Raw genomic sequence first — 115,638 nt, 5'->3', positions numbered from 1 at the left:
GTTTCAATATGATTAATAATAAACAGAGGAGTTTGCTTTTCTATAAGTTTATATTCTGGTTTCATTCTTTTTATTTAGGTTTTTGTTTTGTTTTTTGGACAGTTTTTCTTCTGTGTGGTTTGTCTTCGTCTGTGTATAAGACCTATAGGTTCTTTGTGCTTGTGTTGGTTTGATCCAATAAACTGAGCACAGACTTCAGACAAACTGAACGAAGCGTCTGCAGCTTCATTTACTTCTCAGATATAAATATTTTCATATCAAACTGAAACTGAACAACAGAAAATGTAGGTTTTTGTACGACATAAACCCAGGCCTGGGGTGAAGTCATCCCCTCTACTTTTACATCTATAAATAAACCTTTAAAAACACCAAAAACATCCTATAAAATACAAATATAACAGTGTGAAATGGTTATTTAGCAGCTGAAGGAGTAGCAAGTAGGGGTGTGTATCGGCAAGAATCTAGCAATACGATACAAATCACAATACTAGGATCACGATATGATATATTGCAATATATCACAATACTGTTAACAAGGCGATATTTTTTGTTTTGTTTCATCTTTAAAAGATTATTTCCTGGAAAAACTCAAAGTGCAGCATTTGGGTAAATAAAGTTTAAACATGCTGCTTTACCAGTACAAAAAACACAAATAAATAAATAATGTTTTACAGACATTACGCTTTATGATCCTGCTTAAATGTTCGTATTCTGTTAGTTGCGAAAAGAATGCATCGTGTTCAGTCCCTGAATCATCCAACATCAGAACATTATTTTTGTACATTCCCAATTAAAAAAAACCTAGTATCTGCCTCTTTCAGACACTAAAAAGCGTGTTTAGGATGCTTGAAGTAACTGTTATCAATTTTTAAAAAAACTGTTTGACCCGCAATATCACAAGACTACTTTTTAAATATACAAACAGAGCAAAATACCCGTGTCAATATAGAAATAAGAGCGTGATAAACAAAAAAAGAAAAACAAAAATTAATCTCTGCCATGTCTGCATTTGAATAAATACTTAAAAATATCAATACAGTACTTTTTAATATCGGTACAGTATCATTAAGCGAAATATCGCGATATATTGCGGAACCAATGTTTTCTTACTCCCCTGGTAGCAAGATTGTACAAGTATTTATCCACTGTTTTCAGTCGACGTTCACCGGTATAATTCATCCACTGCCATTTCACAGAGCTCTTAATTTAATCTATAAACTATTAATGAGGTGAATGTTCTCAGGTCAGAAGTAGATTTTAATATCTGTGAAGAATCAAGGTTGATGCTGTTGCTTTGAAATATTAAAGGTCTAAAAGTTTGATCCCAACGAAAAACAAGTGTTTGTGACCATGAGCATAGTCATAGAACTCATATTAACCCTTAAAGGCCCACAGCTGTTTTTTTATACCTCTGCCTTTCCTGTATTTTTGTGTCCATCTATACATTTTATCAGTTTCATCCCGATTTATAACTGAGAATGGATAAATTTACTGATACTTTTTGAAAAAATGTGATTTAAATTTGTTTTGTTTTGGGTTTTTTTTTACTATTTTTTCATCTATTGTCTTCATCTAGCATACTAGGTTGTAAGTTAAAGTCCTTCATGAATATTATTTTTTCAGACAATTTATTTGTATTACATTAACACTGACCATATACACATGTCCAAAAAGATTTGTGTTATGAACTGAACAAAGGCATAAATATTCATACATACACTACAAACAAAAAGTTAAGGATATTTTTAATTTTTGGGCTGTTTTTTTCAGTTGGGATTCTTGCACAGCGCTTTTTACTTTGTGTGTGAATTGAATTGAAACACATTTTTTTAAATGACCAGACATAGTTATATTTACAAATGGTAAAAATGACCAAAAAAAAGAAATATCCTTAACTTTTTGTTTGTAGTGTACAGGGGTTGGACAAAATAATGGAAACTCCTAACATTGTGGCATCATAGAAGGTGTTTCCATTATTTTGTCCAACCCCTGTATATCAATCCAATTTACAAGAAATATTGCATATATCTTATATATAATAAGATAATCATTTATTAATCTCACAACAGGGAAAGCTGTGAGTCTCGGACAGCCAGATTTGTTATTCTTGCAGTTTTGAACTGCACCATTGCAGAAGTGATGCATTTAGTTCATAAGATGTAGAATAATCCCTGCATTTAAACTAAAATGCAATCTCGTTTTCAGGATGTCCGAAGAAGAAAGTTCTTATATTTCTGTTACAAGGTAAAAGTTTAGATAAATAGTTTAGTGTCTAGATTAACTTGAACTGGAAGAATCTCAGCCTGTTCAGATGAAATTTGTGTAAAAATATAAATTAAACCTGAATACGTCTTTAAATTTTGGACCAGGGCTGTCAAACATATTTTAGTTCAGGTTCCACATTCAGCAAAGACCAGAAAAATAATACCCTATAAATGTTAACTCCAAATTTTGGTCTGTTTTAGAGTGAAAAAAGTACATTTACATTATGAAAACTACAAACTATCCTTTAAAAAATGAAAATAACATGAACCTGAAATTTCTTGTGCAGTTTTAACAATATTGTGTCTCAGTTGTTGATATTTTTTTCAGGTTATTCACATTTTTTTGTGATAGCTAATGTAATTTAAAAAATTTTATGCTAAAACCAAAGAAACATTTGGAGTTGTCGTTATTTATAGGTTATTATGATAGTATTTTACTGGTCTGACCCACTTTGGATCATATTGTTCTGTATGTGGAACCTGAACTAAAATGATTGGAACACCTTTGATTGTTAATGTCTTCAGTGTCATTTTTGCATTTCACGGGCCGGATCGGACCCTCTGGTGGGCTGGTTTTGGCCCACAGGCCTTATGTTTGCCCCCCCCCCCGCTTTAGAACGTCTGTGCAGAACTTTATCGCTGCGGAACGTCGTCGGTCTGTCTCTTCTGTCTAATCTTAGAGCCCCTCCTCCTCCTTCCTCGTAGACTTAATAAGGCAGCTGTTCGTCTAAACGGCCGTTTGGCATTAGAAACCAGTTTGAGCCGCACGGCCGAGCCTCTCCACATCTCACCGGATCAGCTTTCACCGCCGACCGGGCCTTGTGTCTAAAAGCGCTGACAGAGGAACTCCTCAGAACGCCTCCTCACTTTTTTAGGCCTCAGTATTTCTGTCTTCTCATTTCCTGGAAGTTCGAAGGCCACTCGTTTTTTTATATCAACAGGTTTCGACATAAATTACACTTCGAAGGCAAAATCTGCAGAGGATCCAGCTGCAGAAAGAGTCGAATGAATCAAACATTTCACCCCGTAACACCTGCAGTTTTACAGTTTAATATTCAACCATATTCAGTGTGTGCAGGTTCTCATTTACTCAGGTCATCATTCTTCTTGGTAGTTCTTCTCAGTTCAACTGGACCGGTTTGGCTCTTTTGAAAACATTTCATCTCTCATCCAAGACACTTCCTCAATTCTCAGAACCAAACCAGTCCAGCTGAACCGAGAAGAACTACCAAGAAAATATGTTCAGTGTTATTTAAAACTGTTCGTCCATGTGGCGTCGAGGGGATGAAAGCAATCTGATCAAGGTCAAAACCAGCAACAGCAAAAAAGGATGGAGGATTTCCAAAAGTCTGATCCCCCTCCTCAAAGAGTCAGCATTCAATGTGGCTCATCTGGAGCACAAACTGGACCAGATCTGAACACAAACCAGGTTCAGGTGCTGGGATGTCCGCACTAACGCTATGTTCACACTGCAGGTCTTAATGCTCAATTAAATTTTTTTTTTTTTTGTTGAAATGCTTTTTGTTTTTTGTTTTTTTGTGTGGCTATTCAAATTATTATTTACTAGCGCGTTTACCCATGGGGATCGATGGGTTCTAGATGTGGTAGTTTTTATGCTGTTCTGCAGGGATTTAAGAAAATATCAGTTCCGAAATATATTGCGATATTTCACTTCATGATACTGTATTGATATTAAAAAGTACTGTATCGATATTTTTAACTATTTATTCGAAGGCAGATATGGCAGAGGTTCATTTTTGTTTTGCATTTTTGTTTGTCACGCTCTTTTATTTCTATATTCACACAGGTTTTTTGCTTTATTGTTTGTATATTACAAAAGTAGTATTGTGATACTGCAGGTCAAACATGTAGTTTTTTGAAATTGATAACGGTTACTTCAAGCATCCTAAAGGCACTTTTTCCTGTCTGAAAGAGGCAGATGTTAGTTTTTTTTTATTGAGAATGCACAAAAATAATGTTCTGATGTTGGATGATTAAGGGACTGAACACTATGTATTATTTTCGCAACTAACAGAATCTGAACATTTAAGCAGGATCTGAAACTGTAATGTCTGTAAAACATTATTTATTTATTTATTTGTGTGTTATTTGTACTGGTAAAGCCGCATGTTAAAACTTTATTTATCCAAATGCTGCACTGTAAGTTTTTCCAGGAAATAATCTTGTAAAAAAAGAAACCAAACAAAAAATATCGCCTTGTTAACAGTATCGTGATGTATTGCGATCTATCGTATCGTGATCCTAGTATTGTGATTTGTATCGTATTGCTAGATTCTTGCCAATACACACCCCTACTGTTGTGTATTTGTGCATACTTTACCACATTTGTCCAGCAGTCACCGCCAAAGTCACTGGCCATAGCAACGTGATTGTAAGGCTATTGTATTCCAAAACGACAAAAATCTCCCAAAGCATCAACTTGCCGTCTTCGCTAGTCTGTTCCTTGACCAAAAATACACAAGTATGACAAACTGCAGCAGTCAGCTCTATACGGATTTAGTGTGAATCCTGTGAGACACACACACACTCAGAGGCCACTTGGCTTTTATAATACCAATATGTGATGCCATATGACTCGTGTGAACAGTTTGCGATCCTGAAGCGACGTCACACTGTGTTTATGGAAGTAAAAGTGGATCCTTACAGGTCCCATCTCCACTAGCGCAGAAACATGACGTCTGTCGCATTTAAATGATGTAAAAGTCTGATAAAAATGCGACATGACCGTTCAGACTGAAGTCACACGGTGAAACATCAGATACATATTCGATTTTTTGACATATTTGAAAGTGTCCTGGGTCGGAATTGCGAAAAAAAAAAACCCTGATTTGTGCTGCTCAAACTGTCGAAAAAAAAAAAGGCCGTTTTTACCTGCAGCGTGAACGTAGCATTGGATGCCTGAGATGCTACGTATCGTTAGCCTTATAGCATAATTGTCTAAGTCATATTTATTTTAGGTCATAGCCAATGATACAAAATGAAGAGTAAAGTTACGCAGATATCATCACAGTTTGATCAAAAATCTGACTTGAATTTTGAATTATGCTACAAGGCTAACAGTATGTTTTCCCCGTCGGTTAAAGGAGGGTTTGTTGTTGGACGCTGTGGTCTGACTGGTAGAAAAAGCTGCTCAGTGATTACAGAGAAACCAGACCCACCATAGATGTAAACATTCCGTATCTGGTCGATGCAGCTCACTATCTTCATTATTTTCTTTCCAACCTCAGAAGCAGCTGCTGTTCGATTCGTCTCATTAAGATGCAGGACTGAACGTTACAGTAGATCCTTCATCTCCACTGTATTAGACTCTACAACAATCGAATCAATGGACGACACACTAGAGACTACAGTGACAGCTCAGTAAATAATTTCCTCTTTTTTCCAGAGCCGAACACAATTATTTCCCCCACAGATAAAATAAAATCCAATGACCTCAATAAACACCACTGAATACGTAAAGATGCTCTCCAGTCATATTAGGAACTGTAAAAAACAATGTTAAAATTTGACCTTCTTAAACTATAAACAGGTGCTTTTTTGCCTTAAAAATCTTAAAGGAGTGATATTTTTGGTTTTTTAAATACAATCATGCATTTTAAAACATTTCTCTGAAAAAACATTCACTCAAAAATTTTGATCAATGATAGTGGATGGAAACACTTGTTTTTACGTTCAGTTATTGATATATTTTGCTGAAAAAGTCACTTTTTCTTCAGTTTTATCTGTTTCTGATAAAATAAACTTTGAATTTACTCGGAGCTTTAATGACCATCTACATGATCAGTGAGTTAAATATAGGAAAATACATGGTTTTCACTGAAAAAGACACAAAATACAGAGGATAATGTTATAATAAATAATGATAAATCACTTAAAGGAGTGGTATTTTGCTTATTTTAAATGGAATTCTTCATTTTCAAACATTTCCCTGTGGTCTACATAAACTGTAAATGCTCTGCTTGGGTCTGAATTCTTCATTAATTCAACTCCACAGGTCCATCTTCAACCCCATTTTATTTATTTATAAAGTTTATTTGATAGGGACAATGCAAATTACATAATATAACTTCTACCCATTACAAACAAGCTGTAGTGAGTGATGATTCACATAAAGAGATGATATTGCTAGTTTCCATCTCCATTCCGTAGTCGGCCTTTTAAAAGAAAGAAAGAAATACAATCACAGATGTTAAAAAACATAATATATATATATACACATAAAGAAGAATACAGCATATGTAAATATTTAGTCATGTAAAATTACAATAAAATCAGAATTGTTAAAAATGCTCAGATCTCTAATTTTGCTTTAGCCAGCCTTTGACACTTTTGTTTTTATATCTTGTGTTAATTTTATTTCTGAGTAATGACAACAGAAAGGTGGTTTGGAGCGCTGGCCCTTTAAATGCAAATGAGCCACTTCAGGCCCCGCCCCCTCCAGGTTGTTGGTTGTGCTGCTCTGTCCCGTTCAACCAACAGCTGAACATTTTAGGTAATGGGCTCCAAGTTTGGACATATTTTCAGTTTTTACTCCAACCGCTGCCGCTGACAAACAATTATGTCGTACTCTGAGAAATGTTCGTCGAAAGTCTTGACCTTATATGTGCAAATGTCGTGACGTAACTAGCTATAAAATGTAACAAATTAAGCAGGAATTAAAACAGTTGTAGAAATCCACTGGATTTTTGCCCAAATGAATATAAAGATAGTTTTGCAGCACCTGGAGGGTTCCAATTCAAACTGTATGAACTATTAGGGTCCAAATACACAAATAAATGAACCAAAGACTAATAAAAGTGGGTTTAGAGAAATACGACCCCTTTAAACAGGACTGATTCAGTGGATAATCAGAGAAAAACCTGCTGTTGGGTCTTGTTTTGAATGTCCTCTAATGGAAAAGGTTACATTTTTCCGCTGTCTGTTGGCAGGATCGTCGTCCTCCTTCCTTCCTGGTATCTACATGTTTCTGTGTTAAAACCTCTTACCTACTTGGAAGAATACCAACTAGAAATGTGTGCAGTGTTTTCTGTGTTAGTCATCTTCATACCACAGTGCAGTTCCACATGTGCACGCTCCACCAAAACAACTTCTCTCCTTTCCTAATCTGCAGTAGTCGTGGTTAATCTGATTTAATTTAAAGAACACCCCAGAGCTGAAGAACCTGGAGAGTTTCTAGACCTGTTCCAGACCTCCATATATTTCCAACAATTTCAAACTATGGAGGTAGCTCTGTTTATGTGAGGAAAACCAGGTGTGAAATAGTTGGTTAGGTAGATAACAGGTCAACTCTGGACACACGAAGACTTCCTGTTTTCTGTTTTTAGTATCATCCAATGTTCAGGTGCATCGCAGACGTCGGAGTTAACATTTAACCTGAGAAGCTCCGAACAGATCATGAGGACATTTTCAACTTCACCACTAGATGTCCCTAAATAGTACACATTGAACCTTTAAATCAGGGGTCACCAACCTTTTCTCCTCTGTGGGCTATTTTTACCAAATGAAGTTGCCAGAGGGCTACTCTAATTTAGCAACATTTATTTACATAGCTATTTTTCATACATACTCATATTTTGTATCATACGTTTGTAACATTGTGCTCTTCATTTGTTTTATTTATTTATATATCTTTGTTTTAACATTTACAATACTTAAAAAGTGTTAATATGAAACTATTATTTTACTTTAAGAAAATCAAAAGTAGAAAAAAACAAATACAAGCATTTGCTGCTGTATTCCTAAATATTTTAATACTGTGTCAAAAATTATGAAATGGAACAATCCTGCATATTTTTATAGTATTACTAAAAACAAATAATACACACCTGTATGTGCATTTTTAATACTTTGAAATTGTGAAAAGAAACGTTGTCACATCATAAAACTTCACCAGCATGTGCTGCTGTTTTTCTGAAGGATTTGACCTTTTCTAAATTCACATATGCTGTCAAAACATATTCATTAAAACCAGAACTTTGTGCACGTAAATCCACCATCCCCGTCACTTCTACAGTCATCATGCTGGAGTCAAACGCAGAGGCACCTGTTCAGGTCCGACTGCAGCTGTCTGAGCGCATGCGCAGATAGTGCACATATGTTTGCACTGGTCCAGGATGTGAACCACTTTACTGATGCCTCTGCTGAAGCGCTGGCCTTGGTCAGTTTAGTGAACATGGACTGTTGGTTTTGGACTTTAGTTTTCAGCTCTTTTACCTTCTCTGTACGGAGGCTGATTCCCACTGGAGAATCTCCAGAAAAGTTGCTGTGAACTTTGGTGAAGTTCCACTCCACGTTGCATCTTTTACTGACTTCCAGAAGGCGCCACAGATCACACACCTACACACACACACACACACACACACACACACACACACACACACACACACTCGTCTTTCACATTTGTCAAACAGAAGTCCATTGTCTCATTGTTGGTGAAAATAACTCCCTGACTATATTCAGCCGACATTGTTGCGGGGCTAAACCCACTACCTGCCTGGCATCTGGCTCATCCTGGGCCCCGCCCCTCTCCAATGACAGGCAGCAAACCAGCGCTAAAGTTTGATTGACAGCTAGTTGACCGTTTCATCTCGGGAGGGGGACACTTGTAAATTTGATTGGGTGGAAATTTAGACCTGTCACCGGTAGATCGCGAGCAACGTGTTGGAGAAACCTGAACTAGTTCTATTTTTAGAGCAGGCCTGCGGGCGACTTGCGTGGTCCCTGCGGGCGACCTGGTGCCCGCGGGCACCGTGTTGGTGAGCCCTGCTTTAAATGGAAAACCGCTTCATAAAACCACATCGCCCAGTAACCATGGAGACATCCCACACTACCCAGTAACCACGGAGACATCCCACACTACCCAGTAACCACGGAGACATCCCACATCGCCCAGTAACCACGGAGACAGCCCACATCACCCTGTAACCACGGAGACAGCCCACATCGCCCAGTAACCATGGAAATAACCCACATCGCCCAGTAACCATGGAAATAACCCACATCGCCCAGTAACCATGGAAATAACCCACATCGCCCAGTAATCACAGAGACATCCCACCTTGCCCAGTAACCATGGACATGATTCCCCATCACCTAGTAACCACAGAGACATCCCACATAGCCCAGTGGCCATGGAAATGAATCCCCATCGCCCAGTAACCATGGAAATAACCCACATCGCCCAGTAACCATGGAAATAACCCGCATGGCCCGTAACCATGGAAATGAGTCTCCATCGCCCAGTAACCATGGAAATGAGTCCCCCTCCCCCAGTAACCATGGAGACAGGTGAGCTGTTTGTCATGTTAGTTTTATTGCCGTTGGTTTAGTCAGATGAGCACAGTTATCACAGTGGCTTTACAGCATGGAGACCCTCACAGGGGTCAAAGGTCAATGAATCACAGGTGACACTTTCGAGGCTCGAAGTTAACTCTTTCATCATCGCCCGCCGACAGACTCGGCGGGTTTTTGGCTGCTGATTCGTCAACGGCGAGCCCCGACTGCTGTTAACATCTATCACTGTATGGCCTAGGTTACTTATCGTCTACCTGATTGTCTACTCTACACTTATCGATGGAAGACGGCGGTTACAGAAGTCACACTGAGACACAGGTACAAGAAATGGCCGACGGCGGGGTGAGCGAGTCACCACGGAGTTGGGTTTGGGCTGGAAACAAACACTGGGTCCACGTTGTGGTAAAGGTCTGGAGGGCGGAGTCTAATACAAGAGGATACAGAAGGATACTCCTCATGTTGTTCTTCAGTTGTTTGGGTAATTTTTGTTTGCATTGTCTGATAATCATCCTTAATTTTATTCACATATATTTAGTGTTTTATACCTGTTTTGACCACAACAACAAATGAATATGTTGTTACATCTCATGTAGTTTTTGTCGTTAAGTCTTTTATGTTATTGTTTTTGTCTTTTACTTAATTTTTGTTGTTACAGTTTTTGTTTTATTACTATTCTTAACATTGTTTTGTTTGATCCTTGATATTATATTTTTGTCTATTGTATTTCTTTCCTTTTTTATGTTATGTAATTAATATCATCTACATTTTATTACATTTGTGAAGTCCTTTTTATCTTGTACATCTTTTTTTTCTCATTTCATTTAAGTCCATTTTTCAAATTATCTGTTTTACAAATTATTAAAAAAAACAAACAATCGTGGTTATTTTGAAAACTAGCTTTAAAACGGCAAAGAAGTAATGATTTTCATGTTTTTTTTGTGGTATTCATCAAAAATCAACTGAATTTTTATCATGGTAATAATCACCCAGCCCTACTTCTATATATCGTTGAGACTCAAACACGGTAACGCTTCAGTTTGAGACATAATTTAACCTTCAGGATTCTGTGTTCAAAGTTAAATTAAACAGTAACGACGCAAATCAGGAGTTTCAGTTTTACGTATTTGTTAAATATTTCTTCATTTTAACCTAATTTTCACTTTTGGTGAGCATGTTTGCTGATGATGTTCTACTTTATGGTGGCATTAATATTCCACAGAAAACATCTTTCATTCATAAGAAAGTTAGAGATATAGTTTTTAAATGATAATCGTAACATTATTATCTGCTTTTCTTATAATTTTTTTTAATCAAACATTTGTGTTAAGCTTTTTGATTAATTTCTTTAAATGGATGAAATTACTTGATTTTTTTTTGGTGTATTTTATTTTTTGCCATACTAGTCAAATGAATATCTATGTATTGTTAAATTTGCGTTGACAATTTAATGTAGTTCGTGTAGACTTTATAAAACACTCCCATGTGATTCTTCTCCTTTTTTTTTTTTTTTTTTTTTTCTAGAAACTCTCAGTAAAGCGACTCATCGTTCGTCTGTTTCAACCCAATGGACTCCAGTTTCTGTTTCCAGCCACAAAACAATCCGAGTTCCCCCCAGAGGAGAGCGCCACCTACTGGTCCCATCAAACATCACACCTGAGGACAATTTCCTAGAACGTATACAGGTAAGAAGGTCATTTCATACGATAATCGGAGACGTTGAGTGTTTTGATCAAACTGTCGCCACAAATAAACCTGCTGGATCAGGAAACCATCAAAAGTAAAGACATGGTCTCAGATGAGGTTTTTGGAATCTGGATTTTGGACTTCTGATGATTTTTGGGAACCCAGACTCTCTCCTCTGAAGGAAACGAACTGATGGAGGAGTTTGTTTGACAGTATCAATTATCCTAAACCTGCAAAGAACAGTCGGACAAACAGACAAACAGCAGATTCTATGTTGTTATAAAGTAATTTTTTGCATCTTTTCCATAATTATCCCTTTCAGTTTAAAGCATTTCCTTCAAATTTATATAGCATTATAACAATGCAGTGGTTTAGTCCCATTTTATGTGATGTATATTATTATTTTTATGTACTTTTTATACAGTGTAGTGTTTTATTCCTTGTATATGCTGCTGTTCTGCAAAGAGTTTGACTTGTTTATTTACATTAAGTGTTTCCATCAATGTTAAAATTCTGAATCAACTATTAATGTGGCTGCAGTAGATGGTGACGTATTCCCGTTTGTTAAGCTAGCATTAACATTATTAGTGTTTATGTTAGTTGATTGTAGTGGAATAATGTAAATACATGTTACAAAACATAAAAGTATAATGTATTTTTTGGTGAAACACTCTGAGGAGCTAAGTTGAGTTGCACAGTGTGTAGAGTTTAGGGCTTTTATTGTGAAAGGGTATGGAAGTGGTGGATCTGTTATGTGGTATCGTCCACTGTTGTTTGGATTGAAAGATACCCGCTAGCCAAAAATATGTAGTGTTCCATTAAAAATATGTACGTAGAGGTTTTGATTTTTTTGGGAGTTTTTATACAGAAGCTGAGAATAATTAAACCCATCAACTTTACAGCAAAGTTCTGCATCTTCATGATTCATCATAAAAGTATCGTCTGCTGTTTTTCGTCTGAATGTCCGACCGTTTAACAGAAAGCAGCTCGGCTCTTTGCATAGCATTTTCAAAATCTCCTGGCAGTCATTTGACATCACTGTGTGAACCGTTTAGAGACAGACTGATGATGGATTTAATCACATGTACATGCAGCGCCTGAGGTTTCAGCTGCGTTATTGGACTTAATTATTAATTTAAGTATTTTAGGCCGTGAGGGGGGATTACAACTAAGTGTTTTTTAACCATAAAGTGAAAATGGGAGCTAAAAGAAAAGGTTAAAAGTGTAGAAGTGGCACCCAGAACCATTCTGTTTAGAGTAAAACTTATATTTACAGCTTTCATAATGACAAAGCAACCACAGCTGCAAATAAACAAAGGCATATTTATAGATTTAAATTGTCAGAAATTGTTGAAATTTGGTTTTGTTACCGGAAAATTCCATCTCAGTCTGTCTCTAGTCTGGAAGAAAAAACATTCATTGCCTTAAAAAAAACCCTTGTTCAAAATACAGTACATCTCTGTCACCTGTACAGTGTTTATGACAGTTTTACAGCAGTGTGTCACATTTTACAGCACCTGCAGAGTGAACTGTATGCTGGTTTTAGTTCAATGTCCGCATCCATCCAGCGATACGGGTTACAGTTTGGATCAAAGATACTGTCACAACAATGTTTAGTTTAGTTTTTTTGGCAGAAGAGCACACAGACAAAATGACACGAAACAACATCTGATTTTGGTAAATGTACATTTCATTTTTTCTTATTTTCTTGAGTCTTAAATGGCTGCAGATTTTTTATTTTTTCACCTTCTGACCCTCCCAGGCTCCAGTCCAAACAGAAAATATTAAAAAACAAACATTAATGATACAGTTTTAATTTAAAAATAAGAGTTTCTACATTAAAAGATCAGTTTGATCATGTTCCTATAAAATACTGCCTCGAGTTAGTCGTCATTAAAATAAAATCGTTAGTGGCACTTCAGTCACATGACTGTGACCTCTAATACAATCTAATCTAGTAGTTTTGATGAGGACTACTGTGTTAATCTCTATAAATCAGTGTTGACACTTTTATCTGGTTTAGTTTATTGAACTTTGACCTTTGCCACCAGACCAGCCAATCGACATCACCTCCAATGTGAAATTTATATTTTTAGTTCCACAGAAATAAGAAAGTAAATTATTAAGAATGACATTAGTGGTGATTTATAAATTTTTTTTTTTTCCTTTTGTATTTAATGGAGAAATGAAATTGAATCTGTTCATATAAATACCAACAACAAAGCAATAATCACCACAAAATACCCAGAATATTCTCAGTCTGTTATATTAGCATGACAGCTAGCTGTATTAGCTGCTTAAGCTAGTTTGGTAATGTTTGTTGTTATACATTTTAATTGCTTAATTCATCATACAGCAATATTTTTACTTGCAATTTACTCTCATATGAATTTTGACTTTATTTATTTGTTTATTTATTTATTTCAGTTTATGAGATTAGACAATATTTAACAGAAATGTACTGATATCATTAAGCTATTAACATGCTAACATTCAAAAGCAACAGAGTCAGTTTAATGTGACATTTTAAAAAAAGCATTAAGCAAGTAAACTTCTTTAAACTGATGAACTGGGTTATGAGCTGATTTTTCTGTTGCCAGATTACAGCAACATTAATTTATCAGAGGTGGGACCTAATGAAAATTATCAACAGTGAATCTTGATCAAAACTTGTTCTTAGTTACTGGACAGTTAAATCTTGGTCTAAAGTTTTATCCAGTTGCTATAAATATTATTATTGTTATGACATTCGGCCAATTTAACTTTGTATTCAAGCAGTTTTGTGGCGAAACGTCATATTTACTAGCTGCTGCTATCACTAACAGAACTCTTAGCATCCTACGATTAGCTTCAAATGTAGTTTTTGCTGTAGTCAGGATAAAATACATCATCATTTAGTGTTTGCAGTTTTACTTTTTGTGAATCAAGCTTCACTATGCGTTTGTCTTTTATGTTTTGCCACATTTGTTGGTGGAAATTTCACCCACCATAGTTATGCCTTCTAACTGTTAGCGTCCTATAATTATCTTAAATTAGCTTTTTTTTTTCCCGACTTTTTTGTACTGTAGCCAAGCTAAAATATGTGATCAAGTGTTGCAGTTGTTATGCTTTAGTATTTCAGTTAGTGTGCCATGGTTTGTCACATTTACTTGTAGGAGTTTTAGCTAACACAGTCATTCAGATCGGTGAACTGACCGTTAGCAGCATAAAATTAGCGTAAAACGAATTTGTTAACTGTAATCATCCTGAAACACATCTTCATGTAGTGTTGCATTTGTCCTTTTTACACGTGAAGCTCCATTATCTCATTTGTTTGTGGGATTGGCTGGTCTGGTTTGAGATCGGGGTTCTTCATTAATATTTTTTTCTTTAAAATCACTGTCTTAGCGACAGAATGGCAGACAAAGCTGAGAGTCCAGCAAATGGGACGGGAGTAAAATAATAAATAATTTAGTGTCTGAACGCTGGCAGGTGAACAGACGAAGTCGTCTTAAAGTATATCTGTCTCTGGGTAGTTTTCTTTTGTTGTAGGTCGATAGCTGAGGTATTTATATACTGTTCAGGTAGTTGTGAGTCATGTTTTTATCAACACTTCACCTTTTTACACGTCACAGTGGGCAGTTATTCAGCCTTCAAAACCTTTCCCATCTGAAATGTTAAATATTAATGTATTTTTTGAAGAATCTGCCAAAATAAAAGCATATTATTCTTGTTTTATGGGAATACAATAGCCCCGTTCACATTAATACTTTGCAAAATGAACATTTCCCTCAACATCTGGGCTCCTTACTGACTCAAAAACAGCATTTCAAGTCTCTAATACAGGTTTTTAAAATCCATATTGACATAGAAATGGGAACCAGTTTAACCAAAAATAACCAGTTTGTTCAAACATTTCACATTTGCTTCCATGCAGGTTTTGTAAAATCAAGGTTTCAGGATTTCAATCCAAGGAAAAAACATCCACATTAATGAGAACAAGGCTTAATTCTGAGCCGACAAGAAGATATTTGTCTTTTCTTGATTAAGTGACATGAGTCTGAGCCTCGGGGGAGGTCTGAGAAAAAACACTGATATTCAGTAAAACACACCGAGAAAAAAAAAAATCTACAGGTTAAAATCATCTAAAGCTACAACTTTTTAAAACACTTGAGCACTTTGCAAATTAGGAATCAAAAAAGTAAAGAAAAAAAAAGACATTCCCTTTCGAAGTGTGTTCAGAGCCACACAAAGCCTTAACAGCCTTAACGTCACTGCATCGCAGCAAAACCCGCCAAAATAAAAGCCCAGCCCCTCACTGCTTGTTCACGTCAGCCGGTCACACGACATTTAAAGGCCTCACAACACCAACACCTGTAAATAACACACATTTAATATTTAGAGCCTTGAAAAAATATCCACTTTAATGTCAGTTTTGTCTTTTATTTTTGGGGTTTTGATCAGATACCTGTAAATGTGCATCCTGTTTTGTGGAGTTTTGCCTTTAAAGCCTTTAAATCTGCAACGCAAAGCAGGAAGACGAGGATTTCACAAACCCACCGTGGCTTCCTGCCGGCGCGAAAAGCTAAAAGAAGTGTTTTTAACGTCCATGAATGAGGAGTGAGGTAGCCTGAAGCTCCGTGGTCGCAGTTGCTCGTGTTTACCGACTGAACGTGAACAATCAGCCAGAAATCATCATCATAATTACATACTGCATCAAATATAGATAACACACAAAGATATTCAATATATATACTTTCATACTGTATGTATAAGCAAAATAAAAGCCTCCACAAAATAAATCTCTGATTCATTTTACAATATGTAAAACAAAACACGATTTCTAACACGATTTCTTTTCAAAGTGCTAGCAACATTATTTTTACAACAATGTGCAAATGTATTTAGTTTTAGTATATTTTACATTCTAATTGTTTCCCCCCCCATGATGACAGGTGGAAGGTGAGTGGTTGCTAGGAGACAGAGGTGTAGACACGCCCCCGCGGACTGCTGACGGGGTGGGATATGGACCGGAGCCATACACTGTAGGGCTCTGGGATTGGCTGGTCAACCGTACGGGCTCTAGAGTTAAGACAACGACGTAAGGCAACGCTTGGCATCACGGCGACTCCTCCGGCTTCAACGCTACGTCTGATCCCGTCGACGGTCGGTGAGTTTTATCGGTTTATCTGCTTTGAGCGGGACGGAAGCTCGAACGAGAATCTGTTTTTTTAATAATGAAACAGAATCACCAGTAGCTACGTGGACGATATTTGATTGAAATTATTCCCATTACAGGTTAAATATTTAGATTTACATTAAATAAAGACTTAGATTTCAAAGCCCCAAAGTATTTAATGCGAAGAAATCATTCCGACCACTGAGAAGAATCTAAACAACTTCAGCTACTGTCTTTAGTTTTGCGGTGTTGGTCAGGTTCAGTCGTTTGGTGGATTCTGACTTGATTCATCTTGTCAAAAAAAACATGAACTTGAGACGACTGCTAATGGTTAAAATAATCCTTAAACCTTCTACGGTCTCCGATTAAAAAATAAGTTGTTTCTGTTCCGGAAATTTATCGCGTCAACTACGTCAAAAAACCTGCACAATGAGAATACATTTGTTCCAACCAGAAAAATATTAGATTAAGCTATTTGATGCTAATATTTTCTTACAAAGTTTTATTCCGATTGAAAATTCCTCCAGATTTTTTACATTTTCATTCTGATCGGGCTTTAATTTACTTCATTATCAGAATATTGGACGCCATGGGAATGCAGCTATTTACCTTATTTAAGTGAAATAAGTTTAACGACAAATAGTGTTTATCGTCGACAGTTTTGTGCCAATCGGACAAAAGGTTCTACTGAGGGGAAAACAATGTAAAATTGATCAAATTCATAAAGAAGTCGGTCGTTTTTCGCAGGATCAGAGAGCGATGTTTGTTGGGAGGACGTCGGCGTTCGTGAGACTAATGAGACGAGGCAGAGAATAGAGTGAACAGGTTGATGTTGGCGGTCTGGAGCCCTGGTCTGGGGTCAGCCCTGCAGGGCCAGTATCGCTCTGTTTGGCACTTGAGTCGACCCGGGGACGCAGAACAAAGCCCGACCTTCGACCCGATTCGGACACAGGCCTGAGCCTCCCCTCGCACCCCGTTTCCACCAGAGCAGACCCGGGGTCAGTTCTCAGCTGGTCTTGTTGGTCGGTTTTGGGATCCTGAAGCTTTTGGAGGTTAAGCTCCGCCTCCAAACCGGCCCTTGAACTGCTTTGTGGAAAAGGGGTATCGGATTGAAGGAGGTCAGATAAAAATCGCGGAGTTAAAGGTTAAGGTCAAAGGTCGGCTCCAGTGTGGCGTCGGCTTCAGTTGTAAAATAAAAAAGGACATGAGTGGCGCTTTAATCCAATCTTTGTGTTTACAGACTGAGATTATTGGACGAGTCGGGTGTTTACTGTATTTTACAAACAACAGACATAATTGGATTTCTGAGGTGGATCAATTATCAACAGAAAAAACATGTCAACTCTAGGTCTACTTAGTCTTTAAAGACCCAAGTTGAACCTACAGGACTCTAACATCTGACCTACAGAACACCTACGAATGATCAGTGTTGTATCCTTCAAATCCAGAGTCTTTTTGATACTTTTACTTGATAAAAACCTACAATTATTAATCAGTTATAATCAAATTTTACCAAATGTTCAAGAAGACACTAACAAGAACCTTGAGTTGAATGGTTTCCTCAAGTGTCTTTGAGTACCTAGAAAAGCGCTCTGTAAAACCAATGTATTATTATTATTATTATTATTAATAAACATTTCTGAAAAAATGCATTTGAGCAGCCAAACAAATATTTCCAAAGCTTTTGACTTCATTCTCTCAACTGTTCCAATTATAACATGGAAATGCAAAGGGCTGTGGACCTTTTACTGTTTTTACAAAGACATTGCTTAATTGAATGGAAGTAAATGGGATTTTATTTAATATAAGTAAATGGGATTTTACTGACTAAAAGTAAATGGGATTTTATTAAATGGAGGTAAATGGGATTTTTCGTAAACACGGATCCAAAACTGCCGCGACACTGGAACCGTCCTTTCGTTTTCAGAACTAAAACTGCCTGAGTGAATCAAGCCTCGGTGTGACTGTCGATAAGAGGTCTGGAGGTCAAACTAGAACCTCACGGCGCTCAGGATCCGATCTGGGATCAGTAGTAGGAGCTGGTGGTTCACAGTACGTTTAGTTTCGGCTGCTCTGATATGTCAGAACATCAGTCTTCAGCAAAGACCAAATATTCAAGTTTTAGCCATGGATTCAAGACCGACTGAGCTTATTTGGTTTTCCCGGCAGCGTGATGCGTTCGTGGACCTCATGTTGTGTCGTATCAGGGGTTCATGAGCGGCCGATCCTACCTCAGTCCTACCGTTCAACCAGGATTCCTTCAGAGCTGCTGGAATCTGGAAACGAAGCTAATCAGCTGTTTTTGTGATGTTTGAGCACAGGACTGAGGAGCAGGACGCCGTCGCTCATTTTTACGTCCTGATACGACGCAACCGACCTCCGGAAGTGTTTCTGGGGAGTCAGTCAGTCTGTCTGTCTACAGCTCTGTCTTAATAAACAGCCATTACACAAACACAGCCAGTAAAATACCAAAAAATCCAGACAATGTCAACCCCAAATTTAGCGTCTAAACTCTTCAAAAGCCCAGATGACATGTTTGACGTTAGCGTGACTGTATGTGTGATGGCTGTCTACGTTATCATGTTCACTATATTTGTCCGTACGTCCGATCCCTTCCAACCCCCCAGGACAAGATTGCATGGTGAACGCCCGACCTCGGAGACATTCAGCAGCTTTTGAAACACAGTGAAACCCCACCAGGACGGAATCCATCCACCTTCAGCTCCTCCAGCGTTCGACTATTTGCAGCAAATTTTAAGGTTATCCTTCTTTTTTTTCTTTTTTACAAAAATTTGTTCAGGTTCTTTTAAAGTTCCAGGAGGTTTGGGGTTTCCTTCATGAGAACCATCAAAGCCCTTCAGTGTAAAAGAACCCAGTGATCTGCTGGTTTGACTTCGGTTTACGTCTTAATCTCGGGAGGTAAAAATTTGGTAATGAATCCATCCAGGAGGAGCCGACTTCTCCATCTCGTGTCTTTTACAGGCGTCATGAATCGGAGCTTTGGTGACTTTTGGACGACCAAACGATAATCGATCCGAGAGGAGCCATCTGAGGCGATAACCAATCAATCTGATGCCCGGGGACGTCCGAAGGTCAGGTGCGTCGTCGTGGTGATGAGGCGTCGTCAGGATGGAGCGCTGCAGATCGGTGGAGCCCGGTTTACATGACGCTCTCGAAGATGATGACCTTGTTGTCGTCGGTGCTGGGCGACAGCGACGTCAGGGACTTGATGTCGGGGGCCATGTACTCCAGGTGATGGGCCCCCCACACCGGACAGGTCAGGTGGGCCCAGCGCTGAGGGACACAACAGGAAACGGCAGGTCAGAGGTCTGTGGACGTTCTCATCTGTCCAGGTCAGTGTTTAACCATAGTAGTTTCAGAAGTTCAACTGGACCGGGTTTGTTTTTAGAAACATTTATTTTCCCATCCAAGAGGCTTCATCAGTTCCACACAATGTGGACAAAAGTATGTGGACACGTTGAATTCAAGTGTTTCTTTTCTAACAGTGGTCTGGGATACAAAACAATAAAGACTAATGTTATAATATAGATTTATATTGGGATAAATATCATTGCATTGGTTAATTTGGTTTAAATTGTTTTATTTGCTTCCAGAATGCCTCAGAAATGGTTTTGACTTAATTTCTCTCAACATTGATTGATTTTTTTTTTATCAGTGATTATGATTTTAAATGTTCTACCTCTAAATTTCTCAAATATTTTACGATATGATACGCTTTATTGTCCCCTTTTGTGCTCTAACTGTAAATAATAATTTTCTACCACAGCTAGCCATCTACTTTCTTCACATCTCACTGAGGAAGAAAAATCTCCCATTAAACTTTGAGGAAATATTGATGTTTTTATCTTAAATCCTCATGAACAGGACATTTTACAGCTGTAGACATGATGTGTCCTAATACTTTTGTCCATATTGATCTACAACACTGATTTATTTTTTTATCCATGACTATGATTTTAAATGTTCTACCTCTAAGTTTCTCCAACATTTTTCCTGCTCTGTCTATAAATAATAATTTTCTACCACAACTAACCATCTACTTTCTTCACATCTCACCGAGGAAGAAAAAATCTCATTAAACTTTGAGGAAATATTGATGTTTCTAAACTATATGGACAAAAATATTGGGACATGTCATGTCTACAGCTGTAAGATGTCCTGTTCATGATGATTTGAGACAAAAAGATCAATATTTAACATTTACAATCATAGTCATAGATTAAAAAAAATAATAATAAGGTTGATAGAAATTGTGTCCCAATATTTTTGTCCATATAGTTTATAAACATCAATATTTCCTTAAAGTTTAATTGAGATGTGAAGAAAGTAGATGGTTAGTTGTGGTAGAAAATCATTATTTACAGTCAGAGCACGAAAGGGGACAATAAAGTGTATCATACTGTAAAATATTTGAGAAATTTAGAGGTAGAACATTTAAAATCATAGTTGAGAGAAATTAAGTCTAAACCATCTCTGAGGCATTTTTGAAGCAAAAATAACAATTTAAACCAAACTAACCAATGCAATGATATTTATCCCATAATATGAAACTACAGGGGTTGGACAAAATAATGGAAACACCTTCTATGATGCCACAATGTTAGGTGTTTCCATTATTTTGTCCAACCCCTGTATATTATAACATTAGTCATGATTGTTTTGTATCCCAGACCCCTGTTAGAAAAGAAAAACCTGAATTCAACGTGTCCACATACTTTTGTCCACATTGTGTAGAACTGATGAAGCCTCTTGGATGAGAAATGAAACATTTAAGAGCAAAACCAGTTCAGTAGAACTTCAAAAAACTACTAAGGATAAAGTATTTGGTGAGTTTTAGTTTTAAACTTTTTCAAGACCCAAAAATCTGTCTTCACAGAACCCAAGTTTACAAATATGTTGTGAATCATCGTAACGTCTGCATTTTTTTCTGCCAAAAAAATAATGAGCCTGTTTACATGAGCATAAAAATCAGATGATTGTAATAAACAGATGTGATGCGTTTACATGCACTTAAGAAATGCGATAATGGAAAAAACCCTGATTTAGACGTTTCAGTTCATTATTGGATTTCATTCAGTTTATACGTACGTAGTTATGGTAGAGTCAAACTTCCGATTATTGTCTTCTTCTAGCATTTGATTACATCACTTCCATTTACTACGATTTAATTACCTCCGCCAAGGAGGTTATGTTTTTGCCAGGGTTTGTCTGTTTGTTTGTTTGTTTGTCTGTCCGTTAGTGTGCAACATAACTTAAAAAGTTATGGACAGATTTGGATGAAATTTTCAGGGTTTGTTGGAAATGGGATAAGGAAGAAATGATTAAATTTTGGTGGTGATCGGGGGTGGGGGGGCCCACGGGGGGGGCCACTGATCAGCCTTGGCGGAGGTCTGCGCTCTCTGAGTGCTTCTAGTTAGTATTAATTTTTTTTTCACGTGCAGATGTAAAACCACAAAATAAATCAGATTAACAGGCATACATTCACCAAAACATCGGAGTATTGGGGAGAAATCTGGGTGTTAATCTGATTTCTCATAATCAGATTACTACTGTTATTTTATAAATTAATCAGATTATACTATTTACATGATCACTTGAATAATCTGAAAACACCAGAAATCACATAATGAGCTTTAAAGTACATGTAAACAGGCTCGATGCGGAATTAAATACACTTTTACAGAATATACAGAGTGGGGAAGCAAAATTTACAATGAATATTTAGTTGTTTTTTCTCAGCAGGCACTACGTCAGTTGTTTTGAAACCAAACATATATTGATGTCATAATCATACCTAACACTATTATCCATACCTTTTCAGAAACTTTTGCCCATATGAGTAATCAGGAAAGCAAACGTCAAAGAGTGTGTGATTTGCTGAATGCACTCGTCACACCAAAGGAGATTTCAAAAATAGTTGGAGTGTCCATAAAGACTGTTTATAATGGAAAGAAGAGAATGACTATGAGCAAAACTATTACCAGAAAGTCTGGAAGATACTATTAAAGAAGAATGGGAGAAGTTGTCACCCGAATATTTGAGGAACACTTGCGCAAGTTTCAGGAAGCGTGTGAAGGCAGTTATTGAGAAAGAAGGAGGACACATAGAATAAAAACATTTTCTATTATGTCAGTTTTCTTGTGGCAAATAAATTCTCATGACTTTCAATAAACTAATTGGTCATACACTGTCTTTCAATCCCTGCTTCAAAATATTGTAAATTTTGCTTCCCCACCCTGTAGCTGGATTTAATTAAAATGACACATACAATGACATTAACTGACTAATGGTTAAAACTAATCAGCTGTGAATGTGCAGGATTATTTTGGTTAATTATTAACTTTGTCCATTTCCCTTGTTTCTTTCCTGTCTTATTGAATGTGTAGGTGTGATGCGTTCACTGACCTCTCTGAAGGTTCCCTTGGCTCTGAACAGTTTGTAGAGCAGACTGACAGGGATGCAGAGCATGGAGGACAAGGCCAGACACCAGCCGATCACCTCCCCCCACCACGGGTACACGTACATGTTGTTGTAGGTCAGAGGCTTGTAGTTGACCAGGTGGAACAGAAAGATGCCCTGAACATGAAGCAGAATGACCTCCCATTACCTTCTGAAAGTCATATAGATACGTTTCTCCAGTTCTGTGAATATTTCTGACTTTTTGACGTCACGCAACAAACCAGTCTGGCATTAGCCATTTCTTATTTTAACCCTTAAAGACCCGAACAGCCTCTGGAAACCAAAACCATCTACTGATCTACGATGTCTGGTAAGTTCTGATCCACTAATCCTATCAATACATGTCAATAACTGGAGTAAAATACAGTTTATCATCTTTTCATGGTCATCAGATATGAAACATTTGGACGTTCAGAGGCTCCGTAGTTACCGTGGAAACACCGACATCTTCGACAACATTGACTCACCAGTAAAACCCATGAAGTTGGATCAATGACAGTGGTTCCAAACACCTGTTTTTGTGTTCAGTTATTGATATCTGAAAAAGTCACTTTTTCTACAGTTTTTTTTACGTTTTTGATATAATTAACCTCAACTTTAATCTGAGATTTTATGAACATCTACATGACTAGTAAATTAAACTCCGAAGACCCAGCTGTGGGACAAGAGTTTCACAGCTTTTTACAAAATTAAAATGAAAAAACCTGTCCACTGCGAAGGACATTCCATAAAAATATTACAAAATGCATCTGAAAAAACTGTTGCATCATAATAGTCACTTTTCCATTGGACATCTGTGCAAAACTTTACCGATATTTAGTAAATGTCGAAAAAACAGAAGTGTGTAATGTCGGTTTTTCCATTAAATCACAAATGCAATGATTTGTTTATTAATTATCGCGACCCTAACCCTAACATGAGAAGTCATTCCATAAACATGGCGACAAACATAAATATGGTGTTGATTTACAGATATATTCATTATTACGTATTACCCCTCTATCTCGTACTAAATTAAAAAATGTTTCCTGCTGTGTCCACACATACTGCACCATGTTTGTTTTAAAACTCTTCTTCTTCACTTGTTGTAACGTTTGTCAACATCTGTTTTTTTTATTCATGTGACTAGTTGAGGAAAAAAGTCTTTCATTGCAGTTTTGCGTGATATCCCATTTGCGCTAGGCCCGAAAAACCACCTCTTGCCAGCGCAAAAACTGTTAATTGAAAAAAACGAGTTTAGGAGAAATTGTTGTTTTTCCATTAGGTTAATCTTTATGCACAAGTTATATTTGCACAATTTAAGAGTCAGTGGAAAAGCGACTAATGTTTCCAATATAGGCAATTATTTAATTTAAAAAAAGCCAAAACTTGTACTTTCCTGGGTCTCAGGAGGTTAAATACTGGAAAATACCTGAGTTTCACTGAAAAAACACAGGAATATATTATAATAAATGATGATAATTTACTTAAATGTTAAGTATAGAGAAAAAAAAAATTTGCTATAAATGTAGCACTGGGTCTTGATGGGTTGAAGACTTTACTGCTGTAATTGAAGAAAAGTGGTCGGTTTATCTGTTAAATATTTAACCAAACTCCACTGGCATGTGATGACTTTGATAACATTCAATGTAACATGTAATGGATGTTTTCGACACAGACTGATGTGAGTTTATCCACAGCTTTGGTAATGAAAGGAACCTGTCATTACACCGTATTTTTAATGTTCTACTGCAGAATTAGATTAAAGTTCAGATTAGTCTTTTATTTGCTTTTCACACTTTGTTTGCATAATGTTTCACAAATGTTTTAATAACATTTAAAAAGAAGTAGATGTAAATGAGTCTCAAATGTGTGTGCATGTTTTTCTATTTTTTTTTTTTTTTTAAAGTCAACCTTGATGTGTGTTTATTTGTTGAGGTTCTTTTTTTCCTCCTGAAATACTTTTATAATCACAGGATTTGTTGCACAATTTGTTTCAGTTACAGTGAAGCGAAACAGAAAGATAACTGTTCTGTTTTCATCCTGTGAATGTGGTTCAGGTTCAGTTTTTCCAACCTGTGCAGACTTGAGTTCATGTTGTAAATGACGAGTTCAGAGTCTGTGTTAAATTAGATCCATGTGGGTCTGAGTCACAGACTGAACGAAAGCTGAAGTCTGTGGAGTCTGTTCTTAAATCTGTGTTTTCAGTTTGTGTTTGTTGTCGGTTCTCACCATGCAGACACATGGAGTTATAAAGGACCAGCACCACTTCATCCAGGGGAACGGCCGATAGCCGATCATACGAGCGACGTCATCCATGAAGCGGTCAGCGCCTGCAACACAGGATTGATCATCTATCAGCAAGGAATCAATATCTCAACACCACATGCATTTTACATGAATATGAAAGAATGTTTGTGCAAATGTACAATATGAGTGTAGTGTTAAAGTGCAACTATTATGAGTAAAGATGATTTCAGCAGGAGTTCATCCTATGGTCACCAGTGAGTGAATAAAACTGTCTGTACACTGAGGATATGCATTTATGAAAGGTTTCTAAACTGTTTTAGCTCCATTTTACACCACTGATAGGATGTTCTGTATGTGTTCTGAAAATGTTTTAGAAGTTAAGGTACTGTTCAGTGGCTCCTAAAGTGTTGTAAAAAGTGTTTGTAGAATGTCGTTAAAAGCCTCAGCAGATGAAACAAAGGCTGTTCTTTGGATGTGCTCTGAAATTAGAAGAGTTTTATAACTGTTTTTAAAGTGTTTTAGGTGGTTCAAAACACACCAACCAGTTCTCCTGAGGTGTTTTAGAGTGTTTCAACACCTTTTTCAGATGGTCATAAACAGGCTCAAAATGGAATTTTCATAAGGCTATAGTATGATGTCCAAAAATGGTCATTTTGGAAATATTTTCATAAATGCTTAAAAAGTGTTTTAGGACGTGCTTGAGTTCATAATAAGCACTCGTTGAGGTGTTTTAGGGTTTTTCAACACCTTTTTTAGATGGTCAAAAATGGCTCAAAATGGAATTTTCATAAGGCTATATAGTATGACGTCTAAAAATGGTCATTTTGAACATATTTTCAAAAATGCTCAAAAAGTGTTTTAGGACCTTCCTAAGTTCATAATTAACACTCCCTGAGTTTTTTGAGGTTGTTTCAACACCTTTTTCTGATGGACAAAAAATGGCTCAAAATGGAATTTTCATAAGGCTATAGTATGACGTCCAAAAATGGTCATTTTGGAAATATTTTCATAAATGCTTAAAAAGTGTTTTAGGACGTGCTTGAGTTCATAATAAGCACTCGTTGAGGTGTTTTAGGGTTTTTCAACACCTTTTTCAGATGGTCAAAAAAATGGCTGAAAATGGAGTTTTCATAAGGCCGTATGATGTCCAAAAATGGTCATTTTGGAAATATTTTCATAAATGCTTAAAAAGTGTTTTAGGACGTACTTAAGTTCATAATAAACACTTGTTGAGGTGTTTTAGGGTTTTTCAACACCTTTTTCAGATGGTCATCAACAGGCTCAAAATGGAGTTTTCATAAGGCTATAGTATGACGTCCAAAAATGGTCATTTTGAACATATTTTCAAAAATGCTCAAAAAGTGTTTTAGGATGTTCCCAAATTCATAATTAACACTCCCTGAGTTTTTTGAGGTTGTTTCAACACCTTTTTCTGATGGACAAAAAATGGCTCAAAATGGAATTTTCATAAGGCTATAGTATGACGTCCAAAAATGGTCATTTTGGAAATATTTTCATAAATGCTTAAAAAGTGTTTTAGGACATGCTTGAGTTCATAATAAGCACTCGTTGAGATGTTTTAGGGTTTTTCAACACCTTTTTCAGATGGTCAAAAAAATGGCTCAAAATGGAATTTTCATAAGGCCATAGTATGACGTCCAAAAACGGTCATTTTGAACATATTTTCAAAAATGCTCAAAAAGTGTTTTAGGATGTTCCCAAGTTCATAATTAACACTCCCTGAGAAGTTTTAGGGTTTTTCAACACCTTTTTCAGATGGTCAAAAAATGGCTCAAAATGGAATTTTCATAAGGCCATAGTATGACGTCCAAAAACGGTCATTTTGAACATATTTTCAAAAATGCTTAAAAAGTGTTTTAGGATGTTCCCAAGTTCATAATTAACACTCCCTGAGAAGTTTTAGAGTGTTTCAACACCTTTTTCAGATGGTCAAAAAATGGCTGAAAATGGAGTTTTCATAAGGCTATAGTATGACGTCCAAAAATGGTCATTTTGGAAATATTTTCATAAATGCTTAAAAAGTGTTTTAGGACGTACTTAAGTTCATAATAAACACTTGTTGAGGTGTTTTAGGGTTTTTCAACACCTTTTTCAGATGGTCAAAAAATGGCTCAAAATGGAATTTTCATAAGGCCATAGTATGACGTCCAAAAACGGTCATTTTGAACATATTTTCAAAAATGCTCAAAAAGTGTTTTAGGATGTTCCCAAGTTCATAATTAACACTCCCTGAGAAGTTTTAGGGTTTTTCAACACCTTTTTCAGATGGTCAAAAAATGGCTCAAAATGGAATTTTCATAAGGCCATAGTATGACGTCCAAAAACGGTCATTTTGAACATATTTTCAAAAATGCTCAAAAAGTGTTTTAGGATGTTCCCAAGTTCATAATTAACACTCCCTGAGAAGTTTTAGAGTGTTTCAACACCTTTTTCAGATGGTCAAAAAATGGCTGAAAATGGAGTTTTCATAAGGCTATAGTATGACGTCCAAAAATGGTCATTTTGGAAATATTTTCATAAATGCTTAAAAAGTGTTTTAGGACGTACTTAAGTTCATAATAAACACTCGTTGAAATGTTTTAGGGTTTTTCAACACCTTTTTCAGATGGTCAAAAAATGGCTCAAAATGGAATTTTCATAAGGCCATAGTATGACGTCCAAAAACGGTCATTTTGAACATATTTTCAAAAATGCTCAAAAAGTGTTTTAGGATGTTCCCAAGTTCATAATTAACACTCCCTGAGAAGTTTTAGGGTTTTTCAACACCTTTTTCAGATGGTCAAAAAATGGCTCAAAATGGAATTTTCATAAGGCTATAGTATGACGTCCAAAAATGGTCATTTTGGAATATTTTCAAAAATGCTTAAAAAGTGTTTTAGGACATACTTAAGTTCATAATTAACACTCCCTGAGAAGTTTTAGAGTGTTTCAACACCTTTTTCAGATGGTCAAAAAATGGCTGAAAATGGAGTTTTCATAAGGCTATAGTATGACGTCCAAAAATGGTCATTTTGGAAATATTTTCATAAATGCTTAAAAAGTGTTTTAGGACGTACTTAAGTTCATAATAAACACTTGTTGAGGTGTTTTAGGGTTTTTCAACACCTTTTTCAGATGGTCAAAAAATGGCTCAAAATGGAATTTTCATAAGGCCATAGTATGACGTCCAAAAACGGTCATTTTGAACATATTTTCAAAAATGCTCAAAAAGTGTTTTAGGATGTTCCCAAGTTCATAATTAACACTCCCTGAGAAGTTTTAGGGTTTTTCAACACCTTTTTCAGATGGTCAAAAAATGGCTCAAAATGGAATTTTCATAAGGCCATAGTATGACGTCCAAAAACGGTCATTTTGAACATATTTTCAAAAATGCTCAAAAAGTGTTTTAGGATGTTCCCAAGTTCATAATTAACACTCCCTGAGAAGTTTTAGAGTGTTTCAACACCTTTTTCAGATGGTCAAAAATGGCTGAAAATGGAGTTTTCATAAGGCTATAGTATGACGTCCAAAAATGGTCATTTTGGAAATATTTTCATAAATGCTTAAAAAGTGTTTTAGGACGTACTTAAGTTCATAATAAACACTTGTTGAGGTGTTTTAGGGTTTTTCAACACCTTTTTCAGATGGTCAAAAAATGGCTCAAAATGGAATTTTCATAAGGCCATAGTATGACGTCCAAAAACGGTCATTTTGAACATATTTTCAAAAATGCTCAAAAAGTGTTTTAGGATGTTCCCAAGTTCATAATTAACACTCCCTGAGAAGTTTTAGGGTTTTTCAACACCTTTTTCAGATGGTCAAAAAATGGCTCAAAATGGAATTTTCATAAGGCTATAGTATGACGTCCAAAAATGGTCATTTTGGAATATTTTCAAAAATGCTTAAAAAGTGTTTTAGGACATACTTAAGTTCATAATTAACACTCCCTGAGAAGTTTTAGAGTGTTTCAACACCTTTTTCAGATGGTCAAAAAATGGCTGAAAATGGAGTTTTCATAAGGCTATAGTATGCCGTCCAAAAATGGTCATTTTGGAAATATTTTCATAAATGCTTATAAAGTGTTTTAGGACGTACTTAAGTTCGTAATAAACACTTGTTGAGGTGTTTTAGGGTTTTTCAACACCTTTTTTAGATGGTCAAAAAATGGCTCAAAATGGAATTTTCATAAGGCCATAGTATGACGTCCAAAAACGGTCATTTTGAACATATTTTCAAAAATGCTCAAAAAGTGTTTTAGGATGTTCCCAAGTTCATAATTAACACTCCCTGAGAAGTTTTAGGGTTTTTCAACACCTTTTTCAGATGGTCAAAAAATGGCTCAAAATGGAATTTTCATAAGGCTATAGTATGACGTCCAAAAATGGTCATTTTGGAATATTTTCAAAAATGCTTAAAAAGTGTTTTAGGATGTTCCCAAGTTCATAATTAACACTCCCTGAGAAGTTTTAGAATGTTTCAACACCTTTTTCAGATGGTCAAAAAATGGCTGAAAATGGAATTTTCATAAGGCTATAGTATGACGTCCAAAAATGGTCATTTTGGAAATATTTTCTTAAATGCTTAAAAAGTGTTTTAGGACGTGCTTGAGTTCATAATTAACACTCGTTGAGGTGTTTTAGGGTTTTTCAACACCTTTTTCAGATGGTCATCAACAGGCTCAAAATGGAATTTTCATAAGGCCATAGTATGATGTCCAAAAATGGTCATTTTGGAAATATTTTCATAAATGCTTAAAAAGTGTTTTAGGACATACTTAAGTTCATAATTAACACTCCCTGAGAAGTTTTAGAGTGTTTCAACACCTTTTTTAGATGGTCAAAAAATGGCTCAAAATGGAATTTTCATAAGGCTATAGTATGACGTCCAAAAATGGTCATTTTGAACATATTTTCAAAAATGCTCAAAAAGTGTTTTAGGATGTTCCCAAGTTCATAATTAACACTCCCTGAGAAGTTTTAGAGTGTTTCAACACCTTTTTCAGATGGTCAAAAAATGGCTGAAAATGGAGTTTTCATAAGGCTATAGTATGACGTCCAAAAATGGTCATTTTGGAAATATTTTCATAAATGCTTAAAAAGTGTTTTAGGACGTGCTTGAGTTCATAATAAGCACTCGTTGAGGTGTTTTAGGGTTTTTCAACACCTTTTTCAGATGGTCAAAAAATGGCTCAAAATGGAATTTTCATAAGGCCATAGTATGACGTCCAAAAACGGTCATTTAGAACATATGTTCAAAAATGCTCAAAAAGTGTTTTAGGATGTTCCCAAGTTCATAATTAACACTCCCTGAGAAGTTTTAGGGTTTTTCAAAACCTTTTTCAGATGGTCAAAAAATGGGTCAAAATGAATTTTCATAAGGCTATAGTATGATGTCCAAAAATGGTCATTTTGGAAATATTTTCAAAAATGCTTAAAAAGTGTTTTAGGATGTTCCCAAGTTCATAATTAACACTCCCTGAGAGGTTTTAAAATGTTTCAACACCTTTTTCAGATGGTCAAAAAATGGCTCAAAATGGAATTTTCATAAGGCTATAGTATGATGTCCAAAAATGGTCATTTTGGAAATATTTTCATAAATGCTTAAAAAGTGTTTTAGGACATACTTAAGTTCATAATTAACACTCCCTGAGAAGTTTTTGAGTGTTTCAACACCTTTTTCAGATGGTCAAAAAATGGCTGAAAATGGAATTTTCATAAGGCTATAGTATGACGTCCAAAAATGGTCATTTTGGAAATATTTTCATAGATGCTTAAAAAGTGTTTTAGGACGTGCTGGAGTTCATAATAAGCACTTGTTGAGGTGTTTTAGGGTTTTTCAACACCTTTTTAAGATGGTCAAAAAATGGCTCAAAATGGAATTTTCATAAGGCCATAGTATGACGTCCAAAAACGGTCATTTTGAACATATTTTCAAAAATGCTCAAAAAGTGTTTTAGGATGTTCCCAAGTTCATAATTAACACTCCCTGAGAAGTTTTAGGGTTTTTCAACACCTTTTTCAGATGGTCAAAAAATGGCTGAAAATGGGAGTTTTCATAAGGCTATAGTATGACGTCCAAAAATGGTCATTTTGAACATATTTTCAAAAATGCTCAAAAAGTGTTTTAGGATGTTCCCAAGTTCATAATTAACACTCCCTGAGAAGTTTTAGGGTTTTTCAACACCTTTTTCAGATGGTCAAAAAATGGGTCAAAATGGAGTTTTCTTAAGGCCGTCCAAAAATGGTCATTTTGGAAATATTTTCATAAATGCTTAAAAAGTGTTTTAGGACGTACTTAAGTTCGTAATAAACACTTGTTGAGGTGTTTTAGGGTTTTTCAACACCTTTTTCAGATGGTCAAAAAAATGGGTCAAAATGGAATTTTCATAAGGCTATAGTATGATGTCCAAAAACGGTCATTTTGAACATATTTTCATAAATGCTCAAAAAGTGTTCTGGGATGTACTTAAGTTCATAATAAACACTCTCTGAGGTGTTTTAGGGTTTTCAACACCTTTGTCAGATAGTCAAAAAATGGTTCGAAATGGAATTTTATAGTGTGACGTCCAAAAATGATCATTTCGGACATATTTTCTGGTGATAGTCAAACTATACTATTTGCTCCACGCATTAACATTTTGGGCCACCTTTTCAAGAGGTTTTAAATGTTTTTTTGTGTTTGCAACAGCAGAAACATGTGAGCTGCTTTCCAGCCTTTCCTCCAGACTAACCTGCAGCTTCAGACCACACATTTCCTGCACACTCTGCACCCTGACACTCCATGAAACATTAAAAATACCCTGACATTCTTTAACCATGGCCTTCTTTACACATAACATAGCTGTTCACATGCTTATTTTGGGTTAAGACACTTCGCTGACATTACTACGACACATGATCCTGGGCCCAGTGTGGGCTGAACATGTACATGTGTGTTACATACCATAGACCCAGGCAACTACTATGCATTCCCAGAATGCTTGCCACAACAGAGTCATTCCACTGGCCGAATAGTAGTCAAACAACTGGAAGACATACATTCCTCCCTGCAGAGAAAGAGGCAGATGACATGGTAATAAAATATAAGTGATAGTAATAAAAATACTTAAAAATGGTGGAAATCAGTTGGTATTTAACTTATCATTGACCTGGAAAGTGTCATGGTGTTACGTACCTGCGTCACCATGGAGAGGTCAATAATGAAGCACAGTAAACAGCATATTGCCACGGCGATCTCCCTCCTGTAGCGATGGTAGTATTTTCCAGGAAACAGGTCCAGGATTCCCGTAACGAAACCCTCCACTCCGACGAACTGGAGAGAAGGAAGGAAAAACGGGTGAGTCCGACCCCTCAGAACAAACACAGCCGACATAGAATCCATCCCAGCCAATATTTAGTCTGTATAATCTGTGTTTTCTGTTCTTCTAGAGCACAGGTGTCAAACATGCGGCCCGGGGGCCAAATCCGGCCCGCCAATGGGTCCAGTCCGGCCCCTGGGATGAATTTGTGAAATGCAATAATTACACTGAAGATATTAACAGTCCTTTTAGTTCAGGTTCCACATTCAGACCAGTTCAATCTCATAATAACCTATAAACACTCACAACTCCAAATTTGTCTTTTTGTAAATGTTTTCATGTATTTACATTAAAACGAAGTATAATTTCACAAAAAATCTGAATAACCTGAACAAATATGAACAACCTGAAACGTCTTAAGAGAAGTACAATTTTAACCCTTTCATGCATAGTGGTCACTCCAGTGGACAGTTCTTCCACAGCTGTTCTCTTGTATTTTCATGGGTTTTGTTGTTTTAGTTCCATATCAGCCGACACAGTGGACACTTATGCACCATCCCATACACTGACATTCATGCTATTACTGTAACTTTATGTTCTTAATAAACCTGATCTGCAGAAACATGATTGAGTGTAAATCAATTGCTAATTGTTATTAGACTGTAATTAACAGTTTTCTTAAACAAAAAGTTTTGTTTGTTTTTTTTTATAATATCCACATGAAGTGAATAAGAACTAATTTTAGAGTATGATAAAAGGTGAGAAAACATCAAATTAGCTGCATCAGAAATGCTTTTGTTTCATAGTTTTCACACAGTATATCACTCTCTGATATTGCATTTTAAATACATGTTTCTTTGCTTCAAATTTAAACACATGGTGTCCAAAAAAAAAAAACAAAAGGTTATTTTAAAAATAAAAAAATCTCCTTGTTTTTTTTTTTCATGCCTAACGAGGAATAAAAACACTCTGGAAAAAAATCTTGACTAAAGTTTTCATAATTTATGCATCAGAGGGTTAATAATATTCCACCTGTTACTAAATATTTTGTGTATCTGTAGATCCACTGTGATCTGTAAGTTATAATGTACACATAGAAATGATAAACTAAAGCATTCATTCATTTTCTGAACCCGCTTTATCCTCACTAGGGTCACGGGGGTCGCTTGGAGACTATCCCAGCTACATAGGGGCAAAGGCGGGGTACACCCTGGACAAGTCGCCAGTTCATCACAGGGCTGAACATACTAAAGCATAATAGTGTTAAATTTTTTTTTTCTTTTTTTCAGTTTGTTCATGATATTCACATCTTTTGAAAGGATAGTTTATATTTGTAAACCTTTTCATAATGTAATTTTATTTTTTTCACTGTAAAACATAGAGAAAAGTTTGGAGTTGACATTATTTATATATTATTATATTATTATTTTACTAGTCCGGCCCACTTCAGGTCAAATTTAGCTGAATGTGGCCCCTGAACTAAAATGAGTTTGACACACCTGCTCTAGAGTGTAAAGGCCTCTGGGAGAAGGGATGGTCCAATATTTAAGAATGAGATGAATCCACCACACACTGAGGACAGGAGGTTTTCAGAGGTTTATGCTCTGACTTTGGTGTTTTCTGTATTTATTTAGTAACAGTGCATCATCAGAGCAAGGAAACATATGTAGAAACAGTTTCTTTTAGCTTTAACGAAAGTAACAGTAGTCTAGATTTAGTAGAAATACTGATTATACAGTAAATAACTAACATTTTAACCCTTGTGTGGTGTTCAGATTTTTGTTCTTCAGCCAGTGTTCGTGGATGTGGTGGTCCTGCTGCATTTGTGGGTTTTTAACCCTTTCATGCACAGGTCACTCCAGTGGACAGTTCTTCTCCAGCTGTTCTCTTGTATTATAATGGGTTTTGTTCTTTTAGTTCCATATCAGCCTACACAGTGGACACTCATGCGTCATCCCATACCCTGACATTCACACCATTACTGTAACTGTGCTGTTCTTGATAAACCTGATCTGCAGTGACATGTTTGAGTGTAAATCAATTGTTATTTGTTAGACAAAAAGTTTTTTTTTTTTTTTGCATATTATCTCCATGAAGTAAGTAATTACTAGCATTAGAATATGTTAAAATGTGAGAAGACATCAGATTAGCAGCATTAAAAATGTTTTTATTTCATTGTTTTCATATTACTTTCTGATATTGGGTTTTAAACACTTTAATTTACTTCAAAAATTAAATGCATGGATATTTTTGTAACTCCATGGGAAAAAAAACTCAATGGCATTTTTTTTTTTTTTTTAATGGCTAAGGAGGAATAAAAACACTCAAAAAAATAAGTCTTGACTCAGGTTCTCACAATTCATGCATGAAAGGGTTAATTCAACATAATCAAACAATTTTACGTTAAAATACTCAACAGACGTTTACTTCAACCAAATTACAAGCAACATAAAAAGCATACATGTTTAATATTTGCCTTTGCTATATCACATTTATGAATTAAAGTGCTACTCATTTTTTTTTTTTTTTTTTTTTTAATAAAACGTAATATAATCAAGATATGAGGAAAAAATTCATTAAAAAAATTACTCATCATTTTTCTTTTAATAAAAAATGTAAATGGGTCCCACAGAACTGAACATTATACAAAGGGTTAAACATATTTGAGCTCCAACCAGCAACAAATATTGGACAAAAGTAGAATTATTGCCCAAAAGAGCACTAATTTATTTACATTTTAGCAGAGTTTCTAAAAAATTGGAGTAATTTCACATTATTCATGAACATTATCATAGAATATTTGCGAAATAAAGCTCAATTTCACCAATTAATATGTTCAAAATTAAATGGAAATATAAAGTCCTGTGTAAAAGTCCCAGTCCATCATTATGTTGGGGTAAAAACACCTTCTATAACCAAAGTGGTCGTATTTAATGTGAGCTCCCTTTGGATTTAACATGTATTTAACCCTGTTATTCAGACAATATGAGATTTATGGCGTTCATTTTCTGATGTTTTATACCAGTATGGCAAATGTTTCTATCGTTTGTGCTGTTTATACTCTACAATAATCAACACTGTAAAAAAAAATAAAATAAAATACAGAAAAATAAAGAAACTTCTAGGTGTGTCAATATCAAACATCTCTGCTTTCTATTCTTTATATTTTCAGAGCAGCCTTTTTAATTTGTTTTAATTCATTCGACAGGGATTATTTATTTATTTATTTTAACTTTATTATATTCATTTATTAAGTCTTGTCTTTTCAGTTCAATTTATTTCAGTATTAATACTTATAATAATCAATTTTATACCAGGTTTCATTCAACATGTCAGATGTTTCTCATTGTTTCTTGTCCTGGGGTCAGAGGTCAAACTAAACAGTGACTTTAACCTTTACAACACATTTAGTTCAGCTGTTTTTGCATCTTTTAAGGCCGTGCAGATATTTCTCCTATTTTATTGTTGTTTCTAAAGAAAAGTGAATGGGAAATAAATACGTATGATAATTCAACCCTAAAAAACAACTAAACTAAAGCTGTTCTCAGTCGTCTGTACAGGACCGTATGTGGATTACATTCACTCATACACGAATGGAAAGAGGAGACCTATAGATATAGATGTTTACGTTGAGTTTACGAGGACATATTTTAAAGCTAACAGTCGTGGCCGTGCGTGTTCACCTGACTGTCCAATCCGAGCAGCAGCAGCATGAAGAAGAAGAGCGCCGCCCACAGAGGAGCGACCGGCATCAGGCTGACGGCCTTCGGGTACGCGATGAAGGCCAGACCTGGACCTGGAGCACAAACACAGAGAGCTCAGAGACCGGAATGCATGTGCGGCAGGAAAATAACACACAGGAAACTACGAACAGCATAAGGAATGGATACAATAATACAAAAAACACCAGCAAATGCACACTTTAACCGCATCGAGTAAAGTCTGGGATGCAATATAGATTAGAATATTCAGTGTGTATTTGTACTTTTACTGCAATAAAGGATGAGTACTTCAACCATGCAGGACTTTAAAGGCTCTGTATTGCATTTTGTTTAGTAATTAGGTTTTTGTCAGACAATGTACATGTGTTATTTATTTGTTTTTATATTTTATTTAAGGTTTTTTGATATAATATTGAACAAACACCAACACCTTTACATACACACAGAATAATAATAATAATAATAATAATAATAATAATAATAATAATAATAATAATAATAATAAACATTCACTCAAAAACTTTGATCAATGACAGTAGATGGAAACACATGTTTTTATGTTCAGTTACTGATATATTTGCAGAAAAATTCTTTTTTTTTTTTTTTAATTTTATCTGTTTCTGATATAATAACCTTTGGATTTACTCTGAGCTTTAATGAACACCTACATGATTAGGAAATTAAAAAAAAGGAAAATACATGATTTTCACTGAAAAAACACAAAATACAGAGGATAATGTTATAATAAATGTTATAAATGTTATAATAATTGATGATACTTGAATACTTGAATTTGATATTTAGATTTAGGGGTGTAAGATTTAGGGGTGTAAGAAAATATCGGTTCTGCAATATATTGCGATATTTCATTTCACAATACTGTGTCGACATTAAAAAAAAAAGCATGTATTGATAATTTTAGGTATTTATTCAAATGCAGATATTGTGGAGGTTCATTTTTGGGTTTTTTTGTCTATATTTTATTCATTAATATTTATTACTCTTTTATTAAATATTGTTAGTTCCTTTGTTGGGATCGCACAAAAATAATGTTATGATGTTAGTTCTGAGCTAAAAGAATATGAACATTTGAGCAGGATCTTAAACTGTAATGTCTGTAAAACATAATGTAAGTTTGAACACAGGAACATTTTGTGATATAACTTTAGATCCTGTTGGGATCAAATAAAAATGTGTTTAGTATTTGTGCAGATTTCTGGTGTAATTAAATTCTTCAAGGAAATAATCAATTAAAAAAAGAAACAAACAAAAAATTGCCTTTTTAACAGTATCGTGATATATCACAATGTATCGTATCGTGATCCTAGTATTGTGATTTGTATCATATCGGCAGATTTTTGCCAATACACAGCGCTAGTAAGATTTAGATTTTTGCAGTGCACTCCAAATACACAAATAAATGAACCAAAAACTAATAAAAGTGGGTTTAGCAAAATCTGACGGCTTTAAGAAAGGTTAAATAGAGAGAAATTCATTTGAGAGCACTGGCTCTTTATGGGTTAAACTGAACTTAATCTTTTGTGCCTTTTAAACCCTCTTCTTTCTATCCATCATGTATTTCTGTTTCACTGCTGAGCCTCATGAAATGAAGATGCGTCCTGTCACGAGGTGAAAAGCCGCAGTTAAATAATCCTTCAGTTAATACTACACACACACACACAAACACACACCGTCTGTGATGCTAATACTTTAAACCATTGTAAACGTGTCAGATGGGATTCAGAAGTAAATTGGATTTGCTTTTGTTCTTTTAGCAGCTACAGAGAAATAAAAAAAAATATTCGTCTCCTCGTTCTGAACACGCTGTCGTTTTTATTTACACACATTCAAACCACAGGCGTTTAATCCCGGTCTCAGTCTTTAACCACTCCTCGCCGTTCTGCATTGAAGCGGGTGTTGAATGAACGCGTTTAAAGCAGCAGCAGAAGTGAGTTTTGGCTGAACGTAGTGCGAGCCAGGCAGCACCACGCCTTCTGCGGAGAGAGGCTAAATATAAACACCCGGCTGCACATGTGCGTTTGTGATCTCACGTCATGTGCTTCAGAGTTATTAATAAACATACAGTCGGCAGATGACTGTACGCCGGCTTCATTCAGACCCCATGGACTCCTTAAACCAGGGGACGCTCTGATTGGCTGGAGAGATCTGCCACGAGTTTATTCAGTAAAGCAGTTAGAACAGGGGTGTCAAACTCATTTCAGTTCAGGGACCACATACAGCCGAATATGACAAAGTGGGCCGAACCAGTCAGATAATGTAAGTAATAGGATAAGAACTTAGAAATAATATCAACTCCAAAGTTTTCTCTATGTTTTTGAGTGAAAAAAGTAAAATTCCATAATTAAAATGTTTACATCTATGAACCATACTTGAACGTAACATGAACAAAATACAAAATGAGTGTAATTTCAACAATATTACACCTCAGTTTATCATTTATACATGTGCATCACAACTTACAGATCACAGTGGATCTACAAATACACCAAACATTTAATGACAGGCAGAATATTGTCAAAATACTACATACTTCTCTTAAGAGATTTCAGGTTGTTCATATTTTTTGTGAAAGAGTAGTCTGTAAATGTGAACTTTTTTGTGTAATTTTACTTTTTTGACACTAAAACAAAAAGAAAAAAATTGATATTTTACTGGTCTGACCCACTTTAGATTGAACATCCTTGATTGATAATTTCTTCAGTGTAATTTTTACATTTCACAAATTCATCCCAGGGGCCGGATTGGAACCTTTGGCGGGCCGCATTTGGCCCCCGGGCCGCATGTTTGTCACCCATGAGTTAGAACCAAAAGTCGACCTCTGGGACTGAAAAGTGACGCCGGTGTAGAAGTGTCAGAGGTAAATAATGTTCACCACAGACACAGCCTATATATGTTTTTATACATACATATATATATATATATATATATATATATATATATATATATATATATATATATATATATATATATGTGTGTGTGTGTGTGTGTGTGTGTGTGTGTGTGTGTGTGTGTGTGTGTGTGTAGGGCAGTGGTTCCAACCTTTTTTGGTTCGTGACCCCATTTTAACATCTCAAATTTCTGGCAATCCCAGACATTCAAAACAGAGACTTTTTTTTTTCTAAAATTAATTTGTTTTTGATCATGTAATAGTTTGCTATACTATGTTGCAAATAAATGTTAATTTTAGACGACATTTAGTCTATATAATGTATATTATGGACGGAGGCAGTAAAGCCTGGTGTAGATTACTGCACAAAGGGAGAATTTTATTTTCCTTGGTCAGGATATGCACAGTCAGTCCAGCTTGGATTTACAAGGCTGACAATTAATACTGAACAAACAAGAACTCAAACTATGAATTATGAAAGAGCTGCAGCATCTGAAACTGACCACACTGAACATTTGACAGATAAACAGAACCACAGTGCTTCAGTTTCAGACTCACAGTTTGTCATGTCTGTTATGGATTGGGATTGTCTCTGTCAACTCACCATATATTTTTTATTAGTAAGTTTTTTTTTGTTGTTTGTTAGTTTTTTATATCAGTTACTACAAATTTCAGGCGACCCCATTTGAATTCCAGGTGACCCCACATGGGGTCCCAGCTCCAACGTTGAAAAACACTGGTATAGGAGTTCGTTTTTACTTCCACCAAGGAACAGCAGAGGTTATGTTTTCATCGGGGTTTGTCTGTTTGATTGTCTTTTCACAAGATAATTCAAAAAGTTATGGATGAATTTGGATGAAATTTTCAGGAAATGTTGATACTGGCACAAGGAACAAATGATTAAATTTTGGTGGTGATCGGGGGGGCAACTGTTCTGCCCTGGTGGAGGTCTGCGCTCTCCGAGTGCTTTTCTAGTTTTTTATATCGATCATCTGTTTAGATTATATTAACCCTCAGAGACCCAAACAACCGCTGTCAACCATGATCATCTACTGATATAAAATGATTATTAACTTCTAAACCACTAATTCTATCAATACATGTAAATAATGGGTGTAAAATACAGTTTGTTATGTGACTAAGTAGGAGAAATGGACACCGTATGACACAGTGAACGATGCTTAAAGTTCAACAGACTCGAATGTATGTACCTTATTTTTGGATGACATATCGGTAACCATGACTGTTATTTCTGCTGTTTTTTGTTTCTTTATTTAACACATCTGTTCTATTTCTCTAGCTCTACAATGGAATACATAATTTGAATATGTATGAAAAACGCCGATAAAAATGTGAGTATCAAAAAAATAATAATAATACAGTTTGTGATCTTTTCATGATCATTAAATATGACCCACTTGGATGTTCAGAGGCTCTGTAGTTACCGTGGAAACACCATCATCATCTACAACATTGATTCACCAGTAAAACCTATGGCGTTGGATCAGTGACAGTGGATGGAGATGTTTGTTTTTACGTTCAGTTATTGATATATTTGCTGAAAAAGTCACTTTTTCTTCAGTTTTCTCTGTTTCTGGTATAATATCCCTCAATTTTATTCTGAGCTTTAATGAATATTTACATGATCAGCAAATTAAATGTAGGAAAATACATGATTTTCACTGAAAGAAACGCAAAATACAGAGGATAATGTTAGAATAAAAGGTCATAAATCACTTAAGAAAGGTTAAATAGAGAGAGAGAGATTCATTTTGGAACTGCAACACAAGTAGCACTGGGCCTTTATGTGTTAAGACAAAACATTCTACATATTTAAGGGGTGTGGCCAGTGTGATTGACAGGTCAGTGCCCTCAGTGTTTATTATTGTGTTTTTTCTGCTCCTATATGCTCATAAATCACTTCATACATCCTCTAGTTTTAGCATTTTCCTTTTTTTTTTTTGCTGCTGCAAAACTTCGAATCTAACAAAGTGGAAATAAGTCCAAACCCTGCTGGACCTGCTGTGGCTGAAATAAAATAATAATAAAACTAATATCTATATTTAACAGCAAACCTCAGACAAACAGCTTGTGTGTTTTGTTTTGTTTTTACCTGATTCAGCGACCTGTGAGATGTCGACTCCCTGCTCAGCAGCCATGAAGCCCAGAATAGAAAACACAACAAAACCAGCAAAGAAACTGGTCCCGCTGTTTATCAACGCCAACACGAAGGCGTCCCTGCAGGAAGAGGAAGCATTAATCCCACAATCACCAAATAGGACTTTTACAGGTACACTATATGGACAAAAGTATGTGGACATGTTGAATTCAGGTGTTTCTTTTCTAACAGGGCTCTGGGATACAAAACAGTAATGAATAATGTTACAGTATAGTTTTGTATTGGGATAAATATCATTGCATTGGTTAGTTTGGTTTAAATTGTTATTTTTGCTTCCAAAATGCCTCAGAGATGGTTTTTACATAATTTCTCTCAACATTGATGTTTTTTTTTTTGTTTGTTTTTTGTCAATATTTTATCATACAGTACACCTCCGTTTTGTAATTTTTTTTCCAATTGCACACTTTTATAGTTTTTATACTTTTTAAAAATGTCTGTACCTATTGTATTGCTATTTGATGTAAGTGCCTCAGAGATGGTTTTTACTTAATTTCTCTCAACACTGTTTTTTTGTTTGTTTTTACTCATGACTATGATTTTAAATGTTCTACCTTTAAATTCCTAAAATATTTTTCATGCCTGACTAAATAATAATTTTCTCCCACAACTAACCATCTACTTTCTTCACATCTCAGTTAGGCAGAAAAATTTCCCAGTAAACTTGAAGGAAATATTGATGTTTTTATCTCAAATCATCATGAACAGGACATCTTACAGCTGTAGACATGATGTGTCCCAATATTTTTGTCCATATAGTTTATAAACATCAATATTCTTGTATTTTATTCGATCACTGCTTTTTTTTTTTATTCTTCTGTACGACACTGTGTTTAATTGTACAGCTCTTTCATGTCTTTAATCTATTCTTGCATTTTATTCTTTTATTTTGGTTTTTCCCCTGTAGGTCACTTTGGAAAAAAGTGTCTGCCAAATGCATAAATGTAAATATTTCCTTAAATTTTAAAGGGAAATTTTTCTTCCTCAATGAGATGTGAAGAAAGTAGATGGTTAGTTGTGGTAGAAAATTATTATTTATGGTCAGAGCATGAAAAATATTTTAGAAACTTAGAGGGAGAACATTTAAAATCATAGTCATGGATAAAAACAAACAAAAAAAACATCAATGTTGAGAGAAATTAAGTCAAAACCATCTTTGAGGCACTTACATCAAGTAGCAATACAATAGATATAAACATCTTCAAAAAGTATAAAAATATAAAAGTGTGCAATCGAAAAAAAATGTAAAAAATTTATGTAAAATAATGTATTTTTTAAAAACTGTAAATTAGTTGTGGTAGAAAATTACTATTTACGGTCAGAGCATGAAAAATAAGTTAGAAATTTAGAGGAGCAACATTTAAAATCATAGTCATGGATAAAAAAAAAAAAGCAAAAAAACAAAATCAATGTTGAGAGAAATTAAGTAAAAACCATCTCTGAGGCATTTTGGAAGCAAAGATAACAATTTAAACTAAACTAACAAATGCAATCCCAGACCCCTGTTAGAAAAGAAACACCCGAACCCAACGCGTCCACATACTTTTGTCCATATAGTGTATTTCAGTAAATGTCGTCGTCTTACTTGTAGCAGTCGTTGTTGAAGCGGTTGTAGCTGCCCAGAGCGGTCAGAGCTCCCAGTCCGATGGCGTAGGAGAAGAAGATCTGCGTCCCGGCGTCGATCCACACCTGTAGGGGTCAAAGGTCACAACATGAGCTCTTCAAACACCCTGAACCCGGTCTGACAGGTAAAACTGGGCCCTGAACCGACCTGAGCCTCCTCCAGTTTGGACCAGTCGGGTTTGATGTAGTACATGATACCGTCGTACGCTCCAGGAAGAGTAACACCTCGGACCAGGAGGATGATGAGGACGACGTAGGGGAAGGTCGCCGTGAAGTACACGATCTGTAACACGCAAACACAAAAAAACACACTGAGAAAGAGCTCCGTCCACTGATATTCTACACTTTATCATCTTTTTCTTCCTTATAATTGCTTTCTTGTGCGTTTATCCACTGATTTATGATGACATTAGTATTGATGCTGTGAAGCTGCTCAGTGATGCAGAGTAAAAATAATAAATAATCCTTTCAAATGCATTTAATCTAAACACATTGGCAGAAAAAGATAAAAAAAAATTTAAAAAAATAAAAAAAAAACAACAGCACGTATTTGTGCCAAATTTTGCAGTAAAAGTAAAAACATTGAGCAGTACAGTAATATTTGTAGTTATTTTGTTTGATGATTCTCTTTATGATGGACTGGATTTTAATTACTGTTTAATTATGGTTGTTATTTAACTCCTTTCATCACTTCCATGTTATTTTTTAATAAAAGAGAACTCATTCTGATGATTTTATTATGATGAAACTGTTTTCCATGTTAGATTTTATTTACTGTGCACCTGAAACAGCAAAAAAAAAAAAAAAACAACAAAGCTTATTGTTGATTCATTTTGGTCCTTGGGGAAGTTAAAAAATACTGATTTGAGCTTTTTCATTTATTTATTTTCACAGTTCAGTTATACATAATAGTTCTAGTGTTTTAGGGAGTTGCCGTCAAAACAGGTGGAATAACAGAAAAAGACAAAGAGAGGAAATGAAGTTTGACAGGTTTTTACTAAATAAGCCACTCAGAATGTACACCAGTAAGAGATTTAGGATGTTGAACATGAACTGTGAACTGGAACAAACTGAACAACAGCATATTTGAATGTGGGCCCAGAAGTTTATGTTTTGGGGCTGTTTTTTTCTAAATCAGTCCAGCTGCTTTTTGGCACCTGGTTGAACTCCAAAAAGCAGTTACACGGACAAAACTTGGTAAAAGCACAGTAAAAAAACCTAGAAAAGCACTCGGAGAGCGCAGACCTCCGCCAAGGCAGATCAGTGCCACCCTCCCACCCCTCGATCACCACCAAAAATTTAATCATTTGTTCCTTGTGCCAGTATCAACATTTTCTGAAATTTTCATCCAAATCCATCCATAACTTTTTGAGTTATCTTGCACACGGACAGACAGACAAACCAACACCGGCAAAAACATAACCTTTTTGGTGGAGGTAAAAATATAAAAATAAAGGAAAATCACAAGAACACTGGAAACAACAGTAAGAACAAAAAGTGACAAGGAAAAAGGTGTATATATATATATATATATATATATATATATATATATATATACATACATATATATATATACATACATATATATATATACATACATATACATATATATATATATATATATATATATATATATATATATATATATATATATATATATATATAAAGTCTAACTGTCTATTTTTATAGTGAGTCAGTCTCACTCACTGCTCTGTGTTTTACCCCTCATTACACAGGTGGCGGGGGGTGCACTGAGCATGCTCAGATGTCTCTGGAAAGAACAAGGTCTATTCTATCAGCACATTTTGAAATTCTTCCTATTGAGCAAATGGTTAAATTTTTATGAATGTTTAAAATAGATCATACATTCAGAACGCTCGCCACAGACACGTGAGAGGTTAAAGGGTTAATAAATAAACTGTGTGTAAAAGTATTCATGGTCTTAATTCATAGATTTAACGCTCAGAGGAACAGTAACAGTCTGGACAAACATACAGAGGACATTTTATTCTTTGACTGGTTCAATTTGTCCAGTTCTTCTGAACACTTTGTACCATGATCCCTTTTCTTATAATCAATTACCACAAACAGTTAAAAAACAAAAACATCTGTCCTGTCCATGTTGGATTCAAAGTGTAATCAAAAGTGTGTCCTTGTTCTGTGGTAAAAGAACAGAACAGTCCACAGTTTATCTGAAAATAAATAATCCATACTTCAGCAGTCTGAGGTTAAATCAGGGGTTTTTCTTTTAAGATCAGAGTGTTTTTTTCTGCAGGTTTCACTGTGTTTAGTTCAACGCTGAGATGCAGTGGATGTATTTCTTTGACTTCCAACATCATTAGATACATTTAATACAACACTGGTCTATGAGTAAAATGCCTCCAGAATAAAAGTAGTAAAGCTTTACCAGGTTTGAGTCACTAATAAATAAATATTCAGTCCAAATGCTGGTTGGTTGTAGTTTATCAGATAGAGTCTTGGATCAAAAAGTGAAACAGTGAAAATTAATGACAGAATAGATGTGGTTCTCCCCAAGGTTTCTCTTCTCCCACTGGGTTTTGGAGTTTTTCCTTGCCGAGAAGGAGGGTCTAAGGACGGGGGACATTAATCCATTTCCTTCATCTACTGTTTAATTGACTGTTGTTTGTTTTCATATCCAACTAATTCTGTAAAGCCCTGTGAGGTAACCTTGTTGTGATATAGGGCTCTAAAAAAATTGAACTGAATTGAATTTTTCTCCAAAGGAAAGTTTATGTCAGAGCAAAACACTGTATATTACAATACTTTCACTTTACACGTTCTTTATACTGGAACATTTATAAATCTGTTAGATAAATGTACATAAACCAATGTATATGTAAAACCACTCATCATATACACTAAAAACATCAGTTAACCTGCACTTTTTTCATTTGTTTACCAATTCATCTTATTAAAATATATAAGATTTAGCAAATTTAATATCTGAGGCAGACAATTAAACAAAAAAAAAAGTAGACCAGTGAAACATATCAACAAATTATGCAGATATTTTCATCTGGAAATGCTAAATAGGCTACTGTGGATTTCAGTGGTTTTTTTCTGCATGAAGTGAGATGAAGTGGTAATTAAACATTCCTTGGCTCTCCTGACAGTTTCTGCGTTTGCAGTGAAACCCAAACCGGGTCTGTAAATCATGTACTGCATCCAGAATACCTTCAGGAAATCAGACTATTAGATGAGCCAGTTCATTAGCATAGAGAGCAGCGGAGTGAGATCAGATCACAGCCGATCACTGGGATGGGGTTTAATGCCAGGTGTGAACAGGCGTACAGTCGTCTGATCAGCACATGAGGACGTTAAAGCCAAAGCCTGGAGCCGCATCCTGCCTGTCCTGACCCAGTTTGGAGAGACCCCGGGTTTAATGAGTTCAGTGCATGAAAAAGCAACGGTGCATTCCTCCGACAGCCGCTACTTAGTGTGAGAGGCAGGTAGAGCAGGGGTGGTAAACATAAGGCCTGCAGACCACAACCAGCCCGGCAAAAGGTCCGATCCAGCCCGAGGCATGAAAGAGCAACAATTACACTGAAGATATTAACAGTCAAGGGTGTAAAGCTCATTTTAGACTAATTTGATCTCAAGTGGGTCGGACCAGTGAAATAATAGCAGAATAATCTATAAATAATGATGATTCCAAATTACAAACTCAAAAAATTTTAACGATATTCTGCCTGTTACTAAATGTTTTGTGCCTTTATAGATAAACTACGATCTGTAATACAAATGTATAAATGAGAAGTTAAGGCATAATATTGTTAAAATTACACTGATTTTTCTTAAGAATTTCTTTCATTTTTCCAGGTTATTCACATTTTTGATGAAATGATAGTTTGTAAATGTAAATATATATTTACAGACTAATGTGATCGCAAGTAAAATAAAAGCATAATAAGAACTCCAAATTTTCTTCTTGGTTTAATGTGGAAAAAAATATTACTTAATGCCTATAAGTCAAGTTATGACAAAAGCAAATTTATTCTCCCATTAAATTCTGAAAATATTTACATCAATAAACTATCCATTAACAATAAAATGTGAATAACCAGAACAAATATGAACCTGAAATGTCTAAAAAAGAAATGAGTGGAATTTTAACAACATCCTGCCTGTTACTAAATGTTTTGTGCCTTTGTAGATCTGAGCCGTAATACACATGCAAAAATTATAAGTTCAGACATAATATTGTCAATTGCACTTATTTTTCTTTAGAAATTATTTTCTTTCAGGTTATTAATTTATTTGTGAAAGTATAGTTTGTAAATGTAGATATTTTCAGAATTTCAATTAAAGTTATTCATACAATCTTTTTACCTTTGTAACACACCCTCTGTATCGTTAATAGGTTTTATTATACATATATACAAATACATATATTACTATTTATTTATTTTTAAATTATCATTATTTTTATTTCTTTCATTTATCTATTTGTTTATAGTTATCTATACAAGTATGTACATTTTCATAAGTACTTTTGTGTTTTAATTTGTGACTTTTGAAATGCCCTGTGTGTTATTTTGTTCATCTGTTCATTTATATGTTTATTTTAAAAAAAAAGTGTACCATTTCTATTTTATATATTGTATTGGTTTATAAGTTTGAAGGAAACTCAATAAAAAAAACGTGGAAGAAAAAAAGTTATTCAAACGTAATCTGTTCGCACTAAAACAAACAGAAAAATTTGGATTTATCATTATTTATAGGTTATTATGTTATTATTTGAATGGTCTGGCCCACTTGAGATCTAATCGGGCTGAATGTGGAACCTGAAAGTGAATGAGTTCGACATCCCTGAGGTAAAGACAACAGAAAGCTGATCTTTGGAAACAGGAGGAGGCGACCTGCTGACACCCAAACAGAGGAGTGAGTTTCAGCACCATGGAGAGCGCCCGGTCCCAGGTGGAGTCCAGATCCAGTTAAATCACAGCGGAGACGTTAATATCCCACAATCCCACAGACCCGGAGACCAACGCATGGGCCAAAACATCCGCGAACCGACACCACTGAGGGTCGTTTACCAGTGGGAGACTCCATCCTGCTGTTTGTGTCCACATTAAACTGACGGAAATGCCAAAAATGCAAAAGACTAACGTGTTACTGAAAGGTTTTTGGATTTGAGGGTAAGTGGAAAAGTCACAAAGGACACAGATGTGGTGGATAATTATCTGTGAGCATGTGTGGAATGATGAGGAGACAGAAAAACACAACTAAGAAATGGAGTCGATGATAAAACATTTAAAAACAGATTAAAATAAAGACTGGAAGACATCGAAAATGAGCATCTGTTTATGGTTAAGGTGTTATTTACAAAGCACTGAGGAGGAAAATAAGACACTCATTATAGTTTTGGATCCCAGACCCCTGTTAGAAAAGAAACACCTGTATCCAATGTGTCCACATACTTTTGTCCATACAGTGTAGATGTAATGAAGAGTATTTTTCCTCTTATTTAATCTGTATTTACTTTATATCTTTGACTAACTCTGACATATGAGCTGGTTTCTGTTCAGGTGTGTGTGTGTGTGTGTGTGTGTGTGTGTGTGTGTGTGTGTGTGCGCGCTGTCGGATGCGTCTGTATCCAGAGGTTTTTTCATGCGTCAGTGAAATGTGAGCGGTTCTTTATGAATGGACTCGAACTCCCGCTGAACGGATCAACAGAAATAGTGTTTCTGTTGATACCGAGAGCCGTGTGAAGAAAAACACATCACATGACCTCTGACCTGAACACACCTACACATACCTCAACACACCCTTCACACACACGACGGAATAAGATTTATTAAACGCACACACACTGTTCTTCTAAAACACTCCATGAACTTCAGTCCGCTGTCTAATTCAGTTTACGTTGTTTCTGTCTGGTTTTGTCGCGTTAAACTGTCATTGTCGTTCCTATTTCAGACCGTTTCCGTCGTTTTTCGGCTTTAATTGTTTTTTTACTTATTTTTCTGTTCTGCGTTTTAGATGGATCGTTTTTTTATCATGTTTCTCATTATACCCAAATAAGACAATAACCAAAGAAGATACGAATACGTAACAATACATAAATAAATTTAATGTAGTGATTTAATACAGTATTAAGTGCTTTTTGAATAAGTGTGGATGTCAAGGTGACTTCTTTTTTTTATAAATATGTTCATTTAGTTCTTGTTTTGTTTCATCTTTCACGACTTTTGTTGCAACTTTTTACACTGTTTTTGTTTTTTGCATCTTTTACCTCGTTTCTGTATCGTTTTGTCTTTTTCAACTTATTGCAACTTTTTATGTATCTTTCTTTATCCTGATGCATTATCATCTTTTAATACTTTCATTTAGGTCATTTTAGTTTTTGTTTTATGTCTTTATTTTTAATCTTTTCTCAAGTAATTTCCTTTGTGTTGCATTGTTTTTTTGCATCTTTTGTCTTATGCACTTCCATCGATTTTTGGCTTTAATTGTTTTTTTCTTATTTGTCTGTTCTGCTTTTTGCATGGACATACATTGTTTTCATCTTCTTACCTGTTTTACCCAAATAAGACAATAACCAAAGAAGATACGAATAAGTAACACTAAATAAACAAATAAAATCATTTAATGTAGTGATCATCTTCATCTTTTAATACTTCTGTTTCATTTGTTCATTTTAGTTTTTGTTTTATGTCCGTTTCATCTTTCTCAAGTAATTTCTTCTGTGTTGAATTTTTTGCATCTTTTGTTTTATGCGTTTTATGTTGTTTTCATTTTGTTGTATTTTTTGTCTTATTATGACTTTCATCTTTTTGCATCGTTTATGACTTCTATTCCTTTTTTTTTTTTTTTTTACTTACATTAACTTTTACAGCATCTTTTTTTTACATTGATTTTTTCTTTAAATAGTTTTTCTTGCCTTACCCCCCCCCCCATCTTTTCTTAGGTCTTCATTGTTTTGCATCTTTTGCAGATTTTTCATTTTATTACATCCTTTAGGATTTTTGCCTTGTTTAACATAGATTAATTTTTCATGTGATTTCATTTTGCGTACATTTTTTAGGTCTTTTACATTCTTCAGTCAGTTATCTTTTGAATTATTTTCAGATTTTTACATCATATTCAGTTTGTTACATCCTTTTTATTTTTTGGATTTATGTCAACTTAAATACTTTAAAACTAAAGTCTGTTTTTGAAGACGTAATCAGTAGAATGTACGGATATTAAAACTAAAAAAAATCAGTGTCTTGATTTAGTATTAGTATTAGTATATCCAATCCACTTTATTTATATAGCACATTTAAACAACAAGAATGTTTCCAAAGTGCTGGACATCATAAAAAGAATAAAACAATTAAAAGAAATACTAAAAACAATAAATAAGTACATAAAACTACAACAATGCTCTAAATAAAACAATAAAATCAAACAGTTGAAAGTAGTACAATCAATATAAATAAATAAATAAATAAATGAATAAAAGACAGAGTAAGTGCAGTAAACGCAGTAACTCAGAGCGAGAAGGTCAAACATTTAACTGTTCGATTACTTTAAGGACAGACCTGCATCTGTGATTCAAGCCCATATTTATGACCTTTTCATTCATTTTCTACATATATTTTCACTGCTGTTACTGTAAGTGGACGTAGTGGATGCCTCCCCACTGTGGACTGTGGAATATTTCACAGTGACGCGCGTGATCCCTCCGACCGCGGCCACACATTGTACAGTATTAACAGTATAAACATACAGTCGACCTACATGGTGCTGCTTCAGTCACGTCCCACTGCAGTCAAGCCGCCCTCCCACCGGACGGCCAATCACAGCCCGCCACCTCACAGCCCCCTCTCAACTCCCCACCACCACCACCACCCTCACCACCCTGTCGTCATAGCAACGCTTAGCCTACCATGTGACAGCGCGCACACACACATACACACACACACACCTTGTCTAGTATTAAAGGAACAGTCCAACATTTTATCAAATCCTCTTATTCTCAGTTAAATCAGGATGGTTTAGTCCAGCACCACGACACTTAAACTGTCACTATTTTCCATATTTATTTGATATTTTTAATTTAAAGTGGCTAAAATATCATCCAGCCTTATTTGATTGACTGATTATTTATTTCAAGCATGTGAAATTAGAAAGAAAACACCAGAATAGAAAAAATTAATATAATGAACGCACATTGTTTACAAGATAGAAAAAAATAGAAATAATAATAGTACATATATGCATGTGTATACACATAAACATATTCATGCATATTTATTTACACATATACCTATATTTATAGAAATACATGTAGTTCATTATATGAACACTAACACTTATGCATAGATAACTGCACATGTATTATTATAATGCTGTGATTGCACTGCTATTTAGTTCATATTTATTTTAATTTTATATTTAAGTCATATTTTGTCTTTGTTCTACTTTATTGTAAATCTTTGCATGCAGTTATTTTATATTTTGGATCTTGACTGGAGCAACAGTAACAAACCGAGGCTTCATTAAAGTATTCTGACTCTAATATACAGTATATGTCAAATTTATTTTAAGTGTATTATTTAGTGTTTTGTTTTGTTTTTAATGTTTTATTTAATTTTTTATTTATTTATTTAACCTTTATTTACCCAGGCAAGCAATTAAGAAAAGATTCTTATTTATTATTATTACTTTTATTTAGAGAGATTTCCATTTACATTATAGTCAAAACATAAATACATAAGGAAATAATCACAGTACCTGTATTAATTTTAAATATCAGTATGATTATGTGAATAGTATTTGGGTAATTTCTTTAAAATAATTTAAAAAAAAACAAACATTATTTGTCATTTAGTATTTAAAGTGTCAAAATATCATGTGGTGCCATAGCCTCTGTTTGGAAAATGTACAAATCAATGTAAATGTAATAAAGTGTATTTTCTGTCCTATTTGGCCTTAAGTGTTATAACATGTAAAACCCCCTAAGCTTCTTTTGCATTTTATGTTTCGATTCTACTTTCCAGATCATTTCCATTTTATTAAAAATCATGTGATCCATCAGATAATCCCAATTACGGTATTAAATTCAATAAAATATCTATGTTCTGTGGCTCAAATATTAATCCCTGATATGATACAATTAAGTGAATGATATTTTGGTACATTTTCTTTTAATGCAATTGGTTATTTGTATAATTTTTATTTAAAGTGTCAAAATATTATCTGATGTGACGATGAAACAATGGATTCTGTTTGAAAACTGTCCTTGAAATTAATTGAAACTTATTTTCTGTCCTGTTTTATGTGTATTGATGCTGTTTAGTAAATTGCTAAGCTTTTTTTTATACAAAATTATGTGGTAATAATAATTTAAATAATTGTTAATTTCAGTATAAATGCTAATGTCTGTGGTTGAAATGTGAATCCCTGCAGCGGTGGAACATGATTATCTAATTACGTAGAAGAATCCTATACAAACACACCAGAGACTTCTTCCTATTCGTTATTGATCTGAAAACGGCCTGAGGGTTGAAATGGGATTAGATCAAATAAAGAACAAACACATTTGTCAATCTGTGTTTCCCACCATTTGTTTAGTCAAAAACCCAAATATATTCAGTTTAATATCCAATCAAAAGGAAAGAAAAGAAAAGGGAAAATATTTTAATTTAAGTAGCTGGAGTTGAGAATTTTGGATGTTTTTTCTTAAAAACTGACTCTTAAACAGTTAATTAGTTGTCATATAATGGATTCATCACTGCAGCTTATGCACATCTATAAAAAAAAATCCTCTCTGTGCTTTTGCTTCTGTACTTTGATTCTGATTTTCTCCTGTTGTGGGTTTAGCTTAGCATAAACACTGGAAGTAAAGGGAAACTGTTAGCCTAGCATGAAAACAAAAAACAAAACCACACAACTCTATTTATTTCAGTGTTTTTATCTGCATATCAAAAAACAAACATGATTCTTTATGTATGATATACATCACATATGACTAATACGAATAAAGAACATAGTACTAACGATAAAGCACCTTCTGCAAGTGTATTATATGTTAAAAAATAAAAAGTATTCCAATAAAATAAAACACTATTTAAAGGTAATAAGTGGATAAACCTTTCTACAATAGATTTATATAAAAATTCTCCAAATAAAGCAGTTGATTTTGGCATTTTTCAGTATTATATTTCAGCAAGTACCGATTAAATCTATTAATAAATATATAAATAACATATTGGACATATTGCCTTAGCTATAGTGATCTGCATCTCACAGCTCCGGAGCCAAATGTGGATCTTTGGATTCTCTCCAGTGGCTCAAAAAAATAAGGAACATATGGAAATGAATATTTATGTTGCATTTCAACATTTTCCATTAACATGGGCCTATACATCATATATACGACAGCCTGTACATATTTTTTCCAGTCAATGTGTGTTAAATACTACATTGGGACTAGATTTTCCAGTTTTGTCAACTTAACGTATATAAAAACTCACTTATTTTCTTTACTGTTCAACTGTGCATATGACAACTGAAAGGGTTCTATCTGCACTCTTCTCTTTTACTTTATTTTAACTGATTATTATTTATGTTTTATTGATTATGTTTTAATTGTAATTGTTTGTTTTTAACCTGTCTCTTTTCTATTTTTGTAAAGCACTGTGAATTGTCCTGTGTATGAATTGTGCTATACAAATAATGTTGCCTTCCCTATTTTGCTTGTCTATTATTATAAATGCAACATGTATTACATTATTATAATACAAACACAAATGCATAGTAGTACCCATGTGGTAGTATGTAGAGGGGTGGTTACACATTTTCATTTGTGGCTGCATACAGATATTTTTTTTCCATTCTTTTGGGTCTAAAATGTCTCTGGATAATGTAAATGTTGACATTGTCTGAGCTTCATCACCAGAGAAAGACTTCCTCCTTCCGACATGAAACGAGTTAAATCAAACGGTTCCACTTCCTCTTAGTTTATCGTAACGTAGTAAAGACACAAACAGCAGAAAACGCACAGTAAATACATTAAAGCAGCAGTAACATGAACAAATGAGCATCAGGAAGGAGCGCTGACTTCTTTCTTCCTGAAGCTCAATGGAAGCTAATCAATCAGCTGTCACATGCCCTCTGACCTTTACTGCTGTTATGCAACAGCCGGCGGTGAACCCAGCTGTTTGATCATGTCTGCAGCTGACAGTAACACACACAGCCACTACATCAACACAACAGGATCCTAATGCAACTAAACGTTCATGGTAAAGTCCAAAATATCAATTCTATTTTTATGTTTATTATACTAATATATTCTATTAATATGGTTAAAAAATTGGTGTAAAATACAGTTATAACATTGATTTACCACTAAAGCACATGTAGTTTGATAAATAGCTGCTTGTTTTTGTATTCAGTGATACATATTCATGATATATTTTGCTAAAAAAAAAAAGTCACTTTTTCTTCAGTTGTCTCTATTTTGATGTAAAAACCTTTGAAATTACTCTAAATTTTAATGAATATTTACATGATCGGTGAATTAAATATAGGAAAATACCTGATTTTTACTGGAAAATGCAAAACACAGAGGATAATATTACAATAAATGCTGATAAATGACTTGGGAAAGGGTAAATGTATTTATAAGTTGCCACAAAAACAGCCGCAGTTCTTTAAGGGTTAAACACAATAATACTGTGTTGCCATGGAGACGTCATGTGACTACATATTATTGATCCACTTAATGAAGGCAGCTTCAACTACACAAGCACACTGACTTTCTCATCTTTAAGACCCAAAATGAAGACATTAAGAGGACGTAAAAGAGTAATTTAACAGTAAATGCATCGGACTGATTCTGTTTATTTAAGTGTTTTATGACTGTAAGGTATAATCACTGTCACTGTTTGATCAAATTAAACCAGTGGAATTAAAGAGAAAAGGCTGAGTTGTTTCTGTCCGTTACCTTCCCGGTGGACTTGACTCCTTTCCATACACAGAAGTAGACCAGAACCCAGACGGCCATCAGACACAGCATGAGCTCCCAGTTCATCTGCCCAGGTTCGTCCAGACCCGACGAGATGTTCAGCACCTTGTTCCTGAACGAAAAGAGACGAGGTTTAGATTCAACGATCAGATCAATGGTAAGATCTATACGAGTGACAAGTTTTCGCTGCACATTTCCTTTTTTTTTTTTTTTTTTTTTTTTGATATTCCAGTTTTAACTTGACTTACTATTTATATATTTATATTTTATACTTCATGTCTATTTTGTTTGCATTTATACTTTGATCTGTCATAAATTAAATTTTATTGTATAATCATGTGCAATGACAATAAAGAACCTATCCATCCATCCATCCATCCATCCATCTATCCATCTATCCATCTATCTATCTATCTAATATAATTCAACTGTCGCTCAGAGATGCAGAAACTCAAAAAAAGTGAAGATATTTGTGTTGAAATAATGGGCATTTGGAGAGTTTTAGGAGGATAATTCATAATTTATAGGTCCTTATTATTGCAAATCACTAAAATATTATTAGAAATGGAAAAGACTACATCCTACCAATGTCTTTGAAAGATCTGAAGTACAATAGGAGATGACAGAAGGCTGAAAATAATTCTAAAATCATTGTAAAATCTTAAGAAAACTCGCACAAAAATATTACAACCAGCCTCCTTCAGCTCTCTTCTGATTGTTCTTCATGAAACAACCTCATTTTGCTAAATTCTTACAATTCTACACACAGATATTTTCAACTATGTGATATTAAACAACAAATAAAAATCTGACCTTTGTTTATTTCTCTACAAGTGCACAAACAGAAAAACCTTATTTAGTTTTATACTGTCTTTTTTTAAGGTCTTGCCCTAAGATAATCATGCATCAGTGGTGCTATATAAATAAAACTGAATTAAATTGTGTTCACATAACCATAATTCACGAACAGTTTCTGCTCTAAGATTCTCAATAAAATGTGTGTCATGTATAAAAAAAAAAAAAGCTAGTAAAACAAATGCAACGTTCATGTTGTCATTTAAGGTGTGTCGACTGATTCACAAAGTTGACTCTTACACTGAGTAACACACTTAGATAAGATTCCACCTTAAAAGTTGCAACGTCTGCCAAACAACAACTTTATTGCCCAGTTTATTGCCCATTTACAGCTGCCGTTATCTGAATATATTACTTATTGTTATATTACTTTGTGTCCAGTAGGTCCTGTGAAATTCCTGAGAAGTAGCAGCTGGAGAACTGAGCAAACATTGGAATATCACGTCTCACAAGTTTTTCATAAATAAATAAATAAAATTAAAAGAATTTAAAAAAAAAAAAAAAAAATTGATGGCTGGAAAAAAAACCCTCCTACTTGAACAATGCCCTTTTTAATAAATTACATTTAAAATATCTTGTTGGTTTCTACTCATAAAAAGTAATACAGTTCAAAAACAGTCTATTATTTATTGGATTTCATGACCAAATAGTATTCAGCAAGAAAACAGCAAGTTTTTTTTGTTTGTTTTCTCAAAAAGTATCTTTTTCAGATGGGAGATTATGTTTTGTCAGCCATCGAAATGTGCTATTGAATAAAGAAATGATTAGAACAAAAAGAGACAAAAAACTCATCTGTACGACATGATGAAATCGACAGTAAAATAGGGAACATGTATTAAAAGGAGTTTAGTGTTGAACAATGGACAAAAAAAGGGCTTTTACATGAATGTATGATGACACGCTGAAGATGACCTTTGACCTTTGCGACATAAACTTGTCATCACTTCCTCATTTTATCACATCTAGTGTATGTGATTTTTTCTGGATAATTACACAGTAAATTCTCGACTTGTTTCATCAGATCACAGTGACCTTGAACCTTCAGTGCCAAAAAGTTTCTTTCTTAGCATCTTAGTTATTTCACTGTTGAATTTTTTACTCGGTTGCTGTTCTATGAGTACTGACGGGTGAATGTGTGTGTGGCTGTCATATGCTGCTAGGAATGTTTTGCATTTGTCTGTTTGTTCCCTAATTGTTTGGACGTTCAATAAGGCAGGGTCACTGTGAACTGAACTGCCCTTTGGGGATTAATAAAGTAGTCTGAATCTGAATTTCCAGTTTCCTCACAAGTCCAAGCTAGTGTTTTACATTCAGTTAATCTGCATTTTTAAACATATTTGGGAACAGAAAAGCCAATAGATGGACAAAGCTTTTTATAAAGACACAAGGACACATCTAAGTGCAGCAGTATCCTCTTTTTGTAGATTTATGGGCTGGTCAGCCATGAGTTTACGATTTTTCAGCTTTTTTATCCAGTTTGAAACATTTTTAGAAAGTTATCAGTAATTAATCCTTTAGACGGCAGAGTTTTTTGTTTTGGTTTGTTTTGTTTTTTTTCAATTTTGATATCACGATTTCGAAAAGCTGCATCTTGGAAGTGGCTGGAGAAAAAGTCATACAGTAAATTAGAAAACTATTGGGTATGTTTATGATGGGAGTGAATGTACACATCTAATTTGCATATTATGACATCAAAGGCCAGCAGCCATATTGGATTGCTTATATTTACATGGAAGTTTTCTTTGTGTTTTTGTTTTTTTGTCAACTTATCCTTAAAATAAATGAACTTAAACATTAGTAGAAAGTAAAATGCAGTAGGTTTTAGTAGCTTTTTTATCCAAGCAGCAGAGTAGACAAATATGTCCTTATCTATCAAAACTAAAACTAAATAAACTTTAGTCATGCTGCGTTCCAGGCAACCCCTAACCCGTGTTTTTCCAACCTTCTACCGGTGAAAATGCAGTGGAATGGCAGTCAAACCCGTGACTTCTTATCGTTCCTTATGCACTGTTTTTCCTTCTGTTTCCCTAAAATAAGCAAAGAGCAAACAACTCTGACTATAGAAATGATTGTAAGTGAACAAAAGCCCCATACAATCTGCCATGTTGATTTGTTTACGTCTAACTACCACAACTCCATGCACTCATCCAGTTTGCCGTGACTTACCTGGAACTTTACAAAATCGTGAATTGTAGTTTGAAGTTGTGACTTACAGGCTCAAAAACCTGCCTGGAACGCAGCATTACATGGAAGTTTTCTTAGTGTTTTTGGTTTTTGTTATCTTATCCTTAGAATAAATGAACTTAAACATTAGTAGAAAGTAAAATTCAGGAAGTTTTAGTAGCGCTTTTTTTTTTAATGCAAACAGCAGAGTAGACAAATCTGTCCTTACCTATCCAAACTAAAACTAAATCAATTTTACTTACTAAACCAGCTTGGGACCACACCTTTAAACCGGATTTTCTTCTTCACTTTGAATAGAAACATGCCCTGAAATGGTGTTAGGATTGAAGGGCCACATGTCCGCCATCTATTGGTGGGAGGTGGTAACAAGATTTGACAAGTCTATCTGGAGTTACGGCCTGTTTCAGTCAGTTATGTTGCTTGTCATAATATTACAACTTTAAAGGGTTAAAATACTGATATCACATTAGCTCCATTTAAATGTTTTTGGGGTTTTTGGGATCAATTTTTTTTTTTTTTTCCATTGCGTATCTCCAAAAGTACAATAAAAAAGAAAGAAATTCATATTTTATAATACAAGATTTTGTGACACACAAAGTATAACCCCCCCCCAACACACACACACACACACAGAACCAATGGCGACCCCCATACCCAACCTGGATCTCAAAATACGAAAACCACTAATAAAAACAAATACATGTATATAGATGAAAGAGAATATAATTTACATAATTAAACAGATGGGTAGCTCCATTCACATGTTAAAGTTGTTACTATATTTGGAAACCAGACTGACATTAAACATGATTTCTATTTAGTGTGTATGACTCTGCCTGCTCTGTTTCCTAAATGTTAAAATGGTTAAAAAGGTGAGACTGACATTTAAAAATAAAGGCAGAAGGATGACGCTCTATAATAGACTGAATGTCCGTCTTCCAGTCACCTGTCCTCACATTTCAGGGACGACAAAGAGCTGCTGACCCGACTATAAACTCCAACACTAATGAGCTCCATCGCCTACAGAATCTTTACACCTCGTTAGCTGCTCGTTACGTTCATGGACCAACGACGCCTCGCTGCTGTGGAAACTCCTACGCCTGACAGTCACAGCAAATTCAAAGAATACACCGCTGTCCTCCGGAAGATACGACGAAGAACTGAAATTATCCACCGAGCATTAGAGGAACAACAGCGTCAGCAGAGAATAAAGCTTATAATTAGGTTCATCTGAAGGTTCTGTTTCGGCCGACTTCCTCAAAACACAGTATGTGGCGATGAACGGATAGGTCAGATGTCGAGAAACATTAAAAGAGGAACCAATACAAGCTCCTCTGACTCATAACCACATACTGTACGAGTATTATTACCTTCAAGAGTCAATACCATACAGAAGTAAGATCTAGAAATATACTGGGGTCAAACAGGTTTAATGTATGCAGATTTATTTAACTGGAAACATAAATGAAAATATAAGCAGTGTACTAGACTTAGCTTAGCAAACGCGCCACATGCGCCATCAACAAACAAAGATATAATATAAAAAGGTAATTAACAGGAAGAAATATATTGTTGTCAATCTAAAAGGCTCAAATGCTTGTTTAGTTTAACTTCATGTTTTCTGAATCAAATCAGAATCTGAAGATATTCTCTATATTTGGTAACACTAATAATGTTATTGCTAACAGCATTAGCCAGCTGTAGTAACTATCACCCCTGATCTGCACTGAACACATGGATAAAGTGTTATTTCCTGTCAAAAGAATATTCAGAGACTTAAAAATTAGAATAAAATTTGGTTTTAGTGGTTATGATATATCAGATATAAATTTTATCAAATACCTAACCTTATACTTTTTTTAAACAGTCAGCTAACATTAGCTAGTGAGCTAGTAAGCTAACTGCAGTTGCCATTAGCCAGCAAGCTAACAACCAAAGATATACAGACCCAAATAGAAACAAAATGTTAATCTACAACCATGGTGACTAGAGTTTAATCTGTTTGAATGGAACCATATGGCAGAGGTGTCTCAGTTAAACGAAAAAACTTTTTTTTATAAAAACTACTGGTGCCACAATAAAAAAGACCTCCGTTAAGACCTTTAGCACCAGTAGACTACAATATTACAACACCACTTGATGAGATCCAACATTAACTTGATGATGATGATGTTTCCATTTAGAGCTGCTCTACAGTACAAACACTAGCACTTTTTATATCCCTTTCTGTCTTACACTGAAAAAAACAATGTAAAAATAACCAAACGTGCCACTAATCTCTCCCATCAGGGCTAATAAATCCACTTTGCTGTACCACCAGATTAACTGTCATAACCATTAGCACAACATTCGGTGACGTTGGAGATCTGATTCGATCAGCTCACAATGATACAGGTAATGGAAGCTTAAGATAAAGAAGTTAGCTTTGATACTTTCATTAACTGTGAAACAAGGCAGGGTGGAATCTTTCATCTTCAGTCCAAACAACAGTTAGCGTTAATGCTGTTTAGCAAACTACCTGCAGCTAAATTCACCTAGAGAGCTAGCAACTGCTAACATTAGCTAATGAGCTTAGTACAGCTAATGTTAGCTAACAACATCTGATGTTAGCTAGTGAGCTAGCATTATACAGTTCAGGCAGACTCTGGGAAAATTTGAAAACATTTGAGGTTATTTTAAAGATGTAAAAGATTTGGGGCTTTTGAGAAAACATTCATTGCTGCTGCAGTTCAGTTATTAGTCAAATTTAAAAAATGAAGTTAATCTTAACTCCAAACTTTTCTCTATGTTTTAGAGCAAAAAAAGTTAATTTACATTATGAAAAAGTTTACATCTACAAACCATCCTTTCAAACGATGTGAATAACATGAACAAACTGAAAAAGTAAGTGTAATTTTAACAATATTCTGCCTCAGTTTATCATTTACACATGCACGTTGTAACTTACAGATCACAGTGGATCAACAAATACACAAAACATTTAATAACAGGCAGAATATTGTTAAAATTGTACTTACTTCTCTTAAGACATTTCTGGTTGTTCATATTTGTTCAGGTTATTCATGTTTTTTGTGGAAATTATACTATGTTTTAGTGTAAATACATGAAAATATTTACATTTACTAAGAGAAAATTTAGAGTTGTCATTAATTATATGCTATTATGATAGTATTTTACCGATTTGACCAACTTGAGATTGAATTGGTCGGAATGTGGAACCTGAACAAAAAGAATTGTTAATATCTTAGTGTAATTTTCCATTTCACAAAGTCATCCCAAGGGCCGGACTGGACCCTTTGGCAGGCCGGATTTGGCCCCCAAGCCGCATGTTTGTCACCTGTGCTTTAGACACTTATAAGACAGGGGTTTCTCTCTCTCTCTCTGCAGTACAGCTGCAGGAGCTAATGCCGGCATGGATTGCCCAGGCACCGCGCCATACCCGTCCCATCGCGGCATACCCGTGGCACAAAGCCGCGGCCGTACCCATGACTTGTCTCTGGTAGCAGCTGCAGGGAGATCCCGTTCCTACTGCGTTTGAGACGGGAGGGAGACCAAAAATAAATAGGCAGTCAATAGTAAAACGACACGCGGACTAAAAAAATTGCTGTCCACTAATTTGCATGGTCGATTACGTCAACTAAGTTGACTAATCGCGGCAGCACAATTAGTCATTTTTTCTTTTGTATCCCAGACCCCTGTTAGAAAAGAAACTCCTGAATTCAATGTGTCCCAATATTTTTCTCCTTTTAGTGAATATCTAATCTTAAAACCAGACCTAAACACAGGAGATCATCAGTATATGTGGTCAACAAAGCTTTATGGGTAAATTTCACTCACTGGCAGTTCTAGTGTTAAACCAAACTCTACACATTGCAGGTAACCAGAATTCAAACTCACTCCCAGAACTCGATGATGGGCGAGCGTCCGTCCACCAGGTCGGCGCAGGTGTGGTTTCCAGAGATGGAGACGTTGGCGAGGCTGCTGTTGTTGCAGCCCTGCTGGTGGAAGATCTCGATGCAGCTGGGCGTGTTCCAGGGGTTGTCGCAGCTCGACCAGGGGAGGGTGGAGTTGAAGGACTTGATCAGGTAGTAGAAGCCCCAGGCCAGCACCATGATGTAGTAGGTGTTACAGAAGAACACTATCACCATGGAGGCGTAACCCAGACCTGAGGAGGAAAAGGACATTTACAACATGAGACAGGAAGTAGCAACGTTTAATAAAGTAAACATGACCGAATCCAAACTGAAAAACTGATTTAAAGCACTTAGAAAACAGATGATGTTTCTGAAGAATAAAACATTTTATACAGAGAGTCAGTCAAGATAAAACCACTTCATTTTGGATCAAGAACAGGTGTAATAACACCTCTGTATTTTTATTTTTTAACAAGATAAGGTCGTTCTAATCTCAGGAAGAACCGAGATGAACAAAAACCATGCCGTTTTGTTATCATTTTCCCATTTTCCACTCCATTTATATGTGAAAGCAGTATCTGCATTCTGCATTTAGTTAAAAGTACCAAGAAAACAATATAGAAATACAACAAATATTAATATTAAGTAAAAGAACTTAATAATTAGTATCACGTACCAAAACTAACAGTAATTATTAAAGAATTGTAATTATCAATGCATTAATGTGTTCACTTTAACCCTTAAAAGATCTAGAACTATTTTCCGGTCAATTTGCAAATGACTACGGAGCCTCTGAACGTCCAAATGGGTCATTTCTGATGACCATGAAAAGACGACAAACTGTATTTTACACCAATTATTTACATTATATTTGCTGCTGTTAACCCTGCAGTTTCTTAACGGTGGGATCAATAAAGTCACATCTTATCTTATTATCTTGTTATCTTATCTTAAACGTTTTAGGTCAGTAGATGCTTTGATCACCAGTGGATGTTTAGGTCTTAAAGAGTTAATGATGAAGCTGGCAAAAGTCCGTGATAAACTCAATGAACTGATCAGACCATTAACAGATTTTATGATCAAAGAAATAAACAGTGAGGACAGTAAGTTCAAAATGCTCTTTATAAACTGTTTCAAAGTGTGAATCTGTTTTTATGAGTTTACGATCTGCGGTAAAGTTCAGATAAAAATAAATAAACACTAACTGTCCCTGAACTCGGGCCTCTGTTAGTCATTACTTTCTGGGTTTTCACTGATAAAACTGAGAAAAACTTGTGGAATAAAAACTTGTAGGTGAAAAGATGTAGGAATGATCATCACACAAATCTCAACTATAATAAATGCTCTCTAATGACCAGAGTTAATCGACTAATATTCAATATTTGTCCAATAAACTGTGCATGGAGCCAGAAAACCAGCCTTCTCATAGTATAACTCCACTTAAACCTGACTTAAAGACACTAAACTCCAGACTGTTAACTGCACACAACCTAAATCTGAGTTAAAGTTAAACCTGACTCAAAGCTAATCCTAAAACAACTTAAAGGGGAAACAAGTTCATTTAACACTGATCTGAAGCCCTGAGGAAAAACCTGAGCCTGTTAATAATCTTAAACTAAACTTAAAAGGCACTTAAAGCAAAGAATAACTTAAAAATAAACCTGAATCCAACACTGAACTATACTTAAACTGAACTAAACTCGCGTTAACCGTGATAAAACCTCAGACAGCAGGTCTTAATGCACAATTCTTTTTTTTTTTTTGGTGATATCCGATTTTTTTTTTTTGTCTACTCGTTCATATTATACATTAAATGTGACTTCTATCAGTTTTGAGTATGAACTGAATGTGACCCTGAAGTGACCTACATGCACAAAATAGGTCCTGACGTAAAACATGACCACACAGGCACGCCCTGTTTATGGAAGTAACACTCCTGGGATGCAGAATTGTGACGTTTGTCGCATTTCAATGGCGTAAAGGTCAGATAAATGCGACCTGGCCGTTCAGACTGAAGTCACATTGCAAAATATCAGATACGCATCAGATTTAAGACCACATATGAAAGTGTCCTGGGTCAGATTTGAAAAAAAAAAAAAAAAATCGTGTTTGTGCTGTTCAACCTGTCTTTAACAGATTGGATACAGGTCACATATGGGCAAAAAAAATTGGATTTGGGCCACATTTGCTTGCAGTCTGACCGTAGCCTAAATCTAAAAGAAAGTCTTAATTAAACCACACAAAAATTAAACAAAAAATATAGCCTATCTAATGTAACTTGATCTAATCTAATCGATTCCTGACCGGCATCTTTAAAACAAAGCTGAACATCCAAATAAGTCATAACTTGATGACCATGAAAAGCTGAGAAACTGCATTTTACCTCAATTATTTACATGTATCGATAGGAGTATTGATTCTAAAGTTATAAAACATTATAGATCAGTAGATTGTTTTGGTAGTAGGAAGTTGTTTAGGTCTTTGAGGGTTATTAATGCTGTGACTTTTCCTCCAGCCGTGTTCGTGATCCCAGACTAAGAATACATAATGGTCAGTGCGTTTGTTCGGGCTGCATCGGACTGAATGCAGAAGTAAAGGTTAAATAAATTAAAGTCTGTGTAGTAACATGGATTAGAAACAGTCATTAACAGTCATGTGGGTTCTCATAAAGATCAAATATTTGATAAGGAGTGTGTGTTTTTCTTTCAAGTTACGGAGACAAATGAATCAGGCGGTAAAAGAAAGATAAATGTGTATGTGTAAGTGTGTGTGTGTGTGTGTGTGTGTGTGTGTGTGTGTGTGTGTGTGTGTGTGTAGCTGCAGTAGTTTTGCCGCCGTGTCCTCGGGCACGTACAGCAGGATCATAGATTATCACGTCCAGATAAAGCCAACAGAGCTGAATGTGTGTTTGCCGACTGACGTGTCCACTCGAACTTACCTAAACTGCTTACGGCATGGATTTATGTATCATGTTTGTGTTACCACGGCAACGGGATAGGATCGGGAACCACAACTCAAAGGTAAAAAAAAAAAAAAAGACAAGAGCCGGATTCAAAACGCTAAAGTTACACCGATGACATGAAAAGGTGAAGCAGATATAAAAGTATGTTAGACTGTAATACCGCTGACGGCCACTAGAGGCTGCATTCGACCTCCAGGAACTTGAGCTTCAACCAAAATGATCCCCGAATAAAAAAAATCTTTCCTTCAACCCCAAACTTTCCCTAAAAAATGATGCAGTAATAATGATCACAAAAATGTCAACTGTAATAAAAACTAATCGACTAATTTGAGATAATTATTCAATATTTGTGCAATTAACTGAACATGGAACCACAAAAAAACAAACATGGAAGGATGACAAACTGCATTTTACACCAATTATGTATATGTAATGATAGGATTAGTCAAAATCAAACCACACAGATTACCAGGAATTCATTTACCCAGCAAAATTAATTCCTGGTAATAAAAGTTCCTGGGAATGTTGGTGGAAAAGGGGCAACAGACTTACACTGAAGTTGTCTCTAAAAATATTAACCCATAAAAACCCAAACATCCACTGTCAACCAAAACCATCTACTGATCTAAACTGTTTAATACCTGTTGATCCAATAATCCTATCAATACATGTAAATAATTGGTGTAAATTACAGTTATTCATCTTTTCATGGTCATCAGATATGACCCATTTTGTTGTTCAGAGGCTCCGTAGTTACCGTAGAAACACCGTCATCTACTATAACATTGATTCACTAGTAAAACCCATGGAGTTGGATCAAAGACAGTGGATGGACACACTGGGTTCACTGGTTCAGTGAATGATATATTTTACAGAAAAAGTCACTTTTTCTTCAGTTTTCTCCATTTTTGATAAAATAACCCTCAAATTTAATGTAAGGTTTTATGAACATCTGCATAATCAGTAAATGAAATATAAGAAAATACCAGATTTTGACTGAAAAAATGCAAAATACAGAGGATAATATTAAAATAAATAGTGATAAATCACTTAAGAACAGTTAAATAAAAAGAAAATTTATTTGGGAACTGACACAAAGGTAACACTGGGTTTTTATAGGTTAAGTCAGTAATTTATTAAAATTTTCCTCCCCAGGACTCTGGTGTCTCGTGTGTTTTGCTTGGACTTTCTAAAAAATTCTGGTCATTCTTTACCTCGTTTTCCCTCCGTTAGTAAAGTTTAAGGTCGAATAGAGGGCTTTCAGAACTCCATTGCTTCTTTTTTGCACCAGGAAAAACCAAATTGTACAGAGGATATTACTTTTAAAATTTGCTAAAATACTAATATAAATGGAGATTGGGGTTTTTTCATACTATTTTAGTGGAATTGTGAATTGGAACTAAAATATGCAGAATCTGCTTTCATCAGCTTTGAGATGCCTTTAAGGTACCTTGTCGTATACTTGTAGCACCTTTAAAATTATTGGTGGTGTTCTGTATGTATATTTTCAGGATGTTATATTATGCATGTTTTTAACAGTTTTACTATGTGTTCTATGTTTTTAGTCTCGATATGTGGCTGAAATTTCTACTTTCTGTAACTTCTGCTGCTGCCTTGGCCACGACACTCACTACAAAAGAGACTTTTAATGTCAGTAGTCACTTTTCCATTGATCCTCAAATTGTGCAAATACAACTTGCGCTTAAAAATTTGCCTAATGGAAAAACGACAATTTTGCCAAAACTGCAATGGAAAGACCTTTTTCCGCAACTAGAGTCACGTGAATAAAAAAAAAAAAAAGGATGTTGACGGACATTACAAGAGAAGAAGAAGAGTTTTAAAAGAAACATGGCACGGTATGTGTGAACACACCAGGTAACAGAATCATTTTTTAAATTTAGTACGAGATAGAGGGGTAATATATAATACTAATGAATATATCTGTAAATCAGCACCATATTTATGTTCATCACCATGTTTATGGAATGACTTCTCGTGTCATCTCGCGATAATAAATAAATAAATCATCGCATTTGTGATTTAATGGAAAAACCAACATTACACACTTCTGTTCTTTTGACATTTACTAAATATCGGTGAAGTTTCACACAGATGTCCAATAGAAAACCCACTAAGGACAATTTTTTTTCCATGATTTAATAAATGTTAATAGAAAATAAATAGAAGTTTAACTAAAACTGGTAAAATTCATGTTCCAACAGGAGATGTTTTGAGACAGTTTCAGCTATAAATAAAGTTGTGGTACATTCAGATGAACCTCTGTTGGTTTTCTTTTTTTTTTTTTTTTTGGTGTACTGTACCTTTAAATAACGGTGCAATGTTCCACACGTTGATGCTTCCGGCCTTCATGAACTGACCGAGAGCGATCTCCAGGAAGAAGATGGGGATCCCTCCGACGAAGATGAACAGCAGGTAAGGGATCAGGAAGACGCCTGGAGGAGGAGATGGACACGGTTAGAACAGGACGATCTGTGCTGAGGCGTTCAAGGACCATCAGACATCGAACCGTTACTCAGTGATAAGTACAAGTTCAAAAACAGTGCAAATTTAGAGCCAAACACACTGAGTAATATTATCTTCATAGCAAACATCTTATACAGTCGTTATCAGTTACAATCAGGTACAGGTTGAAGATGCTATAGTCCAGGGTTGTCAAACATACTGCCCGTGGGCCAAAACTGGCCCGCCAAATGGTCCAATCCGGCCCATGTGATGAATTTGTGAAACGCAAAAATTACACAGAAGATATTATCAATCAATCATTTTATTTTTTATTTATTCATTTTTGCATAAATCTTTTTTATTAGATTTTCATACCCACGTGGTAATATGTAACATGTACAATATTTCCAAGTGTTCTAGTTGAAGGTACTAGACAGTTGTCTTTATACAATGTATTTTGAATCAATCAGTCAATCAGTCATTTTAGTTCAGGGGCCACATACAGACCAATTCAATCTCAAATACTATCATAATAACCTAGAAATAATGACAACTGCTAATCTTATGTTTTTGTTTCGTGTAAAAAATGTAAAATGACATGAAAAGGGTTACATTTACAAATTATCCTTTCACAAAAAAAGTGAATAATCTGTACAAATATGAAAAACCTGAAATGTCTTCAAAGAAGTAAGTGGGATTTTACCAATATTCTGCTTTTTACTAAATGTTTTGTGTATTTGTAGATCCACTGTGATCTGTAAGTTGTGATGTACATGTGTAAAAGATAAATTGAGGCATAATTTTGTAAAAATTCCACAGATTTTTCTTTAGAAATTTCAGGTTGTTCATGTTATTCACATTTTTTGAAGGATATTTTGTAGATGTGAACATTTTTATGAGTAATTGCACTTCTTTCACTCTAAAAGACAAAAGTTTGGAGCTGACATTATTTAAAGGTTATTATTTTGAATATGCAAATGAAGTCATCCTTTGTTTTCATGTATATATATACATCGGTTTTTGTTTGTTTTCTTATAATCTGTTTCATTCATAAGGACTAAGTAGGATTATTTTGTTTTGTTGCGTATTTGAAATAAACTAAAATAAATTATGTTACTGGTCTGACCCACTTCAGATTATATTGGGCTGAATGTGGAGTTTGACATCCCCGCTATAGACGCAAAAATATGATGTTTTGTCTGATGTTTGATGTGAAAATATAAGTGATAAAGCAACATAAAAAAACAAATATTCCGCAGTGTTCATAGTGTCCTTGAACGCAGCTGCATGTGATGGAAGTTAATCTAAAACTTGGTCATGGATGAGCAGGAAAATGAGGAATAAAGAGGATTTGTTGTTCATGAATGAAGCCATTAAACAGCGGTTTGTCCCTTTAACGCAGCCCGTCTTTAATAAAACAGTGGGACTGGGTTTAATTTGGGTCTCATGTTTTTTTCAGCAGCATCACAATGAGACTTTTATGTAACTGGAAGTCTCTGAGTGAATGAGTGAATGAACGTTATCTGTCCTGCTCTTATCTTTGTGATTTTAATCCTGTTTCTGTCGGGAAAACACATACATAAATACACGGACTGTCCTTGGAGAAGTCAATGATCTGATGACAGTGTGTTTAATAAAAACAAACAGAAATATTTGAATAAATATAGAAAATCCTGAAATCTGTCCATTTATCTGAGGAACAAGACGACTATAGTTAAAACACTTAAGACTGATGTAGATTGTGGCAATTTTCTGAAACGTATGGAACATTTGTTTTATGTATATATGCAAAAAAAACTCAGTGATGTGTTTAAAACATTTGGATAAAATTACACAGCTCAGTGACAAGACAACCTATGTATAAAAATTAAATAAAATAAATGTACTTTGAAAAAAAAAAAAAGATATTGTAAAAAACAGCTAAAATAATGCTAATTATGTAATATTAAGAGATGAGTTTTAATTTTCTTTATATCATAAACTTGATGTATGGAAGCCTGTTACTGCCAGGAAAAAAAAATTATTAAGTCATAATAAGTTCCATGTCTTATAGTTGGATGTTATAGCTTTTCGATAAATTTTACTTTAATGTTTTGACAAAATTCTTCGGCTAAGTTGTAATATATGTAAATATGATGTAAAAAGGTAATAATTCTGAGGAGTCACATGTTCATCTTTATTTCTATGAAAGTCATTTTGTCTGCAGTTCTGTTTTGTGAGACAGTGTTTTACATTTATTGCCTAAAATTTTCATATAAGAAAATGTGTGTTTTACACTGAAAAACACCAGGGGTTATTTTGTAACTACTGGCTGTTTCTTTTATAGGGAAGATGACATGTTGAAAAAGTGATTTAAAATTCATTTGTTCGTGTAGAACATCTAAATATTTTCTGAATAGAAAAAAATATTCTGTTCTGTATGCGCTCAAGGTTTTACAGACATTTTTTTAAAAAATAATGGTAAAATTTGATCACTTTTTGATCAAAGCAGTCGTCAATTTGGGATTTTAAATGAAACAAACTGGAAGTTAAGGTTGTCCTGAATGAGAGGATGTATAACATTTGATGCTGAAAAAGGCAAAGAAAAACCTCCAATATCTACCATCTCATAATTTGTTTTAGTTATTTTTTAACATCGTTTTTGAATTTTAGCATTATATATTAGTATTTCAAGTATTAGGTCAAGGTCAAGATCAAAGTCAAATGTATCTCTATAGCACACTGACAACAACCACCAATGCCCAAAGTGCTTTACAGTCATATTAAAAGTGCCAATGCAGAAATCAAGAACATGACAACAGTAAAAACAAAAACAGGCAAATACAAACAAATAAAACAAATAAAAACAGATAAAACAGATAAAATGTCTGGCTAAGCTTGTGTTAAACGCCAGTGCAAACAAATGAGTTTTTAAGGAAGATTTTAAAATATTAATATTTATATTTATATATTCATTAAGACCTCAAAACTATTCAATTAACTTAACTTTAAACATAATTTTTGTAAAAAAAAAAAAAAAATGCTAAAAATGACATAATTGTGACATACCAAGCCCCATTTATATCACTCCTTTTACATAATGTTTTGACACTAATCAGCCTCCATAGATATTAGAGAAGAAATGCTTAATAACTTATGACACGTTGGGCTTGTTTTTTATACACTGACTCTGAAAATGAATGAATGAACTAAGTATGTGAACACTCGTCCTCTCTTTACTCTAAACCGGGACATGAATGAACAATTACAAGAGCCCCCCGTCCGTCCGTCTCCGAGTGGCTGGTATTTTAATTGGTGTGATAGAGCATCTATACACACACATAGTGGGGGGTAACTGGGTCACAGCGCCGCCCTCCACTGGTATGAATGGCATCAAACTGGAATGATACTGGGAGTGGAGGCCGATGCCCGGGTGGAGGAGGGGAAGGGCGTCGATCCGAGCCAGCGTTACATAACAGCGGCTGCCGTTCCACTCGGAGCCTTTATGCGTAGACTCTGCATCTCTTATTATTACTGCTACTGTATGCTCCTATCACAACACCTGACTGACTTTATTTACAGGCTTTTATCAGAGCGGCGCACGTGTTCCGGGGTATTTTAGGAATGTGTGCGCTTGAAGGTCAGCGTTCAGGGACGTTCTGAGGCTTAATGTCAAAACATGGAAAGAAAAAGGAGATCTGTGCCCTTTGTGTTTACATTTAGTCATGCAGTCTCTATATAAAGTGGCCTGAATTATGCACTATCATGTCCTGCCTGTGCAAATCTCACATATTGTACATTTAAGGTTTCTGAAATCGAACAGAAATGCAGTGATGGTTTATTCTCTGCATGCTTCAGGTTTGTGTTGAAGTCCTTTTTTGGGAACTGAGTCTGAGCTGCTAGTTCAGGATAAGAAACAGACATTTTGCATGAGTTTTTCTGTGGAAATCTTAATGTTTGCTCCTGAGTTCTTCAATGCATCTTATCGTTAGCCTCGTAGCATAATTGTACTGACTTTACTCTCCTAACACTGAATGAATGAATGAGTTGTTTGTTTTGGTTTGTACATTAATCATTGCACCCAGTACAATAAGTACAATAAACATAAAAACCAAAAAAGGAATATTCTAGAAGCAAAAGCTTATTTTTTTGCCTATGCTTTTCACCTGATACACTGCTTACTTTAAATTAAATGTGTACAGCGCCGAGCATTCACACTATAAAAAAAAAATAAATAAAATAAAAAATAAAAAAATCAACAACAAAAACATATACCATCTCAATTCAAAATTCCTGAATGATTTTAAACTTCCAGCATTTTTTTTTTTAATTTTGTCAAAGGACTGAATAATTTAAATTCATCATCAACACTACTGAATAATTTTATGCAGACATCACAATTTGGTCAAAAATTCAACTTTGGCAATTTTGCTATCAGGCTAACGTTATGCTAGTTTACAGATACAATGCTAGCTTCCATTAGCTTACAATTAGCATAAGTCCGCATAAATCCAATCATGTATTCAGCTCTAAAGCAAAGTCCGTTGTATTTAGAGGTGTCTGAGACATATTTGTCTATATTTACCACTTGTCTGAACAGGAACATCCAATAAAACATTGAAACACTGAAAACATTTTTTTCCTGTAATGTTTTCAGTCAGTGAAGATGAATTTCCCCACGGGGACCAATAAATTAAATCTAATCTAATCTAATCTAAAAACTCTCTATTTCGACTACCAATTGCATTTTTTTTTTTTTTTGTTTAACAGTTTTTCTTAAAGTTTTCAATGAACACATACAGTAACAAACAATGTTTCTGTAAAAAATAGGCCAATTGCATAATTTTTAAGAGATTTAAAGTAAAAGCTCACTAAGATGTGTTCTGAGTGATCATATTTGTGCTGTTGCCTTCACTGTGGGGAAGCATTTCACATAAACCAGAAAAAAAACTTCATAAAAATACAGTATATGGATAAAAAGTATTGGGATTATATTGAAATGAACCTCTTTTTGTCTTTAGGTTTAATTTTCTTTACAATGTCATTTAAAATGCTGACAAAATACTTTTGTTTTTACTTAATTCAACGTTTCAATTCCTTCTTAAATTTGTTACGTCTATAACTACTTACGTCATGACATTTGCACATATAAGGTCAAGACTTCCGACGAACATTTTTCCGAGTACGACATAATTGTTTGTCAGCAGCGGTTGTAGTCCATACTGAAAATATGTCCAAACTTGGAGGCGATTACCTAAAATGTTCAGTTGTTGGTTGTATTAACGAACACAAGGGGGTGGAGCCTGAAGTGGCTCATGTGCATTTAAAGGGCCAGCGCTCCAAATGACCTTTCTGGTGTCATTAGTCAGAAATAGGGTTGAAGATGGACCTGTGGAGTTGAATTAATGAAGAAGTCAGACCCAAGCAGAGCAATTACAGTTTATGTAGACCACAAGGAAATGTTTGAAAATGAAGAATTCCATTTAAAAAAGCAAAATATCACTCCTTTAACCCTTTCATGCATAGTGGTCACTACAGTGGACAGTTATTCTCCTGCTCTTCTCTTATATATTCATGGGTTTTGTTGTTTTAGTTCCGTATCAGCCAACACAGTGGACGCTTATGCATCATCCCATATTACATTGTAATTCATACTATTACTGTAACTTTGCAGATCAGGTTGATAAATCATGAGTTAAATCAATTGCTAATTGTTATTAAACTGTAATCAACAGTTTTCTTAATCAAAAAGGTTTTTTTTGCATATTGTCTGCATGAAGTTAGTAATAACTAGTATTAGAGTATGTTAAAATGTGAGAAAACATCAGATTAGCTGCATGAAAAACATTTTTATTTCATAGTTTTCACGCAGTTTATCACTTTCTGATGATGGGTTTTAAATACATGTTTTTTTGCTTCAAAAATTGGTGTCCAGCTGAGTGGACATTTTAGTAACTCCATGAAAAATAGGTTCATAAAAAAATTTCAATCGCATTGTTTTTTTCATGCCTAAAGAGGAATAAAAACACTCAGGAAAAAAACTCAACTAAGGTTCCCATAATTCATGCATGAAAGGGTTAAATTAAAGTAAACCTGTCAATCTCTTGTCTCCTACAGACGGCAAAATTCATTTCTGGGTATCAGGACGTTAATGTGCATCGTCCCTACCGAATAAACTAATAAATAAATACAAAATAAATCAAATGTTGGATGAGGACTTCAGCTTTCAACAGCCTTTTGCTGCCGTTTGATCCAGAAAACCCTTGAGCTAAAATCTGTAGAATGTAGAAGAATGTAGCAGTGACTTGATCCTGCACACTCTGATGTAGAGAAACACTGTTATCTGTCCTCACAACTACGGAGAACCCTGAGCGCACACACATCTGATGACGCTGAGGCGATCAGCTGAACGGCGGCGACGTCACCGATGACGCAACACGGGAAAACACTGAGAACACAGAGTCGGTTGGTGAGTCACGACTGCAGAGAGAAACCGAAAGGGGAGGGCAACATCAGAAAAAAAAAAAAAAAAAAAAAAGAATCCCTTTGCATCCACAGACTCACACAGACTGAACGCTAAGTGGTGTAATGCTGTTAGCTCCTCAGTAACTCAGTGTTGATGGGATTACAGAGTACTATGGCCTCATCACAGTCAGCTGCACATGCTGATACTGAAACACACACCAGCATTAACCGGCACCAGCAAAACACAACACTTGATTTCAACCGGACGCCGCAATTTAAAAGCATCCGACAGCAGCTGCGGTTACATTTACTCAACCTGTGCCTCAGTCACGGGTAACAAATCCTCCTCTGTGCACACTTTACAGCAGGGGTGTCAAACATAAGGCCCGTGGGCCAAAACTGGCACGCCAAAGGGGTCCAATCCGGTCCATGGGATGAATTTGTGAAATGCAAAAATTAGACTGAAGATATTAACAATCATTTTAGTTCAGGGGCCACATGCAGACTAATCCAAATACTATCATAATAACCTAGAAATAATGACAACTGCCAATTTTCTTTCTTTGTTTTAGTGTAAAAAAGTAAAATTACATGACAAGGTTGACATTTACAAACTATCCTTTAACAAAAAAGCAAATAACCTGAACAAATATGAAAAACCTGAAATGTTTTAGGAGAATTAAGTGTAATTTTAATAATATTCTGCCTGTTACTAAATGTTCTGTGTATTTGTAGATCCACTGTGATCTGTAAGTTGCGATGAACATGAGTAAATAATAAACTGAGGTAGAATACTGTTAAAACTGCACTCATTTTTCTCAAGAAATTTCAGGTTGTTCATGTTATTTACATTATTTAGAGGATAGTTTGTAGATGTAAGCACTTTCATAATGTAATTTAACCTTTTTTTGCACTGTAAAATATAAAGAAAAGATGGAGATGTACATGTGTAAATGATAAACTGAGACATAATATTGTTAAAATTGCACTGATTATAACATAATAAGATACTTATTGTTATCATTGCTACTACTACTACTACTACTACTACTACTACTACTACTACTACTACTACAACAACACTTATTTCTCCTTGTACTTTCCAAAGTGCAATTGCATTTTTTCACTACAGTTTTTTATAGCTTTTATTACAGTTTTGTTCTTGTATTGCTTTTTTATTGCTTATTTTCTTGTGTGTATGCCCAGTGTTGTTTTGCTTTTGGAGCCTCCATTTCCTGTGAGCTCTGCCCAAAGGATCAATAAAGTTCTATCTAATCTAATCAAATTTTTCTTTAGAAATTGCAGGTTTCTTTGTCTTATTTCCTAGAAGTGTGGTTGGCTATATGTACATTATAATTATCCATTTACTTACTTATTTACTTTATTTATGTTACACCCTATTTTTTGCATGTGTGTGCTTCATGGACACGTCCACAATCATTTATACATGTAGATAAATGTGTGTGTAAGTAAATGTAAATATGTTTGTTTGCATATATAATGTTTATTACTATTCATGTTATTGTTCTGCAAAGTAGGATGACCATGAAAAGCGCTGATCTTCACAACTTACTCTTCTGTTACGTTTCGCACTGCAAAGTCTATGTTCATATGACATTATTCATGTAACAAAAATTCACAAATTACTTTTTTTTCTTGTTTTTTTTTTCCTTTCAGCGAGCAATATTGACACCCTTTTTTCTTTTTCAAAAAAAACAACAAAAAAAACAGAGAATGGTGTTCTTTGTTCCAGTGATGTCCTTTGTAATATGTTTATGAGACTGCTCTGAATAAAAATTTGAATTAAAAAAAAAATTGCAGGTTGTTCACATTATTCACATTTTTTTAAAGGACAGTTTTAGATGTAAACGTTTTCATGATGTAATTGTACTTTTTTCACTCTAAAACAGAGAAATATTTGGAGTTGTCATTATTTATGTTATTATTTTCAGATCATATTGAGCTGAATGGGGAACCTGAACAAAAACGTATTCGACGTCGATTTTTTATCATCTCCTACATATGACAAAATCTGCCCAAACTCATACAGTCATGTGTCTTATCTTATCTGGATGTAAGCAGATGCCTGTGACCAAGATGTACCTGTTCAGGCACCAGCTATACTAGCTTCATGATTTTATAAAATACAAAATTTTATCACCAACAGAGAAAAGATACAGTCAAGGCCAAGTCATGATCCAGGGATGGTCTCTTGTCAACGCCGGATATGACCAAAGGAACATGTTGTACCATCCATGTTTATGTGAATTCCATGTGATGGGTGTGAAACTGTTTTAGGTGTGGGTGTTTTTCTACTAGGTTTCTGTTGTTTATGGAGGTTTAGTCTGTTTATGCTGCTTTTTATCTGCATTCTTGCATAATCTCGGACCTAAACTGTTAAAATATGTGAAGCAAGCGAACACAGACACATTTTTCTGTATGTTTTCTATTAATTATCTAAATTACAGAAGCCAAATATACTATTAGAGTTTCATAATGAACCACTAACAAACCCAGACCTGCTTACATTAATTATTCGTCATTATTTTTTCAACATGTACAGTAAAAATCTAAAATATCATTACAAATATGCAGCTTTTTGTTTATAATTTTGCCACTTGTATCAGCTATGTTTGTGTCCTGACTAGAAACATAACAAATGAGGATCTACCGTGATGGTTATATAACAAAATAACAGTTTTATTGCGAATAATCAAAGCAGATGACCAAGATAATGACAGGTTATTGACTGAACGGACAAGGACAGACCTTTTGGAGCCTTTTTACGGTCTTCAACAGTAAAATCATTTTCTCCACCGAGCAGTTTTATCTCTCTACCTCCATGTTTTATCACGTCAACCAATGTTTCCTGCACATTTCAATCCATTTTTATTTATAAAGCACAAATTTAGACCAACACAAAGGTTTCCAAAGTGCTGCACAGTAAAATAAGTGCAATAAAAATATAATAAAAGATAAAATACTAAGATAAAAACACAATAAAACATAATAAATAACTAAGTAAATAGACTGACCACCCCAGATAAAATGTCCGTGCACATAAAATCAACATCCTACGTGGTTTGAAAAACCAAAAAGAAGAGGTGGGTGTTTGATATTGGGCAAAAACGTAGAAAAAAAAAAAAGTCAGATTAAGTGTCCTCGTGGTCATTAGGTGCTAATATTTCCCTACTGAACAGATTATCAGAGGTTTACAGCTGCCATGAACCCGAATGAAAATGACTTCTGATCAGACTAGATCTGTGTTTACTTGAAGCATTTTTACTGTGAATGGATTATTATTCACATTTCACAAATCTGGGATGCAGTATAGGTCAGTTTAAAGAGCAGAAATGCAACTACAGTGAATGTTTTTTTTCTTTTTCTTTTTTTTTTTGGAAAAGATCTAAAGAGCGATCTAATAATAGCTTCTGTCTCTATAAGAAGATCAACGTGTGAAGCTGAACTTTAAACAGTGTTAACAAACGGTGTTACTTTAAATGGTGTTAACGTAAAACCTGAAACTGTGTCAACAAAATAAGCTTATCATGGAAAATTTCAGCAGAGTCCTCGTGTGTGGAGGGAGTTTATTTGGTTTGTTTCAGGGTTTGTTTAAAGACAGTGATTTTCTTCAGAAACAGCCTAAACCAGGGGTGTTAAACATACGGCCCGTGGGCTAAAACTGGGCCACCAAAGGGTCCAATCTGGTCCGTGGGATGAATATGCGAAATTACACTGAAGATATTAACAATCAAGAGTGTCAAAATAAATTTTAGTTCAGGTTTCACATACAGATCAACTAGAATAGAATAGAATAGAATAGAATAGAATAGAATAGAATAGAATAGAATAGAATAGAATAGAATAGAATGTCTTTGTCATTGTACAGGTACAACAAAATTGAAAAGTGCAATCCTTTTAGGTGCCATAAAAGTATAAACAATGTATATAAAAAGGGTATAAAAACCGGAATATGAAGTAAAGACCCTGACAGCATAAATACCTAAAAAGCAGCATAGAAAAGTGTCACTGGAAGTATAAAAGACACATAAAACATCATAATATGCCCCTGGACAACATTCAGTATTCTACACTTAATGTCCAGCAGTGTTTAGCGCAATTATGGCCCTGAGATAAAAACTGTTCAATTCAATCTAAAGTGTGTCGGATCAGTAAAATACCAATAATAACCTATAAGTAATGACAACTCCAAGTTTTTCTCTGTTTTAATGAAAAAAAAAAAAAAGGAAAATTAGATGAAAATGCTTACATTTACAAACTACCCGCTTATAAAAAGGGGAATAACATTATCCATGTATAGAGAAAAATGTATAAACAGAGAAAAGTAAATGCAAGTTCATCAATATTCTGTCTGTTACTAAACGTTTTGTGTATTTGTAGATCCACTGTGATCTGTAAGTTCTAATGCACGTGTAAATGACGAATTGAGGCAGAATATTGTTAAAATTGCACTTATTTTTCTTAAGAAATTTCAGGTTGTTCATGTTATTTACATTTTTTAAAGGATAGTTTGTAAACGTAAGCAATTTCAAAATGTAAATGAACTTTTTTCACTCTAAAATATAAAGAAAAGTTTGGGTTACACATTCTTTAAAGGTTATTATGCGATTATTTTACTGGTCCGGCCCACTTCAGATCACAGTGGGCTGAATGTGGAACCTGATCTAAAATGTATTCAACACCCCTAACAGAGATGCTCAGTTCAGTCATATTTTTAGTGGATATCCTCTTGAGACCCAGCAATGCATTTTTTGTCCTCTGTAGAGGACAAGAGTTTCACAGCATTAATTCAAAACAAAACAAAACAAAACAAAAAACAAAGCACATTCCATTAAAAAAACAACTAAAAACCGTATCTGAAAAAACTGTTGCATTATGCTGTTTCTGAGACAAACATTTATGTTAAAAAAAGAAAAACAAACAAAAAAAACTTTTACTTTCCTGGGTCTCAGGAGGATATAGTGACTTAAAATGTGCTGAGCAGGACCCTGAAGGGTTAAGTTCCTCAGCATGTCTTTGGGTTTAACATTAAAGAGGAGGTTTTTATCAGATCTGAGTCAGGAGGCTTCAGGTGAACGAGGCTGAGGTGTCAGCTAACGTGGCCGACACGTGGTTCGTCCAGAGCTGAAAGTGAGACGCAGGAGCAGAAATAGCAGTTAGCCTGCTAAGCTGCAGCGCTGCAGTTAGCTAGCTAAGCTGGCTAATCCGAGGTAAGTCACTGGGCTAAGTACCGACACAGGCCGAGGGGCAACAGGGCTAATGACCGTGTCCATCTCCATCATCACCGTGAGCCTCATAATCAGACTGAAAAACGTGTCATCTGCTTTATGTCAGCGCCTAAACGCACACTGAGCTCTGATTGGACGAGAATAAACCCCGCCTCATATATGTAAAACATTCAATAAAGACTGGAAACTTGGATTTAACCTGCAAAAATCTGCATATTTGAGTTTGGTGGCAGCAACTTAAGTCCGGACTATCATCAAATAATTCAGTCAGTTTGATGTAGGTTTTGGTAATGGACAGCTGAAGCCCCGCCCCTTCCTGTTGTGTCTCATGGGACCTTATTTCAGGAAAAAAAAATACCATTACAGTTATTAGGAGGAGACCCGTGTTTTTTTTTTTCTATCTTGTGTTCATTATTCCATCATTTACACATACGATGTTTTTCAATTTAATATAGTTTTGTGCGAGTTTGTTGTAAAACTGTTGACGTATCAGACCTGAAAATCATGAAGGTAACATTATTGTAAACGCCTGAAGATGCTTCTGCACCTTCAACATGACCAGACTGCATGCATTTTCACCTCTGTAGCAGTTTTACGCCTCGATGTCGAAGATTGAGGTAAAATATGCCAGGGCGGCGGCCATTTTGAAGTTGGTAGGGTGTATCTTGTGCTACTAGGGATGCAGTCCATTCAGCTGTTTAATGCAAAACTAGGTGTTTCTTTACTATTTTACCACAAAGCATGACTTTCTTGACTAGTAAAATTATCTTTAAAACATCACGTACAAATGTGTGAACAGTGACGCAATCATTAATACAAATCATAAAATTATTTGTCTCCATTAACCATTGTTCAAATTTTTTAGCATAGCAGAAGGGACTTCAGTTTTCTTTACATTATTATAAGAAGTTGTGGTAAAGTAATGTTTCCTAGATCTACAATCAAAAAAATAATGTAAAAAGACCAAAATGACAATACACATAACAACAGCAAAAATGACCAAAATTACTTAAAGGCTAAAAATGATCATAAAAACAACAAAAAAACTCCAAATCAGGCCAGTATAAAAAAAACAAAAACAATGTAAAATGACAAAAATGGCCAAAACCATGTGCAACTAATGACAAGAGTCAATATTAAAAAGACAAAAGCTCTTAAAATGACAGCAGTGTAATAACAGTAAAAATAAATATGGCAAAAATGACAAAAATTTGCAAATAAGACATAACAAAAGTGGAATAAAAAAGAATAACAGCTGACATTGAAAGGCAAAAATGGTAAATAAATTAACCATAAACATGTAAAAAGACAAAAACAACAAAAAAGATGCAAAAAAGACAAACAAGAAAACATAAAATGATGAAAATAAACAATTCACTTCTATTGCGTTTGTTTTATCAGTTATACGAAGGATCTACATAAAGTCAATGTCATTGGAACCCACTGACCTGGATTATTACTAAAAATGTCATGGTTTAGCTGAAGTCCTGAGCCTAAAGTGGTGCATGAACGTCTTTAATTTATTCTTTAATAACAAACAAGGTCAAAGATCCTTTTATACTCATCCACAGGAAAAAAAACAAATCAATTCCTGGATTCAGATGAGGATCGATTAGGGCCGGAGATGGATTTTAAAGCGGGTGCTGGTCTTTTTTTGGTCTGACGTCCTGGCAGACCTTCAGGGCTCAGGCCGAGTTCTGACACATTTGGATCCTGATGAGGTGGATCTGATGCCAACTGACCCCAGATCAGCCAAGTCCAGATCCACCTCATCAGGTCCAGAGAGATTTAATGACTTTAACGGCTTTATTTGTACACAGTTATCAGAGAAACGCAGCAGCTTGGATCTGGAACGGACATATTTTAACCGCAGTTTTAAAGTAGACACAGTTCAATCTGAACCTGTTCTTACTTTGGTTGAATTTGGTTTAGTTTTCTGTGTTTTTATCTGTATTTAATATTTTGCAGTATATTTAGAAAACTAGCTAACACATACTTTATCTTTATTCATCTTTATTTTACTTGTTTAATTAGTTGTTTTATAGTTTACTTTCACTTATGCTGGTACTTTATACTGCTCTACTTTTAACACTTTCAGTGCCACGGGCCGATCAGATCGGCTTTGGAGAACACGCCACATTTGTGTACAAACAAACCATCCACCCCCATTTCTTTCTCACATTTCGATGACGTTCTTTCTGTGTCCCCCTTTTGAGACCAAGCAGACGGGAATTTGAGGTCACGCGACCGAATAATATTTTTATATCTTTTTAATGTTTCTTATTCTCCGGTGTTTCATCAGAGGGAGCCCTCCATGCCGGGGGGCGGCTGTGGACTCCGGGGGCTGTGGCGCCTTCTCTCACTGGGGTCCGCTCCTTTCTGGTGGGTGGGGGTCCCAGTTGGCCCTCTCCCACTAGTTGGGATGCGGGGCTGTGTTGCTGGTGCCTGGTCGCCGGGGTCGGCGGCTGCCTCCTGGTGCAGATGGCTCCCTGAGACAGCGCCTCCTAAATTGATCTTTTACTTTTACTTGTACATTTTTGTTCTGGTCTACCCGTATTCAGTCAGTCTTCTTAAGTATGTGTGAGCTTGTGGGTTTACATGTATATGTGGGTTTGGATGTATATGTGTGTGTGTGCGGGTGAGTGGGTGGGTGTGGGTGGGGGGGCGGTACTGATTTTTAAACTGATATGTAAAGCACTTTGTGCTACAGTTTTTAATGTATGAAAAGTGCTATATAAATAAAGATTATTATTATTATTATTATAAATTATGCAAATTACGATCAATAATGAATCGGCTGCGTCCGGTGCGTTTTGGATCTAATCAGCAATCGGTCGGATGTTACCGAGCGGTTTTCTGCAGGATTCTTCAAATATTATAAAAACGACGCGAAATACTGAAAAACGGCCAAAGTCTGTGGCACTTTTAAGGCGTATTAGCCCCTTAACTGTCTGGCACTTAAAGAGTTAAAGGACTATTATCATATCTTATGTAATTTATGATTTTATATTTATTTGCTATAATTCATGCGTTTTATCATCCTTTATCAACCTCCTTTAGGTTCTTCATTATTTAATTTCCTTTAACTTTTGCTAGTTTTAACTCATAAGTATCTATTATAATATATTATAACATATTATATATTATATATTATAATTGTTCCATACAGGGTTTTACTCATAATTTGGCATCATTCTTCTAATTCCTTTTAATGTCGACTATCTGGTTTTGGTTGTATTGTAGACTTTTAGGTCATTTACTCATTATGTGTTTGTTTTGGTTGCGTTTCTTGGCTGAAACACGTTGCACTTTGTAACTTGAAATAAAAAGTGTTACATAAAGTTTTGTTTGCTTGCTTTATTTGTTTTGTCGGAAAGAGTTCAAACCCCAAAGACAGCTTTCGAGGACAGAAAATGAACACAAAATAATGACTATGGAGGCCATTCAGGCTGCACTGTTGACTATTTGCAGAATTAAATACACTTATTATTCCAGTCATTGATCACCTATTAGAACCTCCACAGAAAACAGAATACACCATGTAGAAAGACTCGGAGCAGGTCTGGGTTCACCTCTGTGACTCACTAAAACACTGTCTGCCAAATGTTAGCTTAACCGACTTTAGCGTCCGTTAGCCACCACATGCAGATCTGATGGCCCACATACCTGAATAGAAGGACTGACCTGGACTAAACATGACTCAGTGGGTCCAGGAATGCACCGGCCTCGTTTATTATTAACAGTTTATTTGAGATGCGTTTACTGTCTCGTAACTTGGACCCATCAGGTCAGCATACACCTTTTCAGTCCATACCGTCTTGTTTTTCCATATAATTTAGTGTCTTGCTAATTATTAAATGTATTAATTCAGAAGATATTTATCTATTTATTTATTTATTCTTCTTGCTCTCTCTTTCTCTTCTTCTCTCCTTCTTCTATCTTTTATATCTTATTGGTGCTCTAGGAAAGTTAGTGTATTTTTAGAATGTAAGCCCCGTTCTATGTCTTTGGCTAAAGCCGTTCAATCTGAGCAGATTTTCCTGTATCTGTCATGTTTAACGGTTTTCTTCCAGTATATTAGGACTTTGTAATCTAAGCGATGTTTTTTATGATAGTCGTTTGTCCAGGACAACAGATGGAAATTAGCTTCTCTGCTAAATCTGGTGCATGCATCTTGTTCTTTGTAACTAACGCCAATACATATTGTCCTGTAACTAAATAAAAAAATACAAATACAAATAAATACAAGAAATGTCAATAGAGACTGAAATGTGACGTCGTGCAATGATGCAAAAGACAAGACTAATCAATAATCCCAATTGAATGCATTAAAACAACCGAAAACGGCTGCTCTGACAATGTAAAGAAGGGCAAGTAGAGGTATTTGATACATATTTCTTACAATATGTGATTATTATAGGGAATAAACAGCCCAAACATTTTGAATGAATGAAACCTGGTATAAAACATCAGAAAACTAGAAAAGCACTCGGAGAGCGCAGACCTCCACCAAAGCAGATCAATGCCCCCCCGATCACCACCAAAATTTAATCATTTGTTCCTTGTGCCAGTATCAACATTTCCTGAAATTTTCATCCAAATCCATCCATAACTTTTTGAGTTATCTTGCACACGGACAGACAGACAGACAAACCAACGCCGGCAAAAACATAACCTCCTTGGCAGAGGTAATTAACGCAATAAATCTCACATTGTCTGAATAAATGTTATCTTAACAGACTTTAGTGTCCGTTAGCTGTCAGATGCAGATCTGCTGGCCCGCATACTTGAATAGAAGAACTGACCTGGACTAAACATGACACGGGGAGTCCAGCAATGCCCCAGCTTCATTTATTATTAACAGTGTATTAAAGATGCGTTTACTGTCCTTGTGACTTGGACCCGTCATCACATTTTATTAAAGCCTATAAAATGTAGATGAGTGTCTTCCAGACAAAATACTGTATTGTAGAGTTTGGCACAGTTAGCTTTACGTGTTAAACAGAGCCCACTAAAGAGATAAAGACCAATTCACAGTATTAAAGATGAATTTATTGTTATAATTTTCATTTCAACCCATAAAGACCCAGTGCTACTTTGGTGGCAGATCCAAACTAACTTTTTCTCTATATTTAACTTTTCTTAAGTGATTTATCGCCATTTATTATGACATTATACTCTGTATTCTGCATTTTTTTCAGTGAACATCATGTATTTTCCAATATTTCATTTACTAATTATGTGAATGTTCATTAACAGATTAAAGTTGATGGTTATTCTATCACATACAGAGTAAACTGAAGTTAAACTGACTTTTTCAGCTAAATATATTAACTGAACATAACCCCAGTGTCTCCATCCACTGTCACTGATCCAACTCCATGGGTTTTACTGGTGAATCAATGTTCTAGAAGATGACTGTGTTTCCACAGTAACTACAGAGCCTCTGAACGTCATATCTGATGACCACAAAAAGATGACCAACTAAATTTTACACCAATTATTTCCATGTATTAATAGAATTAGTGGATCAGAAGTTACCAAACATTTTATATCAGTAGATGGTTTTGGTCGTCGGTGGCTGTTTGGGTCTTTATTGGTTAATATTTCATGAAACAAAATCTAACTTTGTCTTAATTAGAGCATCTCAGCATCAAAGCTAACAGAGCTGTAACGTAAACTATCAGCTGATCCAGCTCATGAAGATTATAAGACACTGTTACTTTGAGCAACTGTTAAAATAAGTATTTGAATTTTAGTTTGGAGAAAACTTGATGATACCATAATACAGATGTGTATAAACAATAAGTTTTGCACTTTATTCAATGAACGATACAGTCTGTGGATACATAGCATTTATTCATTGGTGTTTTTTTTGATAGTTTGGAATGTCTAACCTTTTTAACTCATATTTTTCATCTTATTTGCACGTTCCAACACTTAAAACAACTTACAACATAAAAAAATAAACCAAATTACTAAGGAATTAGGCAGAAGTTGAATTTTTATGGCTGAAATAATAGGTTTTCTTCATGATCAACCTCAAGCTAACTGACAAAATATCATTTCATGTTAAATATTATAATATAAATACAACAGAATAAGATGTACACCAGCAAAACCTAAGACACTTCTGAGTTCACGTCATTAAAACAGGTCAGAGTAAAGGGTTAAATGCTGAAACATGAGGATTTAATCAGCACATCTTCAGTTTATTTCCATCAATCGCATAAAACAAAGACTGATACAGGTATAAAAGAGATCTGAAACTGATAACTGATAATGTAAAGTAACGACAGTCGAGCTGACACGGCATTATTGAACAGCTATACTGATAAATTTCAGCTGAGACAAGAACGTAATGAATGTATGAATGCAATCGGAAAATTAGATACAGACATATTTATTAGCTCTGCGAACCTTTGAACCAGTTTTATATCAGACTGGACCCTCATTTATCATCCCTGGATTTATCGTTTTATTTATTCCTTTTCTTCTTTCCTTCACTACTTTTCGCTCTTATTACTAACACTAGAGATACGTAATTAGTAAACGAAGTTATATGAGGGATAAAAATACGAAAAATAAAGTGATTTCATAGTAGTTTGTCACTGTTTATTAGCCGTGTTTCTATCAATGTGCACAAGTGTGTTTTTGAAGTTTTAGATAAAAACTGACATGAGAAAGAAGTAGACGAAGATGAAAAAAGACAAAAAGAAAAAGGAGAAGTAGGAGAAAGAAAAGAAGAAAAAAGATGAAAAACAGTAGATGAAGAAAAGAAAAAAGAGAAAGAGAAGTAGATGTAGAAGAAAGAAGATAAGAAAAAGAAGAAGAAAAAGAGAAAGGGACAAAGGAGTAGATCAGGAAAACGAAAAAGGAGTAGAAAAAGAAAAAAACTTTAAAAAAGACAAAAAAACAGTAGATGAAGAAAAAGAAAAGAGAAGTAGAAGAAAAAAGGGAAGGAGAAGAAAAAAGAAAAGAAAAAGGGAAAAAAGGAGTAGATGAAGAAGAAAAAGAAAAAAGATGAAAAAAGACAAAAAACAGTAGATGAAGAAAAAGAAAAGAGAGAAAGAGAAGTAGAAGAAAAAGAAAAGGAGAAAAAAGAAAAAGGAAAAAAGGAATAGATGAGGAAAAAGAAAAAAGGAGTAGAAGAAAAAGAAAAAGGGAAAAGAGTAGATGAGGAAAAAAAGAAGAAATAGAAGAAGAAAAAGAAGAGTAGAAGAACAGAGATCAAGAACAGAAGAAGACAACGACAACAGAAAAGAAAAAGGACTTGTTGTAAAATCAGCTCTAAAGCTCAGAAGACAACAGACGCTCAGACGAGTCCAGAACCTGCGCATTCATGAAAATCTGATATTGGATCTAGTTTCATTCAGTCGATTCATTTCGCCGCTTTATCCTAATCTGATCTGAAAAATCACCGCTGTGAAACAAACAAATCAGTGAGTCGATGATGTTACGCAACAGCGACGGCCGTTGAGCCGGCGGACGGTCAGGACGACCCCAGAGCAGGATCAATAAAACCACACAGATGGGTTGACACGAAGGACGACGCAAAGGGATGCTGTTTCTGTCTCCGTTCTGCCGCCGCACAAACAAAGCGCTCCGTTTCATTTTTCTCTTCACGTCTGAACTGTCCTGCAGTCGCTGAACATCATCAGTTTCACTCCAGACCTCATGCACGTATTCAGCTCAGATGACTCAACGTTTCCTCACAGACAGAAACCAATACTCTTTACATTTGTCACGGTGCTTTGGAATTTTCTAAACTTTTTCTCCGTTCTGTCTGGAGTCCGAAGGTGAAATACAGGGTGTCCACAAAGTCTCTGTACAATTTAAAATATGTATTACAACAGCAGCTGACGAGATATGTTAGTCCGATTTGCTCTACGTACTCAAAGTCCTCAAAGTTTTTAAATCACATTGGTTCATTTTTCTTCAGTTACTGCAAATGTTTCCCTTGGTCTTTTGTCTGAATGTGTCACCGCAACTGGACGACCTTCGACCAAGGCTAATGATGTTCATTTTGTCTTCTGTTAATGTAATTATACTTTTTTTTTTTTTTTGCAAGTAACATCTAAAAACTATACCTTGTCTGAACAAAGGGAAAAAAAGAAAAGTATTATGACCTTCAACCAACCATCATTTTCCAGGTAGATGTTGGTGGGTTCCTAAATCAAACATCTCCACACCAGTGGATTGGAAGGGATGGTTCAATTGCCTGAACACCTCATCCACCTGATATCACTGCCCTGGGTTTCTTTCTATGGAGTTATGTTAAAAATATCATGTATCGAACAAAGATCTAAATGACCTAAAGTAAAAGATCACTAGTCGCTGTTCCATTCATCCACAAATTGCGTGAATATAAGTTGCGCATGAAAATTTACCTAATGGAAAAACGACAATTTTGCCAATACTCTAATTTTTCGATTGAAAGTTTTTGAACTGGCGAGAAGTGTTTTTTTGGGTGTGGCGCAATTAGTATATTACGCAAAACAGCAATGGAAGGATCTTTTTCTGCAACTGGAGTCACGTGAATTAAAAAAAAAAAAAAAAACGGACGTGGACGGACGTTACAACAAGCAAAAAAGCAGATTTTAAAAAGAAACATGGTGCACTATATGTGGACACACCAGGAAACTGAATCATTTTTTAATTTAGTACGAGACAGAGGGGGTAAAACTGACCCAAATGCGTTGGCAGAGACGTTCAGAGTCATTCTGTGCCGCAGGTGGGTTATTGCGTTTAAATTTTTAATCAGACTAATCATGATGATGGATTAATCCACGTTATCGCGTTACTTTTGACAGCTTTACTATAAACATCTAAAAGTATGTTTCATAATAGCAAAAAGTTTAGAAATTAAAGGAGAACACAAAGTTTTAGCCACTTGGCGTCCTTCAGACACACTCACACCGAGGAAGAGATTAAGATAAAAATTCCCCTTGAGTCGACCTGAGAACATCCGCTAAATATGTTTTTTCACATAGTTTTATTTTTCAAAATGTATCACCTCTCTGTAAGTAGCTTTGGCTTGACATCTAACCTGGCAGAGTTAATATTAAGAATAAATGACATCAGTTATAATTACAAGCACTTTTCAAACCTTGAAAGCACAACATTGAAATTCAAGCATTTTCAAGGATTTCAAGCACCTATACGAACCCTGAAATAGGTTTGTGACCAGACTCAGCTTCAAGCATCATAAAAACTGTTTGACCTATTGTCCTCTGGCAGCGTTAGACATCAATCAAAGCATCAACAAATCAACTCAAACATGCAAAATGAAAACTACTCCTGATGTGCACAAATATCATAAAACTCCAACAGAGCACAGTCATCTTTTTCCATTTTATTTTTAATCTCAGACCTTGTTTGGATGAGTGTGTTTTGTACTGTATCATGTCAGTAAAGTCCTCCTCCTCTGTTCCATACCATAACTCAGCCGTGGTCAGTGTGATTACAGTTTCCGTGTCCATATATTTTTGGGCAGACGGTCTGACAGCAGAGTGGAGGAGGAGCACTGAGGCCTGTCAACAGGATTAAAAGATTACGGGCCACTCCTGTTAATCTGACGTCCACGTGGGGCGAGGGATGATGATGTCACACTTGGCAGGCGGCCCCAGAAATCACACACACCGACACACACGGAAACTCGACCTCTGACCCCGACCATAAGACCAGACCCCGGTGACCCACGGCTCAAACGCTAAACCCCGCCCTCATGGGTTCATCGTTGCAGGTGCACATCGGATCTGATCGATACGGCTGATCGACTGGAAAACGGATCAATACTGGAACAAAACGGCTGATTGGATTGGAGGGGGTTTAAACAAAAAGACCCTCAAGGACAAGGAGAGACCGGGGCTAGACAGTGGAATGATTTCAGAGCAGTTTACATCACCTTCAGTGTCGTTGTTTTGAAGATTTAGATCATGTTTATGTTGAGGATTCAAAAAAATACCCTGATTATCACGACAAAGCTTTAGCCTCTTTGAAAGTGACACGCATGAACTTATATCTGAGCTCAAAACAGAATAAAACGTTAATTTAACAAGGAATTTACAGCGGTTTGGTTTGTCGGATATCAAACCAAATGCTTTAGAGCTGTAAAAATTAATCAGTTCATTGATAAAACAGAGGTTTATTAGGTTTTTAGAACTGGTGAGTGGTTTTTCAAGGCAAAACGTCCAATTATTTGCAGCCACAGTCCATTGAAACTGAAAATCAGACTTTTTTTTTTTTTTAATCATAGCCAAGTAAAAAGCTGATTTTTGTACATTTGCTTTACTTTTTTTTTTTTTTTAAAAGAAGATTAAATACAGCATTGGTTTAATAATTTTGGGTTTTCAAGTAAAAAGAGACTTATAGACTTAGACTTTACCCACAGAGACTGTTTAGATCTGACTTTTTTTTTTTTTTTTTTTTACTTCAGTAGTGTCCACATACTCTATTTCTTGTTAGTAATAAAGACACACACCCATTAAAAACTTTTCTTATTTTCTCTTTTCCAGTTATGTTGTGACACATTAGAAGACTTGGTGAAACCAACAAATGAAAAGAAATATAAACACTTTTTTGAAAGTGAAAGTTTGAAGTCTTGTGCTTTCTTTATTTTCTACCCTGTAAAGTATCACTACAGCAACTTTTTGTTTACATACATGTCCTCATCAGATCATATTCACTGTTTCATTAAGAACCAGGAGTCTTCATAATATCCTTACTGTGTTAAGTGTCATCATTTTCACTTCAAAAATGGAAGTAAAAGAAGAAGGAGACTGGAAAAGAAATGCCACAAAAGATAAATTAAACATTAAAAATTATTGTAGAGATTACCAATGTAAACAATAGTTAAAAAGAAAACAAAAAAGTAATAGAATCGACATTATGTTCCATTTCAAGGTCAGTGTTTTGCTCCTGTCTGATCATCATACACCTTTTCAGTCCATACTGTCTTGTTTTTCCATGTAATTTAGTGTCTTGATTATTATACGTAAAGGAAACATGAATAACTTAACCCATAACCCTAAAAAAATTCGGAATTGTCTGTTTGCTAACATCTCTGGGCTAAAGGAGCTAACATTAGCTTAGTTAGCATCTTGCGTTGCCGTTTTTGTTGATCAAATTAACACTATATTGTGAAGATAATTTCTTGAGTCCTGTCTGTAAAGCTATTTCATATTATTTTTTAAATCACAGAAATGTACAGTTGTGTCTTTTGAATATCTGTCCGATAACATTGGAAACACCATAATATCATTTCAGTTTACAAAAGCTGCTTTTACCCTGAAACCTTAGTTTTTCTTACGGTTCATACTTCACAAATATCAGATTAGATCTAAATACACAGACAAATGCATATGTGTGGATATTAGAACTTTAATAAACCAACAAACGGAATGCTGGACCAAGACTTTTACCCTGGGCTGTAATTTTTATACTTCTTTTATACTTCTTATCTTAATATTATGATCCTTATAATTGTTTATCAATGTAAATTTATCTTATCTTGTGTTAAAATGCATGGCGTAAACGGAAAAGTACTTTAACTCCATTACTTTCCATCACTGCGATAGTGGTGCAGATTCTTATCCATCAGGTTATCTGTCATTTTACACAACATACACACACACACGTTGTGTTTACATATTATATCCACTTGTATTAATTTCGTGCTGACTCTAACTCTGATTTAACGATTCACACGATGAGGATCTGATCTTTAACCTCATAAGTGACGAAGTTGTTCCCATTAGAAACACATATCCTCTCACATCCTTCTATGCTTCCTTGCATTGTTCAGATTTATTACCCCGCAGTGTGTGTGTGTGTGTGTGTGTGTGTGTGTGTGTGTGTGTGTGTGTGTTACTACTGCAGTCACTTCTTCGTCAAGGACAGGCCCATCAGAAGACAGAGTCATTTTGCGCTCCAGTGATTAGAAAATGACCTGCAGCTCAGTCGTGTTCATCTCACACACACACACACACACACACACACTGTACAGAAATGCGTACAAATGTCAGTATTTAACCATCTCTGTGACACCGTGACATTTTGCCGTTTGGAGAACACTGTGCTCACGTTTTAGTTTTCAGGGTTGTCCTCAAGTTTAGATAAAGTTACAGCACAGGTGTCAAACATGCGGCCCGGGGGGAAATCCGGCCCACCAAAGGGTCCAGTCTGGCCCCTGGGATGAATTTGTGAAATGCAAAAATTACAGTGAAGATATTAACAATCCTTTTAGTTCAGGTTCCACATTCAGACCAATTCAGTCTCAAGTGAGTCAAATCGGTAAAATACTATCATAATAACATATAAATACTGACAACTCCACATTTTTCTCTTTGTAAATGTAAATATTTTCATGTATTTACACTAAAACAAAGTATAATTTCGCAAAAAAAATGTGAATAACCTGAACAAATATGAACAACCTGAAATGTCCTAAGAGAAGTAAGTACAATTTTAACAATATTCTGCCTGTTATTAAATGTTTTGCGTATTTGTAGATCCACTGTGATCTCTAAGTTCTAATGCACATGTGTAAATGATAAACTGAGGCAGAATATTGTGAAAATTACACTTTTTTCCCCAGTTTGTTCATGTTATTCACACTGTTTGAAAGGATAGTTTGTAGATGTAAACCTTTTCATAAAGTAAATTTACTTTTTTCGCTCTTAAACATAGAGAAAAATTTAGAGTTGACATTATTTATATATTGTTATGTTATTAATTCACAGGTTCAGCCCATTTCAGCTCAAATTTAGCTGAATGTGGCCCCTGAACTAAAATGAGTTTGACACCCCTGGGTTAAAGGATCATGTCAGTGAGTTTCCTCATAAAGACACCGACACGTGACGGTGCTTTTTGCGCCACGTCTTGAGTTCAACCCTCCTCGATGAGGTCCTGTTGGTAACTTAAGACATTTTCTGGTTACTGGCTACTTTTACGATCTGGCAGTGGTTTTGCTTTACTGTGTGTTTTAGGGTCAAAACTAGCACTGCCACTAATGACTAATTTTCTAACGACTAATCTTTCGACTAATTTTTCAATTAGTCGACCTAATCTAAACGACTAATTTAGAAAAAAAATCAAGAGTTTGTTAGGGGTGGGGGGAGAGACCAAAAATAAATAGGCGGTCAATAGCAAAATGACATGCCGACTAAAAAAACTGCCGTCGACTAATTTTCATGGTCGAGAACGTAGACTAATCGTGGCAGCACTGGTCAAAACAGGGTGGAATAACAGAAAAGAGAAAGAGAGGAATTGAAGGTTGACAGGTTTTTACTAAATAAGGCACTAGAATGCACATCAATAAAAGATTTAGGATGTTGAACATGAATGTGAACTGGAACACACTGAATCTGGGCCCAGTACTTTATGTTTTCGGCTCTGTTTTTTTTTTTTTTAACATAAATCAGTCCAGCTGCTTTTTGGCACCTGGTTGAACTCCAAGAAACAGTTACATGGTCAAAACTTGGCAAAAACACAGTAAAAAAATATATAAAAATCAAGGAAAACCAAAAAAAAACAAGGAAAACTATGTAAAAAAAAAAAAAAAAAACTAGCCCAAACTGTCTATTTTTATAGCGAGTCGATCTCACTCACCGCTCTGTGTTTTACCCCCCATTCCACAGGCAGTCAGGGGCGCACTGAGCATGCTCAGATGTCTATGCAAAGAGCAAGGTCTACTCTGTCAGCACGTTTTGAAATCTTCCCTATTGAGGCAACGGTTGAATTTTTATGAATATTTAAAATAAATCATTCACAACGCTCAGCACAGACACGTCAGGGGTTAAAGGGTTGACTCAAAACAATACATTAGACAAAGTAATAGTTGTAATATCTGCAGTTTGATTCTGTTTATGCCATTACCGATCCATCAGCATCAGCATCATCATCATCATCTCAGATCACATGACCACCTCCCATCGGCCGCTGTCATCACACATTATAACTGACCTTTATTTAAACGACCACACAGGCTTTTTCTATTTCCTTCCTCGTGGTTGATGTTTCCTGTCTAAAGCATTTGATCGATAACATGTTTTTAACAGACAACATATTGAACGTAACACAGTCCGATCTGTTTCTGTAAAAAACCATCTGTACTTTCCATCTGTTTCTACGTGATTTTTTTAATGCAGAACAGAATCGATTTATTTATGGAGGCCGTTTTTCCTCCTGACGAAGACGCTGAGAGAAAAATAATCAATCACCACTAACGCGGCGGTGGCAGAGATAATAAATTGCACGTCTGTATCTGAAGGTGTGAATAAATAAAGACAGAGAAGTGAAAATAACAGCAGCAAATGGACTCTCTCAAGTCTTTAGTTTTATATTTTATGTGACTTTAGGATAAACTTGGACCAAAAACCGCTTTGAAGTACATTATTACAAGATGAAGCTTCATAAAACAGCTAATGTTGATGTCTAATTTACAAAAGTATGAATAAAACACTGACTTAACTGCAAATAAAATGGCAAATAAATAAAAATTGAGAAAATAAATTCAAATAAACTGATATAATATAAAATAAAAATAGGAAAATTAAATAAAAAATAATAAAAATTCAACTAAATTGATATAATAAAAATTTTTTTTTTTTTAAATGAAAATAAAACCAATTAAATTAAACTTTAACTCAAATATCCTGCAGATCTGACACTTTAAATTAATAAAAACTACTATTTAAAACCCTCATTTAATGTGCATCTACCTTATTTTTACTTAATTTAATCATATTTCACATCAATGTCCTTGTTACAAGTTCATTCACTTGATGTCATTTTCTTATTATTTTACTAATTGTCTTCTTGTTTTTGCCTATTGATGCCTAAAACAATGTTATGTAAAACAATATTAATCATATCACAATTATTTAATCAGAAAAACAGTAAAAATTTTAGGTCTAATTTGTTTTTGGTGACATTTCAGAGGAAAAGCATCAGTAAAAAAAAAAAAGCTAAATCTCTTACACTGTTGCATTTCTTTACATTAAATTAAGTTTACATATTTGAGAGGATAAAACTACATCAAATTGATTATCAATCTGTGCATTTTCAGCTAATTAGACTCAAAATGCAATATAAGACATAAGGCAATAACATATTTTAACCAAATCGTGCAAATCATATAAACTAATAAAAGACAGTTTCATTATATTTAAGAATATTTGGCTTATTCTTGCTCTTTTTTCAGTTTATTCAGTTTTAATAAAAGCTGAATGAGACTTTTCCTTCTGTTCGCTTCAGGACAATTCATCGCAGTGACGACAGACTGATGTGAATTTAACCAGACGTCAGAATCATCCATTAAAGTGTTTTGGTGTCTGTTTCTGTTCGATAAATCAGGTGAGAAGCGGCACAATGTGGTAACCTTTAGAGTCCAGTCGGATCTGTGAGAACTGGACCTTTTCTCTGAACCGATGCTCAGTGATTTAACAGGAGTTTGACCTTCTCCTCCTCCTCCTCCTCCTACTTGTCTTCCTCTTTTCTTCGCTCCGTCCGGCTGAAACTGGCTGAAACTGTGTGAACGAGACCTTTTCAGGTACAAAGACGCATGTTTTTCTTTGTGTCTCCGCTCACGGCCGTTTGTCTCTAAATGTACAACCTCCTGCTTGGACGTCCTCCCTCATTAGCTCCGTTATTTTTTACAGCTGAGAGATGCACGGTTTGTGTAGAAGTCTCATAAAATTGTCCCCAGTGTCTAAAATGACCTTTAAAACGTCCCATTTGTCTAGAAACACAGTCGGAACAAACTAAAGATACCAGTTTGCAGAGATAGGACATAGACGAAAGCTGTGATTAATCATGAAAAATTACACAAATTAACGAAAAAAAACCAGTACATTTAGATTCAGAGTCACTATCTACCAAATATTATTCAAAATTAATGGAAAAAACTGAATTATTCTACTCTCAAACCCTTGTTAAATGCTTTAGAGCTGTAAGCTTTTATCAGTTAGTTTATAAAACAGAGATTTATTGGGTCATTATAAGTGGTTTGTGGTTTTTCAAGGAAAAATGTCTAATTATTTGCAGCCAAAGCCTCTTGAAATTGAAAATCAGATACTTTTCTCTGTCATATCTGAGTAAAAAGATGATTTCTGCACAATTCGCTTCACTTTATAAATGAAATAAGAAAATCAAACACGTGTTTTCCAAGTATAAATGCTAAATATTTGCAGCCAACGTCTGTTAAAACTGAAATCAAGATGCTTTTATTTGTCATATGAGTATAAAGATGAGCATTTTTACCATTTGTCGAAATGTTAAACAAGGATTCAATTCGTCACCTGCAAGTTTTATTTAGTCGAGAAAAGGCAAAATGTAAATAAAACTCTGTTACTGCATTCATATAACTATTTAAAGTAGATTTAGTTTAATGTGAACAGATTTTTAAGGCTTAATAGTATAGGTTTAATAGTTTTTCCAGGTAAAAATTCCACATTTTACCAGCCACAGCCTCTTGAAACTGAAAATTTGATGCTTTTCTCTGTTGTACAAGAGGCTAAGTTAGAATTAAATTAGATATCACTTGTAAATTAATCCGTTTTAGCACAATTCGTCAAAAATGGGCATAAAGATATATAAAATGTTACAGAATTTGTATGTGGTGTTACATTATTACTCAGTGAAGCTGAAATATAGGGGGAAAAAAAAAACAATTAAGTACTATAAAAACGACAGAAAACATGTTAAAACTGAGATATTTAGCTAACAAAACACTTTACTCATGTTTCATTTATCAAGTAGTTGATTGAACATGAGTTTATGTCTTTTTAGTGCGGGGTTTTGTCATTTTTCAAGTAAAAGTCAAATTTTTTGCAGCTGCAACCTCTAAAAACTGAAATTTAGATGTTTTTCTGTGGAGTGCATGATGAATGTTTTCAAAATTTCATTAAAAACACAATTAAACACACCACTGTTTTAACCAAATTGGTTTTTCAAGTGCAACAGGTACATTTTTCCAGCTGGAGCCTCGAAAAACTGAAAAAAATAACGTGAAAATTTTTGCATCTCACTTCACAGTTTGAGTAAAAAAGACAATTAACATATATTTGCGTTAACGGTATTGCTTTTGCAGGTAAAAATGCAAAAACTTTGCAGCTGCAGCCTCTTAAAACTGAAAATTGTATGTTTTACTTTGTCGCATAACTATTTTTTCAACTAGAAGAATGAAATTACTGATATTTGATGAAAATAAAAATATCAACTGGACATTTTAGGTTGGCGACTCTACGTTTCCTTTTCAAAGACAGACATTGACAATAGAAAACTTGGAGTTGTAATGTCCGAGCTGCACCCGAAGGCACCACAGCTGCCTCCAAACTGAACTAAATAAAGTCCAGCGCTCAGCAAACACAACACCTGCCCCTGACACACACCTGAGGACCACAAATCGCCGACAACGACCGACTTAAAGGGACATTCTGCTGCTTTCACACAGGCAAATGAAGCGACACCTGATCCTAAACACCGGGTCCAGACCGGGTCCGGATCAAACACAACGACCCACAACCGCCACAGAAACAGGCCTGAGTTAGAGGAAACTCATTGACAGCGTTAAATATTCACATGTGAGTGTTTCTATTGAGGAAACTCATTAACAATAGAAGATCCATCCTGAGCTCATTTGACAAAAATGAGGTTACGATGGGACAAAGCGATAAAAACAGCAGCAAAAAAGGAAATTTAAGAACAAGGATAGCCTATTTTCTGGGAAATAACTGTTAATTTTTCCTAAACGTACTAATAATCTTGCCATGAGAGTTCTTCTTTAGAATTAGATGCAGAATTTGAGCTGAATGAAAAGAAAAAAAAACAGTGACAATCGTCTTCCTGTCATTTTATATCTGTTTCCTGTCAGATATTACAGAGTGAATAGAATGACTTCTGCTATTTTTATTCACTCATAAAAATGTCAGGGTTCACCTAAAGACAATGCACATCAGTGGGTGGATTTGTTTCAGTTTTTTGTTAAAATCTACAACCTGTATGTGTGTTTTTGTAGATACTGTTATGATAGCAGCTACAACTTGACCTTTAGTTAAGTCCTGTGAGAATAAAGTGTTTTTTGGGGCTAAAAGGACACACCATTCCATCAAAATCAAGCAAAAACAAGAAAAAGAAGAAGAAGAAGAAGCTGGAGCCTCTTAAAACCAAAAAAAAATAAGATGGATATTTTTGCATGTTTGATTAAAAAAAAAAAAAAAAAAAAAAAAATTCTACATATTTTTGTGTTAACATTTTTGTTTTTTTGTAGTAAAATGCTAAATCTTTGCAGCTGCAGCTTCTTAAAAATTAAAAATTACATGTTTTCAGTGAACCCTTTTGCATTTTGCTTCAGTGTCTGAATAAAAAATACAGTTCAACAAATCATTGGATTAATAGTATTGATTTTTTTTTCTTTTTTTAGTAAAAACACCACAGTTTTGCAGCTGCAGCCTCTTAAAACTGACAATTAGATGTTTCTGTTTGGAGTGTATGATGCATGTTTTTGCATTTTATTTCAATACTTAAATAAAAAAAGACAATTAAACACATCGCTGGTTTAACACAAGTGGTTTTTCAAGTGCAACAGGTACATTTTTCCAGCTGGAGCCTCTAAAAACTGAAAAAATAAGATGAATATTTTTGCATCTCGCGTTAAAGATTGATTAAAAAAAGAAATTTTAGCAAATTTTGGATTAATAGTTCTGTTTTTTGTAGTAAAATGCTAAATCTTTGCAGCTGCAGCCTGTTAAAAACTAAAAATGACATGTTTTCATTGAACGCTTTTGCATTTTGTTTCAGCGTGTTAAAAAATATAGTTCAACAAATCACTGGTTTAACAGTATTGATTTTTCTAGTAAAAATTCCAGTCTTGCAGCTGCAGCCTCTTAAAACTGGAAATTAGTTGTATTTGCTTGGAGTGTATGATGAATGTTTTTGCATTTTATTTCAACATTTAAATAAAAGACAATTCAGTGCATCACTGGTTTAACAGAAGGGCTTTTCCAAGTGCAAAAGGTACATTTTTCCAGCTGGAGCCTCTAAAAACTGAAAAAATAAGATAAATATTTTTGCTTCTCGCATTACTATTTGATTAAAAAAACAAATTTTAACATTTTTTGTGTGAACGGTTTTGTTTTTTCTAGTAAAATTCTAAATCTTTGCAGCTGCAGCCTCTTAAAAACTAACTTTTGCCTACTGCAAAGCACTTTCTAGAAATAGAGAAAAATTCATTTGGAACTGCCAAAAAAGTAGAACTGGGTCTTTATGGGTTCAAATCATTCTAGTTCAGGTTGCACGTACAGACCGATACGATGTAAAGTGGATCAAACCAGTAAAATACTATTAAATTGCCTAGAAATAATGACAACTACAAATGTTTCTCTGTTTTAGTGTAAAAAGTCAAATTCCATAATAATGTTTACATTTACAAACTATCCTTTTACAAAAAATGTGAATAACCTGAACAAATATGAACAACCTCAAGTATCTTAAGAGACGTGTAATTTTAATTATATTCTGCCTGTTATTAAATGTTTTGCGTATTTGTAGATCCACTGCGATCTGTAAGTTGTAATGTACATGTATAAATAATAAACTGAGGCAGAATATTGTTAAAATTGCACTTGTTTTTCTTAAGACATTTCAGGTTGTTCATTTTAGTCGCATATTTAAGGAATCTTTGTACTTTCATTATGTAATTCTACTTATTTCAATGTTATTATTTTACTGATCTGACTCACTTCAGATCTAATTGGGCTGAACTAAAATGAGTTTGACCCCCCGATGTAGAGTAAAAACTGGAATTTAGTCTCGGCAGTGTTGATTCTTTTGTATAAATGTGATTTATTTGTCCGTAACAGTGTCTGAAACTTATAAAATGCTTATATCTGTTTTTGAATATGGTTTATCCATGTGTAAGAAAGATAAAAATACTAAATACATAAATACACATCCACTATAAACACCTCCTACTATGTTTTTTTTCTACTTTAAGGCTCCACATGGTCCACGTTGTCAGCTTCAGGTGTTGAAAACAGACACGTCACTGCAGAATGTGTCAATTCCACAGTGACAACAGGATTATTATTAAACATATTGTCTTTTCTGAAGCCAATGGTGGAAGTAACTGCAAAACTGAGACTTTTACTGATTCTGAAAAAGAAGTTTGATGGCGTTTGGGGTCAGGGGTCAAACTACAATGACACCGAGGTGGATAAAACGGAGTCGACTTAATGAGGAAATGTCCCGAAAAATGTTGCCCAAGTGCCGTCGGACAAGCCGACAACATCGTAGCTCAGCCACCTGTCGACAACTAATAAACATGACAATACCTGTCCTGCTGAGTTACAGGGAAAATTTCAGTCATTAAATCAGGAAAAAAACTCTAATTATCACCCAGATTTAAGTGACAATAGGCTCATTTTATCCACTTTACTCAATATATTGGTCTGAGGCATCACTTTAAAAACTCATGTACTCATATGTTTTATAGACAAAAAAATTATAAGAAAATGTACTGTATTGTATTTTTTTGCAGCCGCAGCATCTGAAAACTAAAAATTAGACATTTTCATTTTCCATATACAAGTAGAAAATAAAACTTTCTGCGTTTTGCTTCAGTGTTTGGGTGAAAAAGACAATTAAACACACAAGTAGTTTAATATGATGTGATTTTTCTGGTAAAAGTGCAGTATTTTTGCCTAATTCTGAAAATTTTATGGCTCTTTGTCATATATGCTGAATGTTTTTGCATTTTACTTCAATGTTTGGATAAAACAAAGACAAAACACATCATTACTTTAAAAGAACTGGATTTTCATGTATTAAAGCAAATTTTTGGAGCTGCAGCCTCTAAAAATTAAACTTATCTCCAAATCTGCATTAATCCATAGCTATAATATACTCCCTTTGGTATCGACTTACAGATTTAAGTAAAAATAGGCATTTAATCGATGAATTTAATTGACTTTATTCAATATACTTAATTGGTTTGAGGCATCACCTTAAAAACATATTAGTATAGGTATTTTAACTGACTAAAAATGCATTTTATTGCATTCAATTGACACTATAAAGGCTTCAGTGAGGAAGAAGGTAAAGGTATTTTTCACATGGAGCAAATTTAACATGACAAGAACTAACTTTATTCTTATTTGCTAATGATTATTTTAAGAAAATAGTGAAAATGCAAACCAAGGGTGAATAGATTTCTGATCCAAGTGGAAAAATGTAAAACTTCTACAGCTGGTTTTTCCTGTAAGTTTGACTGTTTACATTTCAAAGGTTTGACTTGGAAACGAAACATAACATAAGATGAAGCTGGTGAATGGAAAACAGATGTATAGCATATCTGCTTACATAGATATTAAAAAAAATAAATAAATAGATGGGAAATGGGTGAAAATTCAACCCAGACCTGCGTTATATAATGATAAAGAGGTGACGGAGGTTAAAGGGAAGTACAGTATATGGACAAAAGTATGTGGACACGTTGAATTCAGGTGTTTCTTTTCTAACAGGGGTCTGGGATACAAAACAATAATGACTAATGTTATAGTATAGTTTTATATTGGGATAAATATCATTGCATTAATTAGTTTAGTTTAAATTGTTATATTTGCTTCCATAATGCCTCAGAGATGGATTTTACTTCATTTCTCTCAACGCTGATTTTGTTTTTTGTTTTGTTTTTTTCCATGGCAATGATTTTAAATGTTCTACCTCTAAATTTCTAAAATATTTTTCATGCTCCAACTGTAAATAACAATTTTCTACCACAACTAACCATCTACTTTCTTCACATCTCACTGAGGAAGAAAAATCTCCCGTTAAACTTTAAGGAAATATGGATGTTTTTATCTCAAATCAGCGTGAACAGGACATCTTACAGCTGTAGACATGATGTGTCCCAATACTTTTGTCGACATAGTTTATAAATATCAACATTTCCTTAAAGTTTAACGGGAGATCTTTCTTCCTATGTGAGATGTGAAGAAAGTAGAAAAACATTTTAGAAAAATATTTGCGAAGTAGAACATTTTAAATCATAATCATGGGTAAAAAAAAAAAAAAAAAATCAGTGTTGAGAGAAATTAAGTAAAAACCATCTCTGAGGCAAAAGAATCACAATTTAAATCTAACAAACCAATGCAATGATATTTATCCCAAAATAAAACTTTATATTACGACATTTGTCATTATGGTTTTGTATCCCAGACCGCTGTTAGAAAAGAAACATCTGAATTCAACGTGTCCCAATACTTTTGTCCATATAGTGAAGATACAAGTCAGAAATGTATTAGTGACAAAAGAAAAATGTCAAAAGTCAGAGGATGCAATGGTTTAGATGAGATGAAGAAAAAAAACGCAGATACGGGATGAGAGTGAAGAGATGAGGAAGAAAAATGTATAGGTTCGTGTTTGATCGTGGGATTTAATAATAAACTGAGGGATGAAAGGTGGTGCTGATGCAGGACAGAGATGAAAAAAAAAGAGCAAAAAAGATGAAAAAATGGAAGGAGAGTCTATAAATCTACTCATATCATGACTGATAGTTTCCTGTTTTATCTCAGAGGAGGAAACGAGTTAAAATTGAATAAAAACGCTCACAGTCCAGTTATCGCTTTTACAGTCCATGAAGGTCACACAGCGAACGCAACGCAACTCTAAACTCTAGACTTAAGACTGATAACAACAGCAAAAACACATCCATCTGCACCGACACACTGAGGTTTCACAGTCTGTTAAGTTTATTACTGGTCACACGTTCATGGTCAGCAAATATGATTGGCTGAAAGGACGTCACATGACATAAGAGACGGTTATGGACAACTGTGAACCTCAGTAAAACCAGATACTGCAGACAGAATGTGCATCTACTGTTAAAAAAAAACATCATGTGGTTTTACGGACGTGTGTTAAATGATTAAAATGTTCCGTCTGTATCGGTAATTATCATTATATTGTGTTTTCAAGGTTAAAGGGTGAATTTTAAAGGTGGAAGTTGCAGAAACTGGTGGTTTTACAGAAAAATGTGTGAAAAACATGAGATGAAAATGATGAAAAACATGCAACAAGATGAAAATGTTACGATTTAGTGATTATTAAAGGAGCAAAATGAGGAAAATTAATGCTATCAGTTCTTATTCGACAAGATAAAATGATGTAAAACATGATTATTTATGGTTTTTGATGAGGCAAAAATTATGTATATGATAAAACAAGATGTAAATGACTGACAACAACTCTCCCATTTCCTAATTAATGCTTATTTTGCTCATTTAAAGAGTGAAATAATTAAAAATTATTGCGATCTCAGAGCTTTTTTGATAAGATAAAGTGATGTAAAAGAGTTATTTATGGTATTAAATTCTTATTTACAACCAGAACGTGGCAAACACTTGACAAAAAGTGGAGAATTTTGCACATTTTTCATATATACAGTTACATAAACTTCTGTTTAATCTTGTGTAATGCATGTGTTTTTTTCCTATTTTACCATTTACTAGTTATAACATGCACATGTGGACACTGCAGGGGGTGGAGTTTCACTCTAAAAGGGGTGGGGCTTCTCCCTGCCTCTGACAGGTGTGTGCTTGTGTTTTGGCTTTTTTTTCCCCTCACCTCCTCCATTCTTGTAGCACAGGTAGGGGAACCTCCACACGTTCCCGAGTCCGACCGCGAAGCCCACGCACGACATGATGAAGTCCATCTGCCGCGTCCACGTCTCACGCTCTGGAATCGCCGTAACCACGCCCCCTTTCTTGTCCGGGCCGGCGCAGGTTCCGCCGACGACCAGGCTGGCACCGCCAGCGCCTCCTCCGGCGCCGTTGGACCCCATCAGGCTGCCGTTGGTGGCCGCGGAGGAGAACCCGGCGCCGTTGGACATGAGGAGGTGGTGGTTCTTCTTGGTCTCCTCCAGCATGACCAGGGAGCAGGAGGAGGCGGGGAGAGCCTGCTTCTCCATGACGAGATGAGAACCAGTCAGGAACCAGTCAGGAACCAGTGAAGAACCAGGAGGAACCAGCAGGAACCAGCGAAGAACCAATCAGAAACCAGCAAAAACCAATGAGGAACCAGTAGGTACCCTTGAGGAACCAGTCAACGGGGGTCCACAGTCCCACCAAGTGTCCGCCTTTGCGTGCCTTTAATCCTGCTCCAGTCAGTGACTCAGCCTCAGCTCTGCTTCTCAGTTTTCTACCTCTTTCTCTTTCACTTGAGTGTCTTTGCCTTTTGCTCGGACTCAGTTCTCTGCTTCTTTTCACCTGCTCTGAAAGTCCAGACCCTGGTCTGAAAAAGCAGACACGGTTCCCTTTAATTCAGCAGGTTTTAAGTCCTGGTTTTAGTCCTAAATAGGAGTGTGTTCCTCACCTGTTCACCTCCTCAGATCCTCATGAACAGATGAGTCAGAAACAGCAGATCTGTCCTGTCCTTTTTCCTTCAGATCCAAGAACAAATAATAGGAGGATTATTTTCAATCCGGGATCACATCAGCCACAAGGGTTCATTCAACCACTCCAATTTAATCCACGAATTAGAAACAGGAGGTTAATATTAAAAAAAAAAAAAAAAAAAAAAAAAAAGTCTAATTATAATCAGGAGATTTGTTTTAAAAAAAATAGAGAGAGGAAAATAATGAAAATAAAAATAAAGGGATTTACACCGAATATCGGACAGCGACCTTCAAAAACAATCCACGAAACACTTGAATGTGAGTCTGAAGAATCGCATGGGAACAGAGAGTCACGGAGGAGACGGCGGCCTGCTGGAAGACGGAGCGGACGGCGGGGACGGGCCGGTCACCGGGCGGCGCGGCTCAGGCGTCAGAGCCGGCGGCGCGGGGGGCGACTCTGCGCGAGGGGGCTGTGGAGGAATTAGAACCAGGGCTCCATCCGAGGAGCAGCAGGAGGACACAGAGGAGGAGGAGGAGGACAGGACGGAGCGAACGGTACGAGGCTTCTTCTGTCAAATGTCCCGGTTCAGACACTCTCCGGTATTTAAACTCCTCCGCGGTCTGTCTGTCCGTCTGTCCGTCCGGAGGCTTTAAAAGGACTAGCGGCTGCTCCTGCTGACGTCACGCATACGACCACGCCCACTCTCTCTCTCTCTCTCTCTCTCTCTCTCTCTCTCTCTTAGCGTCAACGGGATCATCCTCCTCCTCCTTCATCATCATCATCATCTCCTCGATCTGATGTAGAGGGAAGCCCCCAGTCCCACTCCCACCACAAACATAACTGAACACAAATGAACAAAATAATCTATAAAATTAACAAAATAATCAACTAAATGGAAAAAATATATATATTTTAAAAGAATAATCTATAAAATAATCAACATAATCAACAGAAATGAACAAAATACAAAAAAACAACAACAAAAAGAACAAAACAGTGAACAAAATCAAGATAAAAACAACTAAATGAACAAAATGAACAAAATAATCAACTAAATGGAAAAAGAGCAAATATTTTAAAAGGATAATCTATAAAATAATCAACATAATCAACAGAAATGAACAAAATACAAAAAATATCAACACAAAGTACAAACCAATGGACAAAATGAAGGGAAAAAAACAACAAAAAAAAAAGAACAAAATAATCAACTAAATAATCAACTAAATGGAAAAAGAGTAAATATTTTTTTAAAATAATCTATAAAATAATCAACAAAATGAACAGAAATGAACAAAATACAAAAAAACCCCAAAAAGAACAAAATAACGAACAAAATGAAGAAAAAAACAACTAAATGAACTAAATGAACAAAATAATCAACTAAATGGAAAAAAGAGCAAATATTTTAAAAGGATAATCTATAAAATAATCATCATAATAAACAGGAATGAACAAAATACAAAAAATATCAACACAAAGTACAAACCAATGGACAAAATGAAGGGAAAAAACAAAAAAAAAAGAACAAAAAAATCAACAAAATAAACAAAATAATCAACTAAATGGAAAAAGAGGAAATATTTTAAAAGAATAATCTATAAAATAATCAACATAATGAACAGAAATGAACAAAATACAAAAAAATATCAACACAAAGAACAAACCAATGGACAAAATGAAGAAAAAAACAACAAAATGAACAAAATAATCAACTAAATGGAAAAAAGAGGAAATATTTTAAAAGGATAATCTAGAAAATAAACAACATAATTAACAGAAATGAACAAAATACAAAAAATATCAACAAAGAGAAGAAAATAATGAACAAAAGGAAGGGGAAAAACAACAAAATGAACAAAAGTCAACAAAATGAACAAAATAATCAACTAAATGGAAAAAAGAACAAATATTTTAAAAGAATAATCCATAAAATAATCAACATAATAAACAGAAATGAACAAAATACAATAAATATCAACACAAAGGACAAACTAATGGACAAAATGAAGGGAAAAAAACAACAAAATGAACAAAACAGTCAACAAAATAAACGTTTTAGTGTCTGTTCCCCAGTCTTGGAACCTCAGCGGAGGTGATACCAAAAAACTAGTACTGCATACCAGATTCCAGGTCCTTTTTCGTAATGGAAACACAAAAAGGCCAAGTCGAGTTGAGTCAAGCTGAGCCGGTACCACGTAGTGGTAACGTGGCACAAGACTTTTAAGGGTACAGACCAAGACAAGACCAAGACTTTTAAGGGTACAGACCAAGACAAGACCAAGACTTTTGAGCGTAGAGACCAAGACAAGACCAAGACTTTTAAGGGTACAGACCAAGACAAGACCAAGACTTTTAAGGGTACAGACCAAGACAAGACCAAGACTTTTGAGCGTAGAGACCAAGACAAGACCAAGACTTTTAAGGATACAGACCAAGACAAGACCAAGACTTTTGAGCATAGAGACCAAGACAAGACCAAGACTTTTAAGGGTACAGACCAAGACAAGACCAAGACTTTTGAGCGTAGAGACCAAGACAAGACCAAGACTTTTAAGGGTACAGACCAAGACAAGACCAAGACTTTTAAGCATAGAGACCAAGGCAAGACCAAGACGTTTAAGGGTACAGACCAAGACAAGACCAAGATCAAGGCAGGTCGAGACCGAGACACAACCAAGACCGTACATACAATGAAAAATTATTAGAGGAGTGAACAAAGTAAGAATTCTCTATTTTAAGACTGATTTACAGTGACAGTAACAACGACAAACAGTCTCTGCCCTTTTTTCAAAGCACCACAATGCAGGAAATCTCAACTCTCTGTGTCAAAAATCCAGCATCCATCAACTGAACAGCAGCTGTTTTCTTCACAGAATTGCAGCATTTAAATGATGGGACTATACCAAGCCTGAAGAAAATGCCATGACAAAGCACTCAAACATCTTCACCATCCAAAACAAACCCATGAATATATATACATGCCTTATTTTTTGTCACAGTTTTTTGGTTCTGTTTGGTTCTGCATGTCATTTTACAGATGTATTCTTTGTGGTTTTGGAAACCAATCTTTATTACTAACGAGTTTGCAGACATCACTGCTAGCGATGTCTGGATTTTTTTGCTTCTGATCCAATTTTTTTTTTTTTTTTTTTTTTTGGATTATTTTTACCAATACCAATACTTTTTAGTATGAAATTCTGATTTAAATTCGGTGTCATTATTTATAGGTTATTATGCTATTATTTTACTTGAGATCACAATTGGGCTGAATGTGGAACCTGAACTAAAACAACTATGACACCTTTGACTCCTAATAACTTCAGTATAATTTTAGCACTTTCCAAATTCATACTGTGGGCTAAATTAGAACCTTTGGCGGGCCAGGTTTGGCCCATGGGCCATATGTTCCCCCCGCTATGGCACGTTTATGGACAGGTTCGTCCAGGGATTATACTGGGGGTGTGTTCTGTACCATCCGTGGCAACATACAGACACAAAGCAAACAGACACACCTTGGTTCTGTATGCCAATGTTGTTGCTGAAACCGTGGGAAACAAATCAAGCAACCAATAACTGGTTCCTTTAAAATACATCCCTTCCCACTCTAATCAGTGGCATGAGCAAATAACTGAACAACGGTGGTCTCGACCGGTCTTGACTTAAAATCCTGAGTCTGCACAGCCCGAAACAAGCCCGAGTAAAAATGCACCTGAGACCAAGACGATACCAAGATGTTAAAAAAGCCGTCTCGAGACCAAGACCAATCTTGAGTACTAAAACACTAGTTTTTACTAGAAAAATCAATACTATTAAACCAGTGATTTGTTTAATTGTAGTTTTTATTCAGACACTGAAGCAATATGCAAAAGCGTTCAATGAAAACTTGTCATTTTTTAATTTTTAAGAGGCTCCAGCTGCAAAGATTTAGCAATTTACTAGATATGTAAAACATGTAAAATTTTCTTTTTTAGTCAAACAGTAACGCGTGATACAAAAATCTCCATCTTATTTTTTTGGTTTTAAGAGGCGCCAGCTTCTTCTTCTTCTTTTTCTTGTTTATTTTTGATGGAATGGTGTGTCCTTTTAGCCCCTAAAACACTTAATTCTCACAGGACTCAACTGAAGGTCAAGTTGTAGCTGTTATCATAACAGTATCAACAACAGGCAGAATATTGTTAAAATTCCACTTATTTTTCTGAAAAAATTTGAGGCTGTTCATTGTTGTTTGGATTATTCACTGTTTCAATGAAAGGATAGTTTATAAATGTAAAAGTTTTCATCATGCAATTTGACTTTTTTACAGTAAACAAAGAGAAATGTTTGGAGTTGTCATCATTTACAGATTATTATGATAGTGTTTTACTGATCTGACTCATCTGACTTTGAACTGGGCTGAATGTGGAACCTGAACTAAAACAACTATGACACCTTTGACACCTAATAACTTTAGTATCATTTTTGCACTTTCCAAATTCATACTGTGGGACAAATTAGAACCTTTGACGGGCCAGGTTTGGCCCACAGGCCGTATGTTTGCCCCCCTGAAATAGTGCGTTTATGGACAGGTGTGTTTGCTCCTGGAGGATTCTGCTGGGTTTCTGTAAATTGGATAAGAGTCTGGTTTCAGCCAACTCGATATGTAAACTGTCATGAGATAACTTTTGTTATGATTTGGCGCTATATAAATAAAATTTGACTGATTTGATTAAGGTCCATCCAGGGATTATACTGGGGGTGCGTTCTGTATCATACACACCAGCATACAGACACAAAGCAAACAGACACACCTCGGTTCTTTATGCCAATGTTGTTGCTGAAACTGTGGGAAACAAATCAAGCAACCAATAACTGGTTTCTTTAAAATACATCCCTTCCCATGCTAATCAGTGGCGTGAGCAAATAACTGAACAGCGGTGGTCTCGACCGGTCTCGTCTTAAAATCCTGAGTCTGCACAGTCCGAAACAAGACCGAGTGAAAATGCACCTGAGAATAAGACGATACCAAGACGTTAAAAAAGCAGTCTCAAGACCAAGACCAATCATTAGTACTAAAACACTAGTTTTTACTAGAAAAATCAATACTATTAAACCAGTGATTTGTTTAATTGTAGTTTTTACTCAGATGCTGAAGCAATATGCAAAAGCGTGCAATGAAAACATGTCATTTTTAGTTTTTAAGAGACTGCAGCTGCAAAGATTTAGCAATTTACTAGAAAAAAACAAAACAGTTAACAAAAAAATATGTAAAATTTTCTTTTTTTAGTCAAACAGTAATGCGAGATGCAAAAATCTCCATCTTATTTGTTTCGGTTGTAAGAGGCACCAGCTTCTTCTTCTTCTTCTTCTTCTTTTTCTTGCTTGTTTTTGATGGAATGGTGTGTCCTTTTAGCCCTAAAAACATTTATTCTCACAGGACTTAACTAAAGGTCAAGTTGTAGCTGTTATCATAACAGTATCAACAACAGGCAGAATATTGTTAAAATTCCACTTATTTTTCTGAAGAAATTTGAGGCTGTTCATTGTTGTTTTGATTATTCACTATTTTAATGAAAGGATAGTTTATAAATCTAAAAGTTTTGAGTCAAAACTTTTACAACTTAAAAAGTTAAATTGTATGGTCAAAACTTTTGACCATACAATTTGACTTTTTTCACTAAACAAAGAGAAAAGTTTGGAGTTGAGGATAAAAAGTCATAACAATGCGATAAAAAGTTGAAATTATGAGATTAAAAAGTCCTAATTATGAGATAAAAAGTTAAAATTATGAGACAAAAAGTTGAAATTGTGAAATAAAAAGTCATAATTGTGACAGAAAAAGTTGAAATTATAAAACAAAACGTCAAAACTGTAAGATAAAAAGTCTTAATTATGAGACAAAATATCGAAATTATGAAACAAAACGTCTAAACTGCGAGATAAAAAGTCATCATTATGAGACAAAAAGTCAAAATTATGAGACAAAAAGTCGAAACTGTGAGATAAAAAGTCATAATTATGAGACAAAAAATTGAAATTATGAAACAAAACGTCGAAACTGTGAGATAAAAAGTCATAATTATGAGGGAAAAAGTCGAAATGAGACAAAAGTTGAAATTGTGAGATAAAAAGTCATAATTTTGAGACAAAAAGTCGAAATTATGAAGCAAAAAGTCCAAATTGTGAGATAAAAAGTTATAATTATGAGACAAAAAGTCGAAATTATGAAACAAAAAGTCAGAATTGTGAGATGAAAAATCATGATTATGTGATAAAAGTCAAAATTATGGGACAAAAAGTCTAAATTATGAGATTAAAAAAGTCATAGTTATGAGACAAAAAGTTATAATTATGAAACAAAAAGTCGAAACTGTGAGAAAATGTCATAAATATGAGACAAAAAGTCAAAATTATGCTTACACAACCACGGGAAACAATTCTGAGCGGGGATCCATACTTTGGCACAACACTGGTTTTGACCCACGGGCCTTATGTTAGACCCCCAGGTTTTGGCCCACGGGTCTTAGGTTGGACACCCCAGGTTTTGGCCCACGGGCCTTAGGTTGGACACCCAGTCTACATGATGGAGCCTCAAGTCCTGTAGAATTATAATGACATTAAATCTCTTGTAACAAACATTACTCACCATGAAGCCCCAAGTTTCAGAGAAGCAGGATAAATTGCGTTGTTGTACGTTGCTCTAGCTGGTTCTGGGTTTGTTTGTCAAAAATAGTTTGGTTTAATTCCACATTTTCCACTGAATGTGATGAACTGGAGCAGCTGCAGCAGTTTCTATGGCGCCGTGGTGTTGGAGCGGTTAGCATTAGCAAGAAGGTTCCGGATTTAATTGTCGGTGGGACCAGAGTTTGTGTTGAGTTTACCGGTGATGGTTTCCTCCACCATTGAAAACAGGTTTATATCAGGAAATTCCGCTCACCACGGTGCTTATGGAGATCTGGAGTTGGTACCTGAGCGCATTCAATGGCAGCTCACTGCTCTTAATTGCCAATGTTAATGCTAATAGTTTATGCTAATCGCTAATGCTAATCGCGAATGCTAAAGCTAGGTCCTGTGTGTGAATTATGGGTAAAATGCAGAGACTGAATTTCCTCTACGGCGAAAATAAAGCAAGTTAACCTTTAAATATTCTGCCCAAACATTAATATGGTGTTGTGGAAAAAAATATGTGAACTTGCTTTTGTTATACATCATCAAGGTGCATGAAAAAACATAGAGGAATGTGGATTATCTACACTGGGGTGAGTCAAAGTCATTTTAATTCATGGATTAAAATAATAACATAATAACCTATAAATATTGTCAACTCCAAACTGTTATGTATGTTTTGGAGTGAAACAAGTAAAAATACATTCTGAACATATTTACATTACAAACTACCCTTTAACCCTTTCACGCACAGTGGTCACTCCAGTGGACAGCTCTTCTACAGCTGTTCTCTTGTATATTCATGGATTTTGTTGTTCTTTTCATTGTTTTTTTTTTTGTTTGTTTGTTTGTTTTTTACACATATCTTTATTAAAGTTTTAAGACACTACATATCTTTTCTGACATGAATTGGTAACATTATGTAGATCTCTCCTGAGCATAAACCCCCAGAATCACAAGCCCTCTCCATAGTTTTCACACTATTTATCAGTAAATACATGTTTCTGTGCATCAAAATTCAACGTGTGGTGTCCAGCTGAGTGGACATTTTTGCAACTTCATGAAGAGAATAAGAATTTCATTTAAAATTTAATTTATAATTTAATAAGAATAAGAAGTTCATAAGATATATATATATATATATATATATATATATATATATATATATATATATATATACTTATTTATTTATTTATTTATTTATTTTTTCAGAAATTTTTCAATCGTATTGTGTTTTTTTCATGCCTAAAGAGGAATAAAAACACTCAGGAAAAAAATTTGATTAAGGGTCTCATAATTTGTGCATGAAAGGGTTAAATAAAAAATAGAAATAACATGAACAACCTGAAATTCTCAAGAAAAATAAGTGCAATTTTAACAGTATTCTGCCTCAGTTTATCATTTACACATGTGCATTACAATTTACAGATCATACTGGATCTACAAGGCACATAATTAACTTTATATGTACATAATCTACTGTTAAAATCCTGCTTTCACCTAATAAATATAATCCTGATGACATTAAACACCCATATCAGACTTGTGGACAGACACTGTTATTGATAAATAAGATGAATAATGTTTATTTGTTACACTGGAGGCTATTTCTTACATTTGCGTGACTGAATTCGCAGATATTAAGATGAAAATTGGTAATATAGTAAATATTTCTTAGTTTTGTCAGTCAGAAACAGGAAAGAAATATCAACAAAAACAACAGACAGTACTAACATTTACTTCGACCGTGTCTCTTCTGTGGTGTTTACGTCAGACTTTTTACTCAGATTATCGGTGGAATATTAGAGTTCAGATTCTGAGCGACCACGAGACTCTGAGTTTGAATGAATGAGGCCATGTCTGAACAGAGTCATGGTTAAAATGCTTTCTGACCCGAGGGAGAATCAGAATAAAGAGGTCGGTTCGTACAAAGTGCAGCTTCCTCTGTTCTGAAGGAGAGATCAGCCTTTTCAGGACAGTTGTTTACCTCAAGACGCTCAAACCCAAAACAGTCCAAGCTTTTAGACATTTAATTCAAAAAATTTCAGGAAAATAAGTCAATATTCCTTTTTCTTCTCTTTCACAATAATACTCCTTCGTGTATTCATACAGATTAAAACCTTCTTAATGTGATTTCAATTAAAGTAATAAAAATATAGTCAATTATTAATTATGCAAAGATTTTAAATTCTAAATTTTTTTTTGGCACAAAGTTCACCTCTTTTCCCCAAAATATAGGATGAAAATGTTAAAATAAACAAGAAAAAAAGACAGTTTTTTTTTATTAAAAAAAAAAGTCAAGGAAATGGGGGAAAAAAAAAAAAAACTGAACAGAAATGAACATTTTCTAATCTACAAAATGAACAAAATAATCAGTGAACTAGCAAAAAACATCAAATATTTAGAAAAAACAACTTATGAAAATGAAGGAAATAGTCAACAAAAGTACAAAAATAAATCAATTAGAACTGGAAATAGAACAAAAAAATACAATGAAAACAACTTATAAGACAAAAATATTATATTCAAGATTAAACAAGAAAGTGAAAATGAAACAAAAGAAGGAAATAATCAGAAAATTAAAAAAAAAAAAAAAAAAATTTAAAGTCAAGGAAACTAAAAGAAACTGGACAGAAATGAGTAACAAAATTTTTTAAAAAACTACAAAATTCAAATAAAACAAAAGGCAATAAAATGGGAAAAAAGACAAAGAATAAAAAAAAAAAAAAAAAAAATACCTACTTGAGAAAATTAAGGAAATTGTCAAGAAAATTGCCAAAATAAATAAAATCGAACTAGAAATAGAAAAAAAAAATGCAATAAAAACAATGATGATACTGATGATGATACTGACGATGATGACGATGATGATGATTAAATAAACAAAGCAGCATAACTTTAAACCATCAGAAGAACATGTGCAGGAAAATACTTGTGTTTTATTTCTTTATTTGGAAGGTTTTTTATGTTGTAACAATCTATTTTCCATGAATGAAGGTGTCGCTGTGACTCGTCCTCATCACCTTTTGTTGTTTTGTGATCACAGCTGATTCCTCCCTCACCTTGAAAACATGGTCTTGAACCTTCATGTAAATTTTCCAATCAGACATGTGCGAGTCGTTTTTTTCCGTCGCCTCCCGCTGAGCAGAAAACACCTCCTGACCGTTGTTGATAATGTCAACTTCACACAGCATTTGTCTGAGCTGTCGTAACCTGTCAGTGTGGTGATAATCTGGGATGGAGATTCTACGGCAGGAAAATGAGTAAAAAAATCAACAAAACAACCAAAAATTGAAATGAGAAGCCATCGATATATTTCATTATGGAATCAGAAAAGGCCTGTAACATTACAATTTTTAATTAAATTCATGTTTTTAGGACTTTTCAGCTTTACTTTGGAACTTGGTTTGTAGAAAATGGATCAAAAAGTGAAAAATATGCTAAAATAACTAAATAAAACTAAATAAAAAACATTAGTTATTAGATCTATAACATATTTTCCTTTACATTAATATTCTGCTCTTACAAAAACAATACAATATTTTATTCAATATTTGTTCAGATTCAAATGTACTCTTTCTATAGACTTTCATAGATATACACACTGTTAATATTATTGATATTAATACTGTTAATATTGTAAATATTGTGTCAATTCAGATTTTATGTCTATTTTTATTTATACTCCAATTTTATTTTTGCTAAATTTAATATTCTATGTTCTTATTTTACTTTTTAGCTTTCTATTCTATTCTATTCTATTCTAGGTAGAGGATGGAAATGCACAGAAATTCACATTTTCTTTTGGAGATTTCAGTTAAAACTCACACCATATTTGACATAAACCTGACTTTAATCTGCTGATTTTACCTGTTTTTATGTCACTGTTAATTTTTTCATCTGGGACATTTAACCACCTTGTTAATTAATCTTAACCAAGTCATAAAAGTATATCTATTGGACTTTTAAGTGCGGAAACATGAAAACAACAATCTAAAATGTGAGACAAGATGAAAATGATGCAAAATATATACAAAATAAATAAAAAGATAAAACCAAAACAAGATGAGGACAATGAAAATGATAGAAAAAATGGAACAAATCTAGTACAAAGACAAAAGTGACGAAAACAACGTAAAACATGAAACAAAATATAAACAACCAATAACGAGTTAATGACAAAATGAAAATTACGTAAAATACAAAACAAGATTAAGGAGACATAAAAGAAGCAAAAAAAAAAAAAAGACAAAAATAACTAAACAGAACAGTGAAGGAAAAAAATGGAACATCAAAGAGAACAGAATGGAAAATGAAAAAAGTACAAAACAAAGGACAAAAACAACATAAAAGATAAAAAAAAAAAAAAAAAGATGTAAGATATGAAACAAAACAAGACAAAAAGATGGAAAACACATGACAAAATTAGAAAAAAAAATTATGAAAGTTGCATTAAAAAACACAAAAACTAAATAAAATGGAAAAAATTAGATAAAGGATGAAACAAGTTGAAAACAATGAAAATGATAAAACAAAAAAAACAGTGTATTGAAATAAGATGAAAATGAAAACAACAGTAAAAGACACAGATAACAGAAAAGACAAAGACAGACAGACATTTATACATTTTCTTTTGTAGGAATTTAGTCATTTTAACTCCACAACGCGCTTCCTCACATTGCAGGAATGAAATCAGACCCACTGGCAGTAACAGTGGGCTGTGTCTAAAACCTGGAGGACCCAGACTAATTCCTGGTCTGTATCTGAAACCACTGTTTGAATCATCCAGACTGAAACCTAAGAGCAGGTTGATGAAGTCAGGGTTTGTGGATCTGCAGGATGAAACCCCTGAAGCTCCTCTGCTGCTGAAACAGACAACAGCGCCTCTCGGTGGCTGTTCAGTCAAACTACAACTTCAGGACACGACATGAGCAGCAGCAAATAGACAAAAAAAAAGTCTTATTATCTCTGTGAAATTATGTAGTAAATGAAGAAATGAAGGGCAACAGGCAGAAAATGAACAGTGAGGGGTTTATATTCTTTTAAGGAAGAAAACAAATAAAAGGAAACTTATATTATTGAGAATTAAATGGAAACATGCATCATTTAGTCAAGAAAAACAGCTTGTTTTTCAATAAAAAATAATACAAAAGATAAAAATTAAATATGGAAATATGCTTTATTATTGCAATTGGTTTACAGCTCTTCTTTATCATGACAAAAAAAAAGGAAAAAGTGAGCTATGAAGACACAATGTCAGTGATCATAAATAAAATGACAGTAATATGATTATAATACATTTCAAATTGATCAGAAGTCATCAGTTCAAGAGGATTTAAATAAAAACTGACAGAATCAAGAAAAAAAACAAACTCTTGTTAATGAATCTTATTTTTGTTAAATGAATAAAAATAAAGCATGAAAGTATTTTACAAGTCTTTTTTATGATTATAATTGGCACTGACACTTTTACAAGTATAGATATTAACGAGAACAAAAAAAACTAAAAGTAAAAAGTTTGGATACAAAGTATAAGGAGGTTTTAAGGCTGTGAGATTTAAAAAAAAAAAAAAAAAAAAAGAAGAAGAAAAAAGACAATCTATCACATAAAAAGTAAAGAACGAGTATAAAGCTTTTATTTTCATTTAAGGTTGTGGATAAAATCAGAGAAATATGAAGAAAAACTTCTAAAAACC

At 34.8% G+C, this 115,638-nt stretch overlaps 1 protein-coding gene across 2 annotated transcripts; it reads right to left on the bottom strand.

Moving 5' to 3' along the window:
* Positions 1 to 18,575: 18,575 nt before the first annotated feature.
* Positions 18,576 to 103,943, bottom strand: slc6a8 (solute carrier family 6 member 8). 2 transcript variants are annotated; one of them, XM_030138059.1, is made up of 14 exons: positions 102,994 to 103,943; positions 102,528 to 102,940; positions 67,068 to 67,199; positions 61,768 to 62,035; positions 54,811 to 54,943; positions 43,003 to 43,137; positions 42,817 to 42,920; positions 41,169 to 41,293; positions 36,109 to 36,221; positions 32,302 to 32,439; positions 32,071 to 32,173; positions 25,111 to 25,211; positions 22,846 to 23,016; positions 18,576 to 19,713 (listed from the first exon to the last, which is right to left on the bottom strand). In XM_030138059.1, the coding sequence occupies exons 2-14, from the start codon at positions 102,868 to 102,870 to the stop codon at positions 19,579 to 19,581; spliced, it is 2,001 nt and encodes a 666-aa protein (XP_029993919.1). In that variant the 5' UTR covers positions 102,871 to 102,940; positions 102,994 to 103,943; the 3' UTR covers positions 18,576 to 19,578. The 2 variants fall into 2 exon arrangements, with proteins under 2 accessions (XP_029993919.1, XP_029993917.1); XM_030138057.1 differs by having other exon boundaries at positions 102,528 to 103,943.
* Between the last annotated feature and the right edge of the window lie 11,695 nt (positions 103,944 to 115,638).

This window comes from Sphaeramia orbicularis, chromosome 7 (genome assembly GCF_902148855.1).
Source record: "Sphaeramia orbicularis chromosome 7, fSphaOr1.1, whole genome shotgun sequence".
In the NCBI taxonomy this organism is placed as follows: Eukaryota; Metazoa; Chordata; class Actinopteri; order Kurtiformes; family Apogonidae; genus Sphaeramia; species Sphaeramia orbicularis.
This window is presented reverse-complemented; position numbering and strand designations above follow the sequence as displayed.

Coding starts and splice junctions, on each gene's coding strand:
- slc6a8 (XM_030138057.1), bottom strand. CDS start 102,870: ATGGAGAAGCAGGCTCTCCCCGCCTCCTCCTGCTCCCTGGTCATGCTG. Junction 43,138..54,810: donor GAGTCAAGTCCACCGGGAAG/GTAACGGACAGA, acceptor TGCGTGTTACAG/ATCGTGTACTTCACGGCGAC. Junction 36,222..41,168: donor CTCACAGGTCGCTGAATCAG/GTAAAAACAAAA, acceptor TTTGTGCTCCAG/GTCCAGGTCTGGCCTTCATC.